Source organism: Cyrtonyx montezumae, unplaced genomic scaffold (assembly GCF_038088225.1).
Source record: "Cyrtonyx montezumae isolate F1298 unplaced genomic scaffold, pur_monq_1.0 scaffold_16, whole genome shotgun sequence".
Classification (NCBI taxonomy): domain Eukaryota; kingdom Metazoa; phylum Chordata; class Aves; order Galliformes; family Odontophoridae; genus Cyrtonyx; species Cyrtonyx montezumae.
The window spans coordinates 8,716,620-8,836,036 of NW_027071892.1; the positions used below are offsets into that span (position 1 = coordinate 8,716,620).

Sequence of the window (119,417 nt, forward strand, 5' to 3'; positions counted from 1 at the left end):
GGGTTGGGCTGGGCTCTCTCTGGGTCCCATCTGATTGTGGCACTTTCCCAGTGGGGACAGATTCTTTGTACCAAACAGCTTTAGGGGATGGTGCTGAGCCCACCCCGCTGGGCTGAGCAGCAGCAAAGCCCTGCTGCCAGGGACCCCGCAGCGCTGCCATCCACATCCCCCACTTGAGGCTGTGGCTGCTCCCAGCGCTGTGTCCCTGTGTGAGCAGCAGCTGTTCGGGTGTCAGCTGCTGTAGTGCCGTGTCCTGAAAGTCTGCTGCAATGTCACTCCGCTGGTGAGAGCTTCTTTTATCTTCCTCACACCTCAGTTTCTCACATGCTTGACCCAGTTTTGCTAAAATCTTTGCGGAGCTGTGCCTGAGCTTTCATCTACTGGCTCTGTTGGCAATCCTGCCACACCTGTTATGGCACAGCTCGGCGTGGTGTGCTACGGCACTGCATGGCTTGGCACGAGGCAGCGCTGCACAGCACAGCGTGGCATTGCAGGGCACAGCATGGCATTTGCAGGCTCTCAGCTGTGGTCACCTCGCCCCATGTCCAAGCAGCACGTCCCAGCCACGGGCACAGAGCAGGGCAGGAAGGCACTCAGCCCTCCCACCAGAGCCAGCACAGGGGATTTTTATTTTGCCAAATTAAACAGTTTGGTTTTGTGCCGACGAGTGGCTGAAGTCCAAGATTGCACACACATCAGTCTGTGGCCTCTGAGGAGAGCTCTGGCTTCACCTGCCAAATCCTCTGCACACAGCGAGCGGCGGCTGCAAATATTTGCCCGGAGCTGGCAGTGCTCCGTGCAGTACCGTGCAGGCTGAAGGCAGAGCTGTAACGGGATTACCGAGCACACGCTCCCCCCGTGCGTGCTTATCTGCAATATCTCAATCATCTGATGAATTTTTGTACAAATTTATCCCTGGGAGAGTGTTTCACGCGTGTTCGACATCAAAGCAACGTAGCCAGCAAGGGAGCGTATGTTTCTTTAATGTGGGAGTGTTGTAGGGACTGCAGGGTGCCCAAAGGCAGATTATGAGAGAATTAATAATTCAGGTCTGGGAAAGGTGCTGGAGAGAAGTTAACTCCTTCCGGGCAGGCATTGATTCACAGGTTGGGAGAGAACATTAATGCTCATCTACAGTGTACTAAAGGGCTTTAAGAATTGAGTAACTACAATAAAAATAATCTCTAATTCAAGAGGAATTAATGCTGTATCTCCAGTCAGATTAGTGCAGTGAGCGGGGGATTTGCTGGGGCTGGGGATGCCCAGCAGGTTTGATGCACATCCCAGGGTTGCACCCCAGGCAATCAGAGTGGCAGTGGGGCACCACGGAGCGGTGCAGCCCTGTGCTGTGCTGGGTGGGCTCTGCCCTCCTCCCCACGTGTCTGCAGCACTGCAGGGCCCCGCTGAGTGCCAGGGAAGGGGCTGTCAGCTGTCCCACGCTGTCACCCAAGCAGAACATGTGTGCAGGGAACACTGTGCTGGAAAGGGCTGGGGAGTGCCAGGGGTGACTGTAGGGTGCTGGTGAGCAGATGCTGGCATCCCACAGCCAAGGGCACACACAACTGTGATGGGATACCCCTGGTGGTCACTCCCAGCCTTTTTGGCAAGCACAATGAAAAGCGAGTGAAGGGGAAAGCTGAAGGCATGCACTGGGAATGGCGAGGGAGGGAGCTGCATGAGCTGTCACTAGACAGTGCCTCCTGGAAGGAGACCCCCTGCCTGCTACCACAGCCCCAGGATGTGTCCCTGCTCCCATAGCCCATGAGGGGGCAGGTTGAGGGGAGTGGCTGCTCTGCAGCTCACGCTGCTGCTGCTGCGAGACCAGGGTGGAGCTCTCTGCCACATCCTCAGTCACGTCTGTGCCCCGCTGCTCACTCAGCATCATCTTCTTTAACCTCCTCCATTTCTGCTGCGTCGCAGATTCCCTTCACCAGGACAAAGCGCTCGTGCACATGCTGCCAGATGGACAGCCCTGGCATGGTTGCTGCAGCTCAGGGTTGCTGCGAGCAATCACAACAGTGGCATCACCCTGGTCCCCAGGTGGAGCCACACAAGTGAACCTCTGAGTGCCCGGCAGCAGCCCCAGAGCCAGCAGCATTCATGTCCTACCTCTGCACATCCTGCACCTCAGCAAGTGCTGCAGTGAGCCTGGCCCTTCACTGCCACTATGCTGGCATTGCCTCTGACACTGCACAGAGGTCTGGCACCACAACCCACTGTGGGTTTAGCTAAGGAGCACCCTGGGAGGAGCCCACTGCGCCCATAGCACTGCGCAGGTGCCGAAAGCCTTCAAACCCAACTGCGCCAGCCCCGGCCTTAAAACTATGTGACATGCTATTTGTATGCAAATAACTTTCAGAATGCAAAAGTCCAAAAATATCATTTTAAAGTCAACTGTAATTAAGTTTGCAATGCATTTCCCAGCTCCTGCAGCTCTGGGGATCCCGCCGTTAACACAAAGATGAATGTGTGGATGACATTTCTCCCCCTCGCACGATTTCGCTGGTGATTTATTTATCTATTCGGGCTGGGTTTTGTTGTCTCAGCAGTCTCTGTTGTTCAGGAGCAGCAAACACCGGGAGTCCATTTAAAAAGAAAACAACTCCTGTCTCATTTCTGTAATTTATTATGTGGAGATTTTGTGTTTTTCATAATTGATTAGAACCCGTAATTTCATTTTTTAAATACATGGACCTATTAGCTCACGTAATGAAAGTCTAACAAGCCTGAAGATGAGCCATTAATGAAACAGCAGTTTTATGATTCTCCAACAATATATTGTAACAGCCATTCGCTTATAAAGCTGTCCCGCGCTGATTTACACCAAAACTTGTTTGTGATATGGAGATACCAGCAGTGGTGCCTGGCACTAAATTAGCACTTCCTGACAGTCATTAAACAGTGGGAATCATAATCTGGATTTATGGGGTTTGGAGCAGAGCAGTGGGAAAGACCAATTAAGCCACGGCTGTGCTCAGGTACCTATGTACAACATCCCTATTAATTTATGCCTGCAAATTAGTTCTCTTTCAAACAAAAGAAAGTGATGGGGGCCACAGGGCCAGCGGCACCGTGCCCAGGTGGTGCCACCCATGAGTCCCCTCCAGGCTGGGTGTGCTGTTGGATTTCTGTCTGCATCCCACACCCAGAGTCGGGGGCTGAGTACATTGCTCTGGGGACACTGCAGTAGGTGCTGAGCTGAAGGTTCCCCCCAGAAGGTCTCTGCTTGCAGCCAGCAGGCAGATGTACCTTTCCATATGGCTGTGCTGCATAGCTGGGAGGCAGCACTGCTGTGTGGGGTTATCCCGTGAGTAAACCAGTGCCCGTGCTTCCCAGCAGAACAGCTGCAGGCAGGGCTGCTGATGTTTGCTTTCTGTGACTGCTTCTGTCCTGAGGCTTTGCTGGGCGAACCCACACACATCAATAGATCCAACTCTATTAAGATGACTGCTGCACCAGCCCCTCCTGCACCTCGCTGCTCGGGTTCCCTCACATTCCCCTGCAGCTGCATGGCTTTGCCTGTCCTATTGCAGGAGCTCTGGGGGCCCACAGCCCCCACAGCCAGCAGATGCAGCAGATCCCTGGCTGCAGCATGCAGGGTTTGTTGCCAGCAAAACCTTCCTGGAGGCACATCTCACAGCTCACCATAAAGCTCTCCCCAGGCAGCATCTCCTTATGCCTTACAGCTCACAATTGAATTGTAATCAGTGAGCCACCAACTTCCACTGCGGAGTGGAAGAAGTAACAGATGCTTTTGAGCAATAAACATAATTGAAACGTAAAGTGCCTGTGAGCACAGGAGCCCCTCGGGGTGCACTCCCTAGCGGATGCCCAAGGCACTGGGCAGTGCTGCAGCCATCTGTGTCCAGCACCGTTGTTCTTTTGCTCCTTCCAAAGCCCTGAAGGTGGAGGAGAGGCTGTTCTGCTTGCAGCACAACCAAAAGGATGTCATCAGTACAGGTGTGTCCCAGACCCCTCTGCCAGTTTTTGGGTCGCTCTCTCCTCACCCTCTGTCAGTTCTGCTGATGGCAGTGCCCCCATACACCCAGTGCTGTCACAGTGGCACCGAGCCCCAGGGAGCTGGTGCCAGCCCCTGGCACAGTGTGGGCACGCTGCCCTCCTGCTGCGATGGATCTAATGGTTGACTCTGGTAGTACAAGGCCAATTTATAAATCTTTCCATCCCATTAGATTTTATTTGATTTGGATGTTCATGCGTCAAAGCAAATGATTTAATTAGTGCTAAGTGGGGCTGCCTGCCCCAGCTCTCCCGGCCCCGCAGCTCTACCTTCGCCCAGTGATGGGCACCAGGGCTGTGTGGGGCTGCTGGGGGTCAGGCATAGGTTGGGACAGCTGTGTCCCCATGGAGTGGGGCTGCAGTTGGGGCTGGCACGTGAGTGGTGGTGCCCAGCAGTGCCGTAATGCAATCGTAGCAGGGGCAATTGCAATAATTCCAGAAGGAGCAGTTATAATTTCCTTTGGAAATAGCAACCATTGTAGCAATATATGATGAATGGACTGGGGGCTCCACAGAGGTTTTTTCATGGTTAATGCCAGGGCAGAGGGCTGCAGGGTGAGCTCACACACTTCCCTCTTCACAGCAGTGCTTTCTCCTCTGTCCTGTGTGGCTCTGGGCCCTTGGGGTTGAGCGTCCCAGGTAGGCGCAGCCCCCCAGCAGCTGGGACAGAACATGACGGGGGCAGCCCCTGCAGCACGACAGGATGGAGCTGTGTTCTCCTGCCATCTGGTCCTGCTGGGAAAGGACATCCTGACAGCCTAGTTCTCCTCCTCACCACTGCATTCTCTGCTTTCAGGAGCCTGATGCCACGCACACTCGACAGCCAGATCACGGTGGAGAAGACCCCCAGCTACTTTGTCACCAAGGAGGCCCCACGGCGCATCTTCAACATGTCGCGGGACACCAAGCTGATCGTGGTGGTGCGCAACCCTGTCACCCGCGCCATCTCGGACTACACGCAGACGCTCTCCAAGAAGCCTGACATCCCCACCTTCGAGGGGCTGTCCTTCCGCAACCGCAGCCTGGGGCTGGTGGACACCTCCTGGAATGCCATTCGCATCGGGATGTACGCCGTGCACCTGCAGAGCTGGCTGCAGTACTTCCCCCTCTCCCAGATCCACTTTGTCAGCGGGGAGAAGTTGATCACTGACCCGGCTGGGGAGATGGGCAAGGTGCAGGACTTCCTGGGCATCCGGCGGGTCATCACCGACAAGCACTTCTACTTCAACAAGACAAAAGGCTTTCCTTGCCTGAAAAAAACAGAGAGCAACAGCTCACCACGCTGCCTGGGCAAATCCAAGGGGAGGACTCACGTGCAGATAGACCCCGAGGTGATAGAGCAGCTTCGGGACTTTTACAGACCTTACAACATCAAGTTCTATGAGACAGTTGGGCAGGACTTCAGGTGGGAATGAGCAGCCGGGAGCAGAGCTGCGTTGGTATGAGCAGCAGTCTTCCACGGGGCAGTGGGGGGGCAGGGCCAGGACTTGCACCAACTCCATCCTTCCTGCAGCCACGGCACAGCAGGAGGAGGTGAGAGAGCTGCGGGGTGAGGGGGCCAGGACCGCAGCATCCTGCTGCAGCTGCAGGGCAAGTGCCACAGGTGCTGCCATCCCAATTCACAGCTGTGGAGTCCCTTGTGGAGGTGCTGTGGTGATGGCCCCACTTTCAGGGTATGTCCCTCCTCAGCACCCCAAAGGGAGCTGGGGCACCTGGGAAGCCCCCGGTGCATGGGACAGAGGATGTGCCCGGGGCTCTGCCGCCCGCTGCCATCTGACCCTGCAGAGCAGTGCGGCCATCAGGAGGGTGAGATGTATCTGCTTGAAACAAAACGTCTTTGAAACATGTTGTACCGATATTTTGTCCTGTGAATAAAGCACAGAATCCTGCTGTTACGGGTACTTCAGTGGCACTAGCGTCCTTGTTCAGCATGTGATCCCTTGTGTAAATAAAAGCAGCTACCACTGGTCCTTACGCATGGGCTTTTCTTAGGGCAACCTCCTCTGTGTTTGGAGCAGTCCCATGGCATCCTGCTCCCGGCCATGCTGGTTGTGTACTCATGGCCCTGTCTCATCCTGCAGCTCTCCATCTCAACAGGTTATTAGCAGTCACAGTAACGAGCACCACTGGTCATGCATATCAACGGCAGCTCTTGCTGGAGAGATGTTATCTGCCTTCCTGAATGTTGGACTGTTTGAATCATCTATTGATTTTTGCAGTAAATCTCAGGCATTTCTGTCAAAGGTTGCAATTTACCACTAGCATCTAAATCCCAGTGAGAGCCTGAGCTGCATCCTGCCCTGCCTGCAGGCAGCCCCATGCCCATAGCGACCACCATGGAACCATTAAGGCTGGAAAGACCTCTGGGATCACCAAGCCTAACCCCAGCCTGTCCCACCGTGCCCACCAACTGCGTCCCTCAGTTCACATCTCCACGGTTCTTGAGCACCTCCAGAGTTGGTGACTCTACCACCTCCCTGGGCAGGCTGTGCCAGTGCTGGACTGCTTTTCCTGAGCTTTCCTGGGACTGATTCCTGTGCAAAGAGTTCTGATATGAGCAGCTCAGAGGTAATTCATGGCCATTTTACAGCATCTTCCCTGCATACCTCCCACCATCCAACAGCAGCAGATGCAGATAGCTGGGGAACACCCAGCAGTGTGGCCCCAGGGACAGCTGTGGGCGGGCGGTGGCCAAGGGGGATTATCAGGGGCATGGGATATCTTCTCATATGATTTTTTCCCTTTAAAGGAAAAAACAAAAACACATTCACAGCAAGACTCTAAATCCCAAGCTTGCAGTGAAGAAGCCATTTCCAATCCACTACAAGAAAGCAGAAGGTGCTGGGCTAGACTGATCCCCTCAACAATGCCGTATTAGTGGGAAATTAGAGCTGGAGGCTGAGGAAACTGCTACAGTATCAAACAATTACTTTACATCTGTCCTTACAAATGTAGGGGGCGGAAACAGCCTTACATCAAGTATTGAATTTCCAAGGGTTAAGCAAATGAAGGCTCAGGAAGGGCTCTGCTGAAGATGCTGGTCATATTTAGGGCTCCTAAAATGGGGCTGTGGGAGGGCATGGGTGCCAGCACAGAGCTGTGTCCCCTTGAGCATCCTGAATGCCGCTGGGTCCTGAGTGCACTACATGGAGCCCTCCAATGCGCAGCGTGATTTCAAGCAGCCCAGATTACAGGGACTAATCCCCTCCCAGTGGCTAAATCAGCCCAAAGCCCTGGCTTAGGGAGTGCCAGGAGTGTCCATAAGCACGTGCAGGGTCAGGGAGGAAGAGATGAACAAGGGTCAGGGCAAGCAGCAGCTCCCATCCACTCCGCATAGCAGTGGGCAGCAGGGATGGAGCTGGCAGGGGCTAGGCACAGTGCTGCGCCCACATCCATAGGAGGGGCAGTCAGTGCTAATGGCACCCACACAGAGCCCTGCGAGAGGAGGACATGCAGGGCAGTCCGAGGAAATTGGCTTTGGTCCTGAGAAGCATCCATGTGATTTAATGGCCATAATAGGTGGTAGGAAAATGCTTTAGGAGTGAACTTTACAAGCCAGCATGTAAATTGTAACGGCTGCTGTATAATTTTTATGGGTATGCAATTTCTGTCCCCTGTGTTTTGGTTAAGGGCGGCAGAGCACTGTGCTGCAGCGTGCGTCAGGGCTTGATGGAAACGTCCGTGGACAGGATGGCACAGCAACATGCGTGCCAAGTTCAGAGCACTGCATCCAGCTGCACGTGAGGGGGGATCAGGCGTGGGTGTCAGCGCTCACGTTCAGTGCACAGGGACACAGTGCTGCCACCGCAGCGCAGCTCAGGACAGGCTCTCCCTTGGCAAGAGGATGCCTGCTCCTTCTGTGCTGCTGCAGGACCGTGTGGGGCTGCAGGGCTCAGGGGCACTGCCACAGACCCCCAGTGCTGCAACCCTGCAGCCATCGCGTGCTCTGTGTTGTGATCGGATCGCTCAGGCTTGAACCCCCAAGAGGGGCTGTTTAATATTTATCAGCTCATAAATACTTAAACATAATGAATGCGACTTAAGTGGTCCCCGGTCCTGTTTATGCTGAAGAGCTCTTGAGCCATGCTGGGTCAGTGGAAACCTGTCCTCTCTCAGCAAGACCCCGGCAAAGGCAGGGGGTGGCTGTGAGCTAGCAGCTGCGGCCCACTGCCGTGCTCCTCCTCTGTGTGCTGCTGCTTGGTGGCACCAGGGGTTGAGGTGTCCCAGCCACGAGCAGCACACTGCACCATGCAGCTCCGGGCTGCTTGTTGGATGACATCACAGTATTTTCAGTTGCTCAAGAAGCATCGTTCGTCTCTCAAACTGAGGTGGGATCATGTACCTGTAAGCACTGAGAAAATTTCATTAACGTCTTCTTCATTAATATAATTCACCTGCAGTGCTGGCTCCATGTTTATGGGCTGCAGCAGGGAGCAGGAACTAAGTGAGATCCTTGGAGCTGGGGGGAACCTCAGCTACATCCCACCCAATTTGAAAGCTCTGTGACCTGGGGTTGCTGCTGGGCTGGACAGATGGACACAAGGATGGATGAAGGGACAGACAGACCCACAGACAGACCCACGGATGGACACGCTGCTCCCTTCCTATTGCAGAAGTCAATCTGATTTCTCTTTAATGTGAACCACTAAGGTAACTGTATAAATTGATCACTCCTCTGAAGCTCTTCCATTCACTTAGGAACCACGTCCACCCCATCCCCGGGTCACTCCACAGCCCCTCCTGCGATGCTCTCAGGAACTGCCCTGTGGGATGTCAGCTCCAGGCCCTGTCCTGCTCCCAGCCCCTCCGTGCTCAGCTCTCAGCACAGGGTGCTTGCCCACGGGCTGGTGCTGACTGCTTCCACTCCCACCCACCCGTGCCTCTGCACTTACACAGAGTTCTAACGACCTTTCTCTCCACCCAAGAGGAGCCGGGCAGCAAATAAATGCGCTCATTAACAGGAACCTCTAACCCCTTGGAAATGATTAACGCTCAGGCAAGAGTTGGGATGGTGATGCATTCAAGTAGGTCAGACTCCTTCGTTGTGTTTTACCAGGCTGCTGCAGCCAGCAGCAATGTGCTGTCAGTGCAGCCCTGCACAGTTGTCACCATCCCCAGTGGTACCCCCATCCCCAGCAGTGCCAGTGCCAGTGCTGCTGCCCCGCCGTGCAGAGCCAGGTGAGTCCCTAGAGGCATGGGCACAGCCACGATGACACAGGCACCCCCTGACACCCCACACACCGATGGGCACGGTTAATTCACTTTGAAGCTTTTCCAAGTTCTTCCATGAGCTCTGTTCAGTGCTCCAGTGAACAAGAGCATGAGAAAATGAAAGAATATGATGGTATCAGCACTGCATTGAAGTCCGGGCATCACTGCATAATTCATCACCTGACAGCTAATTAACCAGCTGCCCAATTAGGATGGCTCCCCACAGCCCGGGCATTGCCATGCTGAGCCAGAGATGGGTACAGAGTGCAGGGACGGCTGTGAATGCTCCCGGAGTGTTTCAGCACTGACCAGGAAATGCTGGCCCTCGTCCCCTGTGAGGAAACCATCCCCAAAGGCACTGGTGGCAGTGCCTGGTCATGGGGCTGGTTCCAGCCCGCCCAGCAGCAGCTGCACAGCACTGGGGACACAGGGACAGTGGTGATGGCGGTGCTGCTTTCTGCAGCCACGTGTGCTCAGCAGTAATGGCAGCAATGCCCACATGCTGCAGGGCTGGTGATAAGGATGGCTCAGGTATAAATATTTACCCAGAGATTGAACGGATTCAGCTGAGTTCATTCCTATTAGAGGGTCTGTTAGTAATTATCTGAATATGCGTGATTACCTGGGGACCTATAATCTGCCACAGTAATGAGTTCAATGGCTGATGTGGCATAACAAACAGGAGGGGGAGGGGGCAGGCATTGCGGCAGGGGCACGGCAGTGCCCAAGGACAGCAGGGGCATGGAGCTGGGGGGGACACAGGGGCTCCCAGCAGCAGTCCAAGGGCGAGCCCCACTCTATCCCTCAGTACCACACAGCATCTCCCCTTGGTGCTCCTGGAATGGGGCCACAGCAAATCCCCTCCTCCTCCAGGAGCACTCAGCCTCCCCAGCTCCCCCAGCACTGGCAGGTCCTGGTGGATCCAAACACTTTATTTAAGAAATAATGATCTGAGAGCACAGATAATCTCTGTCCCATCTCTGCCCGCTGCAATGCTGCCATGTGCTATCACCGTGTTTAGTTACGGCACTGTTGTGAGAGCAATGCAGTCATTAAGCTCTAATTTCTAAAACAAAGATAAAATTACGTGATTAAGATCTAATTAAACCCTAACTACCAGCACCATGAATCACTCCAGCACACAGTTTAATGGATGTCTTTTGAAGCCATCGTGCATTTTGTTTCCTTCAGCGGCGGATGATTTCCCTGAAGGGATTGGGTCTGCTTGCTCTGATGTTTGCTTTGCTGCTCTGCTTTGGCTGGGGACCACTAAAAATGTTTACATGTGAGCAAGAAGCTCAAAAATCCATTTCTAACCAGACAGAAAATTTCACTTGACAAGCTCGTTCAGACGTGTATCTCAGTAGAAATAATCAGAGCACGGAGAGTTCTTAATGCCAGCACTGTCCCCCAGCCCCCAGTCCGCTAACGCAATTTCAGCCCTGACATGAGCTGTGCTGCAATTAGCACGGGCTGCCTGCATGCTGGAGAGCTGTGCCTGGGTGCCTGGTGGCCAGAGCTACGCTGTGTGGCATTCAGACTCCTTGTTAGAAGGGAAAAACAAGGCAGAAAACTCCCTCACAGATCTGGACTGCTGACTCTGAGGGATAGTGCCATAATAATTTTGATAGAGAGCATTGTCATTTTTTTTCACCTGCAAAATATCAGGCCCTGCTGCCCAACTGAAGCTGCTCGCTGTAGCCAGGCTCATCCAAGGGGATGATGGCAACCTTCCTTGGCAGCCAAGCACTGCAAAACCCAGAGCTGGGAGCTCCTGCAGTGCTCAACATGGAGGCAAAGAGCTGGGTCTCACCTCATGCAGAGCACACTCTACCCCAGGAGAGTGCAGAGAGGTGACTGCTTACACACTGGAAAGAATGGAGAAGGGCACAGGAGAGAAACAACACGAAGAGAAGTTATAGCCCCATTTAGGTTTGCTTTATTGCCTCTTTTTGGCAGAAGAACACCTGTTTTTCCCTGAGATGTCACATTAAATGAACACGTCCTCCTGAGGGCAGCTGCAGTGCAACAGGTTCCTAACAAACTGCTGATGGGAAGGGGAACTCCATCACTAATCACACGCTGGGAGACGAGGCAGTTCTCAGATCTGCTTCCCCATGTAAGTGCCAGTGCATCCTAATAACAGCAGTAAGTCAAGGGAATGTTCCCCAGGTGACTCGAACAGCCAGGAGAGGTGGAGAAACTGGAAAGGAAACAGAGGAATCAGGAACTGCCAGTGCTTCTGCTGTACACTGTCTGAGGGCCATGTTTCCTTAAGGTGCTCCTGGGCTCAGTGGGTCTGTGGGCTCAGACCCAGCTCATGCACGTCACCACTGAGTGCTGGGCAAAGCAACACGGGGCTGCACGGGTACTGCAGTGTGTGTGCTCTTTGAACAAAGCAGCACAAAAACCAGTGGGAAATGTCACTGCCAAGACTGTGGCAGGTGGCACAGCCCAGGCTGGGGTGGGACATGGGGACTTGTGCCTGTGAGATGGGGAGAAGCAGGACCTGTGGGACTGGGAGGGAGCAGGGAAGGGAGAGGCATCAGTGCCCAGCATGGGACACACAGCACATTCGCACCTGGGAGCAGCTTCAAAGAAGGAGAAAATGCTGCTGCTCTGAGTTAATATTCCCTGGTGGAGCTTCTTCTCCTCATTATTCTGGTCGTTACTTAAGCAACAGCCGCTCAACACTTGTGGTTCAGCAGCTGAGGAAGGGCTGAGTGCAAGAGGCTAATTTATTTTCTTTTAGTGCTCCTCATACATGGCAGCCCCTGGCTGCTCCTCACCGCTGGTAACCAACTGGAGGCATTTCAGATATTTCTAATGTATGAAAGCAACCGGGAAACAGAAATTACCCTCTCTGAAATAATTCCTGAGACAGATTTCTGTTGGCACTCTGCAATAGATGCGCAGGGGAGGTGCATGCTGCAAGCACTAGCTTGCTTTTCCTGAGCAATTTATTAGCCCCGCCATCTGGTTAAGACTTCATTTCTTTCCCCCGGTTAAACGTTCCTCATCGACAGAAATGGCATCTGCAGGAAACATGAAAAATGGGAGCAGCAGCCAGAGCCTGTCCCAGCCCTACGTGCTGCATGGATCCACTGGGCTCAGTGCGGCTGTGCTGGAGCCCTATGGCCCTGTCACTGCCTCTCCTGCCCTGCTGCTCTGCCCCAGACCAGAGGTGCAGGCAGCATTTCCCATGGCAGGCACTCATCGAGATCCAGAGTGGGTGACAGATGCTCTGTTGAGGACGCGCTGCCTCTGCCAGTGCAGCCCGACTGAAATTAAAATATTGACAGAAGCAATTTCCAGGGGGAAGTTGGAGGAGTTGGCAGCAGAGCTGGAGATGGAGGCTCCTGCTGGGTGCCCAGCATCCGCCATCCCAGTGCCTGTCACCTCCCCCTTGGTGTAATGAAGTGTCCCCAGGGCAGCAAACGGGCACTTCTGGCTGGGGGTTTTGTGGTGCACCCCATAATGAGCAGTGGCTCAGGCTCCAGGCAACACAGGGCTAGGGCAGCCTTGGCTCCAGGCAGGGATGGGAGGACTTCATGCCTTACTTCCTCACCCTCCTCTGCATAAATAACACAGATAAACTGAATTAGACATTCTTTAGCTTCATATCTTAACACTGCCTGGATAGAGTTAGTAAAAGGCACACTCTGTGCTGCTTCATTGCACTTTATTTAAGCCAACCAAAGAGCAATCAGACCATTATTCACTGCATACCTGAGCATTGCTCTGGGCTTCTGCTGTTGCTCTGGCACCCAGTCCCAGCCCAGCACTGCCCTAGGATGGCTGCAGGGCTCCAGACACATCCCACGGCAGGTAGCAGCCACCACATACTGCACTGCAGAAAGCATCCCAGGGCCACTACCCTACTCTGCCCTGCCCCATGGCTGCAGGAGCACCATTATCTGAAGGGGCCGTGCAAGGGCACTGCATGTGTATTCATCAAAAGGCTGAAAAACGAATGCAGTTGGGCTGGAGCAGCCCCACAGAGGAGCCGGAGGGCCCATGCCCCACCTCTCAGCAGCCACTCAGCATCTGTTGACAGCTCAGTGGGCTCTGGGTGGGCTTCGAGCTGCCTCGAACGACAGGCCGGCAGGAGATCAGGTTGACTGCAATAAAAATTTCATTACTTGTGTGTTTGAAAAGCTGTTGTACTATTTTAGAGAAGAAAGGTAACCTGTCATGGTTTATTAATGCGCTGTAATGGGGCTCTTCACAGGCAAAGGACACGTGGGCGCTGCAACGTGTGCCGTGGGCTGAGCAGCACCAGCTGCAGCACACACAGAGCACTGCATTCCACATCCCACCCCATGCAGGGGCTCCCAGTGCCAGGAGTAGCACTGCTGGGTGCCATTACAGGGACAGAACCCAGCACAGCCGCAGGAGCCCAGCATCCCCTGCACACACACCAGGGAAACTGCGACAAGGTGCTGAGTTAGCCAGGGCTCTCCTCCTTCCCCTTGAAATATGCGCTGAAGTGTTGAGGACGGCAGAGACAAGAGCTGCATAAATCTGCCTATTGCTGCAGCCCCATTAAAAGGGAGTATGGTGGTTAATTAAATCCATTCATAATCAGATGGATTTTGGTCTTACTTTGGGCACAGTTTCCGCTGCTTTCTCTCCTCTCAGAATCATCTTCCCAGAGAGATTCAAGGAAATAAAGCAAACCCAACACTTTCTGAGAGAGCACGTTCTCCCCAGAGAGCCTGCGTGTGATTTCCTGCAGGCAGCGCAGCAGGGCCGGCCCAGCAGTTAGCTCTCCTGCTGCAGAGAGAAGGTTCCCCCCTCTCTTGCACAACCCCACAATGCAGACACGCTTCCTCCTCCCCTCCCCTGGCTCCACACTTCTCACTACCTCCATGCCCCCATTCCCATGGCCATCCCTATGTCACCACGTCACCTGTCCCCATACCCCTGTGTCCCTCTGTCCCCATGTCCCTGTGTACCCGTGTCCCCACATCTCCATGTCCCCATGCCACCCCAGTGTCTGCTCCCCATCTGCCCCCTGCAGCGCTGTGCTGCCCAGCACCCGTCACTTCTGTGCCATTGCCTCCACTGACCAAACTTGTAATCTCATCAGTGGATGAAATCAGGTTTGTCTGACAGACCTGCTCCTTTTCAGCCAGGCTGACAGGCAGAAATTTATGTTCCCGGGCTCTAATTCTCCCATTAATTGACTCTTGCAGCAGTTCTCCCACTGCTCTGTTCAGGACTGATGTCAGGCTAATTGGATGCAGCCTTCCTGCCCACTTTGCCACTGCTGCATGGTGCACTGCGTCCTGCTCCCACCCAGCTCAGCACCCACGGCTGCGTGCCCTACGAGGAGCTCTGGGACAGCCCCATCCCCCCAGGCCTTGAAGAGCTGCTCCTGCTGTGCTGGGGACTTGCCTCCTTAGTGTTCTTTTCCTGAGTGTTTAATGGACAATTTGCATGTTGCAGATTCCTTTTTAACAATGCTTTTAATGAAGGTGCGTGGCTGTGTGTGCATGTGTGCGTCAGCTGTCCAGGCTTACACTGCACTGTACAAATCAGCACTACTTTTGGAGAAGCTAATTAAACATAATCATGAAAACCTCATTAGTCCTCATTTACATAAGATACATAGAGAAATTCCTTAACCCTTAATCCTGGCAGTCACTATCCATTTAGGCATCTCCTGTTTGTTCCATTCAAAGGCAGCAGCACAGCCCCATCCCCTCCGTGCATGCTCCTCTGCAGCACCGCTCTCAGGGCAGGATGGGACCGCTGCTCCTCAGCCCCTCAAATGATGCTGAACCCATCCCATGCCAGCACAGGTCTGTCTGCATGGTGGGCAGTGCATCCTTCACCACGGGGTGAGCATGAGCACATCCTTCAGCAGGGGCACCAGGGATCTCTGGAGCAGCCAGGGAAGGTGGTGGGCACGTAGCAGAGGTCCCTGAGGGCCACCACGTGTCAGGACAGTGCCCACCACTCCCCGGGCAGTACGGGAGTGGCTACGTGCCTCTGTGCTCCTGGCATAGGAACACAGCTCAATTAGAGCCCCCTTGTCATACAAATGTTGGAGCATTAGAAGTATTGGATAAAAGTGCTTCTGCTATTAAAGCAGCTCACGTCCTGGAAGCCTCCGCAGTAAGCTGTGCAATTTCACCCTGCGATACCGCTGGATTAAGCTGTCCCCACAAAAGCCTCTTATAGTACGAAAAAAACCATTAGCAACCTATGAAATCAATAGACAACACCGTCCTGTTGCTGTAAAACAACAGAATTAGCCGCAGAGCCAGCAATAGCACCAATTAAGCTGGGGCCTGATTCCATAAACTCACACAGGAAGGGCTCAGTGAAACCAGAGGAGCAGTCATCCCACACCAGGACATGGGATCCGGAGCTCAGTGGTACAGGCAGTTCCCATGCACGTGGCACAAGAGTTGGCACCCCAACACCAGCCCCTGCTTGGGATCCAACGTGAGTGTGGGGGGCCCCTGAGAGACCCCACTGCCCCCCTTTTATTCTTCCAAAGCCATTGGTGCTATTTCTCAGTGGTTCAGCCCCAGGCAGAGTTGGGCAAAATGCAACAAAGCAGTAACAACAACAACAAGTCGCAAACTCTGCAAAAATAAACAACAGAAAACAAAATGCAAACAGGGATATTGCTCAGTTTCTGCCAAGTAGGCTCATTTCCTATCAGTGCCTAAGTCAGCAAGCACGGGAAACTGCTCTGTGAACAGCTGCCCCCATCCCTTATCTCAGCTGCCGAGCAATGGCTCTGTGCCTGGAGTGGTGGCCAAGATCACCATAACTGGGATTGAGGATCCCAGTGAGAGGAGAAACAGAGTGATGGGCACCCTGCAATGGGCCAGCAGGGGCCCACGAGCAGCTCAGCCCCGGTCAGTGCTCGGGGCTGAGGAGGTCCCCAGATGATTTCGTGCAGAGCCTTGAGCTCTGGTGACAAGTGTTTAAACATTAAACGCTGCCTTACAGTGAGTGTGAGACTGGGAGCTGAATCATCACAGAAAATAATGCACTGTGAAGGAGGGATGAAAGGACAACCAGGGAGCGGCTCTTGGTGAGAGATGTGGCTCGGGGCAGCCATCGTGGGAACTCCCATTCTCTAGAAAGCACAAACCCACCAGGCTCCGCCAGTGTGTTGGCACTGCAGTAATTTAATAGAAATCAATCATGCAAAACAGACACTGTATGAGTTTCAGGATTCATTTCCACATACAACACTATTCTTTATTGTCTTCCTGGCCTCAGTGTGACCATCAGAGGCAGCAGCAGCACAGTGCCCGAGCTGCCCGACACACACAGGAGCCCACCCATCCCAGCTGCACTCACCTCCCCTTGCTGCCCACCATCCCATCCCACCCTCTGCACCGCAGTGTCCCCTGTCACTCTGAAAAGCCCCCAGTAATTGCTGTTCACATCCCCTAATTGCACACTCAAAGGATTCAGTCAACAAGGTGGTGGTCCAACATGAAAAACAGTCTTGATAGTTTGATGTAATATTTATACAGAGCCTCATCTTGGCATCTGATGTGGAGTGTGCAGCAGGCCGACTCCTGATGTGCTGGTGGGAACCACACATCCCCATCAGGGATGCAGAGCCTACACTGCATTCTCATCTCTGCCCCACCCTGCCCCTGTCCCCATCCCATCTCCACCCATATCCAATCCACACGTCTATCCCCATCCCCATCCCCACCCCATCCACCCCATCCCTGTCCCCATTCCCATCCTCATCCCCCCCCCTCACCATCCTATCCCCACACCACACTCAGCACAGCCCCAGGCGTGTGCAGTTCCCCCTGGGAGCCCCATGATATCACAGAGCAGACAGCACAGTGAGGGCAGCTCCACCTGGGAATGCCCCGTGCTTTATGGAAACACGATTCAAAAATACTGTCACCTCAGGGAGAGGAGAGAGATACCGGGAAGGAACTTTATGGGACACATTTCTAACAGGTTTAACATTTACCCACTTTCATATTTTCTTTAGCCCTACTGGGAGAACTTAACCTGCTGTGAAATTCAGGTTGTAGATGAGTTTGGCTGCTCAGCCAACCAGGAAAGTGTCTCCAATATGCGTTTCCATTCCAACTGATCAGGGACGCCGGCCCAACAGGAGCACGGGGCGCGGGAGCCTGGCGGTCTCTATATGCTTGGGTTAACGCTGATTGAAATATTAAAATCTCACAGAGCACACGAGTTCCCACCCAAAACCAGCACAGAATGGAAAACATCTCACTGCCCGCTCAGGACAGGTGGTGTTGGCTTTGCTGACAGTTCCCCTAATTTAATTACCATCCCTTCAGCAAGTTCTTATCGACGTTTCCCAGGAGGTAGGCTTCTTGGGGAGGTGTTTGTAGGGGCTCTGTTCCCAGTGGCTCCAATTTAATTGCAGTTCACTGCCACCTGAATGCATGGTGAGGGGCTGTGCTGGGTCCTATGAGCCAGGCTGGGGGGCAGTGCCCTATGGGCGAGCCTGTGCCTGGTGGCACCTGCCTACAGCACTGCACGGCCCCAGCAAACAGATGCAAACGCATGAGCAAGAAGGAAAACTCCTCTGGATTTTTAAAGCATTCAGTAGCAACGAGTGAAGGCAATGCATTATTAAAAGGCTCTACTAAGGAAAGAAAATAATTTCAGCTTAGTTAGCTTTTTAGGGCAGCACAAGGAGGGAGCAAGAACAGAGCCGCAGGCGGCAGGCACGGTGCTGCAGCAGCTGCAGGGCAGGGGCACGGGCTGTGGGCAATGCATTGGGACTGACAGCGGGCAGCACGAGGTGCCCAGCACTGGCTGCCAGCAGAGCCGGGTCCAACCCCATGCTTCATGTGCAGCGAGCAGCTGGCACAGCAATGGGTACATGGCATCCCTGAGGCTGCCTCCACTCAGCACTGCCGCCCGCGCTGTGCCCGCATAGGACGGCCGTGATGGACGGCACCGAGCCTTAATGGGCACTGCGGTCCCAGAGTGCTGATGGATGGGGTGCCACCAGCTTTAATCCTGTGCCATTAGCCATGCCGAAGACTCGCATATCATTTGTAAAACTAATGGATTGCTGGAGGTCATTCAGTAATAAGAACGAGAAGAGAAGGGTTATTAGTTTTTATCAGACATTAATTGGCTAGAATCGATTACTTCTTTGGCATCCGCAGTGTATTAGGGGCACTCCTCCCAAGACCCCCTGGCTGGCAGAGGAGGGCAGGCAGCAGCAGCCATGCCGGGCTCTGGGCATCACCCACCCATCACCCACCCACCCCAGCCAAGCACAGTCCCAAGTCCCTGTGGCCACCAAAAGCCCCGGCACAGCTGTGAGCACAGAGGCAGTGCTGCTGTGGGACAGCCCAGGGGCTGCGGGGTCACCCATCACCTCCACGCTCACAGCACTGCACAGAGCTGGGGAGCAGCAGGAATGCCTGCAAGGTGGCTCAGGTGATGCCACATTTATCTAACAAGCTTCCAAATGAAAACCAGCATTTGGACTTACTGCGTTCTGGCTCAAAATTTGATTACATTTTTCTACAGCTGTAAATCTGCCTTCCTTTCTGCAACATTATTATTAAAGCCAGTATTGAATTGGTGGTGTGATACGTAAAATTTCAATCCTGGCTTTGACATTCCAGGAAGTTAAAAACCAATTACAGTGTGTGCTTTGCCTCAGGACAGAATGAATCATTGAACACAGCCACTTCACCAAGAGAAATTAAAGGCTGAAGCAGCAACGCGGGGAAGGTATTAAGCTAAAAATCAAAGGTCAATTAAAGTAAAACTGAGACTATTTTATTTTTAATATTTTGCTTACACTTTCATTCCTTTCTGATGAACAAGGTGGCCAAATAGACCTGCGCTTTTATTTATTTGCTGGGTGATAAATCTGCACTGAGGTTGGTCTCAGTCACTTAGAAGAAACGTTCAGGGATAAAGCTCTCAGCCAACAGCCAGTTTCACTTCACCATAACGGACTCTTGCAGGTCCCTTGCACCACGCTGCTCCACACCATGCCGTGCCATGCTGCACTTGCTCCATGCACATGTATGCACACACTTGTTGCACACACACACATTTGCAGCATGCACACGCACGTGCACACTTGCATTGTGCATCCTGGACAGGGCTGTCTCAGCTCACCTCGCTGCACTGGGGCAGCTCCAGACCACTGCCCATTGCCAGGGCCCACCTGGCAGCACTGTAGTGCAAACAGCTCCAGCACATGAACTGTTTCATGTATAAATAAGCGAGCAACCTTCTCCCAAAGGACTCAGAGCACAGACGGCCCTGGAGAGGTGCAGAGACCACGCACTGATCCAGCAGTGAATCAGCTCCAAGCACTAACTAAGCTCCGGCTCAATGCGCCGAAGCCTCCAAAGGCAGCACAGGGAGCAGGGCAGGACCACACAGCACCGTGCCCAAACCCAGGGGATAATTACTGACATTGGTACAGGAGAGTGGGGAGAGGCCTCATAAGCTGCTGACCCCTCCCAGTAAAGAAAACAGAAGTTGTGCTTCCCGCTTTCTGTTAGCAGTACGTCGCCTGCAGACGCCTCCTGCGTGGGGACTTTCATGGATAATCCATACCCTTGAAGTGGAGTGTATCATCTGCTCATTACCTATGATAAATCATTTGCAAAATATTAAAATGCTTAAAGATTGTCATATGGTCTTCATGAATTGCTTTGCAACACACACTTCTGTCTATTAAAGGGGAAAATGTATTCACGGCAGATCCAGGCAGAGCTATCAAATTCTGCTTTATTTACAGGCTGGAGTACAAAGCTATCAGAGACTCACAGCAGTGCAGAGAGCCACCTCCTGCCCTGCCATTACCGCCCTTCGAGATAATCTGACCTCAGCTATGGAAACTCATTAAGGTCGTTAGGAAGCACGCCAGTTCTCCAGGGAGCCAGCTTCTCGTAGATTAAAAAAGGGAGCGAGCGCTGCTAACCGCACACTTACCCACATCATACAAGTGTGCTAACCTCGGGGAGAGAGTAATCTAATATATTCTCAGACAATTTAAACTCATTTCAATAAAAAAAGAATTAGATGGAAGCAAATGGCGGAGAGAGCAGATGTTACGGTGTTTGTGACACCCCGAAGAACAAGCTGATAGCGGCGTAGGACACAGTGCTCCCAGCAAGGCAGGAGGGAAGGAATGGGGGGCAGAGCTGGGCGGGCTGCTCCTGGCTATGGGCAGCACTGCCCACCAGGACCCCCCACCCCCATAGGGCCATCGGCCTCCCCCCAGTCAGCAGCAAACAGAGCGCTCATTTGGTAAATACCAGCATCGTTATAAATATTCGATAAGCCCAAGAACTGCAACGCATTAAAAAATGATAAGGCCCTACTTCCCAGGCAGGCACCGCTCCGTGCTGCTGCCCTGGAAGAGGCATTTAAAACAGGACGTCAGCGAGGGCTGACAGAGGTATTTGTCGTGGGGCTGATGAATAGGTAGAGAACCATTCGATACCACAAGGATGGATCAGTTCATCACAGAGCAGCTCAGACTGAGCAGTAACGTACAGCCACCTCCATTGCATCCGCTTGTCAGAAACTCATGTCGTTACACCGGGCGTGCTGCTCCTTACTCCATTTTTATCACTGGGTGAAACTAACGTGGAAAAAGTGTTCATGTCCTGCTGAGTTTTGGTCGCTCCCTCTCAGCCTCGCTGATTTCCATTAGTTAGAGATGTGGTTATGAAATACAATGACAACTGAGCACCCTGCAAGCATTGGAGTCCCCACGCACAGAACAGCCGTGGTACCAGTGCACCCCAACTGCCCAATCCATCCGCTAACTGGGTCAGGCTGCCACGGAGGCAGTGTCAGTGGGTTTATTAAAAGCTGTTTTTGCTGTAAGATGGACCGGGTTTATGTTATCATAAATTGTCAACAGTTGGTCAGATCCCCACAGAGAGCGGATCGATATGCAGCAGAGGGGAGAAAGTGCTGAGGAAGGAAAAGCGATGCTCTAATTAGAACAAAATTTAAGAGTCCAGAGGTACCGATGACAGTGCCTAATATGTTATAATTTATCGACGCCCTCCGGTTCTTGGTGTCACTCTGCTTAGAGGCCGCTGGGTGTTAACAAAGCAGAGCAGAACACAGGGCCTTGTGCAGCCTGCATGCCACGGGGCTGTGCCCCAGCTGGCTCAGGGCCTGCAGGCTTCGGGGTCAGGCCAGGGGGCCACTAACCCTCAGGGACAGGGCAGTACCCAGGCCCAGGCCCCTCCACAATGCTCAGCCCCTCCAGCACAGCAAAAACCCCAGCCCAGGGCCATGCCTCTGTCCCCTCACCCCCCCCAGACCCACCCTTAGAAAGCACCAAGCCCTCACCCAACCCACCTCATTTCTCGACTCCTCATAAACAAGGAGCAATACAACTTCATCACTTGAAGCTCCAAGTTCTCATGTGTTTTCTAGCTTCACCCACCACCCTCCCAGCACGAAGGGCAGCAGTCTTGCTGTTTAATAAGTGGCCATAAAAACCCTTTGGGATTGGAGAAATATCAGCAAACATAATAAACAGAAATATATTAACTCTAATCCTGCAAAGCCCTCGGCGATATTAATATCTGTTTAATGTAATCACCTATAAATAAGTGATGACCCTATGATTCGGTGTGACATCTGTCATCCCCATTTCCATACAAGCAATTATGCTCCCTAACAACTAAGAGAAGCTCAGCTCCTTCGCTTTAGCGACCACCTGGCATAACACAAGGTCTTGAGGCTCCGTGCCAGGCTCTGTCCCCACAGTGCCCTGTAGCTCCCAGGATGATGCCAGCACTGCCTGGAGCTGGGGCTGCTGCATGCCATGCAGTGCTGTGCAAGGAAAGCAGCAAGGTGTAGGAGCAAGGCACGTCCCAGAGACACAGGGCCACCCCAACCCAACGCCAAGAGGTGTCTGTAAGGGACTGAAGAACACTCACTCAGGCAGAAAGCCTAGTAATAAATTTATTGTATTTTATTACATTTCCCCCCCCCTTTTTTTTCTCCACTGAATTCCAATTCCTCATATTCACACTCTTCTTTCTGAAAGAAAATGGTTTTTAAACATAAAAATAGAAATTCTGCATATTAAAAGTGCATACATCTTGAATAATAAAACATACAAATAAATAATAAAAGGCATTGACACAGTCTCATGCACTTGTCCTCAAATAATTTAAATTTTATGGTACAATGTTCAACCCCAAGTAAAGACAGCCTGCTCTCCAGATTGCTGTACAGTTCAAAAACATTAAAATACAGAAGAGAATATCAAAGGTGTGGGCAAACCCCACGTCCCAGTATCGGCGTACAGTGATGTGACATGCAGTTTTCAGAACCGTAGATATTCCAGTGTAAAATCTGACGCTGTGTCCAGAAGAGAAACTACATTTGTAACAGGACTTAAAATTCAATTTTAACCAATGGTGAGGCACAGTTGGTGAGCAAATCTGTACAAATTAATACTTGGATGGCCACAAGAAAATAATGTAGCCACTTGTAGCCTGTATTCCCTTGTGTCACCCTACCCAAGGCAATGTAGCACCTAAAAATATTTGCTTATTGCACTGCACAAATGCCACAGAAACCTAACGCTCACTTTCTTGCAGCGCGTTGTGCTGCAGGGCCTAGAGTGAAACAGAATTGGTGTTTACACTTAGTTTTAATCTGTGTCCTTAAAAAAATACAAAAAAAAAACCCCACTATTTGCAGATAAATTGAGTGCTATCACCTTTAAATAAACAGAAGACTTCCTAAGCCTTGAGACCTAATATAGATATCGTGCAGGTCTTCACGTACCTTTATTTTACAAAGTAAAGCTCCTAATAGTAGATGCCTCATGGTGCTATTGTTAAGAAAACCACGTAGTAATACTTTCATCTCACCACAGATTAAAACTAAATTTCAGTTCCCTCCACAGGTAACGCTGGATGCCACCACACTGTTTCAGATTAGGAGGCAATGACAAAAGATAGGAGGAAAAAAAAAAAAGATGACAGCAAAACCGATTGGAATGTCATTTCCCTCCCCTGTCCGTGCTGGCTGAGCCCTGGGCATGGCCCCTGGGGGCACGGCCCTGCCCCACAGCCCCTTCTCACCACCCAGAGTGTGTCAGCAAAGGTACACAAAGTGGCAGGCTACATACAGAACGCTGAGCAGGATTCCCCTGTTTTAAAAACAAAAAAACAAAAAAGGAAAGAAAAAAAAAAGGAAAAACAGAAAACAATACAACACAGAAAACCAGTTTGTTCTCATTTCAACATTTCAAATTCCTTTGACGTTATGCTGCACTCCAGCCTCGTCAGTAATCCCGAATTCTGCAAAGGAAAGAATCAAAGATGTGCAAATAAAGCAGGAAACCAGGCACATGCTCCTATGTGCCAACACGGTGCTGCACCAAGGAACAGAAGCACAGAGTCGAAGCATGCTCCGGTGCCCACCGAGCAGCTCTGGGTACTGAAAGCACAGACTGTGGTTCGGATTAGATGCTTGCATAGATAATAAGTGCATGCATTTGAGTACAGCGAGAGAACTGCCATGCAAAACTGCCTTTGTTACTCAGAAAAAATGGTTGACCATGCTCAAGTTTCAGCTTTGGAAAGCAAACAACTCTGCAGCTAGGAAGGATGAGGGCACTTGCAGTGGAGTAAGTGTATTGTCATTAAGCTGCTATTTTCTATCCTAAGCATTTTTATTTATTTATTTTTTACTTAGCCATTTTTGATAAGTTCGAAAGGGTTAAACAATTTATACACCCAAAGTGAGACATTTACAATTTACTGAGAATTTCAGGCACCAAATTGTCTATCAAACGTGATTAATACAAATAAAAGGTGCCTCTTTAATACACATCATTGAAAATGTGCTTATAATTTTGTATACTACTAAACACTATCCAAAAGACAAAGCCCAAAAAGGGTAAAAACAACACCTGTAGGTGACTCCAGCAGAGCTCTGGCACTGGGCACAGATCTACCCTCCACCACTGATGCAACCACGGTTTTGACAGCAATCAGCTTCACACCCAACAGGAACACTGCTGTTTCCTGGGCCCACATCCTTCAGCCCTCTCCTGTCTGAGGAAGTTCCTATGCTGCTGGGGATCTGTGACACCGAGCAGAGGACGCAGGGTGGCAACATGTAGCTACTTCCCAAACTGCTGCTTTACAGAATCGACACAGCCACGAGAACAGGGACTGCATCTTCCAGGTCCTAGACAGGCAAGCTTTGCACGCTGTGCCCGATGTGTGCCTTACATTCAGCAAGAACTACAGCACACCCTGCTAGATCAAAGCACTTTGCTCGAGGACACCCAAAGCCAAGCCCTCCTGAGCCAGAAAACGCACTCTAACACAACAGTTCAACAGGAAGAAGAGGACACTGTCAGCAGCAGCTGCTCAGCCCACCCCACGTTCGTCTGCGGTGCAAGGAGTCCACACACTGGGGCTTCTGTTTTCTAAGGGACAGGTAGAGATCCAAATGGGCAGCGTACAGAGAGCAGCCAGTGCTGGAGCTGGCAGTGACTGCCATCAGGAACTACAGTAAGCACAGAGAGAAGAGCTGGATGCCTTCTCACAGCAGTGCAGAGATTGGACTGTTACTCAGCTACAGGAACATTTGGCACCACGACCTCTCATCCCCACTTTGTCCAACTGGCAGCTCTCACGACCACTCTCGTGCCCCAGATACAGAAATACTAACTATTGGCATTCAGCAAAACACCTCCTTGGACATGGCTTCAAGTTCAGCACAGGCATCAGCAGAAGACACCTCAGAAACCATACAACCAGCTTCCAGTTTAAACTTCTCCAGTGAAAGATGGATGACACCAAAAGAAAATGTCATTTGATAAAAATAACCTTTCACAAATGTCCCATGGTGAAGTGCACAGAAAACTAGGTTTTGTCTTATTAAAAGATATCAAACCAAGTTAGCAGTAGCTCCCAGAATTACATTCTTGCTAGAGGAGTTGTTACAAGAGAAGAGCCAACACGGTGCAAGATCTTAATACAGATAAAATCTTAAATACTTCAATATCGACATTACAGGGAGTAATTTAAGTACCACAATGTGAAGCAAGTCCTATCTGATCTGCTGGATACAACAAAAATAATCCAAGAATAATCCGAGTTATACATATAAGAAGCAAGGAATGCAATATTTGCTTCTTGTCGCTGCACTAAATGAGAAGGAAACAACGGATAGGAGAAGAAATAGATCAAGATGGCTGTGTTTAGGATAAAAATAGTCCAGGGCACAGAGTCCAACAAACACACATGCCACTGGCACTGCTTCTGTGCTGCACAAAGGTAGGTCCTGCAGAGCACAGCTGGGATGGAGCAAGGGCCGTGCTGCAGGCAGGCTCACGGCCACACACAGGCACAGCTCTGTGGCACCCAGGGCCAGCTCCTCTGTGCCAAGGTGACAGCTACCTCAAACCGAGCACACCGAGCTCCAAAGCAACGAGCTGGGTAAGAAGAGGATCAGGGAGCAGCTGTGTGCCCAACGGCCGAGGTGAGGGTCCTCGCAGGGACCCAACAGCAGCTAAGAGTGCAGGTGGAAAAGGCCAGCTGAAAGAAGTGCTGGTCTGAGGGCCACTTGTTGCAGTGCCAAAGGTGTGGCAGCAGGAGCACACCTGAAGAGCAGCTTTGCCCAATGAAGCAGGCAGCGACCCCACCAAGAGACAAGTACACAACAGGCTGCTGCTGTACGTAAAGGATATGCAGAGCATTATTAAAAACTCATTCAATTAAAAAAAAACAAAACCATTGTACCACATACATATAAAAGGACTCAAGGAATATACCTCCTGGAAAGAATTATGAAGAGCACGAGGACTCTCCCCTCTCAGAAGGGCATGTAAACAAGGACATCACCATTACCCCTGACAGAGCCCACCATCGCCACAAGGCCCAGCAGTGCTTCACCCCAGTGCCGGGCAGGGAGGAGTACAGCAGTGCCATGCAGCACGGCTGCTCCTCAGCACCTGGCACCACAGCCCACACAGGACAGTTTGCTCAGGGCACGCTCAGAGCTGGCAGAGAAGGTGAGACAACTCTTGGCTTATCTAAATATCACTCCTACAAACAGCGGATGCCATATTCACACCACTACAATTAAGCATCTAAGCACAGAAGCTTCTTCTCAGGAGGTACAGTGGTGTGTGGCACCACTGCCATCCAGACACAGACAGCTGTCTCCCATGGCACTGTAACGACCCCCACGCCATGCTTCCACAGGTATGAGCTGGCGACCAGCTGCTGCTTAGTGACTTCCATCACTTAGTACAGGATTTAGTAAGGAGTGAAAGCAATTAAAGAGGACAGGCTAGAGGTTGTCTTAGGTATGGACAGAGTAAAACTCTTCACCAACACAGCAGCAAAAAAATACTGCAGATTACATTTTATGGGGAAAATCTTTTTGCTGTTGGAATGCAAGAATGGCATCTATTACAAAGACACACGTACACAGACACACAGGTACCTTTCTGTCCATCCACTAATGCTAGTCCCTCCTATACTGGCTGAGCATATACCTGAGAAACAACATTAGTGTTGAGATATTGCCCTTTAGAAAGCTTGAAAATGGAAGAGAGTAGGGAGAAAGGGTTGTGTAAGCAGCGGCAGTCTCTCCTGTCCGGTTTCCTTTGCATCCTCCCAGCTCAAAACAAGGCTGCACACCAGTGCAGAAACAGCCCATTCAGAGCAAGACCAAAGGAATATCAGTTCACAGCTCTACAAAGCATGCCAGTGTCAGTACAACCGGGTTTCAGACTCTGAGCCTGAAAAATGTTGTTGCATTTTCTAGAGACACTCCTGTACAAGTGCTATGGGACAGCTGCATTCACATTCAACGATGACTCCACTAGCCTGCTTGCCTCAGTGCTGGCTGCCTGTGGCTATTTGGTTTGATGGCAGAATCAAAAGGCGCTTTAACAACTTGCAGTTAACTTCTCCTCAAAACATACATTAGGCACATGAACAAAACAACAAAAAAAAAAAACAAAAAAAACCAAGAGCTCAGAATAAATTAGCTTCTCAGCAGAAAAGACACCTGGATTGCAGCATTTCACTGAGGTTCCAGAGAAGGCCGTACAGACACCTGCATGCTGGAAGGTAACCTTTTCAGTGGCTTGTCTGCAGCCTGCTTGCCACTGGAAGGAGGAGACCGGGCTGTGGGATCTAGCAGGGAAGACTTGGACTTGCGGCTGGATAGCAGAGAATGTTTGCTGGGCGCGGCATCTTTTGGGACAAGTTTTTCTTTTGCAGTAGCATTGGCATTGGTTTGAGAGGCTGGTGGGACACCACCTTTCTCAGATTTGTCCTCCAGCATGCTTTTGCTGGCTGATTTGGAGCTGCCACCCGCAGCCTTTTTTGAGAGCATCGCTGTCTTTCCCAGGTCAGCTGACCTACGGGTCTCCTTCTGCCTTAAGGCCGATTTAAAGAAAGACAATCCTTTCTCTTCTGATTTGCTGTCCCTCTTCAAACCAGAACGCATACCCACATTTGGAGACCGCAGGTTTGCCATAGAGGAGCTCCGCATGTGCTTGCTGTCTACTGCCCTGCTGTCACTCCTGGAGTGGCTGATCCGTGGGGAGCTTGTTCTCGAACTGCTGGTAACACTCGTTTTATCTGAGCCCAGGCTTATTTTAGAGCCCTCCCTGCTGAGGCTTCGCTCTGAAGTCCGGCTCTTCCCAGCAGAAGAGCCCTTAGTCAATGAGCCTGACGCAGCTTTCTTGGCAGCTGTGGAGGATGGAGAAGAACCTGACTTTTGTTTCTGTTGAGCCACTGGGACAGCCACCTCAGCAGGCTTGGTGCTGTGCTCTTTCCTGGCCTGGGTGGGTGCAGGAGACCCGTGTCGCCCACTGGCCCTAGAGGCATCAGTCTTACTCCTAGACCGGGAAACCTTCTGGGAACTCTTGAGGGGAGGAGGAGAAGAGCGAGACACTTTAGTCTCTTGGGTAGGTAAGACCGTCCTTCCTTTCCTTAAACTTTTGTCTGCTTCAGAAGCTCCCTTGGAGCTGCGAGCTTTCTTTGGGGTTCCCTCTGCTTTCTCTGGAGCCAGTCCTGTCCCACTGGGGGCTTTCACCTCTTTGACTGGAGAGCTATCCACAGAATCACTCTGATCAACAAAGGCGATTTGATTGTTGTTATCAAAAGGGTCCAAAGCAGGGTGATTCCTGTCTGGCTGCACAGAACTTTTACCAGGCCCATCTGAAAGATCTGAGCTCGATGTCCTTACAACAGGCTCTTCCCTGAATGCCCCTTCCATGACAGCCAAGGGGGCCCTGCGAGCTGCCTTGTGCTCTCTCCGGCTGCCATCACAGGGTTCCAAGTAGCTGCTAGAGAGATTCCTCAAGCTGCCAAAGCAAGAGGTGGAGACTTTATCATCAGCAGCCTCCCCAATCTTCTCCAGGGTGGAAGCAGAGGTGTGTACAGGGGAATCTCCAGAGAAGCGCGACGGAGAGTTGGAGCGCATCTGCAGTTTTGCAGAGAGTGACCACGAGGGCCTGACACCATTCTCACTCACGGCCAGTGGGCTGGTGACAGAAGATCTAGATGACAAACTCTGACGCTGAACACTTCTTACAAAGGGCCGAGTTGAAAAACCTCCTGCAGAGAAAGAAAGCAATGCCATCAGAATGAAAGCGGTCAGTTTATGCCACCCATCCAAGGACTTGGATGACAGAGTCACAGAACGGTTGAGTTGGAAAGAACTCTAAAGTCCCCTCAGTCTGCCACTGGCTGGTTGCCCTCCACCAATTCAGGCTGCCCAGGTCTCCACCCATGTCCTTGGGCACCTCCAGCTCTTGGCAGCTACCTCCGAGTAAAGAATTTCCTCCCAGCACCTAGCCTGCATCTCCCCTCTTTTAGTTTGAAACCATTCCTTAAAAGAGGAAGACAGAGAAACCTACACCACACTGTGCACCTGTCTCTTCATGCCTGCCGCAGGCACAGTTTCTTGCACAAAAGCCAAGGGATTCAACAGGCGTCCACCTCTCCCGGCTGCTAAAGGAACCGTTCCTTATAGGTATCTTGGAATTGAAAGACTGGCAGCCTGAGAAATCTTTTTTGACCCAGCTCCCCCCTCTCTGAGCACCGCAGTGTTAATACACACCATCATCCTCACTCCTTTCTCCAGTCAGCTCTACCGATTCCGAGAGTGAAGCCAGAGACGTGCGCCGCGACGATGCTGCAGAAGCAATGCTGGGCTGCTTGCTGCCAGGAAGACGGCTGACCCAGTGCTCACAGAGCGAGGAGCTTGTGGAGCCTGCAAGCAATAGGACAGAGACATCAAGCCAGGAGCACGAGGCTGCAGAACATGTGAACCCCTGGGAAAATCAGTGTCAGGTATGTACTGCACCAGCTTCACCTGCCCCCAGCTCACTCCAGATTCCAAACCAAGACATTCAGCTGCTGGCTGCTTACCCAAGACCAGCTGCACTGCTAGTGGGTATGAAACAATTCCACGGCTACAGTGTGGTGATTTCCACACAGGCAGCAATGAGAGCACACAGCAGCAGAAAGGGTTCCCCCAGGCCCACAGCTCCTTGGCCATAATTAGCCAAGAGAGGGTGAGGAGCAGGCAGAACACATGGGATGCTTCTCATGTCTCCAGAGCATATGCATAGGATTCATACTTGGCTCACTGTGAATTCTGAGACAGAGAGCTGAGCTTTAAGCAGAGATGGGCAGAGAAATTATTCAGTTCTATATGAGAACCACCTCCTAGCAAAGCCAACAGGGCTTACCTGCCACAGAGCTGTTAGCAGACCACGATGGGATTGCTGTGCGTCTCTGGTAGAAAAGAATATACGCTGTCTGCTTGCAGACTTCATTTTCAGAAAGCTGCTGAACATCACTGTCATCAAAGCAGTACCACTGGCCATCAACCGAGTTTTTGCAATATGCTGAGAGAAACATTACCATTACTTTCCTCACTCCTACTACTCTCAAGTTTGCTGTATGATAAGGTCGCGTTTAAATTATCTGCTCTGATGGACTCAGAAGAGAGTGAAAGGGATGGATTTATTCATGTAACATCCTCTTCCAGTCTGACTAGCAAGAAAGAAGCCTGAGATGACCAGAATACAATGAACAGCTCGCATTTCAGGATGCTCTTTTTTCAGTAATGCTGCTCAGAACAGAACACCACTTGGGGTGGCTTCACTCATTTCATGTTATGTTCTTTGTGGTAAACTGTCTCCATCAGTGAATCTCCCCCTGCCTGAGCCCACCCAGGACAATGCAGCCCAGAGGCATCCATCTGAAGTTAAAACCAAACATGTACATTTTCTGTGCTGACTGAAGACATCTAGATCCTATAACCACCACAGAGCTACTGAAACATGCAAAGAGGAATTCATAAATGGGCTGTGCACATAGGTAACGTGCAAACGCTTATATATAATAGTCTCTTTCAACTACAGAAGTGAGAAAGAACATTTTTAAAACATGGTGTTATTACTCCCAAGGGAAAATAGCACAGAAATGAACATACAGGAGGATCTAAGGGGTCTACTGGTATTGCTCCATTTCACAGAGTCATCAAAGTTACTCCACCAGTATTACACAGTGAGCCCTTCTGAGCTAAGCTAGGTCATTTTGTCAAAAAAGAGGAAGAAACCACAGACAGAATAAAAAACAGCCGTTTTCTTTCTGCAAGGACATCGTACTGCAGGGAACTTGCCTGTATAGTGCCCCCCTTGCATGGTGCCGTGATGATTGCAGACTGCATACAGGTCATAGATATAATCCTCAGGATCCCTCCCAAGACCATAAGGTCGCCTCCAGGGTGACCAGTGGGAAGGCAGACTCCAGCTGCTCTGACTGCGCTTAACAACATGAGGAGTCATGTCCAAACCACTCAGGGGAAATTTAACCATGTTTTGAAGTTTCATCCTTCGGTCTCCTTCCTGTGCAAACAGAGGACAGCATGAACTGCAGTGACAGCAAGGCTACCATCCTTGGGGAAAAAAAAATAGCCAGGAGACAGAAATGCACAGGAACAGGCAGTGCTGCTGAAGAGGTGCTCTTGTTTGGCCAGAGAATGGCGTGACAAGCAGTCCTCCAGCATCACCGCAGACATCCTTACCTGTCTAAACCTTTTGAGGTGTATAATGAGAACATCAGGTAAGGTCCAGAGACTCAGTGTGATGCTACCCTGCTGTAGCTGCTTGCAGTGCGGGCATCGCCATGCATCATCTGGGGCAAGCTACAAGGAAGAGGCATGAGCTGGTATTAGTTTCCAAATTCCAAGGCAGCTGCTGCTGCTGCTCTGCTGCCCAAGGCTCAGTGCAGGCACCAATCCACGAATCCCATCTATCTCCAGCATTCATCAAGCTTCAGGGTTCCCAGTGATGCCTTTCAAAATAGCAAGGTGGAATTCACCTACAGCTGCTGTGTAGATAAGCTATTTCCCCCTTTCAAAACCCCAAGTTCCTTAGAAATGAACAAAAAACAAAAGCAGCCTGAGTAGAGGTATCCTCACAAGAAAATCAGTAGCAGAAAAGGCATCTGAACAAAAGGAATATAGGTGTACTTCAAAGTTCACTTCTGAAACCATGCCATGCTCTGAGAAACCTTTTACTCCATACATCCCAACGGCCCAGACTTATAAGCTGCAGAAATTACCACTGTCCACCAAGGAAAATGTATCACTTCAAAGATGAGCATGACAAGCATCCTCCAACCAGAGCCCCCACACAGAAAATTTAGAAGGCAGAGAGCTATAAAACTGTCAGACATTCCTTTCACCACTGAAAGAAGTGACAAGAGCAGCTCTGAAATTATTAAAGCTCGATCAGGGGTCCAACAGTTGACCTCTGGGACCATCCTCTTTTACAGCAGGTCACTGACCTCTGGCAAAGAGACACAGACCACTTGCACATTCCAGGCAAAATCCAGATCAGACACATCTCTAGCCTGCCCTGGGGCATAATGTCACTGCTGTCCATTTTACCTCCTCACACCAAGAGCATGTGACTCATGCTCTTGCAGAATGCTGTCCCTGGGAGCCCGTGTTGCAGGACCCCACTCAGCACAGGCTGCCTCACTCAGCACTGGGAGAGCATAACTGCTCCAAGACAGAGCAGCACATTCCCACGAATATGCCACAACATTTTAATCCTTTATGTGTATGCCAGAAAAAGACAATGCTGTTTCAAAGGAGGAAACAGGAACTTGCTCTTCTGTTCTGCAATGATAAACATCAGGGGTGGAAAAAGAACAGTACTGCCCACAGCTTTCTCTGCACTGCAAAATAAATAAATAAATAAATAAATAAAACCTGCTAGCAGGACTGCTAACTAGTGCTGTGTTAACAAATTTATTCTCCTGCCTCAACAAATCCGTACTTGAAGCTAACATCAATGAGTATGGCATTCAGGCAGCACACAGACCAACCAGACATCCAGAGACATGGCTGCCATACAGTCCTGTCCTACCTGCTCCTCTTTGGTGTACAGTTGGAAACACTGAGATAAAGTGCAGGTCTGAGGTTGGTGATGAAGCTCTCTCTGCTGGCGGACGCTTTCAGAGTCTGGAATATACTCATCCTCTGTGTTCACAAACAAGCTGCGGAGATACAACACGTTTACCAGCACAGCCACCTGCTTCCTCTGCTGCCACTGAGCCATTGTGGAGATAGAAGCAGAATTAGCATTTTTTTCCTGGTTTTGTCTTACCACATGTCTGGAAAGAGATCCCTCCAGAGGAACACAACAGAACACAGGAGCAAACAGCTTTGGTGGCACCCACTGCAGTTTATGTCAGATAGAAAAAGCTGCTCACTGCCCACAACATATCTCAGGCAAATATAATTCCTGAGGAAAGGAGCCACAGGTAAGACACAGGCTCTGTAATTCAGAACCCCAGCTACAGAGCAGAGGGCTCCAGAGGCCAGGGCAAGCCCACCACATACAGCCCCCACCTGCCCCCCACCACCAGGGCATGGGTGCAGGTTCTAAAGTCCAGTGTATGCTGGGAGGTCCCAGCTCACACAGTGCCATCTGCCACAAGCCAGAGGTCAACACACTTCACAGTTTTCTATCTCATACTTACAAATCTTTAGTTTCTTTGTCCCATTCTACGACTAATTTCACATGAGCAGTTCCCCCCTGTCCACATGACTTCAACGCCCTGGAGAGGAACAGACACAAGTTAGACCATCTTGGAATCTGACACCTACATTATCTTTCATACCTATACAACTTCTTTTGCCCTTTACCTTCCCCACTACTATCCAAATGAAGTTTAGAAGGAGAAAAGGAATGCATACAGCGTAAAGCCTGGCAAAGATAGAACTGTATTTACTTAAGTACTTAACTCTGAGAATAAATCTATGTTTATTTATGGAACGGGCATCTTAAAAAAAATCTTCTGAAGAATAGTCAAGAAAAAAAAATGGTGTGGGATGCTTTCATTCTCTTCTCCATTTGCAGGGAAGAGAGATTCCAGATGGCAAGGCACACCCCTGAGCAACCCTGACAACACCTGGAGGACACTTGGCCGTTCCCCTGCACACATGCACACACCAGGACTGCCCCTTTCCCTGTGGCTGCATTCCAGCTCCCAGCTGACAAACCTCTCCCTGCCCCGGAGGAGCAGCACCACCTACCTTTCCACTGTTGGATGGCAGAGGGGTCGCTCCTCCTGAGGTAGCAAATACGTTATTCCCACAACACTAACCACTCGCAAGCTGAATGGACAGACCTGCAGCAAGACAGCAGAAGCCATCTGAATGACTCCAATACAAGTTACCTTGCTCCCAACATAAGCAGACACTGAGTTCAACTCCAAGCATGTTTTATGTAAGAGCGCCCGAGATCCAGCTACACCAGGAGCTAGCAGAGGGGTGCAGACAGCAGCTGATGTTCCGCACTCCAGACCACCCCTGCAGTGACCAGACAAGCAGCCCCTTCACAAACAAATATGGGAAGACACCAGCATAGCACACGCGTTGCTTTCAGTAAGCAGTTTTCCTGATCAGGTCATCACACAGCACTGGACACATCATAGAAGCTGAGCCATATGCCTCACCTGCAAGCAGGCTGCAGGCCGCAGGAAATACTGCATCTTCTCCAAGATTTCCTTCTGCAGAATATCCCAAGCAATTGTTTTTTCCAAATGCAACACAAAGGGCAAGCCAAACCTAGAGAATGGAGAAGCATTTGAGGAAGATCGTTTAGAAGACCATTCTTTTCAGCAACCCAGTCCCCAAACAAGGACAGTGCCACTCAGCTCGCTGCTCTGCTCCTACAGAAACTCCTCAGAAAAATAGCACACATTCCACACAGCTTTGCCAAGGTCACTTCTTGCTTTTTCCCTACTCCTGAATGCACTTAAAATTTCCAACTGTTGTTGGACATTGTTTTGGGGAGCAGCAGGCACGTCTGACATGTCCCTCCCCAGCAGGTCAAACACCTTGATGGGGCTGTCCTCACTTCTTCCCAGCAACACTAGGACACACAACATTCATCAAAATTAGGAAAATTTGCTGCATTCATTAACAGTTTTAGATCATCACATTCTTCAGCACTTAACAAAAGCTAGGAAGGAGAGCTGGCCCTGCTGAACCTTGTGTTTTCAGTTCTCAGCAAGGAAAACACAAGTTATTTGGGAAGCAGCCACAACAGTCAGCACGACAGGGAAACTGGAGGTCACCTTTTGCTCTGCTGTCCAGTGCATGCTCTGTTACACACCAGCAAGACAATCTTTTCATTTGCTCCTTGTCTAGTAGAGGACTGTTCCAGTTTTCCAGACACCGCTGATCCTTGAGAGTATGATACTGTTCGTGAGTGTTCAGTGCCATATTTTAAGTTATTCAGGTTACTGTTCACATGTATTCCTGAGGAAGTAGAAATGAATTACTTTATTATGTCATTTACAATGTGTGTCCCCATGAGAAACTCTCCTTGGGCATCAGGGAGCAGGTCAGTACAGAATAGAGACTCACCATTTTATTAGACTAACACAAAGGCTTCAAAGAGCAATTACTTTTCACAGTGACTACTTCTTTATAGAGATAAATTAGATGCAAATGCTCACCTAAACTGATTTTTCACAGTAATCTGTGCAAATACTCATAGCTTGGCTGCCTGCATGAAAAGCTGAAATGACAGACACTCTCCTTGTTACATTCAATAGGGAAATTTACCTTTGATTACCCTCTGTCCACCCAGGATGCAATTACTCCCTTTCTCTGAGAGAGAGAGAGAGACAGAAAAACTGAATTTCTTGAGCTTTAATACAGAAAAACGCTTGCTCATTCCTAGGCCTGTTCATTCATCATTGACAATTTGATTTTAAATAACATCATTTTGGTGGCATGATCTGGTCCTTAGAAGACCCTTAAATGAAAACTAAACAGATTTCAAATTAAGCCAGCCAGGCCTGCAGAACAAGCCCAGGAAGAGGAAGAAAGTCACGCACATCACTTCTTGATAACATCCCAGCTGGCACCACTATTACACCTACTGGAATGAGACCGGACAAAGTCAGAGCTGAAATCAATACACCAGAGAATTCACTATTTGTCGGACATAAATTATTAAGTTCACTTCCAAAATCAAACCTCCCTCATCTAATCATCTGGGGGTGGGCACGAACCAGTGTTCTCCACTTACCTCTTTGACTAAGGATACCCTCAGGCCTAAATATCTCCGGGGTCTCAAAGGCAAAAATGCAGTCACTTTCATGAATTGTGTCCAGGTCATCAGTGTCACAGAAGGAACGATGAAACCCATCATAGTACATCTCCGTCAGCACAATCTAGAGCCAGCAGAAGCAAAAATCCATGAAGCCACCACTGCTCAGTACTGCTAATCTACACCATCTCTCTCTCAGCAAGGGCTGCCTGCTGCAGAGCGTGTTCCTCAAAGCATACAGGTGTTGGCCCAGAGCAAGGAGGAGGGAAGAAGGCTGTCACAGAGTAGAAGACAAGGCAATGGCAGTACACAAGGGGTTTGGTGGGATCTGACAGCCTTTTTGGAACTCTTCCTGCACCCAACAGTTGCCTGACAGTTCCCTGATACATAGGAACCGTGGGGTTATCAGGCAGAAGTACAGCGCAAAGTCAGCCACTGGATTGCAAATTGCAATTCTACACGTCCAATGCTGCCTGCAGACAGGATGAATGCCTCAGTACTGCCCTCCTTTGGCAGAAGGAGCTCGGGCAAGACCAGCTCTTACCTGCTCAGTGGGTATCTTGGTTTCTGAGGACACAGCTTCCCGCAGCCTGGCCACTGTCCCAGCGATGGGCACTGCCACCCCGATGCGCATGCAGTGGGAGCACTTCCCCTGGTACACCACAGTGACATAGAGCGGCCTGCAGAGAGCACAGACAGGTCGCAGGACCTCAGGCACAAGTATGGCTTTTAGAGAACCCAGAAGGGGGTCAGCCAAGGAGCACCCAGGCTGCAGCTGTGAGGCCACACAGCCTCAGCCAGGCAAACTCATCTGACTTCCCAAGACCTCTCTCTTCCAATATGGGCTGCTGTTACTCGTTCATACAAGTAGAAAGTCTTGGAAAAAACGCACAAAGTTAACTCTCTTGCAAGGATTTTCCAGCAAGGATCCTGTAACGCAGCTTAGGTTAATTCAGAGCAACAACTTAGAGCACTCAGAGAGCTGCGGCCACAACCACGAGGACAGCTCTTCCAAGTCGTCTCCTAAAACTAAGTCCTGCCTCCAACAGTACCAAAAGTAACGCCTTGAGGTAAGCGCACAATGGAGCAGCAATCCTACAAGGAAACTCCCTGGAAAGCCCACTCAGCCTCCACTTAGTGGTGGAACAGTGACTCTGAATCAAACAGGACAGCTTTCTATTTAGTATTTTCTTTCATCACTTTGTTCCATCGCTTCTTGCACTGCATCCATAGCATCGAGTAAAGGAGTTGTACAGCTCAACAACCCACTGTATAAACAGGTGTCTCACTGTTATGTTATGTCTCACTGTTATAGGCAAGACACACTCAAACACACTGTTACATACCGTGTGTGAGGCAAAGGAATCGGCAGAGAGATGCAAAGAAAAGGGTCAAAGGTATTGCTCTGCTTCTGGCAATGAGGGCACGTCAGAGAGGACCTGGTACAAACACCAACAACAGGACAGTTATACAAAATCTCATCACAAATAAGCATCCCCACGTGTCACACTTTTCTTCCTCAATACAAAGTGGATCAGCACAGAGACAGGACAGACATAACTGCTGTAAGAGAATGGTACTGCACTTCTAGATCATTTCGAAGTAATTAGTCTCAGAGTTCATTAAAGGGCACGTGAGGAAAAGGCTTCACTGAAGACACTGAACTGGGCTTTGAATAAGCATCACTCCAAAATTAATAATTCACCAACAGCAGCCCCAACGTGAAAGACCTGAAAGGGTTTCTCTTTGAAGAGAAGGGAAGTGATGGTAAAGAGACTGTGACAGTCTGCACTACAGGAGCAAAGATCTCTTACTCAGAAGAAGACAATTCCCAACAGCACATCTCTCCTTCTGAATCAACCTGCACCTTACACTGGCAGTGTTTTACACTAAACATAAGGTTTCTCCTCTGAGGAAGAAAATCTGGCAAACACTGAGGAGAATGCCCAGCAATTCAAGTTCCTATAGCAGCACAGACACAAGCACTGGAATTAGTTCTGCACTAGTTCTGAAATTAGAAAGCTTGCTTCCCAGAAGCATGAGAAAATAACCTGCAGGGACATTGAAGGATTCAACACAGATTCCGAAATGACAGGTATCAGGAACTCCACAAGGTGCCTGGGATCCATCTGCAACTGCCCAGCATCCTTCAGGCACCACTGCACCTGGCTGCAGGCTCCTGCACCTGAGCAGGCCGGGTGAGCTCCACAGCACTGAGCACCCTGGGCCTCTGCTCTGCTAACCACTGCTTTGCTTTCAGGATGTGTCAGGGCAGGTTATGAAGGGGTACATATTGTAGAATATACTAAATTTGAAGTAATCAAACTCTCTCTGCTCTGGTAAAAGGCCCTACTTTAATTTTTACTCAGCTAAAACTCAGAAACATCTGTTAACAGGCTCAACTGTACTGTGAACTAGTGTCAGGTAAAATTAAACTGGGGTCACCAGTGCGTGCAGTAATACCTCAGAATTTACAAAACATCATACCTGTACTGGGCTTGAAAGAGTTCCTGCACAAAAGTACTACTGATGGGAAAGGCTGGTCCCTCAAGCAGCACATCATCCTCCAGTGGTGGCTAAAAGAAAAGAAGAAACCCCAGAAGCATAGCCAAGCGTGTAGGTGTGCACCAGCTGACTCCAGCACTCCTAGCCAAACCCATGCCCTCCCTGACCACCAGGAAAGTGTCCAAGATTTTTAAGCAAGTGCTCTCTGCCCACACAGGTGGTCAGGGCCTGTGACTGCAGGACAGGCAGGGGTCTTGCACCAGATGCAAGGCTGGCAGCATTTTCTGCGTGTCAGCATTCTCTAAGGGTTGCATCAGGGAGCTCTTGCCAGGGATTACTGAAACAGCTAGCTACATTCACAGGGCCAGAAACAAACAGTATTCGAACCCAAGCTTTTGTCTCATTTGAACCATCAGAGTTCAGGAGCCAAGAGGCAGATTTAATGTGAAGAGAAAGACTGCATGCAAAGCGACAGCTGATCTCCCACGTAGGCTCGGCAGAATTCCTTACCTTGAGCGGAGGCATGCCGCTGTAATTCACCACGTTGTTCAGATCCTCGTGGACTCTGTCTAGAAGCCAGAGCAGGAACTCCTGCGCATCGTGCTGGGCATTCCCACGGTACTGCATGGCATTCTTGGACACAATGTTCTGCATAGGAACAGAGACTGCGCGCAGTAAGACAACTGGCACTACTCTGGATAAGCTTCAAGAGTCTAAGGATGTAATTTACACTTGAATTTCCAGAAAAGCCATCTCAGGAGAACATCAGCACACCCAAGGGGTTTGCTCACATCTGTTTTTCTTCCGGACATGAATGGAAAGGGCTCTAAAGTTCACCAGCAACAAAAATTTGCTCTTGCACAGGTCTACCCCTGCCCTGCAGCTCCAGGGACACCTTTCACAATGCTAACATTTGCACTGAGCCCCAGCTGGGCCACACATGCTGCTTCCTCCCCACACAGCAGCCAGGAGGCTCGGAAGTATCTTTTCCCATGAGCAATCACCATAAGGAGGTGCTTCCTGCGAGGCAGCTCCCTGATCTCACTTTCACCCTCCCTGCAGCACTGGGACAGCCAGCACTGTGTGCAGGTGGCACAGCACAGCTCCAGGGGACAGGAACCACACACAACCACCATCACTGGGCATCCTGACTGAATGCTCTCTGAAGAAACAGGACACGATGGGCTGAACCTGGAAAGTTACAAACCAAGCAGCAAACAACTCCTGCTGCAGAGAGAAACAAAAACAGCTTTTTCTGCTTCTTCAGGGAGGTAGGGAGCACCAACGTGACACAATGCTGGCACCAGCCATGTGCAGCACAAAGGCACAGCAGCTCTGCACCCTGGCAGCACTGGACACACTGAACACCCGCTGCAAACCTCCTTCATTTCTCTGATCAGACTTCACAGCAGATTTGAGTAAGGAGCCTGGGCTGCTCGCTTTATCCCTCTAAAAATGGGGTCACCAGAAGGGAGGGGTGATGAGAACAACAGGCAAGGACCGACAGACATATATTCTCTATCCTCTATAATCCGTCCACCTGCTTCAAGACAGCAAAATAAAGCAAAACAGAAATAATCTGCTCTCATTACATACATGCCCTTCTGACAGAGGATTTCCTGCCCCTGCAGGCATAAAGGCCAGCACCCTCTCAGCTCAAACATGTTAACACGGTACTAAAGCAGCAAGCAGTGTCTGGGGAACAGCCACTCTGCACAGGGTTGGCCATTCCACTCCAAACAGAGCTGAAGGTAAAAGTGCCCCGAGCACCAAGGAGCTCAGGACTCCCAGTAAGGACTGATTTCTCACCACTCTCTCCCAGTTCCACTGGCAAAGACTTGGGTGCCAGGCCCTGTGTGCACCAAGGGTGCCTACAGGTCACAGTCACTGCTCCCAGTGTTCCTCCTGCTTCTTGCTGCCACTGCTACAAGCAGATTTGTTCTTGTTTGAACCTTGCAATAAAGCAGCAGCAGTAGCAACCAGCTGCAAATATAGAGTTAAGAAGCAAATGGTTTAAAAATGCATAAAAACACATTAACAGCACGTCCACCAACCCCCTATCCTTTAATCCCCTGTCCTAATCTGGGTTGCAAGCAAGGGGTGGCACATCCCACCAGGCTCCATCTCACAGGGCAGTACAGCTGCTCCAGCTGCGAGCAGCAGTGTGAGAATGAGCTCCTGGGCCCCACCGCCCTCAGCCAACAGGATGAGACCCTCCCAGGGCTCAGACACCTGCAATGGAAGCAGCACTATTAGAAGAGGGGAGGGGGAAATCATAACCTTTGCAGTATATCCTGTCCCCTGATGCAAGCACCCCACAACCAAGCAAGTGCCCATCCATCCATAAAGCTGATTTACGGCAAAGATGCATTATCGTTTTTATCAGCCCAATGAAAGTTTAATCATCTATTGCTCTAAATAGATGCCATAAATAAAGCCAAGCACAGCTGAACCACTGGCCACTCCTTTGCTGCCATTCTCCTTCCAGGTGGCAAAGACAACTGAAGGGAAAACATCAGTCCAGCGGGCTGCTGGCAGGAAGCAGCTGTTGAAAGGTGTCCGGACACAAACGGATGGAACTGGCTCACGACAGCCCTGAAACAATGACGCACGTGAGCAGGAAAGAGCTTATTATTTGTCTGTCGCTGAACACTGAGAAGTTGGGCATGGGCAGAGATTGTGTTTTTTTAAATCCCACAGACAATTCTGCATTTGGGTAAGCAGACACCTCACAAAGAGGTCACATACACAAACATGGCAACTTCCCCTCTCAAAAAAAGGGATTTCCCCTCTGTTGAAAACAAAACCTGGGAAACAACACCTCCAACCTGGCAGCCATCCACAGCCCTGGGGACAGAGCCAAGGCCAGCAGCAGCCCACAGCCAGAGGGGGGCACGGACCCATCGTGGGGGCACGGCACCCAGGAGAGCTGCCCAGGCACAGGGCAGCAGCACCATGCACATGGCAGGAACACAGGGACTGTGGCTGGAAGGGTGGATGGGCAATGCTGACAGAATAGTGGTCAAACTGGAACAATCACCTCGAGGTACCATGGCACCCAGCTCTGCTGGGGCCGAGCACCGCTCCCCTCCTCTCTCAGAGCAGTGGGCTGAGGACTGGCTGTGACAACAGGAGCTGCTCCACAGGTCACAGACATTCAGATTCCCACAGAAGCGACCAACGCAGACAATGGGCCACTCATCCCAAGTGCAGTATTCAAACCAAGAGCTTTCCAAAACTAAGTTACACACTGCCATCACTAATTGTTGCTGGTAGCACAGGTTTTTAAAAAATGGAAATGGCAATATTTACGTGGCACAATAATCCCTGCTCCACTAACAGGGATTTGCTTTGGGTCCAGATCTAATTCTGATAATCCAACTCCAACGAATTCCCGCAGTTCTGCCGTATTTGCTGTACACACCACAGGCAGTTTCATCTTGTAGGGCAGGAAAAGAAACCGGGACAGCACGAGTACAGCAGGGCCCTGGTGAATGTCAGCATGCTCTGGTGTGCCACCAGCCTAGCAATGAGAAAAGCCTCCGAACAGAAAACAACTCTACCATCCACAGGAGATCACAACTCCACGAAAGACAAAAGCAGAGGATCTGGGTATGGGTATACAATTTTCAAGCCCAGTAAGTTTCAATAGAAGTTCTCCCCCTGGAGCCCCCCCGTTCCTGGCACAAAGGGCACTCTGTCCCTGCAGCTGATGGACAGAGCTCCGAGGGAGAGTGGGACAGTGCCCTGCAAACAACCAGCCCCAAGCACGGCTACTGCTGACACAATGCTTGTTTGATGCTATTGTCACATCACCACAAAGGGGAAAAGGAAGCACAAGCTGCAATATTGGCCCCAGTTATGAAAGCAGTGGTTCTGTTTAGGCAGGAAAATAAAAACCACTTTGCACCAGGAGAAAGTGGTTGCTCAAACCACCATAAAAGAGCACAAGGCTGGAGGGGAGGTCACCCAAAGCTGCGCCTGCCTCCTCTACCACAGTGCATCTCCTCCTGGGAAGCCCATGGAGGAACCACAGCCCTGAGCTCACCACTCCTTCCACATCTACCCATCCTGAATGACCCAGAGAAGCTTTCCCTTGAAGCACAGTCTTCTCTGCCCCAAGAACAAAAGCTATGAATGTCAGATTAAGCAAGGAGGTAATACTTACCCTGTATCCTAAAAGGCGCTTAGCACCTGCGGATAAGCACTCAGAGATCAGAAACGTTCTCTACCCAATTATACCCAGCACCAAAAAAAAAATCCTACACCTACAGCTTAGCACTGCCTAAAGAGCTTTGTGAGCAGCAAATAAACATAACTGTCAGTAAGTATTGCTATCGGAGTGAAAGTGCAGAATGACTCCTGAAAGCACTTCTCACCATTTCAAACAAAAAAGAAACAGGCTTTAAGGGATGCTCTCGTGGGGAAAAGAGCAGTTTCCAGAGTGAAAGTGCCAACCTTCACTTTTCTTACACAAAAGCCTCTTGTTTACACCTTTAAATAAACCATGTAAACCTGCTGAAGAAAGTTTTAATTAAGAACAGTGAACTTAATAGCAGCTTCATGCTACTTAACTGTCTTCAGAAGCATTTATTTACTACTGAAAGTAATTGACCCCAGTGAGGAAGCAGCCAGGTGCTCACAACACTGAGGTTGCTCTGAGTGAGCCCCGGGCACAGCCCCTGCATGACACCCCCAGCATGAGGCTTTGGGACCCGACAGGGGGCCTGATGGCTCCAGTTCCCCCAGCACAGACCAGGCAGGCACTCGCTTACTGCCAGTGACAGCAGGCAAAGTTCTACAATTAAAACAAGCTGGAACGTGGCCTGAGCTGAATGCATGGCTCTGTTTCCCTTCTTGTTCTGCCATCCCTATCCAAGCACCTCTACCCCAGGCCTGCACACAGCACTTCCTTGCCTCAGGGCTGCTCTACTCTCTCCTTTATCAACTACATTGGGAAAAGACAACTTCACCTCCTCAAGCTTCCTGTCGTTATCCAAGAGAAATTCACATGCGCTGCTGCCAGGGAGCCCTCGTAGGTTGGGGGGCAGCTCCAGCAGAGCCACAGGGCAGGCAGCAGCACCTCACACTCCCCACCAAACGTTGGGCCTCATTTTTCCAACAGCATTCCAGGGTGCTCCGACCCACAGCTGCACTGCAGGGCTAACCTGGGGCAACGTCCTAGCTAGAGCCAAAGGCAGAGCCTGCAGTGCCCCAGCAACACAGCGGTGGGACAGAGGGGTCAGGACCCCCACCCATACAGACAGCCCCAGCCCCATTCAGCCGTGAGCTACAGCTGGGCACGGCAACACGACAGGCATGAAACAGCAAAACAGGCACCTCCAGCATCAGGCTCAGAGCCGCTGGTGGCTTCACCCCACGGCAGAAAGCAACAGGCTGGCTGCTGAGCGGCACCTGCACGGGAGCTTCTGCCCTCCTGAGGGGTTGGGTACCCGCAAGCATCCCGTGGCCTGCACCCAAAGCAGCAACAAACCTACCACGTCCAATGGTGGGAGAGCCCGGACGGCTGCGGGACACGGGGCAGGAGGGGAGAAAACCCATTTCTTTCGTGTCAGTGTAAGCACGGCTCTTGCACGTGGGAAGCAACGCGATGCCGCCGGCCGGCTCCAGCGCAAGCCCCGGGTGCCGGCTCCGCGGCTCCCACGCCCGGCGACGCGGGCATACGGTAACCGAGCCGTGCCCAGGCCCGAGGCCCATTCCCACCGAGCAGAACCCCAGGGCCGAGACGCAGAGGCTCCCCGGGCCCGGCCCGCCTCACCTTGAAGTCGCGGCTGTGCTGCGGGGTGTACTCCAGCGTCCAGAGCGCCCGCACCAGCTGCGCCAGCTGCTCCGTCACCTCGCCGGGAGCAGGCGGCGGCGGGCCGGGCTCGGCGGGGCCGCGGAACTGCTCCAGCGCCAGGAACTCGGCGAACAGCTCGGTGTTGCTGAGGCACTGCAGGATGGCGTTCATGAAGCAGGTGTTGCCGTGGTTGCGCAGCCCCGCCACGCCGGGCACCGCCTCGGAGCCGCGCTCGGGCGGCGGGGGCTCGGGGCGGCGTGCCGGGCCCGGCGGGAGGCAGCTGCCCAGGCCGCCGGCGGCTCGCGGCGGGGGCAGGCGCGGGGCCTGCGGGCCGCGGGGCTCGGGCTCGCTGCCGTAGTGCGAGAGCGTGGAGAGGGTCTTCAGCACGCGGCTCATGAAGCCGCCGAGCGACCGCCCCGGCGCCGCAGACGGGGAGGAGGAGGAGGAGGAGGCGGCGGGGGCCGGGGTCGCGCCGCCGCCCGCCGCCCGCCCGCGGAAAAGCCGCTTGCTGAAAGAGCGCTTCTCCTTGGCGTTGCCCGCCGGCCCGGGGCCGCTCACCCGCGACATGGCCGGGCGGCGCCGCGCGCATCCCCCCCCCCCCCCAGAGCCGCCCGGCCCGGCCCGGCCCGCTCCGCGCGCGGCCCGCAGCCGCCTCACGGCGCCGCCATGCGGCGGGCGGGGCGGGGCGCGGCGTCACATGTCCGCGCCTCCATCACCGCTCCGGGCAAACGCCGCTGCCGCCATCTTTGCTGAGGGCGAGGCGGGACCTGGGACCGTCGGGTTCCCCACCCCCTCCGCCGGCTGGCGGCGCTCGGCGCCCGCGGAGCGCGGCGGGGGCGGGCCGGGGCGGGCCGGAGGCGGGCGGCGGGGTAGTGCCGGGGCGGGCGCCCGCAGCGCCATCTGAGCGGCGCCGGGGCCGGGAGCAGCATGGCCCCGTCGGGCCCGGACGGCCGAGGTGAGGGGCGCGGGGTAGGGGCGACGCGGTTTTCTCCGGGCAGCGCCGTCTGACGGCATTAATCGGGGCGGGAGAGGGAAACGTTGGGTTAATGCTACAGCGCACGGGAGCGTCGGATCGCGGCGAAACCGTACGAAGCGCTGCGCCCCGGGAGCGGGCCGGGCTTGGGGGTACCATCCCGCTCCCACTCGGCCGCCCCCGGCTTACAGCCCCGCTCTGCCCGCAGCCATGGCCCCCGGGAAGAAGATCACCGCCCGCATCAAGAAGACGCTGCCCGTGCGCGGCCCGCAGGCGCCCACGCTGCGCGAGCTGATGCGGTGGTACTGCCTCAACACCAACACGCACGGCTGCCGCCGCATCGTGGTGTCCCGCGGGCGGCTGCGCAGGTTCATCTGGATCCTGCTGACGCTGAGCGCCGTGGGGCTGATCATCTGGCAGTGCGCCGAGCTCCTCTTGAACTACTACAGCGCGTCCGTGTCCGTCACCGTGCAGTTCCAGAAGCTGCCCTTCCCCGCCGTCACCATCTGCAACATCAACCCCTACAAGTAAGGCCGGAGCTAGGGGTCCCGCAGCGCCTCGTGTCCCCCGGCCCGTCCCTGTGCCGCTCTCCGGCAGCGGGGTTCCCTCCGCAGCGCTGAGCACCGCGCCCGCTCCGTGCGGCTTTCTGCCGGAGGCGGTCCGCTCGGCTCTGCGGCTCCGGACAGATTCCCTTTTCCCAGGACTGGCGTTACACGCAATGCCGTCTCCTGAGAACTGCGAAGAGAGCGGCTGTCCCTCCAGCTGTCACCTCTTCCATCCCTCGCGGGATGCTCTGTCTTTTTTAATCAGCAGTGCTTTTTTCCTGCCAAACCATGCTTTCTGTCGAGGTCTTTTCCACTGCCAGCTTCCCCCAGCTTCGTGGGTGCTGCTTGATGCAGGTGCAGGTCACGTTCCCACGTGTGCTGCTCCTCGGTCTGCCAGCGATCTGGGGGGGTTTCTCTGCAGTCAGCATCCTCCTGATGCCCCTTTCCCTTCACTCCCCCTGCCCACGTGGATTTAAATTAGCTGGCTTGAAGGAGATCTTCTCCAGTCTGTGACAAAGAGCGCTCCTGAGCGGTGGGATTTGTGGTGCAGCACAATATGTGGCAAGATGAAGTGAACAACATGGCTTTCTCACGTTTTCTCCAATGCAGGTACAGTTCAATGAAAGGTTATTTATCTGAGTTGGACAAAGAGACCAAAAAAGCGTTGGAGACGTTCTATGGATTCTCAGAAGGCAAGTCCAAGGTGCGGCGGGCAGCGGGCGACTGGAACGACTCCGAGAGCCTGTTCTTCACTCAGATCCCACTGCTGAGGTTCGAGGATTCCTCCAGGACTGCCACCGACCTCCACAGTGGGCGGAAGAGGAAAGTCGAGGGCAGCGTCTTCCACAAGGATTCATCCATAGTGAACTCTGGGGATTCAAATGATATCATTGGCTTTCAGCTGGTGAGTGCCACCCTTCCCTGGCCACCATGTTCCCTGTGGGGCAGCAAAGGGGTTGGGGCAGGTATCCCACTGGCCAGATCTATTGCTTGCTTAGTGGCAGCAATTAAGCTCCCTCTGCTCCTTCACCCATTCTGCCGTGCCGCCGTGGCTGCCCACAGACCCACCTCCAGCTCTCTGGAATAGAAACGACAATGTTCAAGTCCAGCCAGTGTAGACCTAGTGCCATCTACAAACCTTTCTGTGGGCCTGAAACATTTAGCCAAACCATTCAGCCCCAGATGGGGGGGGTCTTTTGTGCCCTTTTGTCACTTGCTGCTACTGTAACATCATGTGATTATTATTGTGAGAAAGAAACGATACCAGGCATGCTTGATAGAACACATCGTTTCTTTCCATCTGAAATGCTTCTTCCCCTTTGTAATTGTCAGTGCGATGCGAACAACAGCAGTGAGTGTGCACTTTATACATTCAGTTCTGGTGTTAATGCTATCCAAGAATGGTACAAGCTGCATTACATGAACATCATGGCACAGATTCCCTTGGAGACTAAAGAAGAATTGAGTTATTCTGCTGAAGACCTTCTGCTGACGTGCTATTTTGATGGCCTATCTTGTGACAAAAGGTCGGTGCCAGTTAACAGCTTATTTCCAAGTGCAGAGAAATTTAATGTTTGGTGTTTGCTGAATTCCAGATAGAACCGCTTCCACTTTTTAATGAAAGCAAACTTTCACGTATTAAGGAACTCCAGTTACGGCCTTCAGTTTTATTTGTCTTAGTTTCTGCTGTCCACATTTCAGATAAAACTAGATTAGTTGGACGTAATCGTTTTGAACGTAATCAGGTCCACCTGCTTACAATTGCTGCCATGCAATTGCTGTGTGCCCTGGCAGCAAGGGAGACATCCCTCAATGCTGGGGACAACAGCAGAGCTCCCAGGTGCAGCCATCAGGATAGAATTGCACTTGAACGTGGCTTTGGCAGTTTTCCCACTGCCATGTGCAAAGCTGGCTGCACTCGGCTCAGCAGGTATTGCTGAATCTTTTTTGGAAGCGTTCTGCATATGTCTGTGATCATACAAATATATGTTTTCTTGAAATTAAGACGTTTGCTTGAGTGGGAGGGGAGATTCTCAGCATGAACTTGAATCACGAGGGTGTGATATGGCAGTGGCTATGGCATCTTTCCTGCAACGTGAAAGTCTGTGCTCCTATAGGCAGTAGAATGAAAAAGGACTGTGCCCTCCGTTGCCCCCTCCCTGTTAGCTCAGTAATTCTCAGCACCCACTCCCCCCTGATAACATCCAAAACGTTTTGTTTCCTGGTGCTGTTAACCAGGTCGTATTTTCTTGTAATTTCAAGATATTAACGGAGGGGAGAAAAAAAGAAAAAGAAAAAAAAGAAAAAATCTCTCCTGCTCTGTCTGTGCCAAAGCAGTGTCCAAACCTGCTGAGTTTCTGCCAGAGATGGTTAAAACTGCAGAGGGGGCAATGTCACGATGTTTGATTTCTCAGGCACTTCACCCGTTTCCATCACCCCCTGCACGGCAACTGCTACACCTTCAACAGTGGGGAGAACGGAACGGTCCTGAGCACCTCCACGGGCGGCAGCGAGTACGGTAAGGAGCTGGCAGGGGGCTGTCAGCACACCGCTCAGCAAACTGGATCCTGCTGGAGGGTGACTGATGTGTTGGCTCTAGATGTGCAGCCTGATTGGGGAAGTGCTTGTTTGAACTAGTGCAAACTGTTGCCAGAGAATACAAAGATAATATCATTGCATCACTAATGTTTTCCATCTGAAATTACTGCTTCCCGGTTATATAACTTCTTGAAGTAATTTCTGCTCCTTCCGAGGAGACGCCGTCTGTTTGCAGTACTTGGGGCTGCGTAGGGCCACAGCCTGCTGCCTAGCACAGCAGAGGCATTGCTTGGTTCTTAAATTGCACTTAAGGCCACGTAGTGCTTGGCACACTGCTGCCTGTCCTGCCCAGAGCAAATGGGCTCAGGCTCTGGCTCTGGTGTAATGCACCCCTTGCTTCTCTGTCCTTCAGGGCTGCAGGTTGTTCTGTACATCGATGAAGCAGACTACAACCCTTTCCTGGTGACATCAACGGGAGCCAAGATCATTGTCCATGACCAAGATGAATATCCCTTTATTGAGGACATCGGCACAGAAATTGAGACAGCGGCGGCCACTTCCATAGGGATGCACTTTGTGAGTGTCCACAGTCTTATTTCAAGGTGCACAGTACTAGTTCTATGAAACAGATGTAAACGTGAGCTGAGACAGTGTTCAAACATAGCTGCAGCTGGGGAGGCAGCTGGAACCCCATCTGTACAGCTGAAGTGCCCCAGGGAAATCCTGATAGTGCTTTTCTAAGCAAAGTTCTTAGCGCGGGTAAAAGATCCTCATAAAGCTACCAGTACCAGGAATTTGCTTTGCCCTTCCTTTTTTCCTTTTTTCCTTTTTTTTTTTTCCTTTGGCTTTCCAGGGTTTTTGTTGCTGTTTTCACAGCAGAACCCACAGCCACAGCACTGTGCAACCAAACACCTGGTCTGGCTGCAGGGTCAGCAGGGGCTGAGCGGGCCAGTGGCAGCCTGCTTTAGGGTCAGGTCCTTGGGATTAACAAACCACAGCAGTCTGCAGGGTGCCCATCTTGTTTGGTGTGGTTTCTTGCTATCCCAGCTGCAAGTAAACCTTGGTGGCAGTGGTTCTGCCTTCACCAACTTCACCAGGTGCCCCAGATTTCCCTAGTGCCGACAGGCCCTGACCCAAGGGGCTCCTTCCCGCATAGAACAGTGCCATCAGCCGAGCCAAGCATTCCCCTTTCATCTGGATGGGCTGTTAGGGGAGCTTTTAACTGCCCTTTCATCACTGTCGGGTCAAACGCATCAGCCTGCCCTTGTCTGTCCCTGGGTGTGCCAGATCGAGATAGTCCACGCATTAGAAAAGGCATTAAGGACAGGGCTGATGGTTTTAATATGTGCAGATAGTTAGGTCTGGAAAACTTACTGTTTGGTCAAACCAGCGGGAATAAATGTTGCTACCAGAAAGCAGACAGGAGGCATCAGGATGATAATGGTGCAAAGGAGGCAAGCTCTTGCCAAACTCTTATTTCTTCTGTAATTTTTACACTGTATGGGAGAAAGTCCTTGCAGATGGAGCATCAGTACTTGCTGTAAAAGTTCACTGGCGTGGTATGTTTGGGCTATTGCACATAGCAAAAAAACAAGACAGAACAGATCCTGGTGGCTGCGTTCAAATATTTGGCATGAAGATTTGGTCTGATTGCATCCTAAAGTATCGGCTGAAATAGAAGCTGGACTTGGTGTCTGCTCCCAAAGCAGCAGCCTGCACCTGAAGAGTGTGGTGTTGCAGGGAAACAAGGAGGCAAGCACAGTGCTGCAGCCAAGCAGGGCTGCAGGGAGCTGGCCCAGCAGGCTGCAGCTGAGCTGCTGGCTCAGCCATGTCCTCACATCTAAGGGTGTGAAGGAGGATGTAGCAGCCATGTGCCACACACAGCACTGCTCCGTAGGCCTGAGCGTGGCAAGGGCCATTTTCTGAATGCAGACATCAGTGTCTGGGGTATGGCTCATGTATTTCTGCTGTGTACTGCCCTCCCTCTAAAAATATTCCAAGATGTTTGGAATGCAAACAAGGCATTGCTTGGTAGGAGTTTCAGTACTTCAGTTAAATATTTAGTTTGGAAATTATTTCAGTTCCTGAATGAAGTATGCTTTTGCAGGGGTATAAGCCATGACAAAAAGAAAAATCTATACAAAAGATCTATCATCCACCAGAGTACCCTCTGAGGCATTGGATTGTCTAATATTGAAGTCCAACATTTCTGTGTCCCTGTAAAGAGAGTTTTGAGCGTATTTCTTAAAAGCAGCAACTTGCAGTGGCACGCCAGGGCTTTCTGTTGCCAAGTCCATGCTTGCAGAGTTAGCATTCCTACAGTGAGACAGAGGGGTGATGCTTGGTGCCAGGCGTGGCCTCAGGAACCCATAGGTCTGCAGTCAGTGCCTCAGAGGTAGGCAGCATCTGTCACTTCCTCCAAAACGGGTCCTTTAAAGGCTCAGCCACTGATTTAAACACCGTTTGGAAAGACAGGAGAATGAATTCTGAAGCATGCATTGTTTCAAGTCGTTTCAGGCCACTTTCTTTGCCATAAAGTTGATAATTTCAGCAGAAAGATAGCGGGAATATGGGGCTGGGGGAGGCATGGGCTCCAGGAAGCAGCTGTATTACCTGGATCGGGTCTGGTGAATGTGAGGGCACAGCACGTGGCATTGCAGAGACTGCAGAACAGGGAAAGCTGTGAGCATTCAACGGAGAGAAAGGGTCAGAGCAGTTCGTGGAAACGGTGCTGAAGGAGATACAAACATTTCACTTGGAGTGATATTGGAGAGGTGCTGTTGAGGACTGGTGGAGCTTGAAGTGCCATTCCTGTAGAGCAGGAGCAGCTCAGCACAGCGTGGGGCTGTGCAGCCCAGGGGTCTTCCCCCCAGGATGAGTGGTGCGTGGTTCCTGGGACCCTGCAGTGTGAGAAACCCAGTGTGAGGATTTTCCACAGAAGCCATTCACTGTTGCAGCGATACTGCCACAGCATCCTTGCAGAGGTGGTACATAGAGACACCAGATAATCCAATTAGGGCACATTTGGGGAATGGGCACTGCAAACCAGAAACTGTTTTATAATTGTTTGAGATGGCAAAAGATAAAACGTGCTGTTCCAACCTTTCCCATCACTTCAGGTCTTGGAATCCTAATGAAGTAAATGCTAATGAGCTAAATGCTCTGCTTTCTGTGATGCCCAGAACTTGAGATTTGTTCTTTTCCTGTTCTCAGACACGGTCCCGCAAGCTGAGCAAACCCTACAGTGACTGCACAGAGACTGGAGCTGATATACCAGTAGAAAACCTCTATAACAAGAGCTACTCCCTCCAGGTAAATCTCTATTGCATTTGTTTTAATCAATTGCTTGAAAATTACCTTCATGAAAAGCTCTACAGTGTTCTGCAGTGCAGGTCTGAGATTGCTAACAGTGCAGGCACAGGGTCACTGCTTTTAATCACCAATGTAAAATGCCACAGCGTTTTTTCGAATCCAGGTTTTATTCCTAAGTGGTTGATGTTTGAAGTTCCCTTAGGCACCTTGTTAGATAAAGAGGGAACATGAGCTCATTAGGCAATTTTCAAGCAATGTGAGACTGGAAAATATTGGCCAAGTAAATGTTGCAGCTTAGTAACCCTTGAAGCCAGAAATTGTGACCTTTAGGACTCCAGGAATAACAGATACCATCTAATCAGTATCCAGATAGCAGGATGTTTGTTTGCAGAGTAAGTTTCCACTAATTTTGCATGGTTTTTATAATTGGGTTTTGGATAGTGTCAGAACAACTGAAGAATGATAACTATAATTAGCTGCTGCTGCCTTCTGCAAACCCTGTGCATAGGCTGGGTTTTTGTTTTATGAGTACTATGCCTGAAGTCTGCTGTGCTGCATTGCCAGGATCACACAGACATTATCTCAGGCTTTAAATAACAGTTCTTCACAGGGACTCCAGGCTCAAGAGGGCTGGGATTGGGTAAAAAAGATATCACTTAGAGTTCTGGAAGCAAAGCAGAGATTGTGCTTACTCCAACTGATGAAGGTGATCGCTGCCTGCACTGCCCTTTTAACCTTTCCAATTTCTCATTTCCAAACTTGCACCAACGCAAGTCAAAGCTGTGAAAATTTTCACAAGCAAGTCACTCCCCCACCACACTGTGATTCCACAGACTGCATGCCAATGAAAACCTCGATGGCCATGGGAAGAACTGCAGGGCTGTGAGAGAAGGGAGCATCTCCCTTCACAAGGATTACATTGCTGTTCTTGCACTACATCACACTCTGCAGTGCTCACTGCTGGCAGAGCCTGGGGTTCCCATCCTATTGCTGCTGTCAGGAGCAGGGCAAGTTTTTGGGAACTGGGGGCAGCGCTACACAAGCACAGGGCAGCAGCCTGTATTTCTGAGGCACTGCGTGGTTTTTCTCCACAGATCTGCCTGCACTCCTGCTTCCAGAAAGCCATGGTGGAATCCTGTGGCTGTGCCCAGTATGCACAGCCACTGCCTGTTGGGGCAGAATACTGCAACTACAAGAAGAACCCCAACTGGAGTAAGTGCCAGCTGATGGCCACAGGGGCCACCTGCAACCTGTTAGCCCCATTCCAGCAAAACATCATTGCTTTTCTTTCCAGCTTTTCAAATACCCATCATGTTCCCTTCTTGCAGTGTACTGCTACTACAGACTGCACGAGAAGTTTGTGAAGGAGCAGCTGGGCTGCCAGCAGATCTGCAAGGATGCCTGCAGGTGAGTCCTGCCCAGGGGAGGAGGTGTGTGGGTGCAGGCTTAACACTCACTCTCTGCCTTTCCCTGCAGCTTCAAGGAGTGGGCGCTCACCACCAGCATTGCTCAGTGGCCCTCTACCGTGTCTGAGGTCAGTTCCTGTTCTGCTCAGCTGTGACAGCTCCGTTTGCTAACGGACCCCAGGGTGGGGTCCAGGGTGTGTGTCAGCTGTTAAGCTGGAGTTTGGCTGATGTCCCCATGGGACAGCTGGCTCACAATACACATCCATTTCTGGAGTCCAAGCTGGTTGCAGGAGCTGTGGAGCCTTTCTAGTGGATCTCTGCACATGTGCACGCAGCCATAGCACTATTTTCTGTGTTTGTTTCCAGGACTGGATGCTTCGAGTACTCTCTTGGGACAAAGGACAGAAAATCAACAAGAAGCTGAACAAGTAAGTTGCCATTTCTGTTTCTAGCTTGCACCTCAAGCTCAGATACAATCTCAGCAGCCTTAATGATGGCAATTGGGGAAAAAGCTCCCTTAGAGCGGCCCAGCCCTACTGGTCCAACTGGTTATTGGCATAGTTTTTCAGTAAGTTTCATGTTATTGTTTCACCAAACCCCCAGCCTGCCTTCTGCTTCCCCTCAGAACGGACCTTGCGAACCTCATGGTGTTCTACAAAGACCTGAATGAGCGCTTCATCTCCGAGAACCCCGCCAACACGGTGAGTGGGAGCACGAGGGCTGCGCCACCTTCCTCCTGCAGGGATGGGGGCTGTCACCTGGCCTTGTTTGGGGGCTGGGGGTCAGTCTTGAAGCAAGTGGGGGGGGTTTGCTGCAAGCCCTGGGCACAGCATCTCTGCAGCAGGTGCCCTCTGACTCTTGGCTCTCCTGTCCCCCAGCTTGTCATCCTTCTGTCCAACTTCGGCGGGCAGTTGGGCCTGTGGATGAGCTGCTCGGTTGTCTGTGTCATCGAGATCATCGAGGTCTTCTTCATCGATTCCTTCTCCATCGTCATGCGGCGCCAATGGCAGAGGGCAAAAAAGTGGTGGAACCACCGGAAAAGGGATGGGACAGGCAGACCCCCCGAGGTGGGCGACGTGGAGCAGCAGGGCCACGACAACCCCGCATGCATCGACGAGGACCTGCCCACCTTCAACACCGCCCTGCGCCTGCCGCTGCCCCAGGAGGGCCACATGCCCAGGACTCCTCCCCCAAACTACAGCACTTTGCGGCTGGAGACCGCCTTCACGGAGCAGCTCCCCGACACGCTGGAGGCCGGGCAGCACTGATGCGTCTTCACCCCTCATCCAGGTGCCAGGGTTGGAGGTGGATGTCCCCCCACCCCGTGTCGGGGTGAGAAGTGCACACCCAGCGAGCACTGAAGGGCTGTTGGGTCAGACCCTTATTCAGGGATGGAACTTGTGGTCAGAGCCTCTCTGAGCAAAGCTCAGACACAAAAGCCGAGGGCTTAGAGACATTAGGGACTTCAAACAACACCAATTCCCCGGTTAATTACTGCAGGAGGTGGTTAGAGCAGGATGCAGCACTGAACCGGGAGGACTTGCCTTAGCAACCAGCTGCATGCACCCCATCATTTGTGGGCAGGAGTTACTCCATAGTAGAAGATTGATGCCACACTGACTATCAGCACTAATTGCTCTCTGCTGTGTGGCTTGACTTGTGGGAAAAACCCCAGGCTTTCAGGAATGCAGGAAGGGGAAAGACAGATGTTTGGGAAAAGCACACACAGTGGATAAGAGGAAGGTTCTCGAGGTGGATTTTGATTAGGATCCTGATTCCAAAGGTGACCTCAAGAGCTTGTTATTCTGAGACAAAAAGTTAGGACAGTCACAGATGTGTGTGCAGAGCAAGTTACTCACAGCTTGAGTCGGAGGACCTCAGTCATCCCAAAATAAACACCTGAAAAGAGCACAAAATCGAATTCAGATTGCAGTAATGAATGGCATATCCCACAAGCTTTTTCCTTTTAATATGGTTTGAGGCACTCGGTACACGTGGCCTTAGAGCAGCTGCTGGCACTGCCTGGGCTCTGTGTGCTCCCTGCTCGGCACAGCGTGGGGCTGCAGCTTCCCCTCCGTGGCCTGTAGCTGCCTTCCTGTGGGCTCCTGCCCCTGCAGTGCCCACTGCAGCCCATCCTGCACAGGGTTGGCTGCTTTGGGATTGTGTAGTGAATGTGCAAGTGTGTGTGTGTGTGTGTCTGTGTGTATGTGTGTACAGAAGTTCCTTGCTTTCTCTCTCTAGATGAACTTATTCTATATAGGAAAGTGAGAATCCATAAAGGTTCTTTCATGTGCAATAAAATATATTTTAACTGGATTATTTAAATAGCTGATAAACTGAAAAAAATAAAGATATATTTTTGAGTAAATGCTCCCTACTTTTTTTTTTTTTCATTTTTCCCTCCTTCCCCCCCCCCTTATTAATCCGGCCAGCAGTGCTCCTCCCACTCAGACCTGCCCCGTTCACAGCAGTGGGGAAGTGGACCCCAGGAGAGGCTCTGGGGGAGCGGCCCCCTGCCCACGGCGGCTGTGAGGTTGTGCTCCATGCAGGGAGCAGGGGCAGCTCTGCCTTGCACTGTTGCACTGGGAGTGCTGCTGCACTGCCCACCCAGCTCCACCACCCCTGGGCACCCTGTGCCGCTGCCTCACCACCCTCAGCATAAACAACTTCCTTTCATCCAAGGGACCTCTGCACCCCCAGTGGTGCTGCCAACACCGATGGGGTGGATGGTACCCAGTCAGTGCAGTGACATCACAGCGGGCCACAAACAGGTTTGAGGGTTGAATGCCTCATTAATGTAAATGGCCAGGGCTGGGGAAAGGCATCTCTGGCACGTGCCTATGGGAAAGGACTTTTGGGCTCAGCCCCCACCTGTGGCACAGCGGGGGCAGATGTGCATTGTCGTTCAGCTTCCATTTTTTCAGGACATGAACATACTCATCCTGACCCAGAAAAGTGTAACAGCATGGTGCCAGAGCAGATGGCAGCCACAGCGTGGATGCTTTGACCCACACAGAGCACAGCCCCGTTACCCCACTGCCTGCAGGGCACTGCAACTGAGCCCCGGGAAACCCTTGGTGGAGAACAGGGATGCTGGGACACAGCACGGTGGGCACAGGGGGAGGGCACCCAGCCAGGGCAGTGGGACCGTAGCAACAGGCAGGGGACATGGATATGGGACACCAGACATGGGATAGGGGACACAGAAATGGAAGTTGATATGGGACAGGAGAGATGAGACAGGGGATATGGATGTGGACATGGACACTGACACAGGAGATGGAGCAGGAGATGTGGTACACAAACATGAACAAGGGGCACCAGACATGGGACACGGACACAGGACATGGGACAGCAGACATAGATACAGGACACGGGCAAGGGGTACAGACGTGGGCCTGGGACATGCTCTGTCCCAGCCAGCACTCGAGGCACCATGGCATGGGCACGGCTGACACTGTGCTGTGCTGTGTGCGGAGCACCGCGGAATGCAGCGCAGCGAGTTCCTTGCTAATGTGGTGCTTCCCCTGGCTCACGCTGAGATCACGCTTCGGCTCAGAGCTGAGCTGGGACTCGCTCTGTTCCTGGCCTGGTTGCAACACAGCTGGAGCTGCAAACACAAAAACAGCCCGGCTCTGCGCCCACAGACAGTGTGTTCTGGTCTTCTGTCCCCTCCTGCTTCACGGTCTGTGTGTTGGTGCCCTCTTGTCAATCTGTGAACCCCAAATCAGCCCTGGGAATTTCCAGCTGACTGAGGAAGCCCAGCCCTATGCAGCATCCCAAGACATGACCATTCCTCCGTTTCTTTATTCTCATTTTTTTTCCCTATGTATGTTCCTAGAGATGGAAAAACCTCTGCATTCACTGCATGAACTGATCTGAAACTAAAAGCACTCTGTGGTCCTGGTGGAAGATGCAATCACTGTGAAGCATGGCTAAAGCCCGCTGCCGCTCAAAGTCACCATGAATCATGGTGTTTTCATAGGGCAATATTGCTACAGTTCTTCCTCTGTTATATTTTAAGACCTTCTCACCCAGGTTTACATAATCAATCCTCAAAGGTACAATGAGTTCCTGGAGATAATTGCGGCGAGCAATCATCCCTCAGACTCCTCGTTATAAAAGTTCATTGGTCACAAAATATTTTACATATTGTCCCCAGAGCATGGGAAAAGACTGTAAAGCAGTGCCCCGGGGCCCTCTGCAGCACTGCCCCTCTATAGCTCCGATGTATTGTGGGCTGTGCCTCAGCAGCACTGCATGGCTGCGACCCAACTTAATTTTTCTGCTGCCATTTTATGGCAGAAAAAGCAAATCAGTGCGGCTAACTCCTCATCACATCACTGAGCACATCATCACCTGTGACAAATCGCTGTCTGAGCACTGAACGCTGAGTGCTGACAGTTTTAAGGCACAGAGGAGTGCAGCCAGCCGCGGGATGAAGTTCAATCACGGGTCACTCTGAAGCTGAAACAGGGTTTGCTCCCCTCTCATGATCTGAAGCAAACAGCACGGTTGGAGCTCCCCAAAAGGCTGTGCATGGGAACAGCACCCCAGCAGCCCCGGCAGTGAACTCAATGCTCCATCACCTTATCACCTCATCACCCCAGCACCCCACTTCCCGCCGCCTCTCTGCCCCATACGGCACCTCCCCACCCCCACTGCCCCTCGGTGCCACACCGCAGTGCGTTGTGCCTGCCCGGAGCCCCGCGGGCAGCGATCCGGCTGTAAACCTCTCCAGGCTCCATTTTACTGCCTGATCTTTGTAACGCAAACAGAGATTAGTTAAAAGGTTTTATATGCGGTGATTGCTCGCGTAACAGCTCGGCGAGTTGGATGCTCGGGATCTTGGCGACTTTACGGGCTGAAACTGTATCACTCGCTGTATTATTTTGTTTAGTAATGGCGTTGTTTCTGAAAGGGCACCAGATAAAACGAGCAATGAAAGTGCTGAATTAGCGTCTTTGCACCACTCTTTGGGCCACCACAGTACATGCAGCACTCCCTGGTCACTTTCCCATCCCCCCGCCAGAGGTCACAGTGGGAGATCAGTGTCCCTGGGGTACAGCTCAGGGCCTCAGAGGTGGCACTATGGGCACTTGAAGGCTCGGCAGAAGCGGGGGAGCCCTGTGAGGTTGCACCCACCCCCTGCTCAGGGCAGCGCTCGGTCAGGAGCAGTGCAGTGTGACACGGGTGATGGAGGAGGCTATGGACATGCGTCTACAGCTGAGATGGGTCCCACCAGTGGGGCCACAGCTCTGGAGGGATTCCTTTCATGCAGAACTGTCCCAGGCTGAGTCAGGCTCTGGCACGAACAGCTCTGCACTCCTTCATCCCTACCTCATCCTAGAAGCCACCCCAGGAGCCCTTGCAGCCTTCTTTGTACCCACATCAGCTGCCGTTACATTTTCACCTTCCCAGACACAGCCAAGGCCAGCTGGTGCTTCCAGCACCGGCTGTCCCTGGATCCCATTTCCCAGCTGTGTTTAGCAGCCGCTGGCAGCACATCACACCTGCATCACACCCCGCTGTGCAGAGCAGGAGCACAATGCCATGGGGCACTGCTGCCTGTCTCCCAGCTGTGTTTTTAGCAGCAGGTTTCTGCTTATGAAATAAACTTTCTCTGGAAGCAAGTGGGAGATATGGTGCCAGGCCGAGCAAAACTCAAGGTCACCTCCATCACTATCTGTTTTCAAACCACAGAACAAATGCATCCTGCTCCGTGCTCTGCATCAGGGCTGCAGACGTCGCTCCGCGGGGAGATCAGCAGCAATAGGAGGGCGATTATTTTGACAGGACGGAGGTTAGAGGCCGGCTAAGTGCTGGTGTTCACCACCAAACCTGTTCGTTCTGGCTTCACCTGAAAACACTGCTTAAATACAATCCTGCATTCCTCGTCTGACCTCACGGCAGGAGGTGCGCTTGTGCAATTTAGAAATAAAAATCCCTTTTGTTCCCAAACAACCAAAAGCGGGGATGCTGGGGAAGGTCTGACCGAGTGCTGATAAAACACGGCACTGTGGTTATTTCTCCGAGCAAGGAGCAGCCGTGTTTTACACCGCGCGGTGGTTTATGGCTCCGAGGGCCTCGCACCCGATCCCCGCTCGGGATGAGCCGGCTGTTACCCCTACGCCGCGGCGGTTCGGCTTTGCCGTCGTATCACAGAGGCAGAGATCGCCGGTCCCGGCAGGAGATGGGCACCGCCGCGCCGCTGCCTTCTGTTTAAGCATCAACACCCCACGCAGCCCGCGCGTGAAGGCGGCGGTGTGAAAAACACCCGCGGGAAAGCGTGCCCGGCAGCTTTCAAGCAAACAAACAAACAAAAGCCGATAGCCGATCTCTGACCAAATGGGACCGAGCCGTCCCGAGCCGCCTGCGCGCTGCGCGGTGCAGTTCGGTGCCAAAGCCCCCGGCCCACGCGGGCCGCCCTCCAAAGGGACCCCGCTGCACTCCGGTCGGGAAGCACGAGGCGGGAGGTGCCGGCAGCGGGGGAGGTGCGGAGCGGCCCCGGGTGGAGCAGTCTCGGGTGGAGCGGGGCGGCTCCGGATGCCGCGCGGGGCGGGGGGCGGGGGGAGGGGCGGGGCGCTGCGGGGCCCGGCGGCATCGGGGCGCAGCGCGGCGGAGCAGGTACGGGCAGGGGGCGGCGGGGATGGGCGGCCCGGGGGAGCCCCCGGTGGGACTGCTCCTGCGTGGCTGCCCCGCCGTGCGCGGAGCCGTGCGGAGCCGTGCGAGGAGAGCTGCGCGGGGCCGCCCGTCCCCAGCGTCGGCTGTTAAAGCGTTCGTGTGAAGTTATTTAGGGGGGAGCGGAGATGGGTAGGAAAGGCCGAGAGAGTTGTGCCGGTGTTCAGAGCCGGGCGGTGCGGAGCTCTGGGCCGTTTGTGACCTGCCCGAAACGTTTACCAGTGCCGCTCTGCCTCCCGCAGCGGGGGCCGAGGGTTACCGTCCCGGCAGGTGTAGCGTTGCTCACAGAGGGAGAAAAAATAATAATAATAATAAATGAAGCGTAGTTCTTTGTTGACATTTTTTGTGGGATGAGAAACGCTCGCTCAGTCGTGGAGCTCCCGGTCCCGACACGCTCCGGCCGCAGCGCAGCTCCCGGTGCCAGCGTTGCGCTGGATGCGCTGTGCTGCTGGGTGCAGCCGCACTGATTTAGTCTCTGTTTACACACGGCTTTCATACCTTAATCTCCCCGATAAGAAGTATGGAAGCAGACCGCAGCTCTTTGAGCGTTCCTCTGTCTGCTGCCTTTATTCTGGGCAGTTGCCACCATCCCCAGGGACATTCCCACTCCGGGCATCGCAGTGCCAGGCCTGGGGGCAGCTGCTGGATGCTGTGCCCCTCTGCACCGTGGGATCCGTATTGCTCTGAGCCCAGGCAGCCGAGCGACGTGACTGTGCTTCCATGCAAGGAGTGAGGCTTCTCACTGCCCCTGGAGACAGAGATGCTGTGCGAAGTGGAGGAGCAGGGAGGGGTGGGATGGATGAGGGTCTGATAACACTGCAGGGAGCCAGCTGGTGCCTCTGCCTGGAACTGCTCCTCAGCGCTGCACACACTCTGCAAAGGCTGGTAGGCTGCTGCCCTGTTGGCGGAGCCAGAAAGCAGGGCAGGGCAGAGCAGAGCCAACCCCACTGGACATGTTGCACCCTGGGCTTGAGGGCTCCATGGGCAGTGGTGTGGTGCTGCTCCACTTTCCTGCTAACTGCCATCCTGTGAAATAAAAACGGGGTAGAAACCTTCCCTGTGAGTGCAAAAGCAGTGTTGGAGAGCATCACTGCCTTCCCCAGTAGGACAAGGCCAGCTCCTTGCTGCTGGCTGCTGGAGAACACAGTGTGTGAGCAGAGAGCTGTGACTGCAGCGTGCCTCAGCAGAGAAAGTGTGCGGTAATTGCAGTATCAGGGCCGGGTGCTGCTGGGGTGGTTTTACAGCCCCAGTATCACCCTGCAGTTTCCAGCAGTGCACTGAGTTTTGCTGATGTCTTTATTTCCTGTAAATGGTGACTGCCCTGGGAAGAGCCGGGAGCGAGCTAAACACAGCCAGCACTGTCATTTCGTAACGTGGGAGCCTGATCTCACTGCTGAGGTGAAGGAGTTTCATTGGGATGGTGATGGGATTGTGGCCACGGGGAGGTGAGGGCAGAGGCAGTGCTCCCTGAATCAGATGGCAGGTGGAATTCTTCATTCAGAGGGCAGTCAGGCCCTGGCACTGCAGCCCAGAGCTGTGACCCATCCCTTCAGGTGCCCATGGCCATGGATGGGCACTGGGCAGCCTGAGCTGGTGCCTAGTTTAGTGGCTGGCAATCCTGCCCATGCCAGGGGGCTGGAAATGGGCGATATTTGAGGTCCCTTCCAACCCAAGCCACTTTAAGATTCTATGAATGTAACTTTAAAAAGTGATGATGCTGTTCTTCAGCGCGGTGCTTTTATGGCTGCTGAGAAGATGAAGTGAGCAGGAAGGTTCCTGATCTCTGCTTAAACCCCACATGCAGCCTCTCTGCCTTTGCTACTGCAGTGCTTCCCATTTCTGGTAGTAGCCAGCAACGGCACCCTCAGAGTCAAACAGAAATTAACTGAAAGTGGAGACTAAAGGTGTGCAGGACTCCTGTAGAACTGCACAAAGAGACAGGCAGGCTCAAGCCTGGCAGCAGTGACTTTTTTCACATAAAATGTGCATCGTTTGCTCTGCGCCTCGTACCACAGGTTCATGTCTCAATGGAAATAGTGCTGTATGAGCTCAGGATGCTGTGACAGGCGCAGCATTAACCTATTGTTCTGTTCTGCCACTGCTGAAGGCTGAGGAATCCTCCAGGTAGCTGACTGTTTTGAAATCCTGCCCTGGGATATAAAGATTTAGTAACAAAAATTCTCGCTGCAAAAATAGCAGCACAAAATGTTCTATTTACTCACAATGTGAATGTAAAATATGCAGCATCCCTCACATGAGCAGTCGAAACATACCGATATTATCTTAAAGACAAAGGAATTTGGTGGAAAAAAAAACACATCTATTGTTCTTCCTCCGGCAGGCAGCACACACTGAGCAGCATTCTTGGTCTTGGAAAAGAGTCTGCTCTTTCTAAATCCTCTTCCCTCCCCAGCCCCTCCAGTATTCTGGTACACTGAATACTTTTCCCTCATACGTTTAAGAAAAGCTTAATTGAGCCCTATGAGAGCTGAGCTCCAAGCCTGGACCCAGCATGGCATGCAAACAGCTCCCACGGGCTGCCCCACATCTCCACGGGCTGTGACCCACAGCCACGTGAGCACACAGCCATCGCAAGCCCTGTGTCCCCCAGTTGCTGCTCTGACCTCATTTTCCTGTTGCAGACACTAGGATGAATCTGAAGAAATATTTTGTCCGGGCCCTGCACCGCCTCCAGAAGGGCCCCGGCTACACCTACAAGGAGCTGCTGGTCTGGTACTGTGACAACACCAACACGCACGGCCCTAAGCGCATCATCAAGGAGGGGCCAAAGAAGAAAGTCATCTGGTTCTTCCTAACTCTGCTCTTCGCCTCCCTGGTCTTCTGGCAGTGGGGCATCCTCATCAACACCTACCTCTCCTACAACGTCACCTCGTCGCTCTCCATCGGCTTTAAGACCATGAAGTTCCCAGCAGTCACGGTCTGCAACGCCAACCCCTTCAAGTAAGCTGTCCTCCCCCCAGCTCACCCCACACGCTCAGTTGTGTTGCCAGCAGATCCGTGGGTCTGTTCCTGTCTCAGAGATGGCATTAGGAGCATCGCTGGAAATGGTCCTTTGGCTCACAGAGTGGCACTGAAAAGCAAACAAATGAGCACAATATAAAAACAATTGGCTCGGGTCCAGGGAAGGGTTTGTGTACCTGCGGGTTTGTCTGTTCTCATTACCGTATCAGTTAATCTAATAATGGTTATTGCCTCCTTGTAAACTTTCCCTGGCTCAGAGAAAACTTGAAGTTCAACTAACTTGTCACAATCCAAATCAGTCTCGTGATCTCTCCCCACAATTCCTTTCTTTCTTTTTCCTCGCCGTGAACGTCCCCCTTATCACATACACTCAGCCATTAAGAGCTAGTTAAACAGCAGTATCTGCCGTGAGCTACAGTAATACAATTCAGCTGTGATTTCAGAGGAGAAACTGATCTTTGTTAGAGTCGCTTCATTCATACCCATGCCACAGCATCATGCAGTGCCAGGTTCTCCCGACCGACACACGGGGATCTGTTGGCTTTTCCTCTCTCCTTGCAAGAGGTGTTTTGTGTAAACTACAGCAAATCACTGCAGTACAGCCACGCCGTTCCGTGTGGGCGCAGTGGGTTTGGCAGCACAGGGTCCCCGTGCCTCCAGCTGCCAGTACATCCCGCTGCTGTGCAGCACACCTGCAGCACAGGGTCCTGGCACGGGGCTGCCGTGTGCTGCTCACCCTCCCTGTGTGTCCCTGCAGGTACTCAGAGGTCAGACCTCTGCTGAAGGAGCTGGACAAGCTCATTGAGGCGGCGCTGGAGAGGATCCTGCAGCCTGCACATGGGGACCCCATCTCACCCCTGCTGCTGAACAGCAGCGATGCTGCCGAAGGGCTGGACCTGGAGCTCTGGAACCAGATCCCGTTGGTGCTCATTGATGAGCAGGACAAGGACAACCCGGTCATCGTGGAGATCTTCGAAACCAACCAGAGCGCCGCGGGGAACCAGAGCACCACTCCTCCCCCCACCAACACCACGACTGAAGAGAAGAAGTACAAGCTGGCAGTGAAGCTGGTAAGGGTGTGCTGCTGAGAGCAGATAGCTGAAAGTATTTCTAAGCCCCTACATGTAGCAATCACTGTAAGCACGGATTTGTAACTGCTGGGACCCCTGGAGCATCTGCCTGAGTGGGAAACGTCCCAGGGAAGGGCTCTGCCTGCTGAGCACACCTAGGTGTGACTGCTGCTTCCACGGCTCCCCAGCCGTGCTGTTTGCTCCCATGAGGACGGTGGGTGGGGTGGTGTGGAGGGGACTGCATGTGGGATGGGGAGACCTGACCGTGTGTGTCTCCAGTGCAGCCACCAGGGCTCCAACAACTGCACCTACAGGAACTTCACCAGCGCGGCGCAGGCGGTGACCGAGTGGTACATCCTGCAGTCCACCAGCATCCTCTCCAAAGTGCCCCTGCAGGAAAGGATTAGGATGGGATACCAGGCAGAAGACATGATCCTGGCATGTCTCTACGGGGCCGAACCCTGCAACTACAAGTAGGTTGACCTGAGCATCCTGCCCTTCCTGGCACACAAGGATGGTGCAGGATACTAAAGGCATGACTGCCTTTGTATATATCAGTTAATGAAAAGATCTCCACTGGTCCTTAAGTCTAATGGTATTTCCCAGAGGGTTTCTGGATGTGAAACAGTATTAGGGGATAGCACTGGCTTGAATTTTAGTTTTGGATGAGCTCTTTGGCTTGTGACTTACCAGCACCCGTGAGAGCTTCCCAAGGTATTTAGCAATAATGAGCTGCCAGGCACTGAGTCAGCACAGCCCTCAGTTACACCCTCTCTTTTTACACGAGGCTCTGAGATGCGTTTTATCCATTTCTGTTTCTTGTGGGTGCCAAATTTACACACGTAGTTTTGAGAAACACGAGTGCACTGCAGCATCCCAGGCTGCAGGGAGCCCTGCCAGCGATGGCACCTCTGCAGAGGAGACAACAGAGAACCATTGTCAAAGAACGAGGTGTAACACCAGCCAAAGCCTGTTACCAGAGCTCAGAGCAAGCCAGTATTTTTTGGTCTCATCTGCATGACAGAGTATTCCTTTCCATTACGACAAATTGTTATCCTCAGTAGCTGTGCTTCAGGCCATGCCAGTACCTGGCTTTTCTTTTCTTCAACAGCAGATTGATTGAAATTAAGTCAGCTAAAGTTTCTATGCAAGCATTCAACAAATGAAGCAGTTTAAATTGAACCCAAGACCTGGCCGCCCCATTCCAGCCTCCCCAGATGCAATGTTTTATAACCCTTGAGTTCTCCCCTGAGAGTCAGAGTTTGATGCGTATGATTCTTCCAGGAATTTCACCCAAATCTATCATCCAGACCACGGTAACTGCTACATCTTTAACTGGGGCATGGACAAAGAGGCTTTGAATTCTTCCAACCCAGGAGCTGAGTTTGGTAAGAGAAAGCTCCACTGAAGCAGGGCTTAAAGGAACAGAAGTGCTGGGAACTGTTCTGCCTCTCAGTGGCAACTTCTGTTTCTCTGGAGCACGATAGCAGGGAATAACTTTTCCAGAGGGGATAAGCCCCCAGCAGGGAAATTGATCGTACTGAGACACTGGCGTGACTGCAGCTAGCAGAATGTAAGCCAAAGTGGGTGGGAATGGCTGAACATTCAGTGGGGTACTCCATTCCGAGCATTTGCTATCGAGTGTATTTGTGCACACGTAAGGGCAGTGTGACTGACAGACGTGGGCTCTCCCTTCAAGGAACGGAGATTTCTGTGAACAGGGAGAGGAAAAGATGCTCGTCGTTTTTTTGGTATTGTTCTGTGTTTGTTTGTTTTTTTTTACCAAAGACTCAGGTTTCCCATTCTGAATATTTTGCCTGGTGTCACAGGGTTGAAGTTAATTCTGGACATCAGCCAGCAAGACTACATCCCCTACCTGTCATCTGCTGCCGGGGCACGGCTGATGCTGCACCAGCAGAAGAGCTTCCCGTTCCTTAAGGATCAGGGCATCTACGCGATGGCTGGGACAGAAACCTCCATCGGTGTGTTAGTGGTATGTGTGGCATTCCTCTAGAGCAGATTGTCTGAGAATAATGTTATCTGATGGGACCGCAACCAAGTTTGTTTTAAGTCTTGGCTGAACTGGCTCAAACCAAAAGAGTCAAGGCACGCACTAGCTACGGGCTGGAACAGTTTATGGAGACTTTTATGTAACTGTCCTGGCAAAGTGCTTTATCAAAGCCTTACGGGAGCCCCGGAAGGCATAGCTCCTCCTGTGTCTGCGGGGTTAGCTCAGAGCTTTGCTGTTTGGGTTTTCCTCCAGGATGAGCTGGAGCGGATGGGCTATCCCTACAGCGACTGCACCATGAACGGGTCTGACGTCCCAGTAAAGAACCTCTACAGCGAATACAACACTTCCTATTCCATACAGGTAAAACGTGACTGTAAATCAAGCACGGCTGTTTAGTGGAAGTCTTCAAAGCAGTTAGAATTTGTGGCAGGCACGCCAGGTTTCCCCAGGCCCAGCAATGACGACACAGGAAACGCAGCAATTCAAAGCTCGAGCCAATTCAGAGCACACAGCAGCCCCAGGTTTGGAAACAGTCTTGTGGATTCAGTGGAAATAACTCTGTGTTGCAGGATTAAAGCCTAATAACACAATTATTAAAACTTACATCAAGAGGTTCATAGCCTTGCCTTGGCAGACAACATGGTATCATCCACCACCACCATTCTCACTCCAAAGTGGCTCACACAGAGAGGAGCAAGGTCCGTCCCCACAGGGATGAATGCACACAGGGATTGCTCCCCACCCTTAATCCTCCTCTTCTCAAGAGGATGAAGTCCTTTCTCCCTCTGAGAAGGCCTGCTTGTTTTGGTGCGAAGGCAGAGCTTTGTCTTTTCTTCACTTTAAAATTGGGATGAGAAAGTTGAGTGTTTGTAAACCTTGACTCCCTAATAAAAACTCAGCGCAAACAGGGAGCGCTGGTTAATTTGTAACAGGCTGTAACAGAAGGGAGAAGCTGATCGAGGGTGAGACCCCGCAATAAGGAAAACATCAAAACCATTTTGGGGGTTATTTACAGATGGCTGAGGAATACACCTTGGCCGAGCAGAAGAGGTTTGGTCTAGCAAGGAGTTTTTTATATTTCTGCCTTTACATAATTCCAACAATTGGAGCACTTTACCTTTCCTTCTGAGGTGCTTGTATAACGTTTAAGCAAATACTTGAAACGATTGCGTTATTTCTTAGAAGTTGCTAAATGCTCACCAGGCTTCTGTGCCCACAGCATTCGTGTCACTTCAGACAGCTCTCAGCAGAACTGGCCTTTTTCACGGCAAACTCTGCACGCAGTTCTTATTACGCAGACACCCTCTGCTTGCCCCACCTCGCCGAAGCTCTTCAGCTCAATTATCTTCTCATAGACTTTGTTATTGCTTTGTGCATTGTTTCATGAGAAGTCCCACTCCGATCTCTGATGCTTAACGTCACGCCCCGCTGAGCCCCGGCTGGCACAGTGCAGCTGTGATCCCTTCAAGGAGAGATGCAGATGACCAGAGAAGATAATTCAGATTTCTAAAACCTGCTCTTTATGTCAAAATATTTTGAAGATCTTGGCTTTAAAGTGAAAACCTGCCCTGTGTCAGTAGGCGATAAGAAACCTGGAGACAACAGCTGTGTCTCTGGATAAAATAGGGCATTTTTATTCCATTTGGGAAGCTCTGTATCGCTGCCATGAAACCCTGCAATAACTAGCTGCTTCTGTGCCTGGGAGCAGGCATTGAGCTCCTTGTATGTCTGCAAGGTTTATTACCCCCAGTGAACTTGCCACTACAACGTGTCTTAAAATCCATAATAGTAAAAATGCACCATAAAGAGAAGTGTAATTGCAGAGCAACTCTAAACACACTGGGCTAATTCACCCACCTCATCTCGGTGCAGTCCCTACTGGATGACAGACTGCAGATGCAGTGCTGCCTGCGAGGGGCTGCCTCCACCAAAGGAGCTTGGTGGGGCTGCAGCATGGCCCCACAGCAGCAGCACAGCCCCATAGCAGCATGGCCCCACAGCAGCAGCACAGCCCCACAGCAGCAGCACAGCCCTGCTGGCCTCCAACCACACGTGGCCCCGGAGCACTCTTCGCCGTACAGGAGAACCACAGCAAGGGGTGTGCCTGGAGCTGGGCAGCACTCAGAGCAACACAGGCAAGTACAGTCCTCTTGTAAGCAGCCCCCTCTTCCCTTTTTCCAGGCTTGCCTGCGTTCCTGTTTCCAGAACCACATGAAGGAAATCTGTGGCTGTGGTCACTACATGTTTCCTTTACCAGAAGGGGTATCGTACTGCAATAACGAAGATAACCCTGGCTGGGGTAAGGAAATGAACAAAACCAACCATACAGCTCCTAGGGCACAGGCACAAGGAGGGAGGGATTGGACAGTGCCTCATTGCTGCAAGTCCTGCAGCTGAGCTGCTTTTGCTTGAGCAAAGCATCCTGCTGGCACTGGGACTGCAGCCCTCGCTCTGCTCAGCTCAGTGCTGCCTGCAGAGGCACTCGGTTGGCTGCTGCTTTGTTTCTCTTGGAGGGAAGAAGGCAAACTTGTGCAGCAAGATCACGTTTAAATACTTCTTAAGGGAAACTAATATGATCCAGTAAGTGGGGTTCTTATCTAAACCGACGCTTTGACTTTTTGTTTTCACCAAACAGCATATTGCTATTCATCACTGAGATCGAGTATAAGACACAGACAAATTTGCATTGACTCTTGTAAGGAAACATGCAAGTAAGTGATAAAACCACTTCTGGCAGCTGTAACGGTGGAGGGAATCCTGCATTTCATCTCCCATCAGTTCTCACCTCTTTACACTTGCAGAAACCCACGTGGGGCTGCTATCTGAATGGCACTGAAGTCCCAATGACTCCAGAGCAGGGGAAGCCTGGTACTCACGTTCTCCTTTCCTCTTTCCAGTGACACGCAGTACAAGATGACCATCTCCATGGCGGATTGGCCCTCTGAGGCTTCCGAGGTAACTCTGATTTCTTGTTTTGAAGCGGTCATTAACAACCACCTGTTGGTAACCGCATGAGTCACTCTGTATTTTTAGAGCTAATGTTCAGGTAGCCAGAGCCTCGGCGCTCAATTACACACGTTGAGGCAGCAAACAGAGCCTGGCACCAGGCACGAGGGGTGAAACGCTACGGTGGCACCGCCTTGCGCAACGCTTCCTCGTGCTGTTAGTGCAACTGAGCTGCGTTAGAACAGGACTGTTCAGGACAGGTTTCCTCCTTCGCTGGGCTCCTGCCCCGGCAGGTGCTTGGACAGAATGCTGCTCCTCGGCTCTGAACGAGTTCTGTTTTCCTAGGACTGGATTTTCCATATTTTGTCTTATGAAAGGGATATGTCAACAAATGTGACTCTGGACAGGTAAGTGAGAGGAACAACCACTTTATCTTCTCTACTGCGCCTGTTAACATTAGATTTACATGAGCCTTGGCCACCAGCCAGAGCACACGCGCTAACGCAGACGGGAGAACAAGCTGCGGCACGCGCTTGCCTGGGAGATACATAAAGCGATCCTCGGCCGCGCTTCACGCTCAGCTCTGCTCCCCGCCAGAACAAGCAGGGTCAGACACGGACCCGAACACACAGCTAAATCAAAAGGAGCGTTAACCACAACGTTCCCAATCAGTTGCACGCCGCAACCCTGCAGCTCTGAGCTGCTGGAGTTCAGCTCCCGGCACGGCTGCGTACAGCAGCGGCAGGACGGGGCTGCACCACAACCAGGGGAGCTGATGCGTTACCCATTGATAAGCCAAACCCTGAATTATGGGGAGGAAAGGAATGGCCAGATGTGGGAGCACAGACAGCTCCCGTGGTGCTTACTGCTTAGCCTGTCCAACAAGCCAGTTCTTGTGGAGGCCTTGTGTTAACCCACATGTTGCAACACAGCCCTCCGGGGTGGTACAAAGCTCTTAACCCGGTCCTGCCCTTATGCCAGGCCTTGAAAACAAAACAGCAAAACAAAGAGATGCTCAACCTGTGCACGGAGAGCAAACGCCCACCAGCACCACCCAGGCTCCCGCATGCTGTGTGCTGTGACCCGTTGTGTGCAGGGCAGACACCGAGCAGAATTACCAGGCACTCAGGCCATCGGTTCCTTCCATGCCCCTGGGACACTGAGCAGGGGCTCTGCACCGAGTAAGGCAGGCGAGGAAAACCCAAGCAGACAGCCCCACAGAAGGCCCCAGGTGCACACGCGCTTCCTCAGGAGCAGAACTGTCTGCTCCCAGCACATGCTTCCCTACACCAGGCACAAGTTTGCATTGCGAGCAGTGATGGCGTGGCTCGGAGCAGCCCATCCCCACACGCAGACAGGATTGCGCACACGGGACACCCACGGTGCAGGTTTGCTCGGAGCTCCCACTTTGTGTGTTACAGGAATGGCATCATCAAGCTGAACATCTACTTCCAGGAGTACAACTACCGGACGATCTCTGAGTCGGCTGCCACAACGGTGAGTGTCTGCGTGGTGCTGGTGCAGTGCCAGCACGGTGCCACGAGCTCGGCCCCAGTGACACCTCCTCCCTGCTCCCACCTGCAGATCGTGTGGCTGCTGTCGAGCCTAGGAGGTCAGTTTGGGTTCTGGATGGGGGGCTCCGTGCTGTGCCTCATTGAGTTCGGGGAAATCATCATTGACTCACTGTGGATCACCATCATCAACATCATCAGCTGGTGCAAGGGCCTGAAGCAGAAGCGTGCACGAGCACGGTACCCAGACGTGCCACCCACAGTGTCGGAGCTGGTGGAGGCTCACACCAACCTGGGCTTCCAGCACGAGGAGGCCAGCACTGCGGCACAGGGAGAGGCACTGCCCCCTGAGCCCGGCACCCCGCCACCCAACTACGACTCACTGCGCGTGCAGCCACCGCACAGCGCGGGCACAGACAGCGACAGCGAGAGCGAGGAGCAGCGTCCTGCAGATGAGCAGCACGAGGACGCCTTGGTCTGGGCTGAGTGACCACCAGAACTTCATCCAAGCCAGCCCTTGCCTCCTTCCCTCCCCTAAAATGCTCATTGAAGAAGCTCTATCTAATAAATCCCGCAGTAAATCTCATCTCAGTCAGCGTCAGGCTCTGGCTTTAGTACACAGAACTGGTATGAATCGGTGCTGATACACACTGGCTATTTCTCTATGACACAGCATGGACATGCACAGCTGTGGCTCAGTGGGTGCTGAGCTCCTGAGTGCATTTGGGAGCAACAGAGCTGGAAGACGCAGTGCTGGGGGGGGGGCAGTGCAGGCAGGCATTGTTACAACCCACATGCCAGGGACAGCACGCCTGGCGTTCCAAGAGGGCTGTACCAGGACCACAAGGTCTGAACTGCTTTTGGCTTGAGGTCATGCTATTTCCACATCTAAATGATGCTAATGTAAACAGTGGAAAGAACATCCCTCTGCTGCTTGGAGGCCTTGCACGCTCTGTTTGTAGTCTGGGTTTGCTGCTCGGGAGCTGTTAATGCTGCCTGCAGGTGGGCATGCCAGTTAATGTGTGTCAGAGATAAATACTCCAGACGCGATAAAGCTTCAGGTGTGGGGAGGAAGTGCCAAGCCATTCACAATGCTATTCTCAGCAATAAACAAACAAATTCATTGAAAAGTCTTCATTGGAGGGGTTCCTGTTGGCAGCAGGTGCTGAGGGGCAGCCTGCGGGCAAGGGGCTGACCCGGGGCCATTGGTGCCTGCGCCCACCTGGGTTCACAGCGTGCATTCCCTGGGGACTCTGTGCCCACCACCACCTCCTCCACGCCAACAATCCGCGCTATTGAAGTACCTGTGCACAATTTCAAGAGGAAACATGATCGTGTGGTTAAATCAGGAACATGATGTCCTGGGCACGCTTCCCAGCGCAGCCGCCGCGGGTCCCAGCACCTCCCTGCCCGCGGGTCCCAGCGCTGCCCGCAGAGGCAGTGCCACCAACCACCTCCCACGATGCTGCCATGTCCGGACACACGTCCGCTCCACAAAGCGCCTCATTGTGCACGCCAGGCACCCAACTGTGACAACTGCGCACAAAAACAAGCGGGGATGAAATGCTGCCCTGGACACAAACACATCTCGCAGAGCTCACTGCTCTGCCTTCCCTCCTGTTCTTGTTAAGGCCGTTCTGCACAGCCCATTTTTCTGTGATTCTGACAGGGGAAGGGTCCTGGCCTGCACACACACACACACACACACACAGGTGGAAGCATGGCTCAGAAAAGCAAAGTTTATGAAATCCCAGCAGCCTTCCATGACAAACTGCTCTTAAAGCAGGAGCCTGTTCCAGGTTGCCACATTCACATGGGCTAGAACCAGCTACCGCTGCCCACAGCCTTCATGCTTACATTTTTCTTTTCTGTGTGTATCAACAAAGAAAGATACAGAGGGACAGACTTACCTTGACTAATTGCCTGGAGCACCATGTCCCTGAGCGTTCAAACAGGAAATCATTTTCACAACTCAAGTTTCCTTTGCTACTGAAGGGCCAAAGAAGCGCTGGGTCTCTGGGGCCCCACTTTGGGTGATCAGTGATCACCACCTCCACAAGGGAACGCCTTCAGGTTACCCACAGCTGGTGTTATGGGCATAGGATCCAAGGAGCTGAAGGGAACAGGTGTATGAAGAGCAAACAGCATGGCCATTTCTTATTATCCTGTTTACAGCTGTAATTCTGAGTGCTGTTGCTTCCCACTATTCATCTACTGGGCACAGTAGCTCCTTTGCTAAGGCTGCACCATCACTGACGTATCTTCTCTGCAAGGAATTTCTGCTTTCAGAATTCTCTGGAGAAGTCAGTCTCTTAATTGCAGGTGCACAGCTGGCCTAGGGCTGCTGCAGGTATACCTGCAAGACAACAAAGCACTAGAATATTTACAGTCTCAATTTTCATACGACTCAACCTTTAAAGTTTCAGGATGAGACACTTTTGGACACACCAGGAACCTGTGTAGCTCGGGCCTGAACCGCTGCAGTGAGAGCATAAGGCAGCACAGGTCCCAGCCCCAGCAGCTCCAGCTCCATGCACCTTTGGCCCCAGCTGGGCGCCTGCCCGGGGCCTTTTGCCCTCTGCACTGCAGTAACAGCAGATGAGACAGCCACAGAAACCCTCACTTTCCAGTTGCGAGGCAGGGAAAAGATGGGAGAGGCACAAACAATGAGATTCGCCCCTCTCACCCCAATGGCGAATTGGAACAGCGTGTACTCTGGCAGGACATGGACAGTTTACTATTCCAGTTACTGCCGGTTTATTGAGGGCGTCTGACAACTAATAAAAGTGGAAAGTGTCTCAAGTACTTGACTTAGGCTCTTTACTAGTTTGGCTCTCTCCCTCAAATGGACTGATTGCATCAGGCAGATAAGTGTGCGTGTGCGAAGGGTTTGCTCTTGCTGCTGCAGCGTTGCAGGGGGGCTCAGCTCACATTGCACAGGGGCAGAGCACTGACAAAAGGCACCCGAGAAGCCCCAGTGCAGCACAGCACCAGATTTCCCCCTCACTGGAAGACTTTTGAATAGGCTTTCCATGCTATCAAACAAGAAGAATAATTTAACTGAAAACATCACCAAAAAAAAGAGCATTACTGAAAACACAGCTCCATTTCCTGCTAATTTTGGAGCTGAAAAAGTTTCAGAGCAAAGTCCAAAAACTGCTTATAAAGCACATCTGCTATCCTCACTTCCCCAAACTGCATCACCACAGTGCAGGTAGGAACAGCAAAGGAACCCACTTTCACTCTAAAAATATACCTGGTGAAATATAAGCCTGTATGTGAACATCACACGTGTGCTACAGAACACAGAAAAAAAAAGTGACAGAAACACACAGAGGACTGCTGGGGAGAGGGACAGGTCAGGCAGACTTGGTCTTAGTGAATTTTACAAGAAAAGAAAACTCCCATTAAATTTCTTACACTCACCACAGCATCAATCTCAAAAGAAGCAACCTACACAACTGGTTTTATTCTCAGAATTGAGCTCAATCATGCCTGCTCTGCTAACTGATGAGACTGCCTCCTTCACACCGTCAGTAATGACAGACTTGAGCAATGACCACTGCCCCCAGGTAAGAGGGCTTCCAATCAGTTGATCTTTGTTGCACCTACCCCATAATTCCAGATTCAGAATTGACTGAACTGTTCTGACAAAGCCAGTCATCACCACGAAGCACGGGCAGCAGAATGCTTCTCAAGTCAGTGCCATTTGCTCCGTCCAAGATCAAGGTGGTTTTCAGAAATTTGGTTGCAGGGCACCTTTCCACACTTCCAAAGATGGAAAAATGGAACCAGCTTTTCCTAGACAAAGGTTTTTATTAGATATTATTCAGAAATAAATCTCATTTCCAGACACTCCCACAGTCTTCACGAAGTTTTAAATTCCATATAAAGAAAGCCAAAACCAGTTCTGCCCTGCAGCACGACGTTACAGCTAACACTCCAGGCCCCTCATGGCAGCGATGCTGCTGGCCATCCTGCGAGGCACACTTTTTGCAGCTTGCCTGTAGTCCTCTGGCTTTGCCTTCAACAGAGTTACAATATTTTGCAGTGTTCTCGACGGCTGAAGGCCAAGAGCATCCATCACATTTATTAGATAATCTGCAAGGGGAAAGATAAACGTGTGTTTGAATGGGCAACGGGCTCTGTGCAAGCAGCACCCAAATAAAAGTTGTTCTTCACGACAGCCAGAGCTCTGTCACTGTTAGCTCAGAACCACAGAAAAACTGCAGCGTATCTGGAATCCAACTGTAGGGATGAGTATTTCTGGCTTCCTGTAACTAGCTCAGATCACTGGTTTCTTCCGAGGGCTGAGACATTCTGCCACGTTTCATGATCTGCATATGATGCTCCCATGGCAGTCAGCCACCACAGTCACAGCTCACAACTGCATTTTCAAAGGCAAAGAGCTTTGAAAATAACTTGTGTTACCAATAGCTGCAGTGGGCTTGTGGTGACACTCCCATGAACTTCAGATAAGAAAAAAAACCATCTCAACGTACTACAGAACCACTTTCCCAACACCTTCCTATCAGTCCTCCCTCAGTCACTCTGCATGACATGGGAGAAGATGGAAGCAGATACACACCAACTGTCTCTCACTTTGTTCTTGAAAATTTCTCCACATTGAAAGTAACTTCAGCCATCTAGCACCTTCAGAACAGAAGAGCTCTAAGTTAATCACTACAGAGGAGCAGATCTGACAGGTTTTGTAATAGAGGATGATGGCCAAGTGCCCCACAATGACTTTCAGAAAGCCCATGGCTGATTTCCCCTATTTTAGCTATCATGTGGATGGAAGAAATCAATCAGGTTCCCTCTTTGTAGCTCACTGGAGCACTTCCCAACAGACTCAGTGTGCACCGTATATTCTGTATATGACATCTACTGGCAGTGCATGGCATTCTGATCAGGAGGGAAAGGGCAGTGTCACACACAAAAGGTTACATATGAACGTCTCCCTTGCTAAGACCATCTATAAGGAAATAATCTCCATTCAGAATGACTCTGACAGAGCAGGAAAGAAGCAGGAGCACCTGCTGGAAAAATCACCCCTCCCTCAAAGACAGATGTAATCAAACACTGCGAAAGCTGTGAACCACTCACTCCTCCATGCAATCTGCCAGATAAACATGCTCATGACTGAAGGAAAAACCCACACTGCAGTTTGTAAAGCAATGAAAGAACCCATGTGTCACAGCAACACTGCTCAGGACAACACGTGCGCCAGCCTTACCAATGTCTGTGGAAAGCTGCTTCGTTGAGTGCACTGTGAGCTCTGGGATTTGCAGGATGACTTCACAGTAAGTCTGCATCGTAGCTCTGGCAATGGAGCCCAACCAGTAGTCAGCCATGTTGTCCAGCTCGGGTAGCTCATCCCCTGCACAGAAAATCCACGTGAGCAGAACAGCAAATCAGAAACCAGCAGTCTCATTCACTGCCATTTTCTAGTTTGTAACCAGACAATTTGTAAATGGTTGACCATTTCTTCAACAAGACATTAAGGAATTCATTAGGATTCAGTTTATCAGCTGGCTTCGGAGCAAACAGAGCAGCTACAAATCTTCTGTGATGCAAAGCAACACAGTTAGCTCAGGACCCAAAACGCTGCACTCTCCTCTTTCACTCCCCCAGGTCAGGCAATTTCTGAAGGGCTGGCAGGTGAGCAGGCTGGGATCACAGCCATTGCCTGGCACATTCTATAGGATCACCTTCAAGGCCCACTTTACAAACTACAGCAGTGGCAAAGACTCGAGTGTTTGGGTTTCTTTTTCAGTGTCTTAAAGGTACTCTGTGTTCAGCAGTGTTTCGAAACCCAAGAAACAATTAAACATGTAAATGCCTCAAGTTAATGAAATGATTCATGTTAAAACCTAAAGTGTGTATTCTCAGAAGGCTACAAAAGGAGAGAAATACCAAGCTCTGCACAACCTTGACTGTCAGAATACTGTCAGGATACAAACTGCGGCTGATAATCTTGGGCTGCCAACCTGCTGAGAAGCAGCACTGTTGTTAAACACAGCAGGATAAGAACAACAGGTAAGAACAGCCACGTGAAGAATGGGTGTGAGCCAAAACTCAGCATGCCGCATGAAATGAATGAAAAACATAGAGAAAGACCTCCTCAGGGCTTCTGAAGTGTGTTCTAGAGAAAGTCTCAAGGAGGCAACCGCACTGCTGCTGTCTCAGCAGCCTCTGCCCTTCCCTCAGTGCATGGTTTTTATCATTCTGGCTGGTACCTGACCACTACAGACTCAGGTGGCACTGGCAGCAGCAGAGCTTTAACAACTTTGCAGCTGCAGCTGAAACAGTATGGAAAAGGCATTTGACTGAAGTGGTCAGCATTTCAGAATTGTGCCCTTACTGAGCAAGACCCTGATGACAGGGACACAACACATGACAGACATTAAGAAAATAAATTCCCAAAGATGCAGAACCTGTCCTGAAACAAGACAGACTGCAGAGCAGTTTCTGACCATGGGTTCCTAACCTTTATAACAGATAGGCACAGCTTAGTGTGTCACGTAGGGTATAACTGGATTTTTTTTTCCTGGATTTCAAGAGAGAAGAACTGGGGGAGAAGGCTATTTACTAGCAAACAGCATTACTATTCTGATTAACAACAAATAAACTGCTCCTGTGGAAAAGACCACTGTGAGTCCCCTTTCTCTAACAAGAAATGAAAGGTCTTGGGTTCTGAGTGAGGTCATAGAAGACTGCAAAGGTAGCCAGGCTTTATTTAATACAGCAAGCAATAAATGTAAGATTAAGCTTATGGGATGTCTGCTGCAGATTTCTTCAGGGTCTGACAGCTGAACTACTTTATACTGGGTCAGTTCCTGCAGCAGCTGCCTTGAGAATCCCAGTTTGGATACTGTCTGGAGACAAGGACACACTGTATGATCGCTGATGTGGGGGCATCACACGAGAGGGTCAGCCAAACTAACAATTCACTGCTTCTGAACACGGTTACAAGATTCCTTCTCTTCTCTAATTCCTTGCTCTGCACTCCTGCATGGCTCTGGTGCATCCTCGGACTTTTAGGAAGCTGATTTAAATTCATTTATTGACATACTTTGAGAGAAACTAATCCCCAAAAAAAGAAAAGAAAAAAAAAAGAAAATACTTTTCTGTGTTGTTAAAGAGTGGATATGGCCATGGGATGGAAACAGCATTAAGGAGAGGGCAGGACTGTAAAGCTGGAGCAAGGCTCCTCCTTCACCAGACACCAAGCCACTCCATGAACTGCACAGCAGTAGACATGATAAGGAGAAGAAGCCATAAAAGCTATGCTGAGAACCTGTTCAAACAAAATGATTAGTTCACAAGAATTTCTTGCCTGCCACCTCCCAGTACACAAATACAGCTAAACACAATCCAAGCACATTTTAATATTGTCAAATACAAAGCAAATAATGCTTGGCATCAATAACACAAGAGATTCTTGCTCTGAAAAGCAGTGACACTGGGAAGCCTTTCCTGGGGCCTTTCCTCACTGGGCTTTTCACTCTAACACAGATTCTGAGCACTGTGCTGTGGCAAGAAGAATACAACCTAGCCATGTACAAAGCTTTGACTATTGAACCAAATTAGACAAGCTACCTCACCCTTCTACACAAGGTAATGAGAAAGGCAAACTTAGAAAGTGGTGTCACGAGCTGACACCTCTATTTCATGAAATACATGGAAATAGTAGAAACAAAGGACAGGCAACAAAAATGACCAAGAACTGTAAAGCAGATCTTAATGTGGGGCTCAAGGAGCTCCATTTATTTTATCTTCAAGTGGATTTAAAGTGACTCATTTTGTTATTAGCCTGAACACTGTACACAGATCTCACACAGATGTCCTCTGTCTGAGTGTAAGAGCTCTGACACCCCAGTGCTTCCTTCCCTTTGCTTGTAGGGCAAAAAATGGTCCCTTGAGGACTAAATGAAACACACCAAACTGCTTAAATGCTATTTTTGAGCTTAATAGGAGATACTAGAATAAAATGTACTGACCTGATATACCAAGGCTTATTACATAGTAATTCCTCCTTGCCAAAATGGCCATAAGACCAGTTATTTTCTGTAAGAATGCTTCCTCAAAAAGTTCATTTGCTTTTAACAGGACTATGCAGGTCTGCTTCAACCAATCACATGCACAAGCACTGTAGCAGTACAGGAAGTTTGATCACAGCAAAAGAAGCAGAAAAACAGGAATTTATTGGGCACAAGAACATCACTGAAGAACTCAGCAATAGCAAAGGCCCAGGACTACAATTTAGCTATAGTTACAGAGCATCAAAAGTTATGCTAGAGCAAGACCAAAGCAGCCTCACTACCTGCAGCTTCTCCTCCTCACACTATGACTCTGGTTCAAGGCATTCTCCTGCCTGAAAACTAGTTCTCCAAAACTCACTGCATAATACCTTATTTTTGGCCCAAACCATTCCCAGAACCCATTTACCACGCTACCCAAGCAAAAGGTGCAAAGCCAGAGACAAGAGCAGCCCAGGCTTCAACTGAAGCCACCACAGATCTGTGCTGTGAGTGAGCACCTCTAAAACAATGGTAATGGCAGCACACCACCAGAAGGACAAGGGACACCATATCAGGTACTCACACTAAATGTGAGAAGGCACCAAGGGTATCAGATACTGCTCCAGCTATGATACAGTAGTGATTCACACCCTGCACCCAATCCACAGTTTGAATGAACAACAAACTTAAATAAGCTGATTTAAAGTTTTCAGTTTGAACAAAACTGAAAAGAAGTTTTATTTATCGTTTAGAGACTCTTGGAAGAAGCAGCACAGGCAGATGGTAGAAAACTGCTTTGTTACCATAGCAGATCAAAACCACATAAGGTCAAAATGTGAAAACTTTCCACCAGACACATCATCTTTGGTTTCACCTCACCTTGTTCAGGAGGATAAGGCAGTTTTCCAGCATGTAATGCCAGTTCCAAAGCAGAATCCTCCTGAGTGACAAATGGCTCAAGGTGGAGAGGAAGCGACATAATATATTGCCCAATCTAGAATAAAAGCACAAAGAGCTGAGTCACCGAACAAATGTGAAGCAAGTGCTTTGCTTGAGGAAAAAAGTCATCTGCAGCAAACCACACCTGAAAGCAATTTGCTGCTGAACAGTGCTATTTAGAAAGACACTTGAAAGTTCAGTAGCAACCTCCCCTTGAAATTTTACCTCATACATAGCCCAGTAACTTTCTAAACATCACAGAAGTCCTCAGATAGCTAAAAATCAGAGCTACTCATGACAAAGTTACCTCATGGATTGGCTAAATACTCGTTCCTATAAAATAAATAAATAAAGCTTTAAAATACATAAGCTGGCAGCTAACTTTTAATATGAACTGCAAAGTTGGCAGTAATTTAAAACACTAACCAGGAGAATGCGAGTGGAATTTCCATGCTGCTCAGCAGCATGTAACTGAGGAGTGCTCCAGCAGTAATGAGCTCACTCCTTTCAGCTCAGGACACTCCAGCATCAGAAAGGTTTCATTGTTATTCCAGCAGAAACAAAACACAACAAGTCATACAGGATTAGAAAGGTAAGAGCTCAAGCCTTTTTTGGATTCACAGTATGATTAAACCACTCCAATATGCACTGCAGGAACTTCTCTGCTACACCAGCTGCATTATTAAGCTATGCTCAGTATTCACCACTACAAATGGAAGTTGGCATTTCCCATCCCAATACAAGAGTTAACACAGAAAGCAGTACAGTTCAATTAAGAAGAACCTCTTCTTGTGCTCCCAAAGTTATTTTGCTATTCCAGAATTTGACAGATTTCAAAAAAGCTACAAAGAAAGCCACAGCCCAGTTAACAGGGACTGGGCTGCTGAGAGGATCTGTCACTATAATACTGCAATGTAGATAAATACTAAGATTTTACTAAAAAATGGTGAAACACAGAAAAGATGCCCTCCCTTCAGAGCTGGGCTTCCATTAAGTATTTACTCATGCTCTTACATTGCTGATATACTCCAGAGGGGTCAGGCTGAAGTTTGGCAGGTCCTCTGTCAGGGTCTCACCAACACCACCAGAGGTCCAACTCTGTAAGGCAAAAAATATATGGCTTTCTAGAACACAAAGGCTACAAGCTCTACAAGCATTCTCAGAAGGGATCGCTCAGCAACACAAATTAAGACTACCCAGGAACTTCTAGAAATCAGAAGACAGGCGGTGAAAAAGATGCTTCTCCTGTCTGCCTGCAGCTCCAGAACATACACAACCCTTACACATAGGGCCCTATGGGAAATACATGCTCACACAAGTTAGAAAAACAGCATCTCAAACAAGCATCAGAGCACTCAAACACAGCTGTCAGCCACGAATGCTGTTTGTCACTGCGCAATGCTCATGGGAGAAAGGTGATACTATAGGGAAACCTCTTGAAAATCAGAAAGGTAAGCAATGTTGAGCTGTATTCCACCCTAAGGTATCCCATGGGTAAACCCCACCACAGCACAGATCAGTGCCCCCATTACTCACCTCCATCTTTGAAACGAGTAAGAGCTGTTGCTTGATGCGAAGAAACACAGAATCAAAAGCCAAGTGGTGTGCCAGCTGGTTGAGGCGGCTTAGTGCAGACCGAGAGGAAGACAACAAGTTGTGGTTACTCGTGCCTTTTTCCTAGCACAAACACACAGAAAAAGTTTCACGTACAGATGACACTAAGCTGACCACAGAAAAGCTACATAACGTTCTCAAAGGGGTCCTTATCAGGACATCCTAATACAATCACAGCATTCCTCTGCCATGATACAGCTTGCTTCCTTTCCTATTCTAACTACTTGTTCATGACAGACATTGAGCACTGCTTCCTGAAATTTATAACAAAACACTCAGCATTGCTTTCTGGCTATGCCAGGTTTCAGCACAGGGCAGACAGTGAGAGAGGATTCTTCTAATTAACTAAGTGTTTTACACAAAGAGTACGTGTGGAACTGTTTAGTAAAGGTTTAAAGTCAACAAACTTATGATACAGCTGCACAAATTGCAAGTAAATTAAGCACAAAAGAAATCAAAACGCTTCGAGGAAATCAGAGACAAAAATCATCAATTTGACCTCACTGTTATAAGTTCATGATGATGGTAAACATAACTTAGCTCTACAAAAAGACAACTAGTTGTTCTGTCCTGCTCACAGATACATTCATGAACAGTCTTGCAGAATTATATTTCAGAACAGATAAGGCAATGGAGTGTAAGTGGCAAAGACAGTCTTGAGACGTTTGGAGCCCCTAACTATGTGGATCTCTATCCTCAGCACTATAATCCCAATGCTTTCTGTGACACAATCTACCCCACCTGAACAGACAGGAGTTCATTTACAAAACAGACAGGATTTGGGAGACTAAATGAGCCCAGATTTCCTAGGTTTGGACATTTTATTTCTCAGCAGATTGGTATTAGAACATAGCTCATCGAATGATTAAATGCAATCACTCTGATGGGGGAATCCAGGCCTCATCTGCCAACCACGCACCCAACAGCAGCTTGCTATAAAGGCAGGCTCTCCCAGGCACCAAAGCTACCTTCAGAGTGTACAGTGTTTCCATAAGGCTGGCATACTCAGATGGATTCTCCTTCAAAAGGTAATTGTATTCCTGCCAGGGATTCTTCACACTGCTCTTCTTTTCTGTAGCACTGGTGTCCTGAAAGCCAGAAAAGCTACAGGGGCTGTAGGAGTCCGAGAGATACTTCCCAGCAGTTAACAAAATCCTAAAAAGAAGTCCAAACAGTCACCACCAAATTCTGCAAAATTCAAATGGCTGTTTTCCTGTTGCCCCACAGAAAACCCCTGGCAGCATCTCAACATAAACAAGAGAAAAAGTAGCAATCAGAACTTCTGGGACCTCTGACTCAGTCACCCCTTTGACACCATCTGTGATTATAGCTCTACCCTCTCTTGTGAGATGACGGATGATTCAGTTGCACACCTTCCCTCCCACAGTTAGAGGGCTGCAGCACAGATTGCTCCACAGCTTCCTACTGAGAAACCACGCTGCCCAGTGAGCCCTCCAGAGAAAGGAAAAAGAACAGTTACACTGAACTCTAAAAAGGAAAGAAAAAAAAGTAGCAAAATCACTGCAGAGAGACCATGCAGAAATTTCAAAGTATTGGTAGGAATGTTTTGAAATCAGGTTTTCACAGCTTTCAGAAGGGAAGAATATAGCAATAATAGTACTCTCCCTTTTGCTCATCATTATAGATTAGGTACCACTGTCTTTGGGGTCTCAGAAGCAGCAGATATCAGGCATAAATCGTTCCTCTGGAATGATCACTAGGTAGCTCAGGGTGTGCATTTGTGAACAGCTTAGAGCAGAAGCAATGGTACTTCTGCCCAGGTTCCTCTGTCCTTTGCACTGCAGAGTGTTTGACTAGACAGACTCAGACTGCTGTGTGCCAATCTAAATGAAAAGCATTCCTCTTCAAATGAGGCTACTTTGTGGTCACGTCACCAAGCTGATCAAATTCACCTCATGGGACAGCTTAATGCACCTGTAAAACTGTACCCAGGGCACTAGTGACTGCATCTTGACTTACTTGTGGCAGTTATATATTCAGCATGTATACATACCTACACCTACATGAATATATATTCACACAGACACACAGAATATGCATGTTTTTCAGTACAAGGTTAACTCTTATGGGGCAGAAAAGACAGAAAAAACTGAAAAACATATGCAAGTTTTTAATTGTTCAAGAACTGCTAAGTGCCTTTAAGCATCAATGCTGCCTTAACATCCCTTCAAGGGAGAGAGTCCTGACTGGTGGAAGGCACTAATTACAGCCACCTCTCACTCTACTGTGAGACTCAAAGACTGCTCATATACTGCACTGAAAAAGGGAGGAGAGGGCTCTCAAAGTCTAGAAAATATGGAACAAACGCAGCCTCCTGGGTGCTGCACACCACATCAAGCACAGCCACTTGAGTCAGAATAAAGCATGTGAACATACAAGAGGCTGAACCGTGTACCACTACAAGCAACAGAAACCACAGATGCCAGCTGTGCTTTAGGCTCCTCACATTACAAGGAACTATCTGTCAAGGCACATGTAGGTGCATGTTGGCAAATGATTCATGCCCCATGTCACCTTACGTATTCAGTTCAGCAACGCTTACCTGTTGGCCAGCTGCTGCTCGAAGTCTCCACACTGATGAAGGAGCTCACCACAAGTAGAAATTATTCTGGGAAAGAACATGACAAAAATGTATTTTTTAGAATTTTGGGCAGATAATGCCAGACCCCTAGAGAACCCATTTCACAAAGGCATAAATAAACTTAAAAAAAAAAAAGCAATAAAAGACAGAGTCCTCAGAGAACAGCTTCTAACATGGCTGCTAACCATGCAGTTATTAAGGTCTGCACCCATTGATTAACATCCTGCTGTCAAACTTTTGCCAGACAGCCTCTTCCACACATTATTTACTGTCATCATGGCTAATACTAGCTCAGTGTCACTGGCAACATTTCTAAAAGCTGCTGATATTTCAAGTGCTATGACATACCGTCTTGCTCCAAGACAGGGTGGGGGGTCTCACAGCCCTTACTGTGCCAGCAGCAACCTGAAACTCAGCCACTAATACTAGCTGCAGTGCCTCTAGTTGCATTAAGTAGGTACAGCCCTGCATTCTGCACTAAGATCTTAAGTAAACTGACTCCACACAATTCCTTTCCAACTTTGATAGAAAATCAGTTCAGAGTCAGGCCAAAAAAAAATCCCCTTTACCGAACAGAGTTTTGGAATGCTGTCCAGTCCTCTTGGAAAAGGGAGTCTGATGGAATATCATCCAGTTTACATTTCTTTCGTATAGACTGCAGTGTATTTGTAAAGTCAGATGTATACCTGTAATGAGAAACAGAGAAAAGACAAGTAGTAGAGTAAGACAATAGCCTGGAGAGCAACTTACTGCAGACCCTGTGTTTTGCTCGCTCAGTCCTAAACAAGAGTGAAATAAGAGCCAGAAATATTACAAGAATTCAGAAGAGACACTGTTGTTTGAGCCCAAGCACATGCACACGAGCTGAATAGCCACTGTCCACTGAAGCCCACACTAGAAGTCAGGGAGAAACTCAGATTGGGCATTTGCTACTTCAATTTGCTGCGTGTGCGTTACTAGGAACTCCTCACACTTGTGACAATGTATGAGCAAGACATTTTTGTTATCGCTGCACTAATCAACTCTCCTAGGAAAGACCAGACAAAGTTTATAAGACTGCTCCAACATCACTTGGCCCTTGTTCCAGGAACACAGTGACAACAATCTCATGAATTTGTTTTCTCAGCTACTCCCCGGATGAGAACAAATTTAAAAGAACATTTTGTTTCTCCCCCTCAGACTTATTTTCATTTCTAAATGATGCCCATAAGCTAATGGCATGCACACTGCTATGTAATTGCCTATAAAGAAGATGAGGTCAGTGTGCTTTTCTCTTCCCTCTTCCCCCTAGAACAGCAAGGTAACAGCTTGTGAGCAACTCTTTCAATATCAGGAAAGAATAAGGAAGCAATCAGTAATGGAATACCATCTAAATGGGCTGTCAAATACATTATAGGGCAAGAACTTTGGGTGAATCTCACTCACGAGGGTGTCTTGCACTTACAGGCAGATTATAAAAACAAAGTCGCCTGTCACAATGAGCGTATACTTCCCCACAGAGCTCTGCTTTCATCAACTTACGTGTTTTTGTTGTATTCTATTCTTTGAGAGATTTCTCCTTTCTAAAGCATTTACTACAAAGCAAAATTCAGCTCAAGTAGAATAGAGAACAGCTGAGGGACGTTTTTCCCTTCAGTCACAAGATCCTCAACTTTTTCACTAAGAAACAGTCACTTGCCTGAATGAAGCGATAGAAGGGGATATCAAATGACACATATTAAAGTTATAGATACCTTCAGCACCCAGCCACCTCTCACCAACTACCAAGTCACTGGCTACAAGCAGAACACTTGCTACCCCCTTGGGATACACGCAGCAATGTAATTAGAAGTGCCTCACTTTGCAAACAGAGCTTTCAGGGCCTTGAGGAGCCCACACACTCCCAGTCCACCAGTGAGTTTAATGCAGTTGTCGATGGCTCCAGAAGCCAGAATGAAGAGTTTACGGACCGAATAATTCAGTTCCTGGACACAGTCAATTACTTCCCAGTGTTCCTAAATAACAACAACAAAAAAAGAGATTGAAACTGAAGATGTCTCCAAGTTGGCAGTAATATTTGATGAAGTTCTTCTCCAGCACATTTAGCAGATCTGTGTTAAAGAGTAAGAAAGCAGAAGAAAGGAGCTCACAGATCTGAAAGAGCTCCTGAACTTTATTTCTTCAGCAAAATTTACTTCACAGTATCTAAATATACAACAAACAGGAAATACTGTCAAAACGTTAAAGGAGAAAAGAGATTAACGGCTCTACCAAAGACCTTCATATTTACTAGAAGTTTCAAGCCTCTCCCCACTCAGATGTGCAAAGAATGCTGCATTACCAAGGGCACTGCGCTGATCTCAATGAGCAGATTTTCTTCTTCGAGGTCTCCATACTTGAGTTGAAAGGGCTTGTATGGATGATACACCGCTTCTACCAGTTCCATCACTTTTACCAAATTCTGCTCCTCTACAAAGAATCAGATGTTTAGTCTACAAGTAAATGAATGGGCCATTAAGAACTTTATTTCAAGCAACGTGCATGAGTTCTCCAATTAGATCACACTGCCTATGAGGGCTTGCAAAGTTGCCCAGTAACTCTAAGTCTCAATTACAAAGATTTTTTTTTTTAAAGCAATGTTATTATCTCTGCCTGCTTCTTAAAAATCAAGCTGTTCTACTTCAACCACTACTTCAAGAAAATCAATAACTGCTTCAAAACAGCCTGGGTGACAAAAATCTATTAAATGTTTCAATTTACAGTAGAAAGTATTGAAACTATCTGAGAGGTGAAACACATTACAGACAACTCTAAACAGGGGCAATCCTAATTTATCAGAAAGTCTGGCTCATATTTGAAGTAACTGACAGTAATTCAATTTACTTAGGTCTACTACCTCATTGTGTTCATCAGCCAAGGAACCCTGAGCTTACTCTCCTAGTGACATTCTGCTGAGCAGGGAGCTGCACCAAACACTAACAAAAAACAGGTCTGAATGATTCTTTCTCAAATCAGAACCGGGTACCAGTTGTTACCATGAAGTTTTCCCAAACACAAATTAGCACCAAATCAGAACTAGTTTGAATTCTGGTTACAAGCAAAAGATTTCACATCCTACAGACAGCTAAACAATGGAATGGGTTATCCAAAGCTTGTGCAGACTCCATGCCTGGACACTTTCATGATCAGACTAGAGAGTCACCTACGAAACATGGTCTGAGCTCCTAGCGGACCTTGATCTGACAGGTCAGGTTAGATCATCTCCCAAGGTCCCTTCCAACCTGAATTATCCTATGAATCACAACTGAACCCTCCCCTCACTAAGTAGGAACTGGTTTGACTGTCCTGCTGAGTCACCTAGCTTTTCCATTCTTAAGATATTTAAGTTCCCAAGCACCTCACCACGCAGCACAAGAAATGTTAATAAAGAATAAAATATTTTGTTGTTGTTGTTTTTTAAACAAACAAACATACCCACTTGGTTTAACAGTTCAGCAACTGTTTTCCTATTCTATCATCTTCAAGGATGCAACACTGTTTTTCCACTTTATCATTTTTTTCTATTACAACCCACAAATTAAACCGATCCAAGGATATAAAACATCTGACGAGTACACAATCACAAAGCAACAAACACAGACTCAATGACAGTCACACTCCCCAAAATTACCCAGTAATCATAATTTACGTGATCAAGTACGAATATGAGTTTAAATAGCTCAAGACAATGTTACGAAGAACCCAAACAGGAAACACAGTATTAGAAATGCTCCATTTTAGGATTTTTCCATACCTAGTATTTGAAGGGCTCCAACCAAATTAACAAATAAGACTATAAATAGCCTACAGTTCATAGGTATAAACCTATGTAAACACTGCATCTCGCTGCTTTGTGGTTTTTGAGAATTATTTGCCAAGTCATGAGCAAAATGAGATGACAAACAGGGTCAGGAAAGCATTGGTTAGTTGAATCACAAGTCAAGGACAGTGCTAAAGAATAAGCTACAAACAGTTCAGAAATAATATTTGGTCCCACGCTGTCAATTGATTACAACATAATCCAATATCAACAGAAAAGCTGTGAATGAAATTTAAAAATCCAATGGAAGAGAATTTACTTATTTGAAATGTACTTATTTAGAAGGTGTTACTTAATTCCAGGAACCTCCTCAACATTAATTCTTTGTAGTCTTTCACAATAGGTTCTACAGTTAGCTTCCTTGGAGACATTTCCTCAGCTGTTAGGTAGAAGAAATGCTAATACTTGTAAAAGGAAAAGTGTTAAATATTATTTACCCAAGGCAGTAAGCCTGTTCAGAATAGGCCAGCTTTAGTAAACTCATTCAGTCCCGTGTCAATATGTTTAGGCTAAGTTGTACACACACATACACAAACATAACACACACACACACAAAGGTACAAATGCCACGTGAGTGGCAAATACTATAGAAGACATAATCCTTCCCTCCACGTCAAACTAAACAAAATCTCAGAATGGAGATCTACAGACGTGCTGACAGAACAGTGCAATAAAAATTCAGTGCAGAAGCCCTACTCAGGTTTGGCAGCATGGCCATTTCCAGCCCTTCTGCAAAGTGGATGGTGGCATCATAGAGCTCCAGCAGCTTGCTCAGCTTGGTTTCCTGGCCTGTTCTCTCCATGGCAGTGCTGAGGCAGACGGGGATGGATGGTACCAACGCTCCTAGAGTTTGAATCAGCAACACAGTCACAATTTCATGGGGATTCCTGAAAACCTATGGTAATAGAAAAGCTATTAGCAAAGGCACATTATCTCAGAGGAATACGACAGGCAGCAGAGAGCAGCAGACAGATTCCAGACAGAGCCCCACAATGTACAAACCACGCATCACTGTCTCTGCAAAGGCAATGACACACTGTCCTACTCCAAAAGGAGCGGGTTCTGCCAGCTGAGAGGCTGGTACCCTTCCTCCTCACCCCAAATGTGGGCTGTTGCCCACACCAGCAGCACCACCTCTCTGTTTGACCAAAGCAGTCTCCCTTACACCCTTCCCAGGGAGACCTGGGCTTCTGAACCAGAGAACATACCCCCAGAACAGGGCTGAAGTGATTATCCTTTGACAGCTTAAAGAGAGCTACCAGTTGGTGACAGTGATACGTAGATTGAGAAAATGGCATTTTGTGCACCAACAGATTGCAGGTCCCTAAAATGACACAATCTCAACCAAAAGGGAATAAAAACAAATTCAATAAAAGCCCACCAATGGTAAAAACACAGAGAAGGTCCACTAAGACTGCAAGAACCTCACTGACCTAGCATGCAGGTCAGCCATTACAGAAACCTAGGTCTACAGGTATTTTACTATTGAAACTGCTTTGAATGCCCCAGAAGAAACTAGGTTTGTCAAAAACTGAATTCAGAATGCAGGCACTGTAGTCACTGGAATAACCAGCTGGCACAGAACGGCATTTGAAAACAGTGCACTTGGTTTACGCAGGTGTGTTGGAAAAAATACACACATGGGTAAGCTTGTGAAGCAATAGTAATACATTATGAGCCAAAGTAGTGGTCAGATAAGCAGAATTCAGCACTGGAAAGGCTAGGAAGGCTGTAATCAACTCGGAGCTTTTATTTACATGCACCACCCTCGACTCTAGTAATATAACAGACATTACAGCCTTCTACTGTGACTCTTGCCAGCTATTCCCTCTCAGTTGCACTGAAAGTTGGGATCACCAGCAGTCTCCTGCAGCAAGGCCACCACAGAAACTAAGAAGGAAAAAAGTCCAACAATTCTTCAGAAAGCAGAAGCACATAGAGTGAATGACACAAAGTTTGTGCTGCGTGCCACTTCTCCCTTTCAATTCCCAGTTTAAAAAAAATACCTGCTAACACTTAAGAAGACACCTGACCCATAGTTCACATCAAATCATTAGGCAGAAAAAATATACAGCAAGAAAACATTGAGCTCCTTTGCAGGATGAGGCTGAGCACTTGGGTGCAAGCTTCATAACATGAAGATAAGAATCTCCTACCCTTCATGGATGAAAAACTTTTACAGGCTCAACAATATGAACTCATTTCTTCATTTAACTAAAGAAAGGCAACAACTTTCTGGGATCTCACATTACTCCTGTCACAAAAAAACTTCAAGGAGTGATAGCAGAAGCCCACCCAGCATCTCATTCCAAGTGATACAAAATGGTCCAGTTTAACCTTGAGGGTTTCCTCCAGGACATATAAATCATTTGATAAATAAGTGATAAATCAGTCAGGACATTTTAACTGTCATGTAGCAGAACACATTTGCAACACCAACAAATTAGAGTTAACTTAAGATACAGATGAAAGTGATAAAGCAGCTTCAATGTCAATAACACAGCAACCTTGCTGTTGGTAGGATACCAGAAATCAAATCTTGTCTGCAAGAGTTAGACAAGAGCCTGAAAGCTGCAAGCCATAACACTCACAGGACACAGGATAACTCAGAGAACGAATCCTGACAAATTACTCTGAGCCTTGTGAGAATTAAGAGAGATTGGTCATTCTTGTCCTCTCCCATGAACACTAAGCAGTGACTGCACCTGTGTTGCCCACTGGAGTTGTGAGTGCCAGGTCCCAAGGAGTGTGTCATACAGTTCAGTCAGCTGGCGATTCAAGCTTAAGTCACTCTGGCAAAGATCCTGCCACACTGCCACCAGCTGCACCTGCAGGGATAATGAGAACCATTCTGAGAGGAGAACTAACAGCTCACAGATCTAGGTTTTGATATTTCAAACCAAGACCTTCTCAAACAAAGCTCTTCTCCTAAAACATAACACCCACCTCTGACTCTTCTCTCCAGATTTTAACATAACACTGCGCTATAACTCAGCACCACAGAAGGAACCAACTTTCAGCGTGAAGCTGAAGGCTTCTTAGCTGATTCAAAGTTTTAATTAACATTGGTATTTGACTCATAAAACGAGACTGTAACCGATACCCCCACATAATAGTTGAAATACCTGGCAAGCCCTAGCCTTGAACTTAATCCTCAAAAGTCACAGTCATGAGAGAAGCACTGAGGATCAGGTTATGGTTACAGAACTGTCTGGAATTCCAACTTTTAATCTTACCTGAAAAGAGTTTACAGAAGTGGGCAGCTAGCAGGTTGCAGTAATAAAGTTATTGCTGACATTGCCACCTCCAAGAAAAGCAAAGCAAGAACAACTACAAGTCACAGAGATAACTCAAGCAGAACGCGCATATCCTATGTCTATTAAAAAAAAAAATGAAGCACAAAGCCCTCAGTGGAGGATTACTCCCAAAACATGAGAAATAACCAAAGTTGTTAGGGGCCAGGCGACGCTGGAGACCTGGAAGAGAATAGGTTCCATCCCCTTCAAACGGAAAAGGTAATGTGATGTAACAGCTCCCCCTACAGCCTAAGCCAAGCAAGAATTCAAGTTTTCATTTCTCCACATCAAAATATAATCAAAATGCTTACTTTGTGACACTTATAATAATAAGCAAGAAGCTGAGGCATTCGATCAATTTCGGTGAAGACTTTCACAAACGTTTTTGCCTGATCTAATTAAAACAAAACAAATGAAAAAAAGGCAGTTAACAATCTCAAAGCAATACTGAAACATTACACCTACAAAAACCTGTAATCCCCAACAGAACAAGAGAAATCTTCTCAAGTGAACATGCATAATGGCCCACACAGAAGGACACATGTCAATCTTTGGTTTGGTCATCTTCTCAAACAGGATCAAAACTGCCTAAAATCCCGTTTCAGATAAGAACATGTATCAGACTTGTGATGAATAGATTGAATACCTTAACAAGTAAAAGCTTCTAGCAGATAAAACCAAAACATTTCCTAGAAAGAAATTTTCCAGAATTTCCAGAAAAAAAGCTGCTACTCACAGAACTAAAAGACACCTTACAAAGTCCTCCATCTTGCTTTCACTGCTTCTCAAACTGCTACCTAAATTAGCTGTCTCAAAACTGACTGAGGACGCAGTTAGCTCTTAGACAAAGCCTTTAAACTCAAGTTCCTTATGAGTCTGTCTTGTATCACAAGGGTAATAAATGTAGTTCTCTCCACAAAACACTTATGGGGTTAGGGAAACTAGTAATGAAACTTTTCTTTTCTAAAAAGGACCTAGAGAGGAGAAAATCTAGAACATGAAACTACGTAAGTGCTCTGTAGATATGGAAGTCACAGAATACAAACTCTCTGGTGATATGTTTGTATCACCTTCAGAGGAGCTGGCACCCGGCTCCACCAGAAAAAGCACACAACCCACAGCTAGGGGCCTTTAGGGCACACATCTTACCCAAATAACATTCTACTTTTTGGATAAAAACTCTCCACTAACAGTAAATGACATCAAGCCTTACTGACCTACAGACTGAGAGTTAAAAGCAGCAACAATCTGTGGGCTGGCCATGGCCTCCAGGCGGTTCTTCAGAGCCTCAAGATGCACACACTTCTCAGAGTAATCCGGTGTATCCACAAGCATAGCCAAGCTGCTCTGCATACTTGTTAGCTTGGCTGAAATTGCAGACACATCCTGCCACCAGGAAAGGACAAACAGCTTATTGAACGTGACATTACAAAGCTTTAATACCTGTTTCACAAGGACGTTTTAAAATCACTTCAAGAAGCTGCTTTTAAACAAAGGTTTCTTGGAAAGCTGAAGGGCCAAAGACCAAAATAACCACATGGCCTCTACCTGTGTTTTAAAAGTCCCTTCAATATCTGCACTTAACGTAGTCCATTTGTCTGCTTCCTGAAGAGCCTCAGCAGCCAGCTGCATTCTAGATTTCACTCGGTCAATCTCTACTAGGACCTAGAAAATTAAAAAAATAAAAATGGCCTATTCACACAAAAGATAACTGGCACAGTTGCATACAGTATAGGAGACAGTTTTAAAATTCAAATCAAAGGTGTGTGAAACGATTGTAGCTGTTCAAAGCAACAGGAGTTGACTAAAAGAGCTGGAGAGATTAAAATAACTTTGCAAAGCCAAATAACCAAAGGTTGGCATGATTCCTTGATTTATACTTTTGCATTCACTTGGCCTGATGCTGTGTTCCCAGCTATCAGCAGGCAGAACCCTGAGGCATCAGTGCTACAATTGATAAACAGCAGCTGATGGAACTGTTTGGCTGCCCATAATGACACAGACATAAGAACAGGCTGAAAGATGGATATGAGGATGGGCCATTCAGCCTGGAGAAAAGGCTCCAGGGACACCTGTCAGCAGCCCTTCCACATCTTTAACAGAGACAATAAGAAAGGACAGACTCTTTAGCAAGGTCTGCTGTGGTAGGATAAGGGGAAAGAGTTTAAAATTAAAACAGGAGGGATTTAGATTGGATGTAAGGGAGAAGTGCTTTACAATAAGAGCAGTGAGGCAGTGGCACAGGGTGCCCAGAGAGGTGGTGGTGCCCCATCCCTGCAGACCACAGTCAGGTGGATGGGGCTCTGCGCACTGATGGAGCTGTGGGTGTCCCTGTACAGTGCAAGTATTGGGACCACGCGGCCTTTAGAGATCCTTTCCAACTCCAATGACTCTATGACACACAGACTGCACCAGGCTGCGTTGCTAGTGCCCACTTTTCTCCTATTAACGCTAAGAGATGCTGTCTCGTGCATCTTTAGCTCACAGGACCGTTCAATGCAAACAGCTGCGGGCACACAGGACTCCACACGGCAGCCAGTAGTCACCAAGGAAGGCAGGAGCCCACCTGCATCGACTGCGCCGTGTCCTCCTCAAACTTCCTGATGTCCTCCTTGACCAGCACCATCTGCTCCCGCAGGAAGGCCGCCTCCTGCCGCAGGGCCTCCACGTCACGCAGCACACTGGGCATGCTGTGCAGGGCCTGCAGGCTGGCTTCTGCGGGACAGAACGGCACAGCGGCGACGGGCTGAGAGCGGGAAGGAGGTCAACCCCACACACACACACACAAATACAACACACACAGCCACGTCCCCGCCGCCCGCCCGTCACCTTCCACCACGTTGTTGACCTCCTGGATGAACACCTGCAGCTTCATCACCAGCGTGGAGGCGTGGGCCTCCACCTGCCCGGGCGCGTCCTGCTGCGCGGCCCTCAAGGCCGCGTTCACCCAGCTCTTCACGTCGAAGTCATCGGCCATGAAACGGGAGATGTCCATGGTTCCGTGCCGGGCCCAGCAGGCCCCGCCCCGCCCCGCCGGCCGCCGTACGACGCGGCCCCGCGGTCCATCCCCGGGGCGGAGCGGGCCCTGTGCCGCCCCGGCACTGCGCTCCACCTCCGCTCGGTGGCCCCGCCCCGGGAGCCGTAATAAGCACAACGCTGGGCCGGCCCCGCCGAAAGCTTTGGTTTTGTTATTTTTTTAATGCGCACCCCCGCCCCAGCACACACGGAAAGGATGAAAATGGACCCAGAAACGAAGGAGGGAACGCTCGTGTGGAAGTGGAGGGCGGGCGCTGGGGCAAACGGCCGCGTCTGGGCCTAACGACGGTCAGCTGCCCCGCAGCTCTGCTCCTGGGAAGCCGGTCAGCTCTCCCACCTCGGTGACAGGCTGCACGCCGTGCCTGAACGACAGCTTGTACTTTAAGCGGACGGGATCCTGGGAGGGAAGAAACCAGAGAGGAGCATGTCACAGCTGCAGCCTCCTCCCATCCCATCACTCAGCCCTGCTGCACTGAACCGCCCTCTGAAACACTAAAAGAGCTCTGCAAGGCCCAGATGGTAACATAAGAGCCACAGCAAAGGAGACCCACACGGGCCCCGCAGAACATGCTTGAAAATTCAGGCCTGGCCAACCCCCTCCAGGGATGGGATTCTCCCTTACATCCATCTTCAGTCACGTAATTATTCATCAGTGCAACAAAGGTGACACACATAGTCATGCCATTAGTTACAGACAGGTAGACAAGCACAACAGCACAGGCCACTGCAGTCACTGCCCTTTCAATCCTGAAAAGCTGTTGCAGTAGGAAAAAAAATGTCCTCCAGCACAACCCAGCGTGTCCATCACACGTCTTCTTGCAGATAACACTGCCACTGCCCTGCACACAAGTGCTGCACCCATTACGGCCACATTCAGTGACACACAGCAGAACCACTGCCACGTACTTTGTGCGGATTGGCAAGCAGCAAGACCTGAGACACCACTGCTGGGGGAAGCAGCGGGCTGAAGGCTGGGAGCTCAGAACTGGATGCTGGCTGCAACTTTATTTTCATGGTCTGAAAGAGAAAGCAAAAGGAAATTTTTAAGTCCACACCAAAAAAGAGCTGGGAGTACTACCAAACTGTGGAGCTGATTAAAGTCAGCCTCCATTTAAAGGAGGACATTCCTAAATAGACAATTTCATGCTGCATATACACAGGTACAATGAGTGCTTTATCAGGTTAAAGCATTATCCAGAGCCATGCTTCTTTCTCTCAAGGCCAAAGATCTACTCTGTGAAAGAGGCACCAGAGCCACAAGCACCACCACACCACTGGCTTACAGTCCAGGAAGAAGAGCCACACAATTTCCAGTACACAAAAAAAATTCTAACAGTGAAATGGAATTTCTGAGTAGTCCCACTCCATTTTATTCATCATACACTTCTTACCTTTGGGACTGCAGCCTGAAACACAATGTTCCTAATTGGCTGAGGTGAGGTGCTCAGCATGGAGAGAACCATCACCAGCACATCTGGTCGGCCAGGAGCTGGGTCTCTGGAGAAGTGGAGCATAGCCTTGAAACCATCCCTGTCATACACTGTGAGTGGATAGATACTACCTGCCAGAGACAAAAGGAAAATAAGAAACCAAGCATGGATTTTCCCTCTCTTCTGAGGGCAGAACAATGAAGACAGGCTAAGAACAGCATGAACAAAAAACTCATACAGACTTTTACTTGCTCTAGCAAACTCACAGGCCAAGCAGTTTACAATGCCAGCCCATGATTTACATTTCACCTCCAAGGCACAGAGAGGAATACACCTCATGAGATAAGAGGTGACTAGCAGCTGAGATTTAAGTCAGTTAAAGAGATGTGCTACAAGTCCAAGAGATACAATGGGAAAAGCAAAAATATAACACTTCAGTAACTTACAGGACTTAGCCTCTTATTACCAGGAGTAAATCCTCAGTTTGCCATCACCATCCAGCCTTTTCAAAATCTGCTAAATCCTTAACTTGAGAGACTGAAGTCAGAAGACAGTTCTGCCTTCAAACCCACAAGCATCTCCTAAGCCTCCGGAGAAGTACTGCTTGAAGTTTCACTAAAGATGCCAGGGTCAAAGAGTTTAGAAGCACTCTAAAAAGATTAGCCAGGGCACGAAACTCCTGACTACTGCGGAGGACATTTTCACAGTATCATTCCTAGCACTTGCTCAAATTCTCAGACACATTAAATCCTTCATAAAATAGCCATTTTTCTCCAGCTGACCCTCACAGCATGAAGCTACTTTGGCTTGCTTGCTCCCCTGTAAAAAAATCACAGAAGAGCTCTATTGAGCAGAGCTGGGGCACAGAAATCATTGCACTTACTCAGTGTAATTGAAATTAAAGGGACAAAAAGGTTTGCTAGAGAAGCATCATTGGAAGCTGGATGCAAAGAGGCAGCAGGCTTCAGCTCGTAGCCTACGCTGGAGAATGAAGGATCTGCCATTGAGCTATTTGGAAGATCTGGAAGGGGCAATTTCATTGGTGATAAATCCCTGGAAAGAAAAGCATGTAGAAAGCTTATATTAACTGGGGAGGGTACATGGTATACACCATCCTCTGCTGTGTCTGTGTTTGTGTTCCCAATCCCTCATCCCTTTTAGGTACAAAGGACAAGCTTACTCTGAGTTCCTAGGAAGTCTGAAAATGGTCTCTACTTTATATGGAGGACATTGCTGTTTTAGCATTCTGTTACTGTCATGAAACTGCATTATGCAGGGTTTCTGGAGTCCTGTCAGTGAGATTAAAGTAAGTTCTAGCTCAAAGTCAATGCAAAAGGCTAGAAATCTCCAGGAACACTGCTTGGCCTATGTTCTGGCAGGTAAGATAAGCATATCATAATGGTCACCTGCCCTGAAGACCTATGGATGACAAATCAGTTTCCTGGCATTCATTAGAAGCCCAACAATCTTGTCAAAGCCAGAAAAAAAGCTGGAGAAAAAAAAGACCTGACTTTGATGTTTTCCTTCCTTTAATTCAAGGACACACTGTTGCTAAGCCATGGGATACGTTCCACCAAGTTTCTGACCCTGTGAAGGTCCAGGTGTGCAATTATCCAGAATTAGAACTAGTAGGTGCACAGCTGCTGCTTTAAGAGCTGGTGCATGGATGAACAGCTTGCCATCATTACCCGGTTGTAGCTAGGTTTTTCCAAACCTCTCTCCTGTAAAAACAGCATTTTTCCTTTCCAAAGTCAGACTGTACTGTACAGAGCTTGCTTACAAGGATAACGTCTTAGTCCTGGGAGGTGGAGAGAGCTGATCAAGGCCCTGAAATTCATTCTTCTCTGAACAGCTGTATTCCCAGCTTTTCTCCAGTTCCAGGGGTTCAACAGCACTTTTATTTTCACTATACCCATTGTGTACAGCAGCCTGGAAAAGAGGCATTTCTGGTGCATGCTGTAGATCATCAGGAAAAAAATAAATAAATCAAACCTGTTCCTCTGAAAATAACTTTTTTTTTCTTTATAAATACACCTAAGATTAATTAGACTAGAAATAAATCTGAGTAATCTGGTTGCTAACTGCAAGTCATACATTCACTGTACAGCAGATTTCCCTTCAGAGGAGAGGGGGTATAAAAAATAAAATAAATGCTGCTGGACAAAGATGGAAGATCAAGAATCCTATCTGGTGTTTATGTTTTATGGACTACCATACCCTACCTGAGGATCACTCACCTCTGATAAGCCAAAGTCAGGTGGCGGACTCTGTAAAACCAGTGGGTCACTGAGATCTAAGAAAGATATCAAAAGGCACAGATCAATTAAAGAAAACTGTTTTCCAGAGATTCTTCCCTTGCTGTCTAACAGCAGTTCACCTACAGCTTAGCACCATTAAAGAAACGACACTTGTGAAAACTTTGCCTAGCTAAATGGACCAACTTTCCTTTAAGATGAACACTGAAGTCAAAGTTCTGTATTTAGCAAGAACTGCAAACCCTAGCAACAAGGCTAACACTGCACTGAACTGTGCAAACAAACCTAATGACTTCAGCTCCTCCTCCAGCAGACAAGTAGAGGTGGTGCTGCTGTGTCTTGAGGCAGAGGCTGTGTCTGAAAACTGGTCTATAGGAGTGTGAGACGTGGCCTCCAACTCGGAGAAGTCGATCAGCGAATAGCTCTTAATGCGCCTTGGGGGTGTCCGAAGTGCTTTGGAAAGAGTTAAAGAGAGACATACTGAAAGCAACAGTGCACACGTGGCTACAGGCACACACTAAAGGACTCAGGTGAAGTACTCCAGGAACATTTTCATTCAACCACACATAAAAGCAAATTAATGGATACATGATAGTTTTCCTGAGCTGAAGGGTTTTGTCCCCATCTGTTCTCTGAGAAGTGGTTCTCTTCCAGACTCCACTCATCCATGAAATACAGGAGGCAGAGCTGACATGGAGCACTGCAGGGTTCTTTACCTGGTGCTTCAGAGGAGCTGCTGGCTGAACATCCTTCCCCACCACCCTCAGTACTGCCTACAGTCTTCCTGTACCGTCCCAGTGCCTGCACGAGCCTGTCGTTGGCCTGCAGCAGCTCAGCTGGAAAAGAAGAGAACAGCAGGAGACTTTCACTCAGCATCAACTCACAAATTCTGAAAGCCACCTTTGATGGAAGAAACTGAATTCATTATTTAACGTTTTGCTCCAAGTAAAAGTTAATACCTTCCTTGGGGAGGAGTAATTTTATCCCACTTCCCTGACACAGTTTATTGTTTCAAGCAGAAAGCCTGGCTAGAAAATGCCTAAGCATTCCTTCTTTAAGGAAAGGAATCCCTTACACAGGAAATAAAGTTAAATGAATATCAATGCAAAGAGTTCCAAGGACACCACTGGTTCTTACCTAGAGCCTCATCATCATCAACTGTCTCACTGGCCAGGCGAAAGAGCAGCGTCCTGAGCTTCTCACAGCGCTGGAACAGGCTCTGGGGAAAGAAACATTTCACATCATTGCTCAGAATATCCTGGATACTCACAACACTTCCCTATGTCCCTGTGACCACCTGTAAGTGTTGCTACCTCTAGAACAGCAAGCTGCATGTTCTACTTTGGTCCAGTGCTGCATGCCGCTGCATCCTTACAACACAGTGACCTGGAAGCACAGACTGTGGAGCAAGGTGGTTTTGCTGGTACCTGCTCAGCAATCACATCATCTCTATGCATACAGGTGTAAGATACGTCAGTGTAAAATTTTCCAATTAAAAAGTATCCAGGAGTGAATGGATAAATCACTGTAGTCAGAGGAAAGTGTTATGACCGTTGGTTTCTAATACCATCAGAAAGGACAAAGCCTATTATGGCTCTCTTCTCAGAATTTTGGAAGTGAGGAGGCACAGCAGAAGCCATTTTTTCCATCTGAAAGTACAGTCCCTGCCACATCCTGCAGTCACAGCCTTCTCAAACGAAGCTAACTCCAAACTCTGTGGTCACACACAGGCACAGGAAAAGCTCTTCCCTACAAAGACTAAGATTCAGCAGTTTTGAAGCAAACCAGTGAACTCTGGTCTGAAAAGTACAAGTCAAAAAGCCAATAGTTTTGAGCTTCCGTGATCACATCTCCTCACACCCACCTAACCATGACTGGGCTGAGGGAATTCCCACACGTTACTCCACTGCTCGAGGAAGAATCACTTCCCCACAAGATACCACAAGAAGAGCAGCTGATCTGAACAGAAACTAGAACTGGCACAGCAAGAGACAGATCCGTTCCAACTTCATTACTCGGATGAGAGGGACTGTCATTCACAAAGCACGCCGGGAGTTATTCTGGCTGCAGTTAACACTCTTCATCGCAGAATTGGAGTGCAGCTCACTGCCATTTGAATCCTGTTGTCCCAGGCCCTCCCAGCCACAGCCAGAAGAACCTCCCACACAGGAAATAAGAACACCTACCTGAAGCGTTTCACGGTCAGATTGGGGTAATTCCCATCTCTTGTAATCTTCCAGCAATTCATCCATTCGTTTAACATTCTCAGAGACTTCACTGATTGTATTCACCCTTCTGGACACCTTTGCTGACTTTTCCTGTTCCTTTGAAAATAAAAGTCGATGATGATTTGGCTAATGCAGCGTGCTTGCCTGGGTCACACTGGATCACTCTTGCTGGGGACATCTTCCTATAAATATGTAACTGCAGACAAATGATGGCACAAAATCCATAAAGAGCTCCAGTACCAGTGCTTCACCACACAAAGGCATCAAGAAAAGAAGCAGAACACCTCCTGCTCTCCTCAGGGCATCAGGCAGCATGCGCTGGTATACAGGGGGTGCATTACACACTGTCATAAAAAGCCTCCAGAATCAGAGCTGGGAGTTGGTGGCTTCTGCCACACAGAAGGGCTCTCCAAACAACAGCAGTGAGTTTTTCTAAACAGAGGCAGGCTGACCTTTCAGATGGAAAATGAAGACCTGACTTACAGACACTGACTACAGAAGAGAAACAGTTTCCTACCAACTAAGCTTTTTTCCACCTGGGAACCTAAACAGTTCATCTGAGACCGATGTTAGGGCATGGTTCCTATTACCACCTGTTACAGTACTCCCTTTAATGTCAGGATGGTGGCAGATATTCTGGATGTCGCATACAGAGCCCACAGTCACAGACTGAACTGCCAGGTCCCCAGCCACTCCTCCTTCTGCCCATAGAGGCTGTGGCTCCCACAGACACCCACCTCCTTGACCACGCTCTTGATCAGCCGGTTGGCAGCCTGCAGATCCTCAGCATGGGTGCTCTTCAACAGCCTCGCCAGGAGCTGTGAGGGGAAACCATTGGACAGCAGTCAGCAGCATTCTCTGGGCACTGTATGACAGGTACACCCCACAGGTACACCCCCCAACAGAGCAGTGCTCAGGGACACCCATTGTCAGCAGCTCAGTGCAGACAGCTGAGAACGATGACTTTCTGAGACAGCCCACGGGCTGACTGCTGGTACCAGGAGCACGAGAAAAAGGAGGAGGATGGCCGACACCAGGGCAGCACAGAGTAGTGCAGTAACACAGCACAGGGCAAAAGAACCACTACAAGGCCCAGAGAGGCCTTCCCACAGAAATGCAAAGAGAAACTAGTTCTGTAAAAACATTTCACTTTTGACCAAGCAATGCTTTCTCATAAACTCACAGAATTCTCCAGCCATTGCTCACCAGAAGCATCAGCATTGCTCTGACACAGCACAGCACACATCTGCACATGCTCTCAGCAGAAAAAATCAGAGGGGGAGCAGGGAGGAAAGCCTTAAGTTTTACCTTAGATTTCTCTTCATCAGTGTCAAAAATAGAATTCTGAAGTCTCGGAGAAGGGGGAGGTAAAATTTTGTCTTCTGGCAATTTGGGGTCTTCTTTTACAATCCCTGGAAGGGAAAATGGTATCGGTTCAGCAGTGCCTGAGCTGCCACAACACAATGCTCAGCAGCATGCTGGGCTGCACCCAGCTGTGCACCCATCCCCAGCATTGCACAGAATGGCATCCCAGAGCAAAGAGCTCCCAGAACATGCTCCATATCTTTTTACCACACCACAGGGGTGAACACTGCAAGAAGAGCAGCCACAAGGATGGAGTGGCTCAACACAACTATTCCTGGGTAAATCTCTTTAAACAGTTACGGGCATCTCATAGCACACCAGCGGCCTTGGAAGCAGCCTTTGTCCTCTCTCACTCACGCATAATGTCTTACAGAAAAAGCTGAGTCACAAAAGCAAGGAGGACAGAGACGTGTGGGCTGAAGCCACATGAGCTCAAAGTTAAGAAGGAAACTGAAATAACAGAACTAAACCTTGTTTCTTCAGTAACTGATAAGCATCCCGGATTTTAACTTCCTGAGGAAACCAAACTGTCCAACTGAATATTATTTCTGTCACCCTGGACTTGACTTTTTCTGAAGACCAGGTTCCATAGTACTGAGGGAGGAAAAAAAAAACAACAAACAGAACAAAAAGATAAAATAAGAAAAATAGATCAAAACTGAAGAGTTTGCACCATACATGGCATACAGCTCCATGCCCTAGTTGCTTTCATGCAGAGATCAAGCAGCAAATGGACTCCAAACACACGCACAGCACTGTCAGCTGTGCTTCTTGCAGTACATGAAACAGCGTGCACCGCAGTGGCTGTAAATAAAAGCAATGCTGCTGCATGTGTGCCAATGTCATTAATACTGTATGACAATCAACATGAAACCATTCCAAAGTCTCCCTGATCCGTTACTCAATCTGAAACCAAAGGTTGTTTCTTAACTCTTTTGGTAAAAACAGCTCTGTGCTTTATTCAGGCTGCCCCTGCTCCAGGAGCACAGCCCAAGCTCAGCTGACCTCCCACAAGATGAAGCATCAAAAACAGCAGGAGTTATAATTATTACTTTCTTTACAGGGAAACTCACATTCCTTGCGCTCAGAGGCACAGAACAGAAATTCTGCTCTACTTCTTAAAATGAACGTCATGTAGCTTTCCCACCCAGGGCAAAATACACAGCACATCCCCTTGCCACGCACCTCTGGGAACAGCACTTTAATCAGCTCATTCAGAAACCGGAACTTCGCTATTTCACTGTGAAATTTCTCCCCGCAGTTATTCACACACGTCTCCAGCACCTGCAGAAGAGGAACCAGTAAGAAAACAGAGCTGTACACACATGGCTTGGGGAATTTGTGAAGCTCCTGTTAGTACTGTGTTACTTCTAAGACCTTTCTGTGCGCACGCAGACCATACTAAGGAAGATGCACAGCAAATGCATCTTCTTGCCCAACCTTCTCAAGGAAGGTGCTTAAGCCCACTGTTCTGTCCTCCCCGTTATTAAGGACTTCTGGAGCCACTGACCCTGAAGCAAGAGCACAGGCACAGCAGCAGGAGCCGGGATCCGCAGCACAATACCACAGAAAGGAGCCAAAGAATTCACTCCCTCTTTTCCCCCGGTTTCTACATTCACCGCGTATCCAGAAGTTACGGAGCAGACGTCCAAGCGAAAAAGAAACAGCTGCTGCCCCTCCTCGCACGTGGCCGGGAACACTCACCGTCAGCGCGTGGAGAGCCTCCACCTCCTGGGGCGACTGTATCTTGTGCGCCAGCAGCCGTGCTGCCAGCCGTGGGCTGCGGGGCGACAGAAAGGAGCGGGGCGGTCAGCGCTCGATCCCGAGGAAGCCGCGCTGCTAACCGAGCCACGCAGACAACGGCGATCGCCCGACAGCTCCGTCCGCAGCCGAACCGCCCGTTCGGGCCCCGCACCCGGCGCTGCGGGAAAGGGCTCCGGGCTGAGCAGGGCCGCCGCGCTCCTTACCCCTCCGCGTCCGCGTTCAGCTCTGCGCAGAACTGCTGGATGCATTCCCACTTCTCCTCGAGGACACCTGGGTCAGTGGCTTCGTCTTAGGAGGGGGAGGAAAGAAAAGGTTTCGGTGTGAGCGCGAGAGGCAGCGGCTGCTCCGCTCGGGGCCTTTTATTATTCGTGAAAGGCAGAAACGGAAGGCAGAACACAGGCAGCGAGCGATCGCCACCGACACCAGCGTCAAAACGCAGCGCTGAGCCCCGCCTCGAAGAGCCCAAGGTGGGAGCGGAGCTCAGCCCTGGCAGCGCGCTGTCCCCGCAGCGCAGAGCGTCCCCGGCCCGGCATACCCCGCAGCCGTCACCCCCCGCCCCGCCGCTCCCGCAGCGCTGCCCCGCAGCCCCCGCCCCGCCCGCGCTCACTGAGCCATCGCTGCAGCCGCTCGGCGCCGGCCATGGGCTCCGCCGCGTCCCGCTCCGCCGCCCCGCCCAGTGAACGCTCCTCGCAGCGCACGCCCGCCCCTCCCCCAACCCCCCCCACCTCCTCCCACCCCGCGCAGACAGCACCGACACGCACACAGAAAGGTGGTTGCTGTGACAGCTGTCACCAGCGCGATTTAAGAGTTAAAGGCCGGCCCTCCACTCGGGAGGGCTCCGTGTCTCAGCCGAACCACGCGCACGGCACTGTGGGCTCAAGTCTTTTCTCCACAGCAGCAACAGGTAGCAGCTGCTCACCCCATCACCACTGCTGTGCTGCTGGCGGGGGCTCCTCCTGCTGCAGGGCAGGCAGCTGGCACGGCCCTGCCTTCCATCTGTGGGCACTGAAATGCTGATAGAAGTCTCTAGATCCTGGGCTACTTCTGCAGGGTGACAGCACAAGGACAGACCCCTCTCCGCATGCAGTTTCTCTCCAACTCAGACTGCCTCGTGCGGAGTGTACAGACACACAGACACCTGCATGGCCCAAAGCCCAGCACATCTGATCAGAGATCGTCACACTATCACCAAGGAGTCCAGCTCCAGAATGATGACACATGGTGCCCGTGCCACCTGGACCCAGCGCTGGCTGGCTGTGCCATGCTCTCACATCAGCTGCACAGCACTTTGCGTATCCTTCCACACACTTCTCTGGGGCCCAATGTCACCATCATCTCAGCAACGCTCGGTCCATGCTGAAAGCACATAAGAAGTCATCAACAAATGGAAGCTTATGCTTTTCAGTATAAAAGTCTGTATCACCAGGCAGGAAGTGATAAAGTGACAGTCTAACAGCAATCTGATAGCTTAAGGGCAGGGGCTTGGTTAGCAATCTCAAAGCAAGATCTAGTTTTTTCTTTCTGAAGGAAAATGGTCAAACTGAACTAAAAATAACAACCCCAGAGCCTATGCCAGAAGCAGGCTATGAAGAATGCCTCCTGGAAAACTTAGGTTTGCACTTTGTACAGCAGATAAACACAGAGCATTGCACAAAAGATCTCCATTGACATAAAACTCACAAATTTGCTAATGCCCTCTACAGCTGGTCCAGAAGTTTCTCTATCTCCAGGTTGCAACCATGCCTTAAAAAGACCTTTCTGCAACAGCCGTAACAGCCCTTTCTTCCTGAACTGCTTTATGTCAGTTCTTTCACTCCTAACAGGAACTGACATAAATTTTTGTAACACGTCCAGCCCAAAATCTGGTATCTTGATGGCACAGGGAAGATGGCTGGTTAAAAGCCACACACAGAACAAGAAGGCTCCAGCCTTATAGTAGTATTTTACCTGCTGCCCGCTGAGAGCCAGACGGAGGAGCTTCATCATGCTGCTGTACTTGGTCTGTTTGGTTTCTTTCTGGAGGTTTCTGAGGTCTTTGTTCAGCTCCTCAATGGTCCAAACAGCTGCTGGCTTTGTCATAAGCCTTTAGGAAATGAGTAATTCAGATTTCTGAATAAATACAATTTTTAGAGATGCAGGAGCCATTGCTGGCAGCATCAAGTGCAGACAGCAGTACTATTATCTCCCCAGGATGGGCAGGATTCTGACATTTAAATTGTCATCACCTGGATTCAGTTACCACTCAGTTGTGACAAATGACTGGGAGCAACCAGCTTTGCAGACAGCTGAAAATAATAGCTCGTTTTGCAGCTACTGCCACCTCAGCTTCTCTCTGAGGTGTTCAGGGCACATTTTCATTGAAAGCTTTGACCTTGTATACACAGAATCTGAACAGGAAAGGAGACTGACATAGCATCCCTCCCAGCTGCAAGGCATGGAGCAGCAGAGGAATAGAAACTTAACAAAGGTTGAGCAGATTGTCTGCCATCCCAGTGATGCTTCTGACTGGACAGAAATGTAGACTGCTAGCCAGAGGCCAAGAAATGAAAACCAGAGAATCACCCCAAGGATGAGTGCTTCAGAAGCAATTAATTCAGCTGGGCATAGACTGAGTTCATTCCAGTGACCCAGCAGACTCATGATAATGTGCTGACCAAACCATCCTGTCCTTCTGTCAGATGCTGCAACAGGCAAAAGTACAGGAGATCAGGCAGCACAGAAAAGGTCTAAGTTAGTTTCTTCATCAGCACTATGTCGGCACAACTTATTGTGCCCAGTGCTTTATAAAGCAGAGATGTGACAATTCTTGCTTAAAAGCTCTACTGTGAGATTTCCTGCTGGTAAGCAGACTTTTAATTAAGTACACACATAACCTCTCAGCACTTATTAACTGCAGCACATTCTGAAGTGAAACAAAATACACAAAAACCATGAGCGCATCTGAGACGAATACAGCTGCCACGCAGCAATGCTGCAGGGCATCACGTGGGTGTGTACAGAGCTGCAAGGAGACACTTACCCTAGGACTAGTTTTCCTATTTCATCTACTTCTGCAGAAATCATTTGTAGCTGCTCTCGGGACACTGAGGGCCTAACCCACAAGTAGGAATAGTTGCCTGACACCAGGTCCTTCAGATGGGTTACGTGGCCCTGGGGAAAGAAAGCAGAGTTGGCAAGACCAAGGATGACAGTGACAGTTTGGGGAGGACAGAGATCCTCCTCTCTGGACTTCACAAACAGCCAAAGAGGGTCCCAGCACACTGATGCCTTGCGCTTTGTGCCTGCTTAGAAACAGCGTGAACCGCTGACATTTTAGCTGCTGTTTTTTCACACCCTTAACTGCCTGGTGCACACAGAGATACAAAAGCAGCCTGAAGGGCTTGGTACCAGTCCTGCACAGCACATGCAGCTGACTCACTCTGTCCCTGGAAGTGGCTTGCCACACTCAGTCGCTGCCTCTCACGAGATGCACAGGGAGTCACATGGGCAGCCCACAACAAAACCTCTGCGCTGAGGGATGGGGTCTCTGCCCGCCATTATAGAGGTGCTTTACTCCCCTTGAGGAATTCCCCGGATCCTACAGTGGCATCCAAGGTGCAGATTTGGAAACTGCTGGGTTCACCCCTTTCCTAGGACTGGGAAAAGCCACAGTATCTCTTATCCCCTCCAAAGCCTGCACTCTGCCATTGACTTTAGAACAGGGCCCCACACACCCAAGTGCCATTAGTTTAACCATCAAGAGCTTCATCCATCTCTGCTAAGCAGCTGCTTTGAATTAGCTTCCAAAGCATGGAGCAGTAGCAACAAAAGCAGCTTTACACCGCCTAATTAGCAAAAAGTAAGAGTGAGCAGCCAGGCAGTACGAGGAGTCTGCCTAGTGCAGACCTTTGCACCACAGGCACATCACATGCTGCACCACGGGACAAAGCACAGCTTGGAGGCCTTCAACCCTCGTCTAGACAAAGCCACAGCTGACCTGATCCTGCAGTATCAATAGTATTTCTGTGGCTAGGACGCTTCCCCCTTCTACCAAGAGAGCACTCTGCCAGCTCAGCAAAGAGCCGGTGAGGTTAAAACCACAGAGTTGTAGGAGTTGGAAGGGGCCTCTAGAGATCATCTAATCCAACCCCCCTGCCAAAGCAGCTCCCTAGAACAGGACCTAAACCCTGCAAAGGTTGCCATGATATTCAGCATGCCTATTTCTACAGGCCAGCCAACCACACCATTGTATTTCAGCAGTAAGTGTGCACACCTGAACTGGCAGTTACAGCAACTTGCTGTTGGCAGGCTGCTGCGCTCAGGTCAAAGCAATGCCCAAAACTCAGCTGAGTCTTCACCCACAAAACCATGGGTGCCCATGCTTCATCCCTCCACAGAACGGTAACACAATTTTATCACTTCTCATACTTTTCTCAGCAGGAGGACTTGCTCCACATAATCCTTCTCCAGAACCTCTTTATCCACTTGTTGATCTCCATAGACTTGTTCCACCAGCAATTGGAGCTCTTGAATTAGCTTCTGCCGTAGCCCTTCATCATCAATACGATGAGTGAGGTGCATCCTGGACAAAGAGAAACTGCTTTGGGTTTCATTCAGTCTAACCATCTTCATCTCGTATTTATCAGTTAAAACTAGAACAATTGGAAAGGCAGCATTAGACCTTGGACAGACATGCTACAAAGTAGGAAGTGTTAAATCTACCACTGATATTTCTACCTATTGAATTCTGGGAGTTTCTCAAGATCCAGTAGTGCAGAATGGGTTGTAATTCTGCCTATTTCAAACTGGGAGATCAGCTCCTCCAAAGTTCTCCCCATCTGTTTCCCTGCAAAATAATTCAGCAAGGTTATGACATACATTCACTCTCCAGCAGAAAGATAGAGTCACTGCTTTTCATTAGAAAAGGCAAAAATCAATGCTGATGCAGCAGCACAGCCAAGGCAACAGTGAGAAAGACTGCTTTCAGCACTATGAGGAACAGGGACATACCCTGCCAAACAAGAGGTTACTTCTGGCAGGCATTCACAGGAAGCTGCCCCTTCTGTGAAACAGTCTGATAACAAGGAACTAAACCTGGGACATTCTGCTTCACTTTATTTCATCCCTCAGTGAAACACCCCTTGCATCACTCAGCCTGACAGAAGTAGCACTTGGCCAGGAAGCTTCCCTGCCCAGTGAAGGATTCATTCCCGAGAAGAGTTCATGAAATGTAAAAATTAATGTGATACTCACACAACCAAAACAACAAAAGAAATAGTTGAGTCAACGACTCATGGTCTTTCAGGTTAAACGAGAAATGTGAAAGATGTAATAAATGACACTGCAATTATTAACCAGAGAACAGAAGTTTTCCCAGGAGTTTGCAGACAGTTTAATCCCTCTGAGATGAAGGTTGTCCCAGGTGGGAATACATTAAGCACCACCCAGTTTAAATGGCTGCATAGGGACAGAAAGATTCCCACCACCTGTGGTGGCATTTCAGCATCAGAGGCCCACTCAGACCACCTGGCTGACATCTACTTCCTCTCAAACACTGCCAATGTTCTTGAAGACTGAAATAAAGCCATCCCTTTCGCTAAGGTCAGCCCTAAGGGATTCCTAGCAAGCACTAAGCCTGCTCTCATTACCTGCAAACCCAGAGCCACAGTTGGTTATCATGTCCAGTAGAGCCTCAGGTAGGTAGCCTTCCTGGGCAAAATGCTCCACGAAGATGTCCCCTTGCCTCTTGGACAGCTTACTGCCATCCTTGTTCAGAAGCAGCGGGAGGTGCCCAAACTGAGGGGGCTCCCAGCCAAAGGCTTTGTAGAGCAGGAGGTGCTTGGATGTTGAAGTAAGCCATTCAGTCCCACGCAGGACATGGCTGATGCCCATGTGGTGGTCATCCACCACGTTGGCCAGGTGGTATGTGGGGAAGCCGTCCCCCTTGAGGATCACTGGGTCACCCTCCACCTCTGCCACCTCATGCTTGTTCCAGCCATAGACCAGGTCCTGGAAGGGCTCCACACCCCGTTCCAGTCGGAAGCGCACAACCCAGTCCAGGCCCTGCTCCAGCTTCTCAGCCACCTCCTGGTTTGTCAGGTGCCGGCACCGGTTGTCATATCTTTGAGAGAGGAGAATGGAGGAGTTAGATCAATATAGGCTAACCCCACCAACGCATTTCACATTCCCAGAACTCTACAAAGATCCATGAATTTTAGCTGTGATCCGCCCACTCTGCATCTACTCAACCCCTCCAGCTTCACACATCACTCCTCTAAACTCCTAAAGTTGCAAAAGCAACTTTGCTGCCACATACTTCACCCTGCACTTGGGAGCAAGTGACACAGAGGGGACAGACACGTACCGTGGGGTCTGCTGGTTGCGCAGGGCCTCCTTCCTCAGCAGCTCCAGGCGCTGTGGGGTGCAGAAGCAGCGGTACGCAGCACCACAGTCCAGGAGCACTTCACTGGCAGCCCTGTAGAGGTCGAGCCTGAGGGACTGCTGGTAGGGGCCGAAGGCACCGCCACGCCGAGGGCTCTCATCAGGGGGGATGCCTGGAAGAGCCACACAGTGGGCCTACAATGGGTTCCAAAATCCCCTCTTTCAGTTCTGAAACTCAAAAACAAACAAACAAAAAAGCCCCCACCATGGAATCAAGCACCTCCAGATCTCTCCTGGCAAGTACCCATACACAAAGAATGTACCAATGTACAGTGAGGTCTGAGAGGTTTCCCATGCACAAGTCCTGTTACAGCTGTGTTGTGCCACTGCCACAGGTGTGAGTTTGTGTGTAAGATGGAACAAAGCTAACAGTCACTCCAACAGAGCCCTACCTTATTACAGAACCACTGAATGGTCTGAGTTGGAAGGGACCTCCAAATGCCATCTGGTTCCACTCCCTGCACTGAGCAGGGACACCCACAGCTTCATCAGTGCTCAGAGCCCCATCCACCTGACCACGGGTGTCTACAGGGACGGGGCACTGCCACCTCTCTGGGCATCCTGTGCCATTGCCTCACCACCCTTACTGTAATTAACAGATTCATCACGTTTGAAACGCTGCACGTTTTGCTGCCACACCAAATACCCTTATTTTCTCACCACCCATCCCCAGGCAGAGGCTCTGGTGGTGGTGGTGGTACTGGACTCGCTGCCTCAGGAGTTACCTGCCCAGTGCAACATGTCCTCTATGCTCTCGGCGGCCCCGGGCACCACACGGCTTTGGTCTGTGTCCTCCACTCTCAGCACAAAGGTCCCTCGCTGCTGCTTGGCAAAGATGTAATTGTACAGCGCAGTGCGGAGGCCACCCAGGTGCAGGAAACCTGTGTCCGCGTGCAGGGTAGAGAAGAGCGCAGTGAACGGAGAGAAAGAGAACGGGGCACCTCCCGCAGCCCCAACCTGCGTCCAGTATGCCCACAGAGCCAGAGCCAGAGCCAGAGCCCGTTACCTGTGGGGCTGGGCCCAAAACGCACCCGCAGCCCCGACACAGCCGCGCCAGACACCTCCCTGAGCACCCGCGCCATGCCGCCCCGCGCCGCCCCGCCAATCCCCGCCCCCAGCCAATCCCCGCGCCCGTCGGCGTCGGGGGGCGGAGCATCGCGCCCAGGCACGCTGCCCTCCGCGCCGGGCGAGAAGGAAGGCGGTGGCTGAGGCTTCCGGGGGGCGGGATCGAAGGCGGGGCTCCAGTTGGTGGGCGGGGACGCGGGCGGAGCAGCGATTGGCGGGCGGGGCAGAGGGCGGGGCTACGGGGGCCGGCGCGGCCCAGCGCGCGGCGGCGGCGTTTCCCGGCGCCCCCCGCGGCAGATTGTACACAATCATCATGGCCGCCGCCGGGTCCGCCGCCGCCGGAGGTAGGAACGGGCGGACCGGGACGACGCGGGGTCGGGGCCGGCGGGGCGGGGCCGGCGCGGCGCGGGGCGGGGCCGGCAGCGGTAGGCGGAACGCCGAGGGCCGGGGCTGGGCGGCTCCCCGGGGCCGGGCTCTTCCCCTCCGCTCCCCGCAGGTGCCGCGGAGCCGGGTATGGAGGCCGAGGCGCCGGGCTGCGGCGAGGATGGCTCTCCGCGGGGCGAGGGGTGTCGGGCCGCACCGCCGGGCGCCGTCAGTAATGGCAGCGACGCGGAGAGCGGGCAGGAGCTGGTGGAGCTGCGGGTGATCTGGAACAAGAACAAGTACGACGTGAAGTTCCGCCTGGACAGCACGGGCGCCGACCTGAAGCAGAAGATCCACTTGCTGACAGGTGCGTGGGGCGGCCCCCAGGCCCCGTCTTGGCCGCCGCCCCCTGACCCACCCGTTCCCACCAGGCCTGCCGCCCGCCATGCAGAAGGTGATGTTCAAGGGGCTGCTGCCCGAGGAGAAGACGCTGCGAGAGATCAAAGTCACCAACGGTGCCAAGATCATGGTGGTGGGCTCCACCATCAACGATGTGCTGGCCGTAAACACGCCCAAGGACACGACGCAGCAGGAGGGGAAGGCGGAGGAGAGCAAGAAGGAGCCGCTCTGCAGGCAGAAGGTGCGGGCGTCCGGGGGCCTTTGGGGATGGGGTGGGTGGGTGAGACTGTACGTGCCATACTGTGTGGCCCCCCTGGGTTGTGGAGAGGCCCGGCAGGGCTGTGTGGTCCCCCCGGGGCTGTAAGCAGTGGAAGCATTTTGCATTGTTAGCACAAGCAAAGCCAACGTTAGTTATATCTCACAGCTAACTAGTTTTTTGCTGGTGTAAAACACTTGGATTTCTAAGAACTGTCTTTAGAATGGGTGTGGGGGCAGTTCCCTCTGTGCTGAAGGCAGCGTGGCTGCTGGGCATCCTCCTCACACCTGGGATGCTCCCTCCCACAGCGCTGTTCTGTGGCTGCACCGCAGTGCTGTGGGCTGCTGGAGGATTTTCAGCTCGAGGTGTTAGCGACCTCCATCAGATGAACTAGATTGAAAACTTAGAATGTGCACCGTTGATCTGCAACCTTTATGAGACGTGCTTTTGTTTTTCTGTAATTTATCATAGTTCACGTTCACTGTAAGTTCCATCATTGCTTAAAGGTACTCAGCAACTTATGAGCTCTGAGCATGGTTTTGTCGGTTACTACTGCTCTAATCTTCCTGTTTGGTGCTGTGTTGCGGTATGCTGCACTGTCAGATGTAGAGGACTTTCTACCATTCACTGAATATAACCCCTGACTGTTAAAACTGTCTTGCCCAGTGCCAACCATGTGATTCAGCATGTACATTTCATAGTGAAACTTGTATTCTTTCTATGTGTATATATTTATGTATTTGTGCATTCTACAAAGGATGTTACCCTTCACATTATATTGGGATTTTATTCATCTCTGTAGTTCATTCAGGCTATTGTATTGGTTAACTTCAAAAATTAACTGTTTCCTGTGTGATAAATGACTATGGATGGTCTTTAACTGTCTCCTAGTGCTATTGGGATCTGTTGGATTCAGGGTGCATTGGAAGTAAATTGAGAAACTCAGTTGTGTTTCTGTAAATTCTCATTTCTGTTTTTACGTTGCAGCAACACAGAAAAGTATTGGATAAAGGAAAACCTGACGATGTGATGCCTTCCATTAAAGGTGTTCAGGTAGGTAAGTGGGTAGCTGGGGCATTGTCGCAGTCAGAGAAGAGGTGGGGTTTTTCATGTTCTTTTGTTCTTTGTGGTTTGAGACTGCTGGTTTTAACTTCCCATTCTGTCTGGGAAGAAAACTGCTCAATTGGATCGTTTGTATGCTTCAAAAAGTAAGAGGATGCAGCTTTTCCTGTTACTCTTTCCCTGTGACTTACCACATTGCCTTTGTTGTAGGAGCGCCTGCCACCAGTGCCATTATCTGGCATGTACAACAAGTCAGGGGGGAAAGTAAGGTTGACCTTTAAACTCGAGCAAGACCAGCTGTGGATTGGTACAAAAGGTGAGAAACTCTAAAACTCTGAGGTGGTTAATTGGTAATTGGAGAATAAGAGAATTATGTGACCAAGAAATATCTTCTGGTGTGACTGAATTGTGTTTAGGAGATAATATTGTTATTTCATTACTTCCAAACTAAATTTTGCTGCGTTTTCTCAAATGCCATCCTCTCAGATCGCTGAACGTTAGTTGATATGTTATTTCTGTTCTTGAAAAACTTGAGCTCGGTAGTGCCAGTAGATGTGCATTCCGGTCTGCTATTCATAGCTCCAAACGTGAATTACAATATTTGGCATTTCTCATGTATCTCAAAAGCACTTCATAAACATTGGTTCAATGCCAGCATCGCACAGAGGCCTGATGACTTGGCTGAGACTTTGAAGAATCATAGAACTGGGAATAAGAGTAGGAGTGTTGGCATCTTTGTCGTTATCTGTCCTTCCAACAAAAATCAGTGGGGTGTCTTGTTTCAGTGATGTACAACTGCAGAAACTACGGCATGTGTTGCTGTGCAGAGGAATCGGTTTACTGTCTTGAGTGGTGCCAGGAGGAGCTGAAAGTACTGTGGTGATAGCATGCAGCACTGAGGGTGTCTCAGATAATCCCCCTGCCTCCAAAGGAAGCTGTGCTCATTTCGTTTGACCAGGATGGGGCAATCTTGTAAGGAATAGAAGGGCTTGCTCACTGTGCCAGTGAAGTAACTTAATTCGATGTAATATTAGCTTTGGATGGCACATTCAGCTGCTACGTTATTTCCGAAGTAAGCAGAAATATCCTTTCCTACTTTCTACAAACTTGATTGTGAAAACTTTCTGGCTTTAAAACCTCGTGGATACACATTGGAGTAATATCTCTTAGGCTAAGTAATAGACGTCGTTTCTCTTCTGTAGGTTGGGCAGCTAGGTCTTTTTGTCATTGTTAACGTATTCTAAATGCATGTTTTATTTTTTGGTAGTAAATACTCTTCCCTCACCTTCTACGTCAGTTTCAAGTTCAGTATTTCTGAAGTGCTCTAGATTACTGTTTCTTAAGCTTTGAAACTTGATTCTTCACGTAATTGACTGCCTTTAATATAACCTGTTTCCCTACTTCCCAAAATTAGCAGCAGCTTACTTCCTTCAGGGACTGGCTGTAATTACTGGCTGTTGTTAGGGGAAGTATTCCTTCATGCTGTGAGAAATGTGTGGCACATGCCAGCACGTCAGGGCTAGGATAAATACAGCTAGCTATTAATGTGTTTGGTTTTTTTTTTCATTTGCTAATCCTGGAAAACTGAAACTGATTCTTTTGTCTTTACATCACAATGTTTATTTCCCTGCTTACTTTTCAATAGTAAGTTATTTTATTTATTTATTTATTTATTTGGATCACAAATTAGTTACATAGATGTAAGGAATTTGTTATTCAGTTTCTCCACGGTAGGAGATTTGTGGTTTTCTCTGTCATATCCCGAGAAGCTGACACTGAAAGCTGAACTGGAAGGGAGCACCTGGGGTTAAGTCCTCAGAAAGAAGAGGGGACGTAAGAGAGCCAAACTGCCATGAGTGATGTATTTAGTCGGTGGTGGTGGTTACTGCTGGCTGGTATCAGGCTGCAGGAATTGTAGCCGGCTTCTTTCCATTTCTTTCCCTGTTTACCCATGTTTCTTTTTGCCTGTGCTCTTAAATCAACAATGGAGGATTCCCTCAGGGTGAAGCCATGACTAGCTGAGGGTTAGCCAGCCTTGCTTTGCTCAGCCGTCTTCGGCCTTGTTGTTCTGTATAATCTTTGATGGTCCTGAATGCTTTCCCCTGGCCTGGCTCTCACTGTGAGCTCTGTGCTGGTAAGAGTAGAGGTTTTGGAAGGAACGGAGGTGGTGTTTGAAGTTAGCATGACATACTGCTTCCTCATACATCGGAAATAATGCTTTGATCAATTTTAATGTAGAGAGAACAGAAAAGTTACCCATGGCATCCATTAAAAATGTGCTGAGTGAACCTATTGAAGGACATGAGGATTATCACATGATGGTAAGTAATGCCTCCACTTTAGTAATATCATTCCAATTAAAGAGTATGCAAAAGTAAAGCTGTCAGGATAGAGCAATGCAGAGACTGAAAGCAGCACCAGCTTGGTGTGTTGTGGAATGTCAGAATGTCAACATTGTCTGCTAACACAGTGTAAATATTTGGGCTGGCACATTGAGTGTCTGCTACTCAGTGGAAATCTGGGCTGGTTTCACAAGTGTCAGTGCAATTCAGTATCCTCTGTCTCATGACAGCATAAGTATTTTTACCTCTGTAACAGCGTAACTGAGGATTTCCTAGCATTATAGAGGCTTTCCTTTATTCAGTTTAATTTCTGGTTTCTGTTGTATAAACAGGCTTCACTGGAGGTTTAAAAGTGGAAAATGATTTGATTCTGTAATGTTTTTCCCCACGGGATTTTCTGAAAAAGTGCTTTTGGATACAGAAGTGTAACACTTAAGAAGAGAGCAGTGCTAATTCTGCTGGATTTTTTTTTGTCTGTTTCTTTTAATCTCTGGTTTCTTTTGAGGTTTTGCTTTATGGAGCACAATAAGTAACTACTAATGCTGAAGTAAGTTCCTTATATGAGTCTGTGCCCTTTCTTCAGGGGAAGAAATGCTGTGCCTTAAAACTACTGTCAGCAGGAGGGAGCTGGTCGAGTCTTTATTCAAATATTTGGTTTTTGGTCACCAATGAAAGAAAGCGTACTCTTCTGGATATGACACAATAATCGTTCTAAGACAAGGATGGAGGCTGTTGGCATGCTATGGTGCTCCTCCTCTCCTTTCCCTGCTGACAGAACTAGCAAACAGGACATTATCTAAATCTAATTTAATCTCTGAGGTTTCACCAATTAAAACATGATCATATCTGTGAGATTTCACCAATTAAAACGTGATCGTTGCCTTAGTTCTGTTCAGCTTCCTAGCTCTGTGCATTCCAGTAGTTGCTATAGTCTTATCTTTAGGTTATGCAGTACATTCTATCTTCCAGAGTAAATTCCTCACGTCCTTGAAACTGGCCAAGAGATTTTGTTGCAGCGGGAGTATCTTAAAAGGAAAGAGCTCATCACTGTAACGGGTACTTTGCAGTTTCACAGAGGGATGTTTTCTTTAATTTCATATGAAATGCCCTTAGTGCACACGAGGTGATTGGAGGAGGCCCTGGTGTAGCAGGCTTGTGTGATTTCTGCAGAGGTTAAACGTACGTCCGCTCTGTCTGCTGTCAGCTGTTCTGTTTCCCATTTGTAAACGTTGTTGTTCTTAACTTTGCAGGCATTTCAGCTGGGCCCAACAGAAGCATCTTACTACTGGGTCTATTGGGTACCAAATCAATATGTTGATGCAATCAAAGACACGGTGCTGGGAAAATGGCAGTATTTTTGAAAGCACGCTCACCTCTGGCACAGGAAAATGACACAAAGCTAAGGACACTGCTGGGAGAAGCCTCCAGCATGCCTGGATGTGACAGTCCTGGAACTTATTAATAAAATATGATAAAAGAGGCATTGATGGAAGCCAGAGGTGATGTTCTTTCACCATTAGTTTACTTTTAACTTAAAATTTTCACCATCCCTTTTCTGCAGTCAGCTTCAACCGTATTTAAAGCAAATGCAGTGGAAATCAATAAATTCTAATTCACAAAATATTGTGTGTAATACACTTAAATCTGCTGAGAGTTGATCTTCCAATTTAGTTTTAAAAAGAAACTATTACAATGTATTATTGAGGATTTTTTTACATGGTTTGAACAAAAACAGCTATTTTCATAATCTTTCAGTTATGAGCATTAGACTTAATTTAGTGACTTGGTTGTGACTGAGAATTTCAGAACCAGTTTATTTATAGAAATAAACTTGAAGCAGTGTAACAGTATGCAAAACTGACGTTTAGCAAGCCATATTGTGCTGGCCCTTTTCTTTCGGGTTTCAATCTTTGGTGACAAAACTCTGCATTTATTTGTTTTTTAAACCCAAAGATGCCCTCCTTTTTTTTTTTTCCCCTTTTCTTTTGTTTAACCCACCCCCCTTCTCTCCCAGTGCTGGAAGCTGTGGGTTGGTACTCCGTGGCATGTTTGGAGCAGAGAAACACCACTGTGGATGTTCTGTAAGCACCGTGAGCTGGTGCTGCTGACTGTCCTGCTTTGTGCTGCCGTTATTTCCCTCTCTGCTCCACTTCTGCCCGGAGTGCTGCGTTTCAGAGCTGTGAGCACGCTGCAGCCCTGAGTCATGTTGCAGCTGTTCTCACAACCATTACATGTCTGACTGGAAAGCAAACCAACAGAAAGCTCCGCAGCGTGCTCCCTAACGATGCTGGTGCGAGTATGCTGAAGCAGTAACACAGATCTGGAAAAGGAAGCGAACCGAAGGGGCTTCCCTCCTCCTGTTTGTGTTGGGGAGGAGGACAGATGTGGGAGAGAGAAGTTCTGATGCTGTTTTGCCTCGTAAATAACTGCAGTAGTCTTTTGAGATCCAAATCTGAAAGTGTATGGGTATCTTCTTCAGTGAACCCTGCCAAACTAGGAGGATCTGTCCAGCAACTGACCTTCTGAAATTTCAGTTACCTTCCAGCTTTCCTTTGGCTCAAGTTTACAGTAAGTTCTTACAGTAAGTTCTTGCATCCAGTTCTGTCTGAAATACCGTTCTGTGCCATCGGTTTGTAGTGTTCTGTGTCATCTCAGCAATTAACGTGCCATTTATCTCAGGTTTTCTGCAAGGACCTTCCAGTCCTGACAAGGTGCACACCCCTACCAGATTGTATGTGCAGTTGGACTGAATCAGTCTGGCTGCGTGTTAAATCTGCAGCTAACAGATCACTGTTTGGTTTTGGTTGTTTTAACCCTGTAGGCTTAATGTTCCTCAATCCAAGAAGCTCAGCATTTTGAGAAACTTGCTTAGAAATATCCTTTTAGGAACAGTTGAACTGAGTATATTCCATGTCCATTTTTCACTTGCCTTGAAATAGCCCAGTTGAAACTCAGCAGGTGCAAACTCCTAAATGAGTATTTATATTGTTTTATCCAAGAGACTTGGGAAAGTGTTCACTTCATGGTATGTGTTAAGGGTGCGTATTTACCTGTAGACTCTTGATAGCAGCGTAAGCAGCTTTTGTTTTGTCCTTTCAGTTGATGCAATACGAATTGTAAAGGTGTTCCATATCCAAGGTAGAAACTAGTGATGTTCTGGTTACTCCTGTAGTTGAGGTCTCTGCCTGCAGTGCTGCAGTGGTACAGGAGCCCTGTGGGCTGTGGGTGAGGGCTTCTGCAGTGGGTTGGAGACAGCAGTTCTTCTGTCACTTTCTGATTGCCAATGCACGTGTTAAGGCTTTAATTTTGATTTTCAGTGGTGGAAGGTGTATGTGCTGCAGTACTCCATCATTTGTTGTAGCTGGTGTATGAGGGTAATTAATGACACTGGTGTCTTCTGTCCCCTGGGATCACCTTTGCACTCACCTGTCTTGTTGGTTCTGTGACTGTCAGCTCTGCTTGCTGCCTGGCTTGCTCAGAGCTGTCTGCATCCATTCACACCCATTTTCATTCCCTTCTCTTTCCCTGGCTTGCCCTGACAGGACTGGTCTGTAGCTCAGCTCCTCCCCGAGGTGCTGTGGGGTCTGGGTTCAGCATGGGATCGTGGTGAGTGAGCATGGTGCTGGAGGCACTTAATTTGAAGACTTGAATTTCTTTTATTCCACGTGCAAAGTTTGAACTAAAATACAGCAAAGCGATGCTTACAGGAAATGCTTTAATTGGTGTTTGTTGGATTGTTACGGTGGGTTTCTTGGGAGTTCTTTGAAGTCAGTATTCCTACTGAAGTTAGCAGCATCTCTTTTAAGATCCTCCCTCTTCTGGAAGGATGTGGAGCTCTGTATCATCTGCAGCGATTCCTATGCAAGAGCTTAATTACTTCACTCAAACAATGCGATGCTTTCCTGTGGAGATGGTTTCCCTGTTGTGTTTGTAGGTGTCATTCCTTACGAGCTCTGTTTTGGGGGATTCCTTAGGAAAAACCATACCAGATGTGTCAGGTTTATCACACAGTGGTGGAAGCGCCCAGAGCACCAGTGTGTGGTGGCAGCTGCAGTCTCCACCCCCACTGCTGCCCTGTGCCCCCAAGCAGCCCCGCTGCGCTCTGTTCACTCCTCAGCATGCTCCAGCTCCCCAGGTGCTGCTCCCACATCCCCTGCCTGCAGGGTCCCCTTCCTGTCCTTGTTTGGAGCACAGTGTTTCTTCTGCAGCCACTTGGCATCCTGAGCATAAGTGGTTCCTGGGTTCATTTTTCATCTGGCTCTAAAAAGGATATCATTTCAACTTCTATTTGGGTTCAAACGAATGTGTCCTGCTTGAAAACACCGTGTTATTTGCACATTTTTCATATCAAGTTTAAAGTAAATGATTAATTTCCATTAGTGGCAGAGCCTGATGAGAAACAGGTAACTAAAATCACAAAAGAGAGAAGGGGAAATGAGTTCCAGGACCCAGACGAGCTGCGGACGCACAGCACTCACAGCCATTACACAGGCACACACAGTGACACGTCAGCCCTGGTGCTCTGTGCCCGCTGTCCCTGTGCTCTGGCCAGGGCTGCCCTACCCCTACAGCACAGCATTCCCATCCCAGCACTGTGCCAGTGCAGCAAGGTTTGCTTTCAGGCTTCCCTTCCTTCGTTGGCTTTTTTCTTTCTCTCTGTAACGTTATTTCCTGATGGGACTGTTTTCATTCTGCACCGTGTGCCCCTGGCACCTTCCAGCCACGGATTTCCTCTCTGCACTCAGCAGAAGTCATGATGTCTTATCCATGTTCTGAGCAATTCATTCTTCTGTTTCATGTTTTAAAAACAAAAAGATCTTTAGATGTTTGTGTCCACTGCAGATTTATTTTGAATGGAATATGTAAGTACCATGTTTTATGGTATTTTTAAATAACCTATTGCCTATTTCTGGGGAGCGGGAGATGACATATTTAGTCTTAGATTTGCACTGCTGGATTTTTTAAGTGTAACCTTGACTGGT

The 119,417-nt window shown here is 49.6% G+C and overlaps 8 protein-coding genes across 14 annotated transcripts in view; 4 read left to right on the forward strand and 4 right to left on the reverse strand.

Moving 5' to 3' along the window:
• The window catches only part of HS3ST2 (heparan sulfate-glucosamine 3-sulfotransferase 2), a 9,797-nt gene extending 3,830 nt beyond the window's left edge, over positions 1-5,967 (forward strand). The window contains exon 2 of the mRNA XM_065733036.1: positions 4,814-5,967. Coding sequence (XP_065589108.1) covers positions 4,814-5,432 — 619 coding nt within the window. The 3' untranslated portion in view covers positions 5,433-5,967. The remainder of the gene's footprint in view (positions 1-4,813) is intronic.
• Positions 5,968-25,968: 20,001 nt separating this feature from the next.
• On the reverse strand, positions 25,969-44,729 carry USP31 (ubiquitin specific peptidase 31). Its single transcript, XM_065732676.1, has 16 exons — positions 44,142-44,729; positions 38,873-39,010; positions 38,345-38,433; positions 37,204-37,296; positions 36,402-36,537; positions 35,837-35,981; positions 34,875-35,058; positions 34,251-34,362; positions 33,829-33,923; positions 33,273-33,350; positions 32,657-32,786; positions 31,306-31,425; positions 30,901-31,126; positions 29,963-30,121; positions 29,329-29,481; positions 25,969-28,823 (listed from the first exon to the last, which is right to left on the reverse strand). The coding sequence occupies exons 1-16, from the start codon at positions 44,727-44,729 to the stop codon at positions 27,280-27,282; spliced, it is 3,990 nt and encodes a 1,329-aa protein (XP_065588748.1). The 3' UTR covers positions 25,969-27,279.
• Positions 44,730-45,028: 299 nt separating this feature from the next.
• On the forward strand, positions 45,029-55,066 carry SCNN1G (sodium channel epithelial 1 subunit gamma). Of its 2 annotated transcripts, XR_010621970.1 has the most exons (14): positions 45,029-45,117; positions 45,344-45,662; positions 46,290-46,584; positions 47,013-47,206; positions 48,095-48,198; positions 48,631-48,794; positions 51,432-51,530; positions 52,625-52,742; positions 52,859-52,937; positions 53,007-53,064; positions 53,303-53,364; positions 53,562-53,637; positions 53,815-54,339; positions 54,381-55,066. XR_010621970.1 is itself a non-coding variant. In XM_065732670.1 (13 exons), exons 1-13 carry the CDS (start codon positions 45,090-45,092, stop codon positions 54,202-54,204), a joined length of 1,986 nt encoding a protein of 661 aa, XP_065588742.1. In that variant the 5' UTR covers positions 45,029-45,089; the 3' UTR covers positions 54,205-55,066. The 2 variants fall into 2 exon arrangements, 1 of the variants encoding a protein (XP_065588742.1); XM_065732670.1 differs by having other exon boundaries at positions 53,815-55,066.
• A 4,452-nt stretch (positions 55,067-59,518) lies between these two features.
• On the forward strand, positions 59,519-70,723 carry SCNN1B (sodium channel epithelial 1 subunit beta). The gene is made up of 13 exons (XM_065732669.1): positions 59,519-59,563; positions 62,260-62,578; positions 63,357-63,669; positions 63,949-64,142; positions 64,954-65,057; positions 65,499-65,662; positions 65,933-66,040; positions 67,862-67,979; positions 68,316-68,391; positions 68,578-68,635; positions 68,972-69,033; positions 70,048-70,123; positions 70,211-70,723. Exons 2-13 carry the CDS (start codon positions 62,268-62,270, stop codon positions 70,625-70,627), a joined length of 2,001 nt encoding a protein of 666 aa, XP_065588741.1. The 5' UTR covers positions 59,519-59,563; positions 62,260-62,267; the 3' UTR covers positions 70,628-70,723.
• Positions 70,724-74,055: 3,332 nt separating this feature from the next.
• Positions 74,056-93,527, reverse strand: COG7 (component of oligomeric golgi complex 7). Of its 2 annotated transcripts, XM_065732667.1 has the most exons (17): positions 93,280-93,527; positions 93,017-93,165; positions 91,999-92,115; positions 91,668-91,836; positions 90,762-90,844; positions 89,860-89,982; positions 87,851-88,049; positions 85,637-85,764; positions 85,156-85,310; positions 83,886-84,002; positions 83,278-83,343; positions 81,683-81,869; positions 80,637-80,777; positions 80,115-80,198; positions 79,041-79,155; positions 75,374-75,517; positions 74,056-74,238 (listed from the first exon to the last, which is right to left on the reverse strand). In XM_065732667.1, exons 1-17 carry the CDS (start codon positions 93,443-93,445, stop codon positions 74,072-74,074), a joined length of 2,310 nt encoding a protein of 769 aa, XP_065588739.1. In that variant the 5' UTR covers positions 93,446-93,527; the 3' UTR covers positions 74,056-74,071. The 2 variants fall into 2 exon arrangements, with proteins under 2 accessions (XP_065588739.1, XP_065588740.1); XM_065732668.1 differs by lacking the exon at positions 93,017-93,165 and having other exon boundaries at positions 93,280-93,361.
• A 43-nt stretch (positions 93,528-93,570) lies between these two features.
• GGA2 (golgi associated, gamma adaptin ear containing, ARF binding protein 2) lies at positions 93,571-103,194 on the reverse strand. Of its 4 annotated transcripts, none has more exons than XM_065732672.1 (17): positions 103,136-103,188; positions 102,732-102,816; positions 102,469-102,544; positions 101,950-102,048; positions 101,235-101,358; positions 100,708-100,811; positions 100,137-100,217; positions 99,358-99,495; positions 98,309-98,390; positions 97,888-98,007; positions 97,457-97,624; positions 97,154-97,209; positions 96,714-96,845; positions 95,800-95,968; positions 94,878-95,047; positions 94,393-94,503; positions 93,571-93,883 (listed from the first exon to the last, which is right to left on the reverse strand). In XM_065732672.1, exons 1-17 carry the CDS (start codon positions 103,167-103,169, stop codon positions 93,776-93,778), a joined length of 1,857 nt encoding a protein of 618 aa, XP_065588744.1. In that variant the 5' UTR covers positions 103,170-103,188; the 3' UTR covers positions 93,571-93,775. The 4 variants fall into 4 exon arrangements, with proteins under 4 accessions (XP_065588744.1, XP_065588743.1, XP_065588745.1 ...); XM_065732671.1 differs by having other exon boundaries at positions 96,714-96,872; XM_065732673.1 differs by lacking the exons at positions 101,235-101,358; positions 101,950-102,048 and having other exon boundaries at positions 96,714-96,872; positions 103,136-103,194.
• A 471-nt stretch (positions 103,195-103,665) lies between these two features.
• On the reverse strand, positions 103,666-110,030 carry EARS2 (glutamyl-tRNA synthetase 2, mitochondrial). The gene is made up of 9 exons (XM_065732677.1): positions 109,955-110,030; positions 109,674-109,829; positions 108,872-109,061; positions 108,156-108,628; positions 107,245-107,353; positions 106,936-107,089; positions 105,548-105,678; positions 104,476-104,611; positions 103,666-103,884 (listed from the first exon to the last, which is right to left on the reverse strand). Exons 1-9 carry the CDS (start codon positions 110,028-110,030, stop codon positions 103,801-103,803), a joined length of 1,509 nt encoding a protein of 502 aa, XP_065588749.1. The 3' UTR covers positions 103,666-103,800.
• A 257-nt stretch (positions 110,031-110,287) lies between these two features.
• On the forward strand, positions 110,288-116,306 carry UBFD1 (ubiquitin family domain containing 1). Of its 2 annotated transcripts, XM_065732679.1 has the most exons (8): positions 110,288-110,357; positions 110,510-110,743; positions 110,808-111,016; positions 112,019-112,084; positions 112,304-112,409; positions 114,332-114,414; positions 114,941-114,982; positions 115,686-115,773. In XM_065732679.1, exons 1-7 carry the CDS (start codon positions 110,327-110,329, stop codon positions 114,962-114,964), a joined length of 753 nt encoding a protein of 250 aa, XP_065588751.1. In that variant the 5' UTR covers positions 110,288-110,326; the 3' UTR covers positions 114,965-114,982; positions 115,686-115,773. The 2 variants fall into 2 exon arrangements, with proteins under 2 accessions (XP_065588751.1, XP_065588750.1); XM_065732678.1 differs by lacking the exon at positions 114,941-114,982 and having other exon boundaries at positions 110,291-110,357; positions 115,686-116,306.
• The last annotated feature ends 3,111 nt before the right edge of the window (positions 116,307-119,417 follow it).

Excerpts from the sequence above, each read along its gene's own strand:
- GGA2 (XM_065732671.1), bottom strand. The coding sequence starts at position 103,169 with ATGGCCGGCGCCGAGCGGCTGCAGCGATGGCTCA. Across the intron at positions 101,359-101,949 it reads TTAAAGTGCTGTTCCCAGAG|TACTATGGAACCTGGTCTTC; the intron begins GTGCGTGGCAAG and ends TTCCTCCCTCAG. Across the intron at positions 97,210-97,456 it reads GGAGGAGCTGAAGTCATTAG|ATCTCAGTGACCCACTGGTT; the intron begins GTTTGTTTGCAC and ends TATCTTTCTTAG.
- COG7 (XM_065732667.1), bottom strand. The coding sequence starts at position 93,445 with ATGGACATCTCCCGTTTCATGGCCGATGACTTCGACGTGAAGAGCTGG. Across the intron at positions 85,311-85,636 it reads AGATCAGCGCAGTGCCCTTG|GAACACTGGGAAGTAATTGA; the intron begins GTAATGCAGCAT and ends GTTGTTATTTAG. Across the intron at positions 83,344-83,885 it reads GCATTCCAAAACTCTGTTCG|AATAATTTCTACTTGTGGTG; the intron begins GTAAAGGGGATT and ends GTTCTTTCCCAG.
- SCNN1B (XM_065732669.1), top strand. The coding sequence starts at position 62,268 with ATGAATCTGAAGAAATATTTTGTCCGGGCCCTGCACCGCCTCCAGAAG. Across the intron at positions 63,670-63,948 it reads ACAAGCTGGCAGTGAAGCTG|TGCAGCCACCAGGGCTCCAA; the intron begins GTAAGGGTGTGC and ends GTGTGTCTCCAG. Across the intron at positions 66,041-67,861 it reads ACACTTCCTATTCCATACAG|GCTTGCCTGCGTTCCTGTTT; the intron begins GTAAAACGTGAC and ends CCCTTTTTCCAG.
- EARS2 (XM_065732677.1), bottom strand. The coding sequence starts at position 110,030 with ATGGCGCGGGTGCTCAGGGAGGTGTCTGGCGCGGCTGTGTCGGGGCTG. Across the intron at positions 107,354-108,155 it reads CTGTGGCTCTGGGTTTGCAG|GGAAACAGATGGGGAGAACT; the intron begins GTAATGAGAGCA and ends ATTATTTTGCAG. Across the intron at positions 105,679-106,935 it reads AAGTCCTCCTGCTGAGAAAA|GGCCACGTAACCCATCTGAA; the intron begins GTATGAGAAGTG and ends TTCTTTCCCCAG.
- UBFD1 (XM_065732678.1), top strand. The coding sequence starts at position 110,327 with ATGGCCGCCGCCGGGTCCGCCGCCGCCGGAG. Across the intron at positions 112,410-114,331 it reads GCTGTGGATTGGTACAAAAG|AGAGAACAGAAAAGTTACCC; the intron begins GTGAGAAACTCT and ends ATTTTAATGTAG. Across the intron at positions 114,415-115,685 it reads ATGAGGATTATCACATGATG|GCATTTCAGCTGGGCCCAAC; the intron begins GTAAGTAATGCC and ends TTAACTTTGCAG.
- SCNN1G (XM_065732670.1), top strand. The coding sequence starts at position 45,090 with ATGGCCCCGTCGGGCCCGGACGGCCGAG. Across the intron at positions 48,795-51,431 it reads CTTCCATAGGGATGCACTTT|ACACGGTCCCGCAAGCTGAG; the intron begins GTGAGTGTCCAC and ends TCCTGTTCTCAG. Across the intron at positions 53,065-53,302 it reads GGCCCTCTACCGTGTCTGAG|GACTGGATGCTTCGAGTACT; the intron begins GTCAGTTCCTGT and ends GTTTGTTTCCAG.
- USP31 (XM_065732676.1), bottom strand. The coding sequence starts at position 44,729 with ATGTCGCGGGTGAGCGGCCCCGGGCCGGCGGGCAACGCCAAGGAGAAG. Across the intron at positions 39,011-44,141 it reads AGCACAGCCGCGACTTCAAG|AACATTGTGTCCAAGAATGC; the intron begins GTGAGGCGGGCC and ends GTTCCTATGCAG. Across the intron at positions 31,127-31,305 it reads ACCTCAAAAGGTTTAGACAG|GAAGGAGACCGAAGGATGAA; the intron begins GTAAGGATGTCT and ends CTGTTTGCACAG.